The sequence below is a fragment of the Chiloscyllium plagiosum genome, unplaced genomic scaffold, assembly GCF_037043375.1.
Source record: "Chiloscyllium plagiosum isolate Xiang-an unplaced genomic scaffold, Cpla_swu_hap1 HiC_scaffold_22, whole genome shotgun sequence".
Taxonomy (NCBI): domain Eukaryota; kingdom Metazoa; phylum Chordata; class Chondrichthyes; order Orectolobiformes; family Hemiscylliidae; genus Chiloscyllium; species Chiloscyllium plagiosum.
The window spans coordinates 47,095,459-47,239,637 of record NW_028270160.1 but is presented as its reverse complement, the minus strand read 5'-3'; the positions used below and the strand labels follow the sequence as shown (position 1 = coordinate 47,239,637).

Below are 144,179 nucleotides of genomic sequence, written 5' to 3'. Positions count from 1 at the left end.
GGAGAAGTATTCACATTTTTGGATATTGGAATGTCTTCTGGAGTATAAGTGACCTGTATAAGAAGGATGGATTGCACCTGAATTGGAAGGGACTAATATGCTGGCAGGGAGATTTGCTAGAGATGCTCTGGAAGATTCAAATTAATAAGGTGGATGGGAGGGACCCAGGGATATTGTGAGGAAAGAGATCAGTCTGAGACTGCTACAGTGGGAAAAGGAGTAAGTCAAACTGACAGGACAGGTAGGAACAAAGTAGAGAATAAGGTAGAACTGATAAATTAATCTGCATTTATTTTAATGCAAGAAGCCTAACAGGTTAACTCAGGGAATGGTTAGGAACATGGGACTCGAGATCAATTGCAATTACAGAGACATGGCTCAGAGATGGACAGGACAGACAGTTTAATGTTTCAGGATGTAGATACTATAGGAAGGATTGAAAATGGGGCCAGAGAGGAGGAGGAATGACGTGTTTGATTAAGGATAACATTACGGCTTTATTTAGGGAGGCTATTCCTGATAATACATCCAGGGACGTCATTTGAATGGAATTGACAAATAATTTTGTAAGGGGATCTCAGTTATCTGTAAGAATAATAGGGTGGTAATGGTTGAACATTGTAACTTTCCAAACATAGATTGGGACATAGTGTTAAAGACTTGGATGAAGAGGAATTTGTTAAGTGTGTACAAGAACATTTTCTGATTCAGTATGTGGATGTACCTACAACAGAAGGGTCAAAGCCTGACCTACTCTTGGGAAATAAGGCAGGGCAAGTGACTGAGGTGTCAATGGGGGAGCACTTTGAGGCCAGTGACCATAACTCTATTAGTCTTCAAATAGTGATTAGTCTTAAATTAGTGAAGGTAAAGGAATGACCAGATCCAAAAGTTAAATTCTAAATTGGGGGAAAGCCAATTTTGACAGGATTAGGCAAGGACTTTCAAAAGTTGATTGGGGATGGATGTTTGTAGCTAAAAGGATGATTGGAAAATGAGAATCCAGAGACAGTATGTTCCTGTTAGGGTGAAGGGCAAGGCTTAGAGGTATAGGGAATGCTGGATAATTAGAGAAATTCAGGTTTTGGTCAAGAATAAGAAGGAAGCATGTGTCAGTAATTGACAGCAGAATTTGATTAATTTCCTAGGAGAGGATAAAGGCAGTAGGAACATAGGTAAATCAGGAGGGCAAAAATGGTACATGACATATTTTTGGCAAATAGAGTAAAAAAGAATCCAAAGGGATTCTAGAAATAAATTAAGGACAAAAGGGTAACTAGGGAGAGAATAGCGGCCCTTAAAGATCAGCAAGGCCACCAATGAGTGGAACTGCAGGTCAGGGGAGATATTAAATAAGTATTTTGCATCAGTATTTACTGTGGAGAAGGTTAAGGAAGATAGAGAATGTGAGGAAATAGTGATATCTTGAAAAATGTACATATTTCAGGTGGTGCTGGATGTCTTAAAACGCATAAAAGTGGATAAATCCCCGGGAACTGATCAAATGTATCCTTGAACTCTGTGGGAAGCTAGAGAGGTGATTGCTGAGCCCCTTGCTGAGCTATTTGTATCATTGATAACCACAGGCGAGGTGCCAGAAGACTGGAGTTTGGCTAATGTGGTGCCACTATTTAAGAAAGGTGGTAAGGAAAAGCCAGGGAACTATAGACCAATGAGTCTAACATCGGTGTTGGGCAAGTTGTTGGAGGAAATCCTGAGGGACAAGATTTACATGTATTTGGAAAGGTAAGGATTGATTAGGGATAGTCAATATGGCTTTGTGCGTGAGAAATCATGTCTCACTAACTTGAAGAAGTAACAAAGAGGATTGATGCGGGCAGAGTGATAAATCTGATCTACATAGTCTTCAGTAAGGCATTCAACAAGGTTCCTCGCGGTAGACTGGTTAGCAAGGTTAGATCACGTTGAATAAAGGGAGAGTCAAGAAGTGTGATGCTGGAAAAGCACAGCAAGTCAGGCAGCATCCGAGGAGGAGAGTCGATGTTTCGAGCATAAACCCTTCATCAGGAATAGAGGGAAAACTAGCTATCTGGATACTGAACTGGCTCAAAGGTAGAAGACAAAGGGTGGTGGTGGAGGGTTGCTTTTCAGACAGGAAGCCTGTGACCAGCAGTGTGCCTCAAGGATTGATGCTGGGTCCACTGCTTTTCGTCATTTATATAAATGATTTAGATGCGAACATAGGAGGTATAGTTAGTAAGTTTGCAGATGACACCGAAACTAAAGGTGTAGTAGACAGCTAAGGGAGGTTACCTCAGAGTACAACGGAATCTTGATCAGATGGGTAAACAGATTGAGCAGTGGTAGATGGAATTTAATTTAGATAAATCTGAAGTGCTGCATTTTGGAAAGGCATATCAGGGCAGGACTTATACACTTTAACAGTAAGGTCCTGGGGAGTGTTGCTGAACAGATATCTTGGATAGTGAAGGTGGTGTTTGGTATGCTTGCCTTTGTTGGTCTGTGCATTGAGCATAGAAGTTGTGAACTCATGTTGTGGCTGTACAGGACATTGGTTAGGGCACTTTTGGAATATTTTGTGCAATCCTGGTCTCCCTCCTAGAGGAAGATGTTGTGAAACTTGAAAGGGTTCAGAAAAGATTGACAAGGATTTTGCCAGGATTGGACGGTTTGGGGTACAGGGTGAGGCTGACTAGGCTGGGGCTATTTTCCCTGGAGAGTCAGAGGCTGAGCGGTGACCTTATAGAGTGGGGAAGTCCAAATCTAGAGAATACAGATTCAAGGTGAGAGGGCAAAAATTTAAAGGGGACATAAGGGGAAGCTTTTTCACACAGAGTATGGTGCACGTATGGAACGAGCTGCCGAGGAAGTGGTGGACGCTTGAGGCTTACAATATTTAAACAGTATCTGGATGGGTATATCAATAGGAAGGGTTTAGAGGGATATGGGCTAAATGCTGACAAATGGGATTAGATTTATTTAGGATAAATGGTTGACATGGATGAGTTGGACCGAAGGGTCTGATTCCGTGTTATATGTCTCTATGACTGTCTGCTGCACATTTTCATCATGAGCAGTGGATTGGTATGCCAACGTATTTCTGTTACAGTCAATACAGTCAAGATTGGTAAAAGGCACATGAGTATTCGAGATTTGAGTGTGCAGAGCACAATTTTAACACTTGCAGATGTTACAAAACCTGGAGGAATTGGGCAGAAGTTTTTTGCCCTTGCCAGACAGTTTGAAGGCCAGGGTCTCTTAAAGTACAACATAAAGCTTGCCTGTAATCTTACAACCCCATCCTGATCTGTCTCCAATTTGATGGGTGGTGGTGGGTACTCAGGGAATTGCTCATCTGCCTGTTCTTGTTTAGACCTATTAGATACATCTAAGTGGTCAATAAATGTCGATTTGAGTGTCTCATCACACCCTAACAGCTATTTTACCTGTGACAATCAGATGCGCATGCCAATTAGGTAGGCAACACAGCTTTAGCTGCATGGCCTGATGTCAGAAAAGGAGGGGTAATTATGGACATCCATTGTTAGTCTCCTTTGCTCATCAGAGATACCCTCATCAAGGTCATACCTCACACTCCTTTAATCCTTCCACCCTCTCAATCTTTTAAATCCAGGCCCCTAAAACCTCACTCCCCTCACTGATGCCTGCCAAGAATACCCCAGATTTACATTCAGTCTAGCTGATACTTCTCTCCTTTATTGTCTGACTGCAAGGCACTCACCACACATCCATGGCCCCTGGCATCTAACACATGCCAGCCTCTCCCTGCTGTCAATACTCATCTCTGACGCACTTGCACAATACTGCATTACCTCATAATGCACTTTATAGCAGACTGGTAACTATCACTGATAAGCTGCTGAGGCCACTTTGCACAGCCAGGCATTCAGCTTATGGATTGGTTCAGATAGCATCGCCAGGCTGCTCACTTGCTTTCTTAGCACTCTCACTTAACGCTATTTGGATGCTCATATCATCCTTGCCTTTATGTACGTTGTTCCCTGAGCCAGAGCTTACAAACTCACAGTAATGATGTCGTTCTTTGTTGTTGAGTACTAATAGAAATCCAGGTAGCTTGTCACAGTTGTTAATCATTATTAATCAAGGGATGTATATATTGTTGTATGGCACATTGTTATATCAACTGCACCATTGTCACCCGGGGACATTACAAATGCACTTCATGTGTTACAAACAGACACGTCTCAAAGTATTAGGGGAGTGATCTTTACTGATATCAAGGAAGGTACCTGTCATTAGGGAATCCTAGCACAATAAAAAAAAACAGGCCCTGATACCAGTCTAGGAAATTGGGCTGGTCATGTGTCCAGTCAAGGTGCTCATATTCAGGAGGCATGTACTGCTTAAAGCCCTGTGGGATCAATGCAGTCAGCCCAGGGAGTTGCTGAAACATGGTTGGGGGAGTTGTAAAGATATAAATCAGGGGTCTTGTCACTCATCATTCAGGACTGTCCTGTTATGTTGCTCAAGAGGATGAGCCATAGTTAGTCTGGCAGTTCCATTCACTAAAGATCAAGAAAGGACAGAATTTTCAGGGAGCTGATGTTGCAGGAGAGAGGTTGAGGAACAGAATAGTGGGGAGAGTAGAGGCAGAATACTGGGATGTAGAGGGGATTACAATATTATTGGAGAGGTGGCTGTTGGGGTTGAAATATAACATATAGGGTGGTGATGATAGATCAAAGGTGGATAAAGAGTTATGTGGGGATGACACCTTGTTAATTTTTTGTGAGCTGGCAGAGTAGCACAGTGAACACGTCATATGTCTGGGGCTGTGGGCAGAGGCAGAATCAGCTGAGGACTTACAGAGATACAATGTCCACGAATTTGATGATGAAGGCTACCAGGAAGGGAATGTTGACATTTGGGCTTCACCTACACAGCCAAGTGGACCAGAAACACATGGCCGGAGGAACAGGTGCTATTGCCTTCCATCAGACTGTAAATCACAACCACAGAATGGAAACGAAATGGATGCAATTACATTCAAAATAGTTGGCATACCCTGCCATCCATGACTGAAGGGCCTACAAGTTAGAGCTACGTGAGATCCGTCAAAGGGCAACACTATGGAAACACACTTGTGAGCTCAGGATTTCTTTTGACTCTTAGGCATTAGCCACAGTGTGCAGTCCAACTCCATCGCCCAAGTCTTCCTGACCATTTCATACAGGCTGACAGCTGAACCTAATTAATGGCTGTGATGTAATAGTAATTTTGATGCACCTGAAAAGATGGTACCCAGTTGCTAAAGCCGCAAGCATCTGTGATTCACCTACCACATGCTAATGCTGCAGCAGCTGCTCACTACACACCTTGGTCCATGCAACATCATTTAAGGATACGCATGGATGGCCTCAAGACATCCAAGTTTGCATTTTTGGCTATACGGATGCTCACGCAGACAGATGATAGTCGAAAGTGAACATAAATTTATAAACATGAGAACTACTTTCAATCAACTGTCACTTGTGACACTAATGTGCCCTCAAAAGTTATTCTTTATCATCATATCTCAGTGTAGTTCTTGGGTCCATAGCTGGGGTGGTGGGAGCCTACCATACAATGTAGCCTACTGGCCTTGAAGTTTCAGTTGGCTGATCCTGGAAGCATTTTTGTCTAAAGGCCATAGACATTCTTGCCAGAGGCAACTGCACCCTCCCCAGCTTGGAATCCCACAGGCCTGAGTGCAGTTCCTCCTTCAGCCAGGTACCAAGTGACAACACCCTGTTGCCTTATGAAGAAAGGGTCCCTTGAGGATAAGGCCCAGGTCCTCCTCCTTTTTATTATGGTAATGAGGACAAATGGCTAGAATGATGGATTGAGTGACCTGACACTCCATGGCAGTCAATCGTGTGGACGACGCAACAAGGTCCCCCATGGTGTGCAGTGTTTCTGCAGCCATTGTGCTATGATGGTTATTGACCACTCAAACCCATTTGCTGTTCCTATATGCACTTGTGCATTTTTATGAAGTCAGAGTGGCCAACAGCACAGGGTCCTCTTCTGCCTGTGGCTGAGCAGGTGCCTGGTCTCTGGCAGTCCTCCAAATGCCAGCAATTGAAGAAGAGTATCTCTTCTTCAATAGCTACTTTGAAGTGCTCACCATAAACTTATTGTATTCTAGGTAAAGTAGCACTCCCCTAACTCAATGTCAGTAAATGAGCTAGTGAAGGGTGTATGAGGAGGCTTTGCTGGTGGTTCCTCTGAGGGTAAAGAGGTGTTATGGCCAACTATTGTATGTTGTGGTAGGTGAAACCTACATTGAGAGTGATGTTAACGTGGGTGTTGCACTGCATGGAACATAATTTCTGACTCAGTTGGTAAGGCATCTTTGCAGGATCGGTCCTGGTTCCGGTCCCTCCAACCAGTGTAATGATAGAGACTCTGTTCCATTGGTGAAAGGATCAAGGACTAGAAGACACAGCGTTAAGGCAATTGGAAAAAAGAAGCAACAGTGAAATAAGGAAAACCTCTTTTGACCAGTGAATGTTTAAAACTTGCAATGTACCATGTCAGCATCTGGTGGAGGTACAATCATTTAAAGTTTTCAAAAAATGATTTAATATTTATTGATAGCAAAAACATTTGCAAGATTATGGGAAAAAGATGGAGGAGTGGAACTAGGCAAGTTGCTCTGGGGTCTGTACTGATAACTCTTAGCAAAATGACCCCCTTTTGTCAGCATTCGATGATTAGTGGGTTATTCTTTTTGGAATTCTCTCTGCAAAAAGGACCTATCTGAAGACAAGACAAATCTATGCTGCTCTTGGACTCATTCAAACAGCTGTGTGCAAAATGATTGTAGTCTGGATGTCTGCTTGCTTGCTAGGGCAGTGAAAGACAAGGGAGAAAGTAAATTCCAAAACAAGTATAATACATATTCCCACAATGAGTGGAGAAACTGCTCAGTTTACAACATGAGAAACATTTCAGTGCTGCTGTGTTGGTGGATCTATGCCTATGTTTGCATGTGCAATTGTCAACATATCTGATGTCACTTGAAATCTGAATCTGCAATGACAATTAAATACTTTTTAAATTATGCAAATAACATGTCAGTACAAGATAGTCACACAAAGTTAAACAAAGTCACGTCCAACACTAACATTTCAGCTTCTTGTATTCATAAATTAAAATTGGAGTAGGATTTTCTATTTTCTTGGACATTGAATACTAGCTGGTTAATAATATACCAATTTGAACCATGTTGATATTTTACCTCCTGTACTTCTTTGACCTACGATTCTTAAAATATCACAAAGGAAAATATTTGTATGCTAGATTATATAATCATTAATAAATATTCATCTGCATTGTGTATTCCAAATATGGAAAATATAAAGAACTAACATTCTAATAACATATGTTCTAAGAATATGCAGACAAAGCAGTCATAGGCAGTTATTTCAAGTAATTGCCTGTAATTCCGGTTCACCGTTGTGTGACTAAATGCTGTTTCCTTGAACTGGCAAAGCTCTCCTGAACTGAAGCCAGATAATTGGTCTCCTCACGTACTGCACGGCTTTCATTCCACTCTATGGATCTTGTCATAGTTTTAAAGGGGATACTGTCATCTTGAAAAGGAGTTTTGTCTTTTTTTGATTTACTTGCAGATGAGAAAGAACCAGAGAAACCGCACTTCGGTTATGCAAACAACATGCACATATTTTGCCACCATTTGAGAATTTTTCTAGATCTACAGCTATGAGTTCTGAGGTATGCAGCTCATTGTGGCTTTGCCGGCTCTTTGTCAGTACAATCTAAACATATTTCTTTTCTCCACTTACGACACATTGCCTTGTATTTTCCTCATAAGTTCAGGAAATACATGAAAATACATTGAGATTAGAATTACACAGATGAAAACATCACAGTGAATAAAATATATTTATTAGTAAGTTAAATAATGATTTTATTATTAAAATAAATTTATATGGCTTAAAGACACAGTAGCAGTTTGTGATTGGTACAAAGCAGAAAAACATTAGAAGGTTATCCAAACTACTGGGGAGATTTTCTACTTTCATACACTATTGTGCATGTGCATATTAGGCAGGGAATATGTGGCCAAGCATCCAGATGGCAGATATATGCAAGGGATGTACCATCCTGTTCATTCTAACAGAGACATGTTGAGGGAACAGTAGGCATATATTGCTACAAAACCATTTTTAAGTTTTTAAAAGTACAGTTGTCCCCCTGTACTCGCAGGGGATATGTTCCAAGACCTACTACAGAAGTCTGAAACCATGGGCAGGAGAGAACCCATTCATTTAAATGGGAAATTTACCTTTCCGGCAGCCCCTGGTCCCTGGTTCTGGAAGGGTCCTTTTAATATGTTCAGGCTGTGGTAAACCACGGGTAACTGAAACAGTGGAAAATGATTCCACGGATACGGGGGGGGGGGGGGTCACCCTGTTTGTTAATGGTGAAGGGTGTGAAATATGCGAAGCCCCATATTTTTTCTTGGGTTGGTTCGACCAGCATTACAAATTCACTGTCTATAAATAATTATAAATACATTGTCTAAAAATAAACACAGTTCCAAGAGATGCAACTTTTTTCAATTGGTTCACAGTATGTGGCTATCACTTATACAGCCAGCAGTTATTGCCCATCACTAACTGCCCTTGAAAGGCTGGTTAGCCACCTTAGAGTCATAGAGATGTACAGCACGGAAACAGACCCTTCGGTCCAACTTATCCATGCCAACGAGATATCCCAACCCAATCTAGTCCAACCTGCCAGCAGCTGACCTATATCCCTCTCAGCCTAAACCTATGCCCTCTAGTTCTGGACTCCCGCACCCCAGGGAAAAGACTTTGTCTTATTTTTCCTATCCATGCCCCTCATAATTTTATAAACCTCTATAAGGTCACCCCTCAGCCTCCAACACTCCAGGGAATACAGCCCTAGTCGATTCAACCTCTTCCTATAGCTCAAATCCTCAAACCCTGGCAACATCCTTGTAAATCTTTTCTGAACCCTTCCAGGATTCACACCATTTTTCCAATAGGAAGGAGACCAGAATTGCACACAATATGCCTACAGAGACTCAATGGATTGAAGAGCCTTTTTCTGTTTTGTACACTTCCACGATTCTATGACCACCATCTCTCCACCCCTCCCCCCATTTGGATAGTTATTTTGATCAACTTATTCATATATTTTGTGACACACCTTCAGGAGAAAATAACTCACTTTTCTTCAGACTTCAGTTATGTTTACCGCACGCGCGCACACAGAAAAATCCTACCCACCACCCCCACCCCACCCCAAAAGCCCTTACAGCAATCCAAAGACCTGAAGTTATTCACCTAACCAGGATCTAATCAGAGTGCACATCAGCTGATGAACCTTGGCATCGATGACTGGTCACAATTGCCCAATCCAATTGTTTACTTCTTGTCACCCAAATCTCTCTCTGAATAAATACTAGGCCAATTCAGAGACCTGACATATTTCTGTTAATCAAGAGCTACATATAGGGCATACTTGGTAAGGATGGCAGATTGTTCTGCAAAAGGATATTAGTGAACAGGATGGAGGTCTACGTTTTAAAAAAAAATCCAACTCTACTTAATTGCCTGAATTTGAATCACCCAACTGAGATTGAAGTCATGGCTGTAAAGATTGCTTCTCCAGGTGAAGGAACTTTGAACAAGATATTGTCTTGGGACTCAGAAAAGTAAGCTACTGTTGTTCCTGCAGGTGCTGGTGAGACGTCTGCTGCTGTTGGTATTGGTTAGGCTTCTGGTGCCTTTAGTGCTGGTTAATTTACTGGTGCTGTTGGTACTGGTATTGCTGATCCTCATGTTCCTCATAAAAAGAATGATGTTTACAGTTACATAAGCTTTTCCCATGCCACAGTGAAGGCTAACAGTAGGGAAGATTGAACCAAGGTAAGTAAACTTCAATGAAAGTCAAATGACTGCTAAAAGGTTTAAAAAAACGATGAAGCAGTGAAAGTAGGCTCTTGTACGAAGTACTGTAAGCAGAAACCTTTCATACTTTATTGGTCAGAGTATTGAGTACAGGAGTTGGGAGGTCCTGTTGCGGCTGTACAGGGCGTTGGTAGGAATAGTGTGTACAATTCTGGTCTCCTTCCTATCGGAAATATGTTGTGAGTCTTGAAAAGATTCAGAAAAGATTTACAAGAATGTTGCCAGGGTAGGAGGATTTGAGCAATAGGGAGAGGTTGAATAGGCTAGGGCTGTTTTCCCTGGAGTGTCAGAGGCTGAGGGGTGAACTTATAGAGGTTTATAAAATCATGAGGGACATGGATAGGATAAATATACAAAGTCTTTTCCTTGGGGTGGGAGAATCCAGAACTAGAGGGGATAGGTTTAGGGTGAGAGGGGAAAGATATAAAAGAGACCCAAGAGGCAACATTTTCACTCAGAGAGTGGTACATGTATGGAATGAGCTGCCAGAGGAAGTGGTGGAGGCTGGTACAATTGCAACATTTAAAAGGCATCTGGATGGGTATATGAATAGGAAGGGTTTGGAGGGATATGGGCCAGGTGCTGGCAGGTGGGACTAGATTGGGTTGGGATATCTGATCAGCATGGACGGGTTGGACCGAAGGGTCTGTTTCTGTGCTGTCCATCTCTCTGACTCTATACAAGCTGTCTAGAAGCTGTGCAATTTCACTACTTAAAGGCCTTTAAGCTTTTCTAATTCAATGAACAATCTGGCACTCATTGTCTTAGGATAGAGCTTAGGATACCTATGAAGAGAAAATGAGGTCTGCAGATGCTGGAGATCAGAGATGGAAATGTGTTGCTGGAGAAGCGCAGCAGGTCAGACAGCATCTAGGGAACAGGAGAATCGACGTTTCGGGCATTAGCCCGAAGATTCCTGAAGAAGGGCTAATGCCCGAAATGTCGATTCTCCTGTTCCCTAGATGCTGCCTGACCTGCTGCGCTTCTCCAGCAACACATTTCCATCTCTTAGGATACCTATATAATGGGTACCAGAAGGCCGAACTAAATCCTGACTGAATGGGGGATTTAAATATCTTAATAATTTACACAACATTCCACAACCTCACAGGGCATTTTTCACTTGCCTGCAAATGCACAGATTAATGCCAGAAATGGACAGGACTATTGGCTTTCCAACTTGTGTCACTTTTCAGGGCTTTAATCATTATCTGCACTTGAAACCACGCCTCTTCAGCAAATAATATTCTGCCCACGTCACCAGTCATTTGTTTCAGCCTAAAGGCCAAGCTAATGCCATGATGCAACTTTTGTCAGTCTACTTAGAACAACAAGTTTGCTTTTTTTTGGAACTTTGTTCCACTAATGGTTTCTTCTTATTGCATTCACTTCAAGCTTTTATGCATTTTAGATTCATATTGCAATTTTACTTCCTCTATTTTCATCACCAACCATTTATAATTATTTCACTTTGCAATCTTATTCTGGTAGAATGGGCTGTAGTTTTGGAAGTTTCTCTTCTTTCTCGAACTAGAGGGGACTGGAAGTGTTTCAAGGGGAATCCCCAGAGGATTGCTTGCTTACATCTGAAGTGGGTGTAGAGACTTATCATTGCGGAAAATAAATCTTGAAACACTTGTATTTAAAAAGCACCCTTTAATGGCAGATGTGTCCAAATTCAGAAGTCAGTTAGTGACTACATTATGTAGTTAGAGTTGAGGCTATTATTGTCTTGGAAAATTTCAGCATATCAAGAGTTTACCTTGTGTGTTATATTTTAAAAATGTTTCCTGAATAGGAATCTCAGAAGAGTTAAAGAAAAAGACCTTGGTTCAATAACCATATACCTGTTGGCCATTGTTTCTAGAGGGTCAGATATTTCACATTTCAAAAACTTGCTGGTGGAAACTGGTTAAAACAACTACAGCACAGCAACAGGCTCTTCAGCCCTCCAAGCCCACACCGAGCCAGATCCTCTATCTAAACCTGCCGCCTATTTTCTTAGGATCTATATCCCTCTGCTCCCTGTCCATTCTTGCAACTGTCTAGATACACCTTAAATAACGCTATCATGCCCACCTCTATCACCTCTGCTGGCAACACATACCAGGCACTGACCATCATCCGAGTAAAGAGCTTTCCATGCAAACCTCCCTTGAACATTTTCCGCAACGATAAGTCTCTACACCCACTTCGTGACCCCTAGTAAATGAGACCCCACTCTGGGAAAAATCTTCTTAATATCCACCCTGTCTACACCTCTCATGATTCTGTAGACCTCAATCAGGTCCCCCCTCAACTTCCATCTTTCTAATGAAAATAATCCTAATTTACTCAACTTCTCTTCACAGCGTGCCCTCCATACCAGGCAACATCCTGTTGAACTTTCCCTGTACCCTGTACACCCTTTGTGTAATGTGGCAACCAGAACTGTATGCAGTATTCCAAACGTGGCCGAACCAAAGTCCTAAACAACTGGAACATGACCTGCCAATGCTTGTACTCAATGCCCTGTCCGATGAAAGAAAACATGTCATAGGCCTTCTTGACTACTATCGACCTGCATTGCCACCTTCAGGGCACAATGGACCTGAACATCCAGATCTCTCTCTACAATTTTCCCCAGGGCTTTTCCATTTATTGTATAGTTTGCTCTAGAATTGGATCTTCCAAAATGCATCACCACGCATTTGCCCATTGTGAAATCCATCTGCCATTTCCCTGCCCAGCTCTCCAATCTATCCATATTCTGTTGCATTCTCTGACAGTCTCCTTTACTGCTACTCCATCAGTCTTAGTGTCACTTGCAAACTTGCTAATCAGACCACCTATACCTTCTTCAGATCATTTATGTACATTACAAACAGCAGTGGTCCCAATATGGATCCCTGTGGAACACCAATGGTCACAGTTCACCATTTTGAGAAACTCCCTTCCACTACTACTCTGTCTCCAGCTGCCCAGCTAGTTTTCTATCTAGCTAGCTAGTGTACCGTGGACCCCATGCAACTTCAATTTCTCCATCAACCTACCATGGGCAACTTTATCAAATGCCTTACTAAAGCCCATGTATATGACATATCAAGCCTTTCTCTCATCAACCAATCACTTCCTCAAAGAATTCTATTAAGTTGGTAAGACATGATCTTCCCTGCACAAAACCATGTTGACTATCATTGATAAGCCCATTTTCTTCCAAATGTAAATAGATCCTATCTCCAGTAGCTTCCCTACCACTGACTTCAGGCTCAACAGTCTATAATTACCTGGATTATCCCTGACACCCTTCTTAAACAAGGGGACAACATTAGCAATTCTCCAGTTCTCTGGGACCTCATCCATGTTCAAAGATGCTACAAAGACATCTGTTAAGGCCCCAGCTAGTCCCTCTTGTTTCCCTCAGTAACCGGGGATAGATCCCATCCAGACCAGAGAACTAGTACACCTTAATACCCAACACTTCTTCCCTCCTTATGCTGACTTGACCTAGAGTAATCAAACATCTATCCCTAGCCTCAACATTGTTATGAAGGCGTTGGTGTGCACTGAACCTTTGAGAGAGTCGAAAAGGACTTCCTGAAAACAGTGTCCTGAACAAGGTAAAAATGTAACACTGGGTTGAAACAAATAGTTGGTGTTGTGTTGCGTTGCTATGGAACAAAAACAAATTAAAATTCAGCCAGTTTAAATTACGCCCCAAGATACCAAAATCCAATCGAATTTAAAATATAATATTTTTGATGACATCAAAACCAATGAAATGATCTGATGTTTTGGGGTATAAAACTGGACATTTTGAACAGTTAGGGGGAGAACTGCCAAGCGCCAACAAGTATCGACTGCTGGATGAATAGCCCTCTGAAGAGTACCTATTCATATGAAAGACCTGTGAAGCAGAATACTGTAGAAAAGGCAAGAGGAAAATCTGCATAGGAAGATACAAAGACAAGATTTGAAAGTTGGATTTTTTGGAAATTTTAATTAGAATTTTTTTTTTAAAAATCAGACCAGTATTGTAGAGGGGAGTTAAAAGATAGGTTTAATAGAAAGGAGTTGTAAATAGTTGTTTAATGTTTTCTTTTGGACTTAAAGAATAAAATTGTTACTTTTTACTTTAAATAATGACATCTGGGATAGTTCTTTGCCTCTTGAAATTTAACAGATTATGGCGCAAGGTAAGCTTCTGTGTTTCAGGTTTAAGTTAGCAGAATGGTTTACCCAGTGTCATAACAACATCCATCATGTCCCTCTCCTTGATGTATACAGATATAAAGTACTCATTAAGAATCTCACCCATTTTCTCTGACTCCATGCATAACTTTCCTCCTTTGTCGTTGAGTGGGCCAACCCTTTCTCTAGTTATCCTCTTGCACCTTATATATGAATAAAAGGTTTTGGGATTTTCCTTAACCCTGTTTGCCAAAGATATATCATGATTCCTTTTAGCCCTCTAATTCCTCATTTCAGATTGGTCCTACTTTCCCAATATTCTTCAAAGCTTCGTCTGTTTTCAGTTGTTTAGACCTTACATATGCTTCCTGTTTCCTTTTAGCTAGTCTCAATTTCACCTGTCATCCATAGTTGCCTAATCTTGCCATTCTTATCCCTCAATTTCACAGGGAAATGTCTGTCCTGCACTCTAATAAACATCTCTTTAAAAAATCTCCCACATATCATAGGTGGATTTACCTTCAAACATCTGCTCCCAATCCACATTCCCTAGCTCCTGCCAAATTTTGCTATAGTTGGCCCCAATGTAGCACCCTTCCTTTCTGACCACTCTCACCTTTGTCCGGAGTATTCTAAAATGAGTGGAATTGTGATCACTATTCCCAAAGTAATCCCCAACTAAAACTTCAACCACCTGGCTGGGCTCATTCCCCAACACCAGCTGCAGTATGGCCCCTTCCTGAGTTGCAATATTTACATACTGGTCTATAAAACTCTCCTGGATGCTCTTTACAAATTCTGCTCCACCTCGACCTCTAACACTAAGTGAATCCCAATCGATGTTGGGAGAATTAAAATCTCCTATCACTACCACCCTGTTGTTCCTACAACTTTCCATAGTCTGTTTACATATTTGTACCTCTCTCAAACGTTGGCTGTAGGGAGGCCTGTAACAGCGTCCTAATATTGTTACCGCAGCCTTCTATCTCAGAGTTCTGCCCATATTGCTCACGTCCTCCATAGTGAGTTCCTTCAGCACAGCTACGATACCCTCTCTGACCAGTAATGCAACTACTACACCCCCTTTACCTCCCTCGCTGTCATCTATATCCTGGGATATTTAATTGCCAATCATGCCCTTCTCTCAACCAAGTCTCAGTAATAGCAATATCATCATAGGTACCAATCTAAGCCCCAAGTTCATCTGCCTTACCTATTACACTTCTCGCATTAAAACAAATGCGCATCAGACCATCTGTCCCTTTGCTACATCATCTGCTTCCAGTCTACGCTTATCCTTAGTCACACTGACTTCATTATCTAGTTCCGTACAGACTTTAGTTAGTATCTCCTTACTGTCTATCAATCTTCTCATTTGAAACCCATGCCCCTGCCACATTAATTTAAACCCTCCCCAACAGCGTTAGCAAAAGCACCCCCTAGGACATTGGTTCCAGACTGCCCAGGTGTAGACTCTCCAATCTGTAATTGTTCCACCTCCCCAAGAATGGGTCCCAATGTCCCAAAAATCTGAACCCCTCCCTCCTGCATCATCTCTCAAGCCACTCATTCATTCTGCCTATTCTTTCATTTCTACTCTGCCCCAATATTGAGTTCAATGTAACTTCATTGATATTGGCACTAAAGAATTGATTGATCCATGGGCCAGTCTGAATTTGACATGTAGTAACTTGGCACTGAATATTTTTTACCAGATATCTAACTGTGGAGACAAAGAATATTCTGCACTCCCAAATAATTTTGTGATATTTTAGACAATGTGTATGGTATGAATTAAATTAAATATTAACAACAGAAACAAACCTGAGCTTATTCAGCCACCTCCGAGCAGATGACTATGCCGAAAACTACATCAAGGACTGTTATTTGAGATAAAAACCGAAAGAACTGAGAATGGGGTGATTAGCGAAGAGTCATTTGACCCGAAACATTAACTTTGTGATTTCTCTTCACAGATGTTGCCAGACCTGAACTTTTCCAGCAATTTCTGTTTTTGTTTCTGTTATTTGAGATGTCAGTTTTGATGGGGATGTGTCAAATTTGACAAGTTCTCTCAGTTGGTAATGCATCTTTTCCATCCGTCATGTTAAACCTGAATGACTATATTCAAGTTGCATCTACAAAACATGGAGCAATGCAAGTCTCCTGAGTGCAAATGCTTTTCTTGATGACACAGAATAGAGAATCTCCCAGCATTCAAAAATCAACTGAAATTGGAATAATTTTTATTATTTCTATGGCTAGCCATGCAATTTCCCTTTGATGAATATCAATTTCAAACTAAACGAGGTCATATAAATAAAGACAGAATCACAGTGACTGCTTGAACCTGCAGTAATATTTACACAACTTTGACATTCAAAACATTGTATCATCAGCAAGGTTCAGATAAACAGTGAAATAATAAAGGCCACATGAGACTTACCCTTCATTAACCAGGAGGCTGCATATAAAAGTTTGATTTTTAAATTTCTCCATATAACTAGAGATTAAATATATACTGTCCAAAATTGATGAAGCCCAGTAGACTTAGAGCTTAAACCTGTTATTTTCCTTTCTAATTATATTACTCATTATCTTTCTTTTGGGTTTCAGTGCAGGGACAGGAATATACATTAGAACACAAAAATTTGGAGCAGGAGAAGAGCCTTTCACCCATCATGTCTGTTCTGCCATTCAATACAATTACAGCTGATTATGAACTTTAGTTCCTGGCCACTGTCAATGGTTCTTAATATAGACACCAAAAATCTCTCAATGTCAGCCTTATGTTTATTCAACAGAACAGCATATTAGATTCCAGACCAAGCAAAATCTCTTTGCTTCAACCCTTCGAATCTTGCAAGTTTCAATTAAATCACCTCTTGCTCTTCTAAACTGCATAGATTATAGGACCAATTTACTTATCATAGCACAGTCTTACCTTGCCCATACACGTTTGCCAAGAAAAAGTGCAGTGTATTCCTCTGAGATTACTATGTGGGCTTCTGCAGCACCTGACATGCAGCCGTGATAGCTCAAAAAGCAAACACCTAAAGAACTACTGATATCACATGAGAAAATATATGGATATCTGAAACAACAGTAAGAATGCCAGAGGTAGTGTAATTTCCTCTAAATCAAGGTCAGAAGTCACAACACACCAGGTCATAGTCCAACAGGTTTATTTGAAATCATAGGCATTCAGAGCGTTGCTCCTTTTTCAGGTGAAGTGAGTAAAGGCATACAGGCACAGAATTTACAGGCAGAGAGATTAATGGGCAGTGAGATCAAAAGATCATACAAATGATGCGAGTGGACTGTCAAAAATTTAAGTCTCTGCAGGTGATCAAAAGCATCAGACACAGAGTAGAGTGTCAACAACTGAATAGTAAGTGAAGGGATAATCTATAATGCAATTAGTTCAGGCAGAGAGATGATTACAAAAAAATTAAAAATAAGGTGGTACAGGAGACAAAACAAACAGCTGGAACAACATAATAAGTATAAGAGTCACATGCTAAGGGACTAACCAAAGTAACAAATAATCCAAAACTAATTAAGGTAGAGAGATCATACCAAGTTATCAAGGTGATGGTGTTAAAATAGGACAGTAAGGAAGATTTCCATATCCATGAAGATGACCTCAAACTCTATCTTGGGTTCATGTGGCACTATGTAACACCACCATACTGTTCTGTCTCTGTATAATCTTCCTTACTGTCCCAGCAGAAGCAGTCTGGTCAGAATGAAGATTTTATAATGTGCCGATAAGATGGCTGCCTGCAGTGTGCGCACTTCATTATAGAGGTCAGATAACTACAGAGCAGGAGGAACATTAGCATATGTAAATACATTTTGAATGCAAACATATGCAAAAATACTAACAAAGAGTGTGTATTGTCAAGCATATTTTGAGTAACCCAAGTTATTCAATATACACGCACAACTGTTCTTGTGCAGTAGCAATTCATTATTCTTCTCAGTCTCTGCATAAACATTGCATACAAAAGGGTCAAAGCTTAAATTTTTGTGAATAATTAGGAGTTGCATGAAGTTTTTTGGAGGGATTCCAGCTACTAGGCCTTGAGATTTCTTGCCATTTCTTACTAAAAAAGACCTAATTATCTATCTATCCACTTTCTATGGTGTGTGTTGCTCTGATTCCAATCCCATCTCAAGGCACACAGTTCCTGGAACAGCTCATCACTCAGCAGGTATCTGCCAAAAGACTGGCAACCCTGACACCTATGCCAACTTTAAAAGGCTGAGCACCCTGATAAGAGCTGCCAATCCAGTGTTGCCCCTTACGGGCAACATAATGTGCAAGTAGCCACAAAGCCAAGCTGTTGACAGCATTGAGCTTGATAGTACTTCAGACATACGATTCCAATCTCACATCCTTGTCGCTATGTAACCACCATGCCATACATTTCAATTTAAACACACCAGAAGTCAGCATTATTTTGTCCACAACATCTACTATAGTCCCACATCTTGTCATTGACCAATAGGGAAAAATCACATAGGCCAGCAATTAACCAATTCTAAACATGAGCTTTTATTGACAGCCAGTCAAAACAAAACAAAGCTAACAGAGGGTGAAGTTCACCTCCCAAAAGTAAACCAAATGCTGGCGTCATAACCAAAGACTATTTAACATTATAGGGATTGTGTTGAGTTGTATGGTGTTGAATTGACCAATCTGTGATAAAGTGGGTGAATACTATGCTCATGAACCAAGGGCCATTGTCACGTATCACGATGTTGGAAATGTCATCACAACTGAAGTGTTCATAGTCATTGAACAACCTCAGCACTAGTTGTCAAAGTCAGTTGGTCCACCAGTAGTCAGCAAAGTAAATTATGATAACACTCAGTTGCCGTGAGAGCAAAAAGATCTATTTTCAACTTCATTTATGTTGCGTCTAGGATATTAGATGTTACCAAGACTCTACAGCTTGCATAGCTTGGTACTCGTAACATATGCTGCACTGGATGGTAGGGCCCTTGATTTTGCTGTTTATGTTTGTTCAATAGTGCAATCTTTTGCCTTTTTCCATATTGACTCAATTCTTTGGTTCCTTGCATGGATTTATATAGGTTAGGAGAATGGGCCAAAATATGGCAGATGGAGTTTAACGTGGATAAGTGCAAGGTCATGCATTTGGGTCGAAAAAGTAGGAAGGCGACCTATTATCTTAATTGGGATAGACTTCGAGGTGCTCCAGTGCAGAGGGATCTAGATGTACTCATTCATGAGTCACAGAATACTAGCATGCAGGTGCAGCAGATAATAAAGAAAGCGAGTGGAATTTTGACCTTTATAGCTAAAGGAATAGAATATAAAAAATAAGGAAGTATTGTTGCAATGATACAAGGTATTGGTGAGACTGCACTTGGAGTATTGTGCAATTTTGGTCCCCTTGAGGAAAGATGTAGTGGCACTGAAGGCGGTTCAGATGAGGATCACTAGATTGACCCTAGAGATGAGGGGTTTGTTGTATGAAGAGAGATTGAACTCTCTGGAATTTAGAAGAATGAGGGGAGAGTAAATTGAGATATTCAAGATGACAAAGGATGGGGATAAAATACACATGGAGCAGATGCCTCCTCTTGTGGGGTATTCTAGGATCAGAGGTCACAGTCTTAAGCTAAGGGGTAGCAAATCTAAAATAGAGTTGAGGAAAAACTATTTCTCCCAAAGGGTTGTGAATCTATGGAATTCACTACCCCTAAGTGAAGTGAATGCTGGGACAGTGAGTAAATTTAAGGAGAAGTTAGACAGATTTTTAGTTGGTAATGGGTTGAAGGGATATGGAGAGAAGGCAGGAAAATTGGGGTGAAGAGTATCTTAGCCACGATTGAATGGCAGAGCAAACTTGAAAGCCCTAAATCTGCTCCTATATCTTATGAACTTTAGCATCTCTCTTCTTAACTCCTTAGGGATAGAGACTTTATTTCCTTTGTACCATCTCGGGCTGTTAATTATCTCCCTATGCCCAAAACACTTATAGCAATAGGTACATCTTTGATGCTTTCGTGTCATCCTTTCATCACAACGTCTTACAAAACTTGGAATGTTGCATCTTATTGGGTAGTATGCTCCATTGAATAAGTAGTTTGCCTGATATGTTAAATGTCTCCGCTCAGTTAATGATTGCATGAGCACGAGGACCTGCTGCTTCACATTGGATGTGAAAGTTTTCACAATCCATCATAGCATACTTCTTTCCTTGCGTACATGCTGTCAAGAGTTGCAATGTGCAGATGCTTCCCTTGATTATATGCCATACCCAGATAGTATCTGTACAAATGGAGTAATATTCTTTGAATACTTGGCAGCAGATAGTAACAGCATGAGGAAAATACTTTGAAGTATTTGCAGTCAAATTTGACTGTAGCTTTGTCTCTTCAAGTATACTGATGAAACTACTCGCTAGCAAAGAAAATGGTCAGACTCTCTCATTACAGTCCCCTTGGACTGTCTTGATTTACTTATTTTTACTTACCCACAATGTTCAGATGAAACATTTTGTTGCTTTGATGATTTTGAATATCACATCATTATTGACCTAGCAATGAAACTAGTGGTTTATCTCCCGGGTAAATTACAAGAAAACCAAAGGAAAGCTTCATAAAGAGCTCCAAGAAATGAAGGAAAAGGTGATCAGAGTTTACAGACTGAGTAAATTCCACTGTGATGACTGGGAAGTCAAATGACTGGCTAAGAATTTGTCTCATGGGAAGAAATCGCAAAGGCTCTGGCATGGGGTATAGGTTTTCAACAAACTCAATGCCAGAAATGGCTACTGGAATATGAAGCTAGACTCAGAATCTTGGCTGTTGACAGCATTCAACACATCTTTTGGATGGCACAAATTTGTGCAATTATCCATATTCATACAGGCACTATTTATGCAATTACCCATGGTCCACATAGGCACCAACGACATAGGTAGGAAGAGAGCTGGGGATTTAAGGCAGAAATTCAGGGAGCTAGGGTGGAAACAAAGAGCTAGGACAAACAGAGTTGTTAACTCTGGTTTGTTACCCATGCCACTTGCTACCGAGGTGAGGAAAAGGGAGAGAGAGGAGTTGAACATGTGGCTACAGGGATGGTGCAGAGGGAGGATTTTGGATTCCTGGATAATTGGGGTTCGTTCTGGGGTAGGTAGGTAGACCATCCTCTACAAACAGGATAGTCTTCACGTGAATCCGGGGGGGTAGCAATATCCTGGGGAAGGTGGGGTGGAATTTGCTAATGCTCTTTGTGTGAGGTTAAAGTAATTCATCAGGGGGATGGGAACCTAAATTGTAGTTCGAGTATAGAGGAGGTTGAAAGTAGGGAGGTCCAAAATAAGGTTTCAGGGTTGCAAGAGGGCACCGGTAAGCAAAAACCCTAACGCTGTCTATATGTATATAAGGATGATTAGAGTGAGATTAGGGCCAATCAAGGATAGCAATGGAAAGTTGTGCATGGAGTCAGAGGAGATAGGTGAAAGCGCTAAATGAATATTTTTCATCAGTATTCACACTGGAAAAAGACAATATTGTCGAGGAGAATACTGAGAAATAGGCTGCTGGACTAGATGGGATTGAGGTTCACAAGGAGGTGTTAGAAATTCTGTAAAGTGTGAAAATAGATAAATCCCCTGGGCTGGATGGGATTTATCCTCAGATTCTCTGGGAAGCCAGAGAGGAGATTGCCGAGCCTTTGGCTTTGATCATTGTGTCCTCATTGTCTCCAGGAATAGTATCAGAAGACTGGAGGATACCAAATGTTGTTCCCTTATTCAAGAAGGGGAGTAGAGACAACCGTGCTAACTGTAGACCAGTGAGCCTTACTTCATTCGTGGGTAAAATGTTGGAAAAGGTTAAAAGAGATAGGATTTATAATCACCTCAATAGGAATAAGTTGATTAGGGATAGTCAACACTGTTTTGTGAAGGGTAGATCGTGCCTCACAAACCTTATTGAGTTATCTGAGAAGGTGACCGTTGATGTGGTGTATATGGATGTCAGTAAGACGTTTGATAAAGTTTCCCATGGTAGGCAGCTGCACAAAATACGGAGGCATGGGATGGAGGGTGATTTAGCAGTTTGGATCAGAAATTGGTTAGCTGAAAGACAGAGGTTGGTGGATGATGGGAAATGTTCACCCTGGAGTTCAGTGGAGTACCACAAGGATCTGCTTTGGGGCTACTGCTGTTTGTCATTTTTATAAAAACAACCTGGATCAGGGTGTAGAAGGATGGGTTAGTAAATTTGCGGATAACACTAAGATTGGTACAGTTGTGGATAGTGCCTAAGGATGTTGTAGGTTACAGAGGGACATAGATAAGTTGCAGAGCTGGGCTGAGAGGTGGCAAATGGAGTTTAATGTGGAAAAGTGTGAGGTGATTCACTTTGGAAAGAATAACAGGAATGCAGATTTCTAGGCAAATGGTAAGATTCTTAGTAGTGTAGATGAGCAGAGAGATCTCAGTGTCCATGTACACAGATCTCTCAAAGTTGCCACACAGGTTGATAGGGCTGTTAAGAAGGCATACGTGTGTTAGCTTTTATTAGTAAAGGGATTGAGTTTCGAAACAATGAGGTTATGCTGCAGCTGTACAAAACACTGTTGAAGCCACACTTGGAGTATTGCCTGTAGTTCTGGTCACTACATCATGGGAAGGATGTGGAAGCTTTGGATGGGGTTCAGAGGAGATTTACTAGGACATCGCCTGGTATGGAGGGAAGGACTTGCGAGGAAAGGTTGACGGACTGGAGGCTGTTTTCGTTAGAGAGAAGGTTGAGAGGTGACTTAATTGAGACATGAGATAATCAGAGGGTTAGATCGGTTGGACAGTGAGAGCCTTTTTCCGAAGATGGTGATGGATAGCATGAGGGGGCATAGCTTCAAATTGAGGGGTGATAGATATAGGACAGATGTCAGAGGTAGTTTCTTTATTCAGAGAGTAGTAGGGGCGTGGAACGGACTGCCTGCAACAGTTGTAGACTCGCCAACTTTGAGCATTTAAATGGTCTTTGGACAGGCATATGGATGAGAATGGAATATTGTAGGTTAGATGGGCTTCAGATTGGTGGCACAACATCGAGGGCCAAAGGGCCTGTACTGTGCTGTAATGTTCTATGTTCTAGCGGAAAGATGATAAAACATGCAGGGAATACCAATAAGTGGTTAGTATTACGGATATATCCAGATATGTGGTTTAGACAATCAGCCACATGAAGCCATGGAGACAACCAAGAAAGCTGGGATCAAGGTAAATGCAATCAAATGTATTCTGAAATTTACAGAATGTCAGTTCTTCAGGATGGTGCATACATCTGATGAAATTAAGCCAAGCTTTTGAATAATCTTTGCTAACTCTGGGATAGAAGCTCCAAGAAGTAAGAGATTATCAGAGATTCCTTAGTTTTATCCAATTCATGAGCTTTGTATCATGTTGTCCACTCATCAAATTTGCGGGAGATGATAAAAGAAGGTGCAGAATACCGGTAGTCAAAGTCACATAACAGGAGCTTCATCAACTCCAAACAATAACAAGCAAGAAGAATTGTCAAATGGCAGAAAGAAACATATAAATCTGCAAAAGGACTAAGAGTGACTCTGGCACAAGAAGGAAAGCCAATAGCATTTGTATTCAAGGCTCTAGCCTCACTAAAACAGAAATGCCTGTCAAAAGGAGAGCATTTAGCAGATCTGCATGGATGTGAGAAATTCCATACATTCCTCCCTGACAAACAGTTAATAGTGGAGTGTGATTATTGTCCATTAAAGCAATGCACAAAACAAATCTGTGCAAGGCAACAGCAAGACTTAGACAAGAAGCTTCAAAGTTATGATTACCCTCTGAAGTACAAGTCAGGAACAGAACTGATGCTGGCAGATAACCTATCACTGTTGGCACCATAGGAAAAACACAAGAAACGGTGGCTCAGTGGTTAGCACTGCTGCCTCACAGCACCAGGGCCCCTGGTTCAATTCCATGCTTGGGTGACTGTCTGTGTGGAGTTTGTACATTCTCCCCGTGTCTACGTGGGTTTCCACTGGTTTCCTCCCAAAGTCCAAAGATGTGCAGGGTCAGGTGAATTGGCCATGCTAAATTGTCCATAGTGTTAAGTGAATCAGTCAGAAGGAAATGGGTCTGGGTGGGTGACTCTTCGGAGGGTCGGTGTGGACTTGTTGGGCCGAAGGGCCTGTTTCCACACTGTAGGGAATCTAATCTAATTGAAAACAGTCACCACCTAGTCAATGTAACACTACTGAAACAGTGTCAAATTAGAAATGAGTCTGGTCTTGTGCCACATTCACACATCCATTATAGTTCATCCACAACCAATATGTAACATCCAATCACACAATATCCGATGCTTTTCTCTGTTGCTCTCCACTTTGCACTCCAGAAGAGATTTCTGTAGCTTGCCAGCTCAAATCAAGTGACCAAGACATTTGTGTATTTCTTTTCTGGATGTCACTCTTTAAAAAGAGTCATTTTTATCTTACAATTTCAAGTTTCTCTTAATTTGTGTTATTGTCTATGTAATTTTCCTAGAACTTGTAATTATAAGTGCTCCAAAGCACTTTACAGCATCACACACTGCATTGAAAGAGACTGAATGATACTGTACTTAATGTAACATCAAATTTGAACTGTTATCTCATACATTGCTACAAAACTTGATCAATAAAATATATTATCAAGGGGTAAAAAATAGTATAAGAAAGGTAATTCACCAGAGAAATCTTTTTAAATTGACTACATCTTGTTATGTTGTTTATAGGAGAATAATGGCTCCACTTCAAGCCAAACTGCCCTCGAGATTTCTACTGAAAGAATACCTTCACCACATGGGCTACAGGCTATCAGAAGAAAGGCCTATCACCACCTCCTTAAAGTGAATGAGGAATATTTGATTGTGATGGCATTGCAAGAACAAAAATTTTAAAACTACTACAGCAATTTATCTATGGTGATCTAGAAAGATACAGCATTTCATCGACATGATATTTGTAGTACTATTTATGAAGGAATTTACAAAACGAGCTTCCCAAAATCATGCATTTCCTGTTATTTTATTGTGTAAAGCATTTATTTTTAGCTCCATCAGAACCGCTGTCTGTGTGCAGTGTACTGAAGGAACATTACACTGCAGAGTCTCCAGTGACGAGTACCAGAAAAGATTGTTAATCATTATGGTCCACTGGATTGGCTGACTGACAGACCAACTCCATTTAAAGTTCAAGGTCATTTTAAACAAAGTTTGAGAGAAGATTTGTAGCTCGGGTGCTCGTTGCTGTGGTTCTATTCGCCGAGCTGAAAGTTTTTGTTGCAAACGTTTCGTCCCCTGTCTAGGTGACATCCTCAGTGCTTGGGAGCCTCCTGTGAAGCGCTTCTGTGGTGTTTCCTCCGGCATTTATAGTGGCGACTATAAATGCCAGAGGAAACACCACAGAAGCGCTTCACAGGAGGCTCCCAAGCACTGAGGATGTCACCTAGACAGGGGACGAAACGTTTGCAACAAAAACTTCCAGCTCGGCGAACAGAACCACATCATTTTAAACAAACTGAGACAGAACCTCAATACAAAACTAAAATACTGTAGATGCTGGAAATCTGAAATACAAACCAAAAAATGCTGGAAATAGTCGGCAAGAATCTATACCACTCATTATTTTATAAACTTCTATCAGGTCACCTCTCAACCTTCAATGTTCCATTAAAAAGAAATCCAGCCTTTCTTTATAACTCATACCTTCCATACCTGGCAATATCCTGGTAAAACTCTTCTGAACCCTCTCCAGCCTGATAATATCCTTCTTATAGCTGGGCAACTAGAACTGGACACAGTATTCCAGAAGAGGCCTCACCAATGTCATTTACAACCTCAATATAACATCTCAACTCCTATATTCAAATGACTGAGCAATGAAGGCAAGCATCTTTTTAACCATACAAACTTTAAAGAATCATTTACCCCATCCCTAGGTCCCTCTGTTCTACAACACTATCCAAGGCCCTACCATTAGTTATTCAAGCCCTACCCTTGTTTGTTGTACCAAAGTGCAATACCTCACATTTATCCAGATTGAAACGCATCTGCCATTTTTCAGCCCAATGACCCATTTGATCAAGATGCTTTTGAGAAGAAGTGGTGGATACGGGTACAATTACAACGTTTAAAAGACATTTGGAGGGAAACACGAATAGGAAAGGTTTGGAGAGATATGAGCCAGGAGCAGGCAAGTGGGACTAGTTTATTTTGGGATTATGTTCGGCATGGATTGGTTGGATGGAAAGGTCTGTTTCCGTGCTGTATGACTCCACGACTAAGATTAAGTCACATAGCACATATGAAGAGAAAGACAGTGTTAATACTTCAGGCTAATCACCTTTTGTCAGAACATGAAAACTTTCTTTAAAAAATGTACAATTCACCTCAGTGGTTGGAGGATAACACGTAGCCACTTGTGAGTTTGTATTGCTTTCTTGATCAATTAAGTTTCACGACAATCAGACAAGAACACCAAAAAAAGCTAAATACAAAGAAGTGAAATAAAAGGAGCTGAAGAAAGCCCTGCACTTAAATAATACTTTATGGAATTAAGAGTTAAAAACTAATAATGCCATACAACATGAAAGGAAACTGACATTAACATTATATTACTTTTTACTAAAATGAAACTTAGATACAGTACGTAACTGCACCCTACTGGTCAACAAAAAGACTGAGAGATGTTCTTATTGAAAAATTAGAGACTGACTGTCCAAACGTCGAATCTCGAATGGACAGAATTTAGGATGTTGAATCTAGGATGCAAGAAAAAGTTTATTAAAAATATAACCAGACTAAAATACTCAAGTTATATTCATCAAGAACTGATCAAGAACATAGAATTTGATGGAGCTGAGAAGAAAGCAGGGAGGGATTTGCAGATCGGAAGTCCACATGTAAAGAGCTTTCTATAGGCCCTGTCACATTTACCATAACAGTGTTTTTAAATATCTCAATCGGTTTTCTCCCCTATAGCCAGCTAGATTCATAAGTTAGCTGTTAGTTCAGTGGGGAAACAATTGGTATATAGATGTGTTTCATAGCCAGGGTCTGAGGTCAGGGTGAGATTGAATAACTTGAATGGGAGGGGTGTAGTTAAATTGGACATTGTGGGGTGGAGCAGGAAATTGGACATCACAAAATGGAGAGTGGGGTGTGGAGATTCAGTCTACTGACTCACGAACAGATTGGCTTCCCATCCTTGATTGATTTATTAAAACAAGGAACGGTCAGGGTAGGTTGATTGGATTTTTTAATGTTTTTTTACCTTTACCAAACCATCTCCTTCCTCAATTGAAATAAAGCAAAGAACTTTCGATGCTGGAGATTGTGGGAAGCTAAGGAAGAGATTGCTGGGCCCCCTTACTGAGATGTTTGTATCATTGACAGTAAAGGGTGAAGTACCAAAAGATGGGAGGTTGGCTAATGTGGCGCCATTATTTAAGGAAGATGGTAAGGAAAAGCCAGGGAACTATAGACAGGTGAGCCTTATGTCAATGGTGGGTAGGTTTTTGGAAGGGATTGAGGGACAGGATTTACAGGCATTTGGAAGGTAAGGACTGATTAGGGGTAGTCAACATGGCTTTGCACTTGGGAAATCATGTCACATTAACTTGATTGCGTTTTTTGAAGAGGTGAGAAAGCAGATAGATGAAGGCCGAACTGTAGACGTTGTCTATATGGACTTCAGCAAAGCGTTTGACAACGTCCCACATGGTAGACTGATTAGTATAGTTAGATTACATGGGATATGGCAGAGCTAGGCCAATTGGATACAAAATTGGCTTGAAGATAGGAGACAGCAGGTGATGGTAGAGGGTTGCTTTAAGGGGAATTTTATTTAAAATCCGTACCATCCCTGCCGTGGGGTGCTTGATTGGGTAGGTGTGAGGCAAGTTTTATTTTTAGTTAAAATGAGTAGAGGAACTTTCCTCTGGATTTTGAAACCTTGTCGTCTCTGTTCCGGTTGTATTCCATGGGGACAGAGAGAGATTTTATTTTGATCAAGTCAAGTCGAGCAAAGTTTATTTTACATTTTGGCCCCTTGTGGTCCCTGCCCCAGGAGTGGAAAGTGGGGATGAAATTAGGGGAGAGTCTTTTTTTTGGTTTATTTTTATTTTCCCCAAGTAACAAGGACTTCGTTTTCATTTTCATTCAAGAAAACTTGCCTTTTGTTTCAAAAGAGTTGCTACGTTTTTTGCCATATTTTACCCAGTGCTGTCCATATCTCAGCAGTGTGTGATAGGGGGCTGTATCAGAGGACTTTTGGTTTTGTTTTATTTTGTCTTTTCTTTAAGAAAAAGTAGTAGGATGCTTTTTGGACTGGAAGCCTGTGACCAATGGTGTGCTACAAGAATCGATGCTGTGTCCACTGGTTTTCATCATTGGTCCACGGGTTAGTAAGTTTACAGATGACACCAAGATAGATAGTGTAATGGACAGTGAAGATGATTATCTCAGAGTACAATGGGACCATGATCAGATGGGGCAATTGGCTGACAAGTGGCAGATGGAGTTTAATTTAGGTAAATGTGAGGTATTGCATTTTGATGGGGCAAGCCAGGGCAGGACTTGTACAGTTAATGGTAGAGCCCTGAGGAGTGTTGCCGAACAAAGAGACCTAGGGATGCTGTTGCATAGTTCGGTGAAAATTGAGTCGCAGTAGATAGGGTGGTAAAGGAGGTGCTTGGCATGCAGGCAGTCATTGGTCAGAACATTACATATTGGAGTTAGGGCATCATGTTGCAGCTGTACAGGATGTTGGTAAGGCCACTTCTAGAATACTGCAGACAATTCTGGTCACCCTTCCAGAGGAAGGATGTTGTTAAACTTGACAGGGTACAGAAAAGATTTACAAGAATGTTGCTGGAACTGGACGGTTTGAGTTATAAGGAGAGGCTGAATAGACTGGGGCAATTTTTCTCTGGAGTGTTGAAGGCAGAAGGATGATCTTAGAGGTTTATAAAATCATGAGGACCGTAGATAGGATGAATAGTCAAGGGTCTTTTTCCAAGGGTACAGGAGTCCAAAACTAGAAGGCAATAGTTTTAAGATGAGGGGGGATAAATTTAAAAAGGACCTCAAGGGTAACTTTTTGACACAAAGACTGGTGCCTGTATGGAACAAGCTGCCAGAGGAAGTGGGGAAGTTGGATAAAATTACAACATTTATAAGGCATTTGGAGGAGTATAAAAATAGAAAGGGTTGAGAGGGATATGGGCCAAATGCTGGTAAATGGGACTAGGTCAGTTTGAATTATCTGATCGGCATGGATGAGTTGGACGAAGGGTCTGCTTCCTTGCTATATGACTCTATGACTATCTGAAACAAAAACAGAAATTGCTGACACAACTCAGCAGGACTGGCAGCATCTGTATGGAGAAAGCAAAGTTAGTGATTCAAGTCTGGTGACTGTTCATCAGAACAGCCCTTCTGACATAACCCAGTTAGAGGTAAAATGGGACTAAAATTATCCTTATCATCTCAAAACATTCCAGCTTTTTCTCTAAAGTACAATTCTATCCATTGAAAAATCAGCAATCAACAATCATTACCAAGCAAACAATCACATTCGTAAATAAGTTGTCATAAAATCACTGTGCATGTATCCTTGGTGTAAAAGTCAAGAAGCACAAAGTTAGAATATGATATCTATCACTGCAAAGTTGAAATCATTGTATACATTAGAGTGGCCTAAATCTACCATTGTTTCTATACTATATTTATTCAAAAGGTGGCAATTATTAAGGTATATTTTACAGAAGAACAGTCTCTTCTATTGAAAGCCATTAATATAACAGAAATAGAGTGCCTTTTTTGCAAGGACAATAAAAATTATGGAAGGCTTTATTTCAAACCTGATTTGAGAATTTTTTTATTCCTTCCTCCTGATGCTGGTCAATTGTGTCAGAGATTTTTTCAATAAAATAATGAAAGTAGAGTGATTGTAAATTTCTAGTTTAAAAGTTATTTTCTTTCTCTTTCTATCTGCTTCCTAAGATAATACCTATTGGCTCCATGACTATTGAAACCCCTTACTTCCACATATGATGGGATACTAATTTCAGGCATTTTCAGATTTCACGTTATCAGCAAACAAGCTTCATGATGACAGGGCAGGTTCAGAAAGTGATTATTACGTGAACAGAATGCATGTATTGAGATAAAGAACAATCATGCCACATTCAGAACTTGGTTGCACAGCATCAGCATGGATTTTTACCAAGCTGGAGTGATTTGAGAACTATGTAAATATGGTGGGCAGGATATGATTCTGAGATTCCTACCCCTATTCCCATTTCCAGCTGTTTTCATCAATGTGGTACAAGGATGCAGTAGCCATCCTCTGTCCAGCAACATCTCCCCTTGGTGGCTTCATTGGGTGCCGTTTAACTCCGCAACCACAATTTCAGTGGATATGAGCCCCTCTGATATATAGACATGGGTTATAACCTGTCAGAGGAATTGTGAACCAGTGGGAACAACAGATTCAAGTCATAAAAACAGAAAAAAAAGCATTCAAGAAATATATTGACCTCTTTAATGAAACTGTAATCAATCACAGCCCTATATAGCTTCAAAGTCAGATGTTTTTATTCACCCATACCCCCGAATTCTGCATATGTATAATACTGAATTTTAAAAAAATACAGACAGTAAAAATACTCTTCAAAGTAACAACAAGCCTTTAGAAGGATAAAAGAAATATTAATCAAACAACGAATTTCTTCCCCTCTGCAGTTGTATAATGACTTAGGTGCATGAGTTATTATCGGAACTCAATCAAACATTCATAATGAGACTACCTATTAAGTCTATTTTGTTCATACACTTGTTTTTACAGCTGCTTTGAGCAGTGAAAAATTGATGCCTTGCATGATATTACCTTGTAATACCTTGAGTTATTGAAATTATCCTTACCAAAAACAAAATTTTTTTTTGTGTTAGTTTCAGGATGATTTCATGAATTTGCCAGTTACCAACAACTCATCAGTTCCATACAAAGTGGATATTAGGAGAGTTGGTGGAGAGGACGTATGGGAACATTTGGGGCATGGGGAGGGTATATGAGATGTGAGGAGGAATGGAAAGAGCATGGGGACATGGGCATGGGGGGAGGGGGGAGAGGTTGTTCTCATGTCTGCCTTTACAGGGATACCTCTTATTTTTAAAGTGTGTCCCCTAATTGTAAATCTCATCCACAAGGTGTAACATCCAGCCAATATCCAACCTAGCAAGGATATTATGTATTTTAATAAGATCACCTGTCCTTCTACTAAACACTGACCACCAATTTTCATCTCATATGACAGAAGTTGCTAGAAAAGCTCAGCAGGTCTAGTAACATGCGTGAAGAGAAATCAGAGTTAATGTTTTGGGTTCAGTGACCCTTCGTCAGAGTTCTGAGGAAGAGTCACGAACCTGAAACGTTAACACTAAATTCTCTTCACAGATGCAGCAGGACCTGCTGAACTTTTCCAGCAACTTCTGTTTTCCTTTCTGATTTACAGCTTCAGTAGTTTTTTTTTCCCAGTTCTCTGGCCCAATATATCCTATCTAAAGTATGATGTCCAGAATTGCATGCCATACTCCACTTATGATCTAATTATGACTTTTTATAGCTGGAGCAAAACCTGTTTCCCTTTAAACACTTGTGTCAAATCTTATTGAATGCCTTCAGGAAGCCTATTAAAAGTTACTTTCATAGATATTGTTTTGTTTACTATTTGTTACTTTCTCAAAACACTAAACTGATTTTGTTGCATATGATGTACCTTTAATTCGAGTTGGCTCACTCTAATCAGCTTAAATTTTTGTGTATCATTGTCCTGAATTATAAATTTCAAAAATTCTCCCAAGGCAGATGTTAAACTATTGGGTCTTCAATCTGGAAAACTATATTTGAATCTCTAATGCAACCAATTTATTTCTCATACTCCATGCATTAGTGTATAAAACTATTGTTTTGACAAGGGACCCTGACTTGTGATTTCACTCCAATTCTGCCTTTCTCACATTGTAACAGGTTTCCTATATGATACTTCTGCTGTAACAATTTTAGTGACTTCAGTATTCCCTTCACTATATCATTTTTGTCTCTTGAACTATGATATTATTCCTTTTTAAAATTGTCATTTTTATTATTGGCTCTTACTGTCCCTTTCTCACACTAATTCTCTTTGGAATTGATCTCAATGATATATCACCGCTGTCTTTGTAATGCTGCCAGAACTCAAATTCAACCCCACCTCACACGACGTTTTTAGTTTATTTTACATTTAATCACAAGATATGGGTGTCATTGGCTCAACCAGCATTTATTGCCCATTTCTAACTACTCTGGAACATGTGGGCGATGTTGTTTCTGTGTATCTGCTGCTCTCGTCCTTCTAGATGGTAATGGTTATGCATTTGAGAGGTGTAATGAAAACAGCCTTGATGAGTTGTTGCAGTTACATTGCATCTTGTCAATGATACACACTGCTGCGACCGTCAAGTTCAGTTTCTGGTCAATGATAATCCCCACATTGTTGATCATGTGCAATTTAGCAATGGCAATGTCATTGAAAGTCAACAGTTATGGTTGAACTTTCTCGTTAGAAACGGTCATTGGGGCTGTGATGATTGGCCGCCAATCACTACAATTATTTTGCTTTGTGCTCAGTGTAACACTGCTTTTCGTCAAATGATTATCTTCCAAATCTTTTATGCCCTTTGACAGCTAGCAAATAGCTTGTGTACTAATTCTAAGACCACCACTGTTGAGGTTTCGCTTTCTAATTTATCTCCTAACTTCTGATATTCCATCAAGATAAATTACTCAATTTATTCCATTATCGTTAGACCTGACAAAAATTGAAAATTGCTCTATTTTTTCAAATTATTTTCCAGCCACATTGACATATCCCCTGCTGAGGCTCTGTCATAGCTACTGAAAATGCCAACCATCTCACTAATGATGGAATCCTCTAGAAATACTATTTTCTGTTTTGCTCATCCTCCCTTGACTCCACCAAACCCTATCTTGGGCACCCTGCTGCTTCATGATGTTGAGGTCAGCATTGTGACTTCTTTCCCCCACAATCATCTTGCTTACCCTGACAAATATCAAGTACTTGTACCTGTTGGAAAGGACAGTATCTTCAGGATCTACTCCTCTATCATCCCCTTGGTTTACCTTAACCCAGGGCATCAATGTGGACTTCAATAGTTTCCTCATTTCCCCTTCCCCCACCTCACCCTAGTTCCAAACTTCCAGCTCAGCACTGTCCCCATGACTTGTCCTACCTGCCTATCTTCTTTTCCACTTATCCACTCCACTCTCCTCCCTGACCTATCACCTTCATTCCCCCCCCCCCCTACTCACCTATTGTACTCTATTCTACTTTCTCCCCACCCCCACCCTCCTCTGGCTTATCTCTCCACCTTCAGGCTCTCTGCCTTTATTCCCAATGAAGGGCTTTTGCCCGAAACGTTGATTTTACTGCTCCTCGGATGCTGCCTGAACTGCTGCGCTCTTCCAACACCACTAATCCTTACCCTGCTAATAGTCAGTCTCTCAAATAAAATAAAGAACTACAGATACTGAAAGTCTCAAAAAAAAAAAATCAAAACTGCTGGAGAAGTATCTTCCTGAAGAATGGTCACTGGATCCAAAATGTTAACTCTGCTTTTTCTCTACAGATGCTGCCAGGCCTGCTGAGTTTCTCCAACAATTTCTATTTTTGTAACAGTCAGACTCTTGCCTTCCTTTGCTTGTGCTAATATCAAAGTTGTGACTATTCCTGGCAAAATCTATCCAGAAATTCCTAGCCTCTTATATATTAAAACATCTTGAACTCAAACGATTTTCAGCTGGGGTATATCAAATCAGAGATGTTTACTACAGATCTCGCTTTCTAGGTCAGGCAGTGTTCACAAACTCTCATAATAGTTACAGTACAGCCTGCACTGTAATTTCAGAGGGAGTGGAGTTGCTATAATTTTATTCTTTAATTCTTCAAGAAATCAAATTACTTGTTCACATGACATTTTGTCGATAGATTTAGCATAATTTAGGATAATTTGTGACTAACATGCAAAATGCTATGCAAAAGTGCGAAATTTCAATTAAGAAATTTTATCAGAATGAAATGATTAGTAAGTGAAATGTACATCCAAGTGACTGATATAACAGTTTTGTATTTTAATTAAAAGAACGATTCCCCCTTACTAATTAAAAATCTCTATCTCAGCCTTGAATATACTTAATTACACAGCCCTGACAGCCCTCTGTTATAGGGAATTCCATCAAATCACTCAGAGGACAGAAGAAATTCCTCCTCATCTCTATCTTCAAAAGGGCCTTCCTCTGGTATGATGCCCTCTGGTCCTAGACTCTCCCAAAGGGGAAACAATTCTTCACATCCTCCCTATCAAATACACCTAAGAATATTGTCTGTTTTGAGAGGGTCAGCTGTCAATCTTCTAAACTCCAATTGTTAAAGTACAGATTTGAGACAGCCCAGGGAATCTCTTGTGGACGCAGACCTGTAAGCTGCTCTTGGTTCGTCTCGGAGATCGTACTCTGGAAGTCTGGAATAAAAAATCTCTTACAGACAGATTAGTTTAATATTAGTCATCCCTTTACTTATCAAAAGCATCACTGTTACAACATAACACTGATACCTGTAAGCTAAACTAAGTTTTAATAACCCAGGTGAGTAGGGCACTAGCTCTTCAAGAGCCCTAGCAGGCTACTCCGATGTACTGATATAAAGTGGCTTTCTTTATACAAGTTTACAAAAACATTGCATGTTCTTAATTAGACAGATAACAGGGAAAGACAATAATTCGTAAGGAAGAAACATTTATTGACAGGTCTGTGTCCACTTGACTAATCACTCCAGAGGCCCTAAGCCATTCATCAGGTGGAAAAAACATAACCAGCCGAGTTAGGCGCCTTTAGTGAGATAAACTCCTATCGTAAAGAGGTACCAGTCTGAGCTAATTGGTGAGTTCATAAGATAACCTTGCACAGCTCACATGGGAGATATAAGCGTTTTACAAAATAGCTTCTTAGCAAGAAGGGCAAACTTTTTGAACATAAAATGGCTTCCTGACAGTGTGCCAGAATCTCTTCAATGTTAGGCATAGAATAATTTCTAAGCTAGGAACAGATTCCTGCTTTTTAAGCACTGAATCATTCTGTACCTGAGGCTGAGATATTACCATAAAGGTTGGATTTAAACTGATTCATTAGTCTTTGAATTAAACATGCTTTCTTTTCAGGGTTGTGATTCAAATCCAATAAGATATAAGATCTGATTAGTTAGAATTGACAGTTAGAATCTGTAAGGTCTGCAGAGTGGTGTGCAAGAACAGCAAGTAAGTTAAAGCTTAATCAACATTACCTTTCACAGAGTTTGTATTTAATAACCAGTAATGGCTACTCAATATCATCATAAAACCTCAAAAATGCAATTAAGTTCAATCTATAGCAGGTAAGCACTAAGAGTTAATTTTCTACTGGCTTCAGCAGCCTCATCACTAACATGGTCTCTTTCTCTCTATAGTGTCCTTTTGAACTCTCAGGTCAGGGTCTTGTAACAGCAAAGATGTTTTTCTCTATCTGTCTGCCCAGCTTGCAAGGGTAATAAGAATCCATTAAAATTGACAGGACCTGACCATCAATTACAAGGCTTTTGATAGTACTGAGTTTTGTTTCAGGATCAGAATAAAATACTTTCATTAATTTCACAAAGAACGGCCGTGAATATTATCACTTGCTGTTCTGTTTCCACAGGTTCACTGATGTTAAGGCAAATGCTCTTAATTGCCTTACAGCATCCTGTTATCACTTGGTGAGCAAAGATTAGATTAGATTCCCTACAGTGTGGAAACAGCCCCTTTGGCCCAACCAGTCCACACTGACCCTCCGAAGAGTAACCCACCGAGACCCATTTCCCTCTGACTAATGCACTTAACACTATGGGCAATTTAGCATAGCCAATTCACCTGGCCTGCACATCTTTGGACTGTGGGAGGAAACCCACGCAGACACGGGGAGAATGTGCAAACTCCATACAGTTACCCAAGGCTGGGACCCTGGTGCTGTGAGGCAGCAGTGCTAACCACTGAGCCACCGTGCCACCCTAATCGTCTGCATACCTTGGGCTCCCACCCTTTTTCTGAGCCTCCCTGCCAGTCCTGTCTATTTTCTAGTATGCAGCAAATGTGTTCTATAATTCAGCATTATATTTTAGTCTAAATGTTTAAAGGCAAGTTTTAAGGCTATAGATTTTCTCACAATAAGTGCAGGCCCAATTGACTCAACCTCTCCTCATAAGACAGGCCTTCCTTACCTGGGATTAGTCGAGTAAACCTTCTCTGATCTGCCTCGAATATCAGTCTATCTTTCCATAGATGCAGGGACCCAAAACTGTTTCCAGTATTTTAGCTGTGGCCTCACGAGTGACTTGTACAGTTTTAGCAAAACCCTCCTTCCTGACGTACTCCATGCCCTGTGAAATACTTGCCTTCCCTATTATTTGCTAAACTTGACTGCTAGCACTTTGTGGTCCATGGACGAGGTGTCCTAGGTCCCTGTTATTTAGCTTTTTGCAGTCTTTCTCCATTTAAATTATATTCACATACTTTTATTCTCCCTGGCAAAATGCATAACCTCACATTTCCCCACATTATATTCTATCTGCCAAGGTTTTACACACGCACTTAATCTGTCCATATCCCTTTTCAGACTCTTGGTATCACCCTCACCACTTGTCTTCCTACACAAACAAAACAGGAACAGCAGATGACCATTTGGCCCTTTGATCCTCCTCCCCATTCAACAGGATCACAGTGGATTATACAACTCAGACTTCTATTCCCCGCTGTCTCCAATATGCTGGGGACAGCACGGGGTTAGATACACAGTAAAGCTTCCCCTCTACACTGTTCTCCATCAAACACTCCCAGGACAGGATAGCACAGGGTTAATGTTCCCTCTACAGTATCCGTTGTTATGGACCAGGCCAGACCCCCCCAAAACATTTCAAGATTGTAGCTTGGACTCTAACTTTGCTAGTTGTTTTAATTAGGTGTACAGTGAACATCCCAGGAGAGATGTAGCTGGTCAAACCACTTTATTTTAAACAAAACCCAGAATATATTTACGAGGTTACCGAATGAAACACAAACAAAAAAGTGAACAGTATACTGAATAACTTAAGCTATCCAAAAACCCAACAGATTATTCCAACTTAATAATGCAGTTCTCAATATCGAGAACAATCCCCTTAAACTCCCCCTGGTACAAAAGGTAAAATCAAACACTGGATCTTACAGGAGAGATGTCAGAGAGAGAGGAAGATCAGCTCTAAGAACTGCCCAACTACTTTCAGTGAATAGCCAGACTGCCAAAACCAAATTAAAACCAGAGAAAAGCTGAGCTGGGAGAACTGACATCCCCCCTTTTGTTGTACAAGTGTGTTTTTTAAACTTAAAAGCCTTTTCCCGAGGCAGTATCTGTTAGCTATAATAAAATTGGCCCGAAAACCCATCCAAGCCCAGATTTTTCGGAACCTGTGTTTTTATGACCTCCTGAAAAAACCAAGGACAACATAACCTTGTTGAAGGAGCAGCAGCATTACAGCCTACCAAACACTCTCAGGTTTGTGCGATGGGGAAAGGTTGAATAGACTGGAGCTATTTACCCTGGAGCATCGGAGGCTGAGGGGTGACTTTATATAAGTTTATAAAACATGAGGGACAAGGATAGGGTGAACAGTCAAGGTCATTTCCCTGAGGTGGGTGACTCCAAAACAAGAGAGGCATAGGTTTAAGGTGAGGGGGAAATATTTAAAAGGGACCTAAGGGGCAACTTTTTCACACAGAGGGTAGTGCATGTATGGAACAAGCTGGCAGAGGGAGTAGTGGAGGCTGGTACAACATTTAAAAGACATCTGGATGGATATATGAATAGATTAGATTAGATTCCCTACAGTGTGGAAACAGCCCCTTTGGCCCAACCAGTCCACACCGACCATCCGAAGAGTAACCCACCCAGACCCATTTCCCTCTGACTAATACACCTAAAACTATGGGCAATTTAGCATAGCCAATTCACCTGGCCTGCACATCTTTGGACTGTGTGAGGAAACCCGAGCACCCGATTGTGGGCGGCACGGTGGCACAGTGGTTAGCACTGCTGCCTCACAGCGCCAGAGACCCGGGTTCAACTCCCGCCTCAGGCGACTCTCTGTGTGGAGTTTGCACATTCTCCCCGTGTCTGCGTGGGTTTCCTCCGGGTGCTCCGGTTTCCTCCCACAATCCAAAAATGTGCTGGTTAGGTGAATTGGCCATGCTAAATTGCCCGTAGTGTTAGGTGAAGGGGTAAATATAGGAGTATGGGTCTGGGTGGTATATGCTTCGGCGGGTCGGTGTGGACTTGTTGGGCTGAAGGGCCTGTTTCCACACTGGAAGTAATCTAAAAAATGTAATCACCCGGAGGAAACTCACGCAGACATGGGGAGAATGTGCAAACTCCACACAGACAGTCACCCGAGGCCGAAATCGGCTGTGGGAACCTGGTGCTGAGAGGCAGCAGTGCTAACCACTGAGCCACCGTGCCACAGAAGCGTTTAGAGGAATATGGGCCAAATGCTGGCAAATGGGACTAGAAAAACTCCATAGATCCAGCAGCAACTATGGAATATGAAACATGGCTAATGTTTTGAGTCCAATCTGACTCTTCTTTGGAAGGCAGTTGCCAAATACTTTTCATCAAGACCAAAGCTTTCAATAAATCAAACGATTGTGGTGCTGAAGAAAGCTAATTATTTGCCTCATCATGTCTGCACCTACTCTCTGAATGAGTGTTACGACTACGTGCCATTCTCCTCCATCTTAATTCCCCATAATCTTGAATATTCTCCCTCATTAATCATCAGTTACAATGCATGTCATGGAGCTACTTCCAATAATAACGTAAACAGCACAGTGTGGGAGGAATTTGTTAAAACAGAAAGTAGATATTAATGGTGGAAGAAACATAAGAACTAGGAGTAGGCAATTCAGCCTCTTGAGCCTGCTTTGCCACTTGATACGATCATGGTTTCTCATATAAGCTCATTAGAGTTCAGGGAACAGTTGCTTAACAAAAAAGATTAGAACCCTGCCTGGTGTGTCTTTGTTTATCAGGTATAATTGTACATAGTATGACCAGGAAATAAAGAGTCATAGAGATGTACAGCATGGAAACAGACCCTTCGGTCCAACTCGTCCATGCCAACCAGGTATCCAAATCCAATCTAGTCCCACCTGCCAGCACCCGGCCCATATCCCTCCAAACCCTTTCTATTCATATATCCATCCAGATGCCTTTTAAATGTTGTAATTATACTAGCCTCCACCATTTCCTCTGGCAGCTCATTCCTACACGTACCACCCTCTAAGTGAAAAAGTTGCCTCTTGGGTCTCTTATGTCTTTCCCCTCTCACCCTAAACCTACACCCTCCACTTCTGGACTCCCTCACCTCAGGGAAAAGACTTTGTCTATTTATCCTATCCATGCCCCTCATGCTTTTATAAACCTCTAAGGTAACCCCTCAGCCTCCGACGCTCCAGGGAAACAGCCTTAGCCTAGTCAACCTCTCCCTACAGCTCAAATCCTCTAACCCTGGCAACATCCTTGTAAGTCTTTTCTGAACCCTTGAGCTTCACAACATCTTTCTGATAGGAAGGAGACCAGAATTCACATAATATTCCAACAGTGGCCTAACCAATGTCCTGTACAGTCGCAACATTACTTCCCAACTCCTGTACTCAAACCAATAAAAGGAAAGCATACCAAACACCTTCTTCACTATCCTATCTACTTGCGACTCCACTTTCAAGGAGCTATGAACCTGCACTCCAAGGTCTCTTTGCTCAGCAAAACTCCCTAGGACCTTACCATTAAGTGTATAAGTCCTGCTAAGATTTGCTTTCCCAAAATGCAGCACCTCACATTTACCAGAATTAAACTCCATCTACCACTTCTCAGCCCATTGATTCATCTGGTCCAGATGGATCAAAGGATGAATCCTAAGCTTGTAGAAGGTTATCGTCCAATGGGTTTATTTGAAAACACTAACTTTTGGAGCACTGCTCCTTCATCAGGTGTTAGTGAGAGAGGAAGATCTTAAACACATCATTAATGAGGAAAAGATCAAAGGATCATACAACTTATGCAAACGAAATGAACACACATAAGGTGACTCTTAAATCTTTCATCAGTCAGAATGAAGAATTAACTTTGCTTTGCTCCACCTTTCTATCTACAGCCTAAACTCTCAGGTGTGCCCTTAAAATCATAGTTAAAAATCACACGACACCAGGTTATAGTTCAACAGGTTTAATTGGAAGCACACTAACTTTCGGAGCGACGCTCCCAATTAAACCTGTTGGACTATAACCTGGTGTTGTGTGATTTTTAACTTTGTACACCCCAGTCCAGCACCGGCATCTCCGAATCATGCTTAAAATCATAGGTCGGGATATCATTTTTGAATAAGGCTACCAATAGGAGCGAGTTACAATTGGCTTAGTTTCTCCTTCTGAGAAGGAGAGGAAACTCTTACCAGAAGATAGCACCAAGCTTACTCTCTGCCTCCAAAGCGTGATACTAGCGCACATGCGCCTTTTGGGCCGGCCGTGCTCACGTGACGCGGGCGGTTGGGCGGGGGCCGGCGCGCGGGACAAAGGATCGGGCGGGGCTCGAGCGGCTCCTGCTGGCGGTTTGGAGGCCGCTGGGTGGGCGGACCGGGGTGGGGTGGCAGCACCTCATCTCACCTTTCGCCCCCCCCGCCCGTTTCCATGGCGTCCCGTCGCTGCCCCGGAGTGGCCGCCACTTCCAGCTCGGGGGAGCTTTTGTCGACCGCGATGTCTGCTCATCGTGACCCGACGCGGGAGCTGTTCGAGGGTTGCAGGAACGGGGATGTGGCCCGGGTGAGGAGACTGCTCAGGGCCGACAATGTGAACGCCAGGGACACGGCCGGACGCAGGTCGACCCCTTTACATTTCGCTGCAGGCAAGTTAAAACCCCTCCCTCCGTGTAACACGGTATAGCGGCCTCGCTCGAGGCCCTTCTTCATTTTCTCCGACATGAAGCTGCTATCTTTTGTTTGCTCTTTTATTTTTTTTGCAAGTCAATCAGATGTTGTCCATTTAGCCCCACTCCGCAACTGCAGAAGTTTCAGGATATATTCGGAAGGGAAATATTGTCAGTGTTGGTCTGCAACTGTTCTACTATTCACACCTCTTCCAAAGATTTGTTTTTTTGTTGTTTCTTGTTTCACTACCACTCCATTAAGCCCGCTACATTGCAGGTTAGGGTCAGACAGACAGGTAGAGGTTGATTGTCTTGGGACTGTCTGGTGGTCAATCAGACACATAATGCAGTAGTCCCAAGATCCCACTCCAAAATCGGCTTACCATTCCGCATACAGGTGAGGGCGATGGTTCCTCAAGAGTTCGGCAAGCGTCAGACCAAGTACCATCACCAGGGCCAACTGTCCAAGAGGGAAAGATGACTGGCCCTGATGGGAGGAATTCATTGGTTAAAGGAACAGAGTGGTGTATATTCAGGAAGGGATGTATGCCTGCAGTCAGGAGTCAGTTAAAACATAAGCAAGCAGATAACATTGTGCTTTACGTCCTGCATGCCATTTAGTACAGAAATAAGAGGCTAGCTGTATGGCTAGAAAGATGGCATGGATTGGAGAGCTTCCAGTGGCTCAGACTGTGTCTGAAGTAGATGACACCTGGACAGTACAAGGACTGGGTGTTTTGCTAGTGCTTTTGGCGAGGCTTTAAATTAACTCTCGTCAGTTAGTGAGTTTTGAGGAGATTTGTAGCTGAGGTTCTGGATGTAGATTTGTTCACTGAGCTGGAAGGTTCGTTCTCAGATGTTTCATCACCATACTAGGTAACATCTTCAGTGAGCCTCTGAATGAAGCACTGGTGGTGTAACCTACTTTCTATTTGTGTTTGAGTTTCCTTGGGTTTGTGATGTCATTTTTGTGGTGACATTATTTCCTTTGGTGATGGCATTTCCTGTTTTTCTCTGGGGGAATAGTGGTGGTAAATGGGATCCCAATCAATGTGTTTGTTGATCGAGCTCCAGTTGGAATGCCATGCATCTAGGAATTCTCGTGCATGTCTCTGTTTGCCTTGTCCTCGGATGGATGTGTTGTCCCAGTCGAAGTGATGTCCTTCCTCATCCGTACGTAAGGATACTAGTGAGAGTGGGCTATGTCGTTTTTGTTAAGATTAGGGTGGTGCTGGAAAAGCACAGCAGGTCAGGCAGCATCTGAGGAGCAGGAAAAATTGACGTTTTGGACAAAAGCCCTTAATCAGGAATGTCATTTTGTGGCTAGTTGATGTTCTTGTATCCTGGTGGCTAGTTTTCTGCCAGTTTGTCCAATGTAGTAGTTGTTTCAGTTCTTGCAAGGTATTTTGTAAATTACATGAGTTTTGCTTGTCTGGATGTAGGTTTGCTTGGTGAGCTTGAAGGTTCATTTCCAGACGTTTTGTCACCCTACTAGGTAACATCTTCAGTGGGCCTCAGGTGAAGCACCCTTGAAAATTCCTGATTTCTATTTAATATTCTATTTAATAAATAGAAAACAGGAATTTTCATCAGTGCTTTGCCTGAGGCCCACTGAAGGGTGACGAAACGTCTAGAAATGAACCTTCAAGCTCACCGAGCAAACCTACATCCAAAAGCTCAACCTGAACTACAAATCTTCTCAAAACTAGTTGCTTGTTGTCTATATAGGGTCTTTCAAGTTCCTTGGCTCTTGTTTTAGTGTGCTGCTATGTTTGTGGGCTACCATGGTGCCAAGGGGTCTGAGTAGTCTGGCAGTCATTTGAGATGTCTTTGTTGGGGAGAACATCTCAGAAATGACTGCCAGACTACTCAGACCTCTCGGCATCATGGTAGCCCACAAACATACCAGCACACTAAAACAGCAGCTAAGGAACTTGAAGGACCCTATACAGACAACAAGCAAAACTCATGTCATTTACAAAATACTGTGCAAGAAATTTAACAAACACTACATTGGACAAACAGGCAGAAAACTAGCCACCAGGATATATGAACATCAACTAGCCACAAAATTACATGACCCACTCTCACTAGTATCCTTACATACGGATGAGGAAGGACATCACTTTGTCTGGGACAACGCATCTATCCTAGGACAAGCCAAACAGAGAGAGACACGAGAATTCCTAGAAGCGTGGCATTCCAAGCAGAACTCTATCAACAAACACATTGACTTGGATTCCATTTTCCACCCCTTTTGGGGGAATATGAAATGATGACATCACCATAGGAAATGATGACATCACCATAGGAAATGATGACATCACCATAGGAAATGCCGTCACCAATCCAAAGAAATTCAAACACCTAAATAGAAAGCAGGCTACACCAACACTGCTTCATTCGTAGGCTCAATGGTGATGTTACCTAGTATGGTGACAAATGTCTGGAAATAAACCTTCCAGCTCAGCGAGCAAACCTATATCCAGAACTTTTATTAGTGTGTGGGAAACAAAAGAGAATATTAGGGAGTAAGACCAGAGTGCACAAAATGCTTGGAGAAACGGCATCAGAATTGAGAATATTAAGTTAATAGGTGAAATTGGTGCAAGGAGAAATTAAAGCACTCTAAATCAGGATTACAGTGTATGAATGTGAATGTAAGGATTAGATTAGTGAGTTCCACACACACATTGTCATGTAGCATTATGATATGGCAATAAGAGAGATCTGTGAAGGAAGGGTGGGACTGACTTAAATATTCCTGGTTTTAGGGTGTTCAAGAAAAATAAATGAGGAGGGGTGGTGTTTTAAAAAATTCTCAAGGTCAGGTTCGTAGGAGAGTAGTCTGACACAGAACAAACGACCAAGAGGCGAGTCTGCTAGAATATGAGCATTTTATTCCCCGCAGCGTCGCCACAACCAGGTCTCATACTTACAACGGGTCTGGCTTATACTCACTCTACATGTTACCGGAACTGGGAGCCGTCAGTTCTCGTAGAGCGGTTGCCAACAACCCACGCTCGGCGGTTAAACGTAACCCCGGAGCAGACTCACCGAACTGGAGACTTTTCCAGCTGATATACTCTTTTCCAGATATAAACATTCATGTGAACAGCAGAGCAAGGCTAAAAAACACATTCCATTCTGGTTACATACAGATAAGAAGATTCACACGGGGAGGTGTGTAATAAGATTCACACGGGACTAAGCAACACCTCCATTCCGGTTAGATTCACACATGTATTGGGACATAATTTTTAACCGTTTCACCACATTCCACTGCTTGGCCCAATACATGTGTTACATTATGATTCACACATGTATTGGGACATAATTTTACACCACAGGTGGAGGTAATGGTGCATACTGGAGAAGGAGGATATCTCTGGGTTCAAGAATAGAATCGATTTGTCTAGAGCTAAGGGACAAGAAGGTTGCAGTTATGTAGCTAGGTGTAGTATATGAACCAACTAGTGGGAAGGAACATATTACATTACATTACAGTGTGGAAACAGGCCCTTCGGCCCAACAAGTCCACACCGACCCGCCGAAGCGCAACCTACCCATACCGCTACATTTACCCCTTACCTAACACTACGGGCAATTTAGCATGGCCAATTCACCTGACCTGCACATCTTTGGGCTGTGGGAGGAAACCGGAGCACCCGGAGGAAACCCACGCAGACACGGGAAGAACGTGCAAACTCCACACAGTCGCCTGAGGCGGGAATTGAACCCGAGTCTCTGGCGCTGTGAGGCAGCAGTGCTAACCACTGTGCCACCGTGCCGCCCCAACTTACATAAAGGTGAAGGATTGTCGGGTAGTTATCATGGGAACTTTACGCAAATAGAGAAGAGGATAACAGTGATGTTTAGGGCAGAGAATTGTGTTCAGGAGAATTTTCTACAACACTCTGTCCGATCCAATGAAAAGGAGGCATTGCCAGACCTGGGAACAAGATGATTAGGCAAATAAGTGTCAATTGGGAACATTAGGAGACAGGGATTATTATGTCCATAATCTTTAGGATGATAGTAAAAAAAGAACAATGCAGTGTAAAATTGCATTTGGGGAGAGCAAACTTCAAGGGGGCAAGAATAAAGTTGGGTCAGACTGGAACTGAAGGTTCGTGGGAAAAGCAGTAGTTGAACAATAAGACCTTCGAAGAAGGGATGGTTTGAATACAGTTTAGATATCTTTCCTCAAAAGCGACAGGTGAGGCAAACAAACCAGAGCTCCCTGACTGAAAAAGAAGTTAGAGATTAAGATAAAGAAAGTGAGCTTCCAATAGAAAATATTATTGAGAACCAAGCTGAATACCGAATGTTCAGAAGGGAGTGTAGAAAACAAATAAGAGAACAAAGAAAGGATTTTTTTAAAATAAAAGACTGGCAGCTAAGAATAGGGATACACCTAGGAACTTAAATACTCTGAGGGTGGTAAAAGGAAGAATAGGACTAATTACAGACAAAAAGTAGATTTCCAATTGAAGCAGGGGGCATGATTTCAGAACTGAATAAATATTTTGCATCTGGCGGTAGTCAGTAGCACAAACCCATAGTACTTAAAACAACAAAACCAGAAAAGGCTACACTCCCTTGGTGTTCAGGCTGGCTTCCTGTCCTATGTGTGAAAGTGCAGAATCTGACTCAATATGCGTCTTTCCACATTATACATGGGGATTGAGGCCCATAAAAGGATGAAAAAGGAATGTAACAGATTACCGGAAGAGAAAATCAGTTAAGTGTGAAAACGAGGGAGGTGTTTCACAGGCTCATCAGATGATAGTGATTTCAGATACCTGGACTAGTCTGAGAATTATTTTGTGCAACATAACACATGGAGGTAATGCTCTAACAGGTGAAGTAACAATTTTTTGCATATCCTAGCTTGGCAGAGCCAAGGGATGAGAAACCTACTACGTTAAAGTCGTAGGATTGGATGGTGACAATCTTCCTGTCAGGCTACCTCCCCTTTTTTCTGGCAACAGTGAAGGTAGTAGTGGTAAGGATTAAACTTCACCATTCCCTTGATGTATTCACATGTTGTGAGTACCTTAGTTGGTTGTGCTTTTACTGGAAGGTGGCAGATTTAAGTTGGGTTTGTGAAAAGATGAGAGAAAGTGAGGACTGAAAGGATGGCCAAGCTGATAAGTTGTGGACTAGTGATAGAGTATTTGCATGGATCAGGGTTGGCAGATATATGTACCTTCGTAACAAAAACAAGTTGCTGGAAAAGCTCAGGAGGTCTGGCAACATCTGTAAAGAGAAATCAGTTAATGTTTCGGGTCTAGTGACCCTTCCTCAGTTGTTTCAGTATAAGTAGCTCTCTGCTTTGTATTCTGAAGAAGAGGCACGTTTGACCTGAAATGTTAGCTCTTTCACTCTCCATAGATCTGAGTTTCTCCATTATTTTGTTCATCAAAACACGTTTCTGGCATGACTGACAGTGGGGAGCAGGTTTTAAACTGCATGGTCATTCTCACCACTTCCTTATCCACCTCCATGCTCATTCCAGTGATTAATTGGCCAGCCTCATCCAGGTTCAGTATTTGTTGTCTCATCATTGGTTAACTGAGTGCTTTGTCTGTCCAATTTCTGATCTCCCACCCCAAATTTGTTCAGTTATGCTCGGGAGACCACTTATGGTCCAAAAGTCGACCATTTATCTGTATTTACTCGCTACTTAAGAATTTTATGTCCAAGATCAAAAAACCCTTTTCAGATGTTCTAATTCAGAAACAAATTCCCTGTTTATACAGACTGGATATTTCCTTTAGTTTTTTTTCTTGTGTGGCTTAAATGTTTAATCACAGGTCAACTTGTGCTGTTTTTGATCAATTGCAGTTCATGCCTGCTTAAATGACATGAGAAAATTTTGTGGTTTCTTCTTAGGTCAGCAATCTGGTAATTTTACTATATTTTTCCCCACTTGGTAACAAGACAGCAAATCAGAAATTGACATAAAACTGGCAATTCAGTACATTAAACATTTGCTTTAGCAGCAATCTAATTGTATATTTTAACAAATGACAAAGTTGTGACAATTTTTTTGCTTCAACATTTCTAATCTTATAAAGATTTATTCACTGATATAACTGTCGAGGATGTCTGTACCAGGGAAAAATAAGTCGCGTTAACTGCAAGTTTGCAGCATCTTTTAAATTTGTTGTTGGAATGAGCCCTTACGAGATTCTGGTAAGTTGCCACCTTGAAACACTGCAGTCATTTTTATGTGGGTATACCTGCAGTTCTGTTACAGAGGAAGTTCCAGGGTTTTGAGATTAGATTAGATCAGATTCTCTACAGTGTGGAAACAGGCTCTTCGGCCCAACAAGTCCACACCGCCCCTCCGAAGAGAAGTCCACCCAAACCCATTCCCCTAGCCTATATTTACCCCTGACTAACACACCTAACACTGGGCAATTTAGCATGGCCAATTCACCTGACCTGCGCATCTTTTTGGATTTTGGATTGTGGGAGGAAACCGGAGCACCCAGAGGAAACCCACACAGGGAGAATGTGCAAACTCCACACAGGTGGAAATCGAACCCAGGACCCTGGTGCTGTGAGGTAGCAGTGCTAACCACTGAGCCACTGTGCCGCCCCAGGAACGGTGACCAGGAACGTGAGAGTTCCAAGTTATGATGGATGACTTGGTGGAGAATTTTCAGGTGATGGTGTTCGCATACATCTGCTGCCTTGTACTTTTATGGGGGCTTGGAAGGTGATTTTGGTGAGTTGCTACAGTGCACCTGGTAGTTGGTACACACTGCCAATGTATACTTGTTAAGGAACTGAATCATTAACGTAGATGTGATGTCAGTCAAATAGGCTGGTTTGTCCTGGATTATGTCAAACTTGTTAAATGTTGGAACTGCACTCATCCAGACCAGTGTGGAGACAATTCAATCAAATTCATGACTTCTGCGTTGGTGGGTCTGCTTTGAGGAATCGGGTGGTGCACTAGTTGCTGCAGAATTCACAACCTCTGATCTGATGTAGCTGCAGTATTTATATGGCTGGCTCAGTTCAGTTTCTGGTCAGTGGTAATCCTTAGGACATTGGTAGTGAGGTAATTTTGGTTTAGGAATATCAAGAGGAGATTTCTTACTACTTGTATGCCATAAATGTTACTTGCCACTTATCAGCCTAAGCCTGAATGTTGGACCAGGTCTTGTTGCATATGTTGCACATTGCTTCAGGTACTGAAGCAGCAAATATTTGTGGAACAACAGTGCAAGTGTTTGGAAAATTTAAAGTTTACAATTTCATTGATTCTTTAGGGTAAATCTAAAATCTATGCACCAGAACTGCAGAGAAATGAAACCATGGCAGGCTTTTGGGTTCAAACCTGGGCACAATAGCAGCTGAGGAATGTGATTTTCAGCTTGGTGAAGAATTGACTGCCACTTATAGTTATATTTATTCTCTGGACTGGGTGTTCAATGCAGTATTACATGTGATTAGAACAAACAAATGAAAGCGGTTCCACCAGTAATGCTACTTAATGTTAGTACCATATCATTTTTGAGAGACATGTCTCTGCTGCAATAACTTTGATCTCATCCTGTATTTTACAATTAATTATTCTTAAGAGTATAAGATTCTCCTTGTTATAAAGTGCCAGACCATACCACATGGACTGCAGTGATTCAAAGTAGCTCAGAACCAATACTTTGAGGAATTACAAATAGGCAATAAATGCTATCCCAGCCAGTAATGCTCTTATAACCTGCTAGCCCTTGTGCAAGCTAGAATAAATGATGGAATGAATGATGTTAAGAGAGGATGACTGGGTTTGTTAGATAGTAAAGAGATTGGGATAGTGATTGGAGCTGAGGGAAGATAGAAAAAAGATATTGAACGTGGGTGCAAGGGTGAAGGAAAAGTCCAGTGGGATGGCATGAAGTTGGCATGTTCCACGTACCATTTCCTACAACTTACAGCTTGCATAGTGAGAGAGGAAAAACGATGGAGGAATAAGGAACAGCAAGACATGCCAGTGAAACTAAATTCAAATGATACAGTAATTCTGGATGTTGCTTAAGACCATCTACGGACTGTCATTTTTCTATTTTCCTATGAAGACTGCAGCCTGTTAGCATTATTCCAGTCTTTGTCAAATAAGTAGTGATGTATGTTGTGACAACTACTTACATTACCTCTTGTTTAGAATAGCTAATCCTGCCTGCTCAAATGGCGTTCTTCTGAATCTCGTTTCCTGTCAATCACCTGAGATCCAACTTCATTTTACTGCCAATCTGACTGACCATTCTTTCCTGCTTTCACTTCTTTAAGCTCCATTTTCTGTGACTGTTGCATCTTTGATAGCTATTTTTCACTAATGTCAGCCATGTCTTAGCTTCCTGATAGCTAGACATTTCCCATTCCAGTGGAGCCACTGCTATCTTCTCACATGTTCTCTTGTCCCAGTCACTGGTGTTAAGGCTCTCTTCTGTGTCATACTCATGGCCCTCTAGTCACAGCTTCTGTTTTAACCTGATCTTAACTGTGAATCCGCTTTTAAATTACAGGGTAAGCTACACTAGAGAATTTATTTGCTGCTTTGGAAAAGGTCTTCCAATGTTGTTTCCTTCAAAAAGTAACTCTGACCTTAATAAAGAGGGAATAAATGAAGTTTGACAATTCTTTTGTACAAGAATCTAAGTGCAATAATTGTATTAGAAATTACTGTAGATATCAATTTCAAATACACTGTTTCTGGAGACAGTTGCCATAAGTTTTCCTGCATCCTACATGGATATTTTGGTTTAAATATTTCAACAATTTAAATAAAATCATCTTCAAGCATAATTCATTTGTTGTTTAACTTAGTTTTAATTTGCATTCACCATTGTGGTGATATTTTACATTTCAGTTCACACTTGTTTTGAAATGCCTTAACCTCATTATTAGTTGGCCAAAATGTACTTTTAGAAATTTCTCCCTGAAAAATTTCTTTTGGCATATGGTTATTTGAGAAATTGTCAAAGAAGCATTCAGTGAAAAATAATCAAAAGTCTAAAGAAGGAGCTGTTAGCTAATTACTTCAGAATGCCTTATATTATGATTAGTGATTACTTAAATGACTATACATCAATCCCTCTAGGATTTGGACGGAAGGATGTAGTTGAATTTTTGCTACAGAGTGGTGCCAATGTCCATGCAAGAGATGATGGAGGCCTTATTCCTCTGCATAATGCCTGTTCATTTGGGCATGCAGAAGTTGTCAATCTGTTGCTGTGTCATGGTGCTGATTCTAATGCTCGGGATAATTGGAACTACACACCTCTCCATGAGGCTGCCATCAAAGGCAAAATTGACGTATGCATAGGTAAGCGTTCCTAAACTTGAAAAAATACTTTTGTTTCTTTTTTTTTATATAAGTTAACAGTCACTTCATAAAACCTATTACACTTTGTAGCAACAGGAGAAAGTCATTGGAATTGGATTGTTTTATATCAGCAATAAGAGGATGTTCTTGACATGCAATTTTTATGCAGCAACATCAACTTATGTCAATGAAGCATTTTGAAGTATTTAATTTTCTAAACAGCAAGCATACAAAACTGTGTTTACTAATATTGAGCATGAACTTTTGTTTGTACAATAGTCTGTTGCATATATTCTTAATATCAGATCCTGCAAAAACCCTACCTCATATGCTGTTGAACTTTTATATTTGGTTGTCAGTTTTATAATAAGCTGGTAAACATCTTTTGGGATTGAAGTCTTCTAACTCTGCATGCAATAATAACCACCGGCTCACTAGAGCCTCACTGCTAAGGTAATGGATTAGTGAGGCTGAGCAGTTTGTTAGGCAATTGCTGTTGGTGGTGCAAGATCTGCTTGTGAACGTTCTAATGCAAAGCAAAAGCAGTATATAAAGCAATGACCAAACTTAAAAACAATTTCTCATTTATTTCTTTGGAGATAAGGTAATGATGCAAGGAAGATTATATTAGGCTGCAAAAAAATCAATATCTGATGCACTCCAGAAGGGAAGATAGATGCTGATTTTTATCTAGCTGCTGTGCTTTAAAGTTCCTTTTTATTTCACTGTTTGACTTGTGAGGTAGTACATCCCTGGATATAGACAGGCTTCCAATCTTTAAATGAATGGACAATCAACATTTGAATTGAGACGCATTTGAAATGAATAGGAGATTCACCCAAAGGAGCATAAGCACTGCCATCTTGGTCAGATGACCTGTTCTGTGATATAATTAGAATTTTTTATGATAGTAATCTTCCTTCAAAAGTTATATTTTTCTAAGTAATGGGTTTATCCAGGTGACTGTATTATGGGTTGCTGTAAAAGTTGGACATTTTGTTGTGGAATTTTCATTTTTTATCTTTCAAAAAATGGGTTTATCTAGTTATTTGTTCTTTTGTAATGCTCTGTGCTACAGCTTACAGGCTGCATAGGTGAGTAAAAGTATTTGTTGATTTATTGCACATGTGCATGACTTTCATATTATCACAGCAGACTGTTGACAAAAGCAAACATCAGTAGAGCATGTGTTTGCAGGCCACGCAAACACAATGGCAAAACAAGCCCAATATGAGTGTTATATAGTCTGGTATCTTGTCTATGGAGATTTGTGACTGCAGTTCCTCCATAAATGCTTACCCCTGCCTTCACATAATAGTTTGATTTTTCTCTTCAGTACTTTAGACCATATTATTTGCTATGGTGCTTAATTATAGTTAATTAAGCCCCTTAAATGCATCTGTAGTATTCAACTCAAGTGAGCAACGTAACATTGAGTTCTCTGTTTTATCCACTGAGAAAATATATTTCTCCTTGATTCATGATTTATTGCTCCTTTTTGTTACAATCACTAAATGTGGACTCAGTGCAAATAGAACCATAGTGAAATATAATATTGGAATTTCATAATCAAGAAAACCTTTATCATCCCTTGTAGAATTGATTTCACAGAAAAACAGTGCCCTAAATTCTTGTCTAAAGGTGTTCTGCTTTAATCTTTTACCTGCTTTAAAAACAAAAGCATAATGTAACTTGATTTCTAAATGATCAATACATTCAGCCATTTTACATGTTTAATTTACTTTGAATCGAATAAACTAAATTATAGCAACAAGAAACTTTGTGCGTTGTTTAAGTTTCAAATCAAGTGTGATGAAAGGTGTCTGATACAAACTTTTTTCAAGTTTGGATTTCAAAATTGTGGCATAAAGTTGTTGGTTACTATTATGAAAGATTTGAAAAAATAACAAAGTCGGAGAGAGATCTTTGTAACATATTGGCCTAATCTGATATGTGTCAGGGAGCAGGGACCTGCCATGTAAATTGTTAATGTGCTGGGTTTATGATTCTATACTTTGAGTGCAAAGTTACAAAGTCTTGGTATTGGGGAATAGATGAGCCATTGTTTCTTGTGTTTGTTAAGATTTTTCAAACTCTTCTAGATTTGAATAGCTTGTGTTTTTGTCTTTTGCATAATTATACAATATATGGCAGAACCCTTCAGAACATAGCTATGCAGAGGCATCTGGGCATACAGGTCCACAGGTCCCTGAAAGTGGCAACAATGGTGGATACAATGGCCAAAGAGGCATACAACATGCTTGCCTTCATTGGGTGGGACATCAGACGTAGAAGTCAGCAAGCTATGTTATAGCTATACTGAGCTTTAGGGCCATATTTGAAATTTTGTGCACAGTTTTGGTCATCACACTACCAGAAGGAAATGGATACTTTAGAGAGGGGACAGAGAAGGTTTACCAGGATGTTGCTTGTCTTGGAGGGTTTTAGTTATGAGGAGAGGTTGGATAAACTCGTCTTTCACTGGAAAGACAGAGCTGAGGGCCGACCTGACTAGAGGTCTACAAAATTGAGAGGCAGAGATAGGATAGATAGTCAAGAGGCTTTTTGCCAGAGTGGAAAGGTCAATTACAAAATGGCTTGGATTCAAGGTGAGGGGAAAAGTTTTTAGCGGGGAAGTACAGTGAAACGTTTTTCTCAATGGATGATAGGTGCCTGGAACGCACTGCCAGTGGAGGTGTTGGACGCAGACACGCTAGCAACATTTAACGCATTTCTTGAGAGACGCATGAATAGGAGGTGAACAAAGGGATAGAAGCAGCACATGGGCAATAAGGAGCAGGTCTAAATGAGCATTAAGAATCAGTTCAGGCATGGTGGGCCAAAAGGCCTGTTCCAATACTGGATTATTGTACATTAAAGTTGTGCTTTCTTGTTATGGACACAAGGCTGCGAGTTCTTCGTTTCAGTGAATGACTATGTTAAATGAAAAAATATATAGATTTCATTCCGGTATCTGACTCGTCCAGTGCTGGCACCATGACATGGTGCAAACATTTCAGGAATTCAGAGATGCAAGTGTTCCAAACAGGAGGACCATCCATAAATATATGATGCAATCTGAACTCTGAAGAACTCTGAAGACTTGACATTTTAGGTACAATGGTATAAATAAAATTGAGATTAATCTTCTAAGATTTCATCAGGATAGATCACCAAAATGTCTTATCAATAAATCAGTATATAATTTCAAAGATTTAAGATGCATAAGAGAAAATTAAGCAGTATTTTCAGCATCCTGGTTATGTTGGTTGCTCATGGCAATGCAAGATCAAATCAATCCATTCATTATTAAACTTCTTAATTTAAATAGTATACTATGCTGTCTAGAAATACTGATGTACTTTAAAAATGTAATGCATTGATTGCTGCCGAAAACTTAAACCGATGTCTCTAATTATTTTTAACTTGCTTTTTAAAATATAAAAAGAATTCAGTCTTCCTTTGCCCTGGCTGATTAGATGTATCAAAGGCACAAACTTGATTTCTGAGAGGATTTAGAAATTTATCTTTTGATTTACAAAAGTATATTTCATATTCTATATGTTTTCCATATTTTGGGATAGTAACTTGTTCTTTAAACATTTAAGAGTGCCAATTTCTACTTTTGAGTATAATTGCTGTAATGGAGGTAAATTGTCTTTAGACTTTCAACTTGAAATCATTTACATATTGCTGAAAGCAAAATATGTTATTAGCCAATGCAATTGAACAGCACTTTACAATGTAATTTAACCGTGTATTTTTAGTGGTTAGTAGGTTCTATTTGAATATTAAAAACATATTACAGAGATATAAATTAATCAGTATTCCAGCATCTGCGTGTAACCTGGTTTTAAATGATTTACTTTAAAAATAGCTTTCATATTTAAATCTGTGCTGCTGGAGTTGTGGCCTCTTGACTCATTCAGTGTAATCCTTCCATCATTAGCAATTATACCAAAATTTAAATAAACACCTGCTCTAAACACCAGAAATCTATACATTTTTACTTAAGTTGTTGCTTGAAACTACGTGCTTGACTGAGCACTTTCTCTGCTATTCAAATATCCCTTTAATATATTTGACACCAAGTTGCATAATGTAAGAGATGTTATGTTATTGAATGGTGTCAGTTTCTCAACTAGCATAATCAAGAACTTTTTAAAATTTTCTGAATGGTGTTTTTGTCTAAAGGAAAGGCTGTCTAATAAAACAATTAATAGAAAATGAGTGGAGGATAACTCATCCCAGGGGTATGCTACGTTATGTGGATTTGGTCAGCTTTGAAAATAACATGTTTCAAAACAAGCATAAAATATATTCAGGTGCTTGGAATACAATTTGACTTAAAGTTTAGTGATTTCTTTTGAGCTGATATACCAATTTCAGAGGAAATTTTGTCTAAACGTTCATAACAACCAGTGGTATTTGCAGGCCTTGGTATTCTCCATTTCTATAATGTATATTTCACTTCTCTTTCTGTACCACGCTATTTACTTCAACCTATTTCTCCTTCCTATATGGTTCTGCTAGCTCAGACTGCCATTCATATAGACTGTACAAAGAGTGTATGTCAGTGGCAAGAGAGACAAACATTTGCATGAGTTCTAAAGACAAATTAGGTGCATCTCCTGTAAATTTCAATGACTTTGTACAAAGCCATGCACAGCAATCTGCATTATACCTAACACTGGCAGATCTTCAAAGCTGTAGTAATTTGAGATTTTTCATACAAATCCAACAGAAATAATCCACTGAGCCCAACTGGTCCATACCAGTATATATGCTCCAAGTGAGCCTCCTCCCATTCATTCTCTAACTATATCAGCATATTCTTCCATTCCTTTTTCACTCTTCTTTGGTCAGTTTTCTCTTAAATATTATAAACAGCAAGATGTATTTAAGACATTTAAATATGGCCTGTGGTTTGGAAGAACTTTGTTTTTGGGCCAGTATGTCAGCACTTGGTCCTGTCCTCAAAGCTGCCCACAAAAAAAATTATTGCATGTTGCTTTATTCTTTCTGACAGCGACTTCAGTTTGATGCTAATCTTTTGATACTCAGCAGCAGTGTCAGTAAAGAGGGAAGCAGACATGTTCATACTTCAAATAAGAAAATTAAGGCACTTAATAGCCTATACTCATTTAAACTTTCAGGTAGCAACATAAGCAATTATGATCGTACTTTAACTTCTGTTTAAATTCGAAGAGGATTAGTAATGATCATTTAGCCCGCAAGATAGTTAGCTTTCAATGAGATCGTATCTGATTTATTTCTTATCTCCAAATGCCTGCCTTTGCCTCATACAACTTCATAATTTTGGACAACAAAATCTTGAATGTAAATGGCAAAATACCTAAATACATTCTAAAGTTTCTGTATGATCTAACTTTATTGGCCAATCGTAGAAGTGTGTTCCAAATTTCTCTCTCCCTTTGTGAAGAGGTATTTGCTGATTTCATTCCTGCATGGTCTGGCTCTTTCTCTAAGCTGTACCCTTAGTCCTACCCAAAAGTCCTGCAATTAGTGAAAATGGGGTACAGTTTTTCTTTCAATTTTCTCTTAAAATCTTACAGCTTGAGTAAATCGTCCCTTAACCTTTTTAAATTCCGGAGCATATTGCCTTTGTCTGTAGTCAGCACTAGTCTAAATCTTTTGGAGTCCACTTATTCTGATAAGCCATTGTTTTCTTTCAAGGACAATTTATACTTCTTATGCTGTGAGATTTGTCACTGCTCACAATAATTCATATCTGGCCGAACTATGGTGCTTTGTAAAAAATTGTTTTGAGATGTATGCATCGCTGACAAGGTCAGCATTTTTTTGCACGTCCCTAATTCCAGAGGGCATTTAATAGTTAACCCCTCACATGCTTACACTGAAAGCCATTTTCCTTTCCCTTACCCATTCATTTTTTTAATCCTGCTGAGAAAAGTGACACACAGGCAAAGCTTTTCATCTTGCACATGTGTTTTAAAAAATTCTCAAGGTCAGGTTCGTAGGAGAGTAGTCTGACACAGAACAAACGACCAAGAGGCGAGTCTGCTAGAATATGAGCATTTTATTCCCCGCAGCGTCGCCACAACCAGGTCTCATACTTACAACGGGTCTGGCTTATACTCACTCTACATGTTACCGGAACTGGGAGCCGTCAGTTCTCGTAGAGCGGTTGCCAACAACCCACGCTCGGCGGTTAAACGTAACCCCGGAGCAGACTCCCGGGTCTGGTGACTTTTCCAGCTGATATACTCTTTTCCAGATATAAACATTCATGTGAACAGCAGAGCAAGGCTAAAAAACACATTCCATTCTGGTTACATACAGATAAGAAGATTCACACGGGGAGGTGTGTAATAAGATTCACACGGGACTAAGCAACACCTCCATTCCGGTTAGATTCACACATGTATTGGGACATAATTTTAACCCTTTCACCACGTTCCACTGCTTGGCCCAATACATATGTTACATTATGATTCACACATGTGTTGGGACATAATTTTACACCACAACATGTCAGGACAGATGTAAGACTACCAAATCTCAAAAGAAACATCAGTTTATACTGCATGAAAAAAAATTACTGATTGGTTAAATGGATTCTAAAGTATTTCCGTGTGAAATGTACCAGCTGACAGTTATTCCCAAGCTTTTATTTAAATTTTTTTAAAAATGGACAGATCATCTCTGGTCAAAGCATCACTATAATAACTGCACAAGGAGCAGTTATCCCCAAACTTTTGTTTAATTGATAAAAGGACAATGCCTGGACTTTTTTTTTCTGATTGCAGAAGACATGGCCCTGCAAATAAATAAACATAGCTTCTTGAAAGTTTACGTGAGACAGGGATTGCTAGTTAAAACGGGTGACAGTATACAAGTTAAAATGATTCTTGTGAAGGTAAGAATGGGGAACTATCTCTGAGAGGAACATCTGATATTCTAAAATTTAAATGGGAGCAGGAAGGACAATGGGTCCTGAGATTTTATTTTTATAAGGTTGAGCTGCTTTTCTGTGCTAGTATTTTCTTTTAACTTTCAACAGACACCAATTTCTTCAGATTTGTTCCCGAGATGCTTTATGGTAGTTACAGACATAGCAATGTTTAACATTGGAAATGCCTAAAGAAGCATCACTCTCAAGCTTAACAGGTAAATTTGTGGACTCATTGGCATAGGGTTTTCAATGTATTTTGAATTGTTTCATGTATTAATTTAATATTGTTATTGCTGTTTAATGCAAGTTACTTCATGCCAATCTTATTTTCATTGTTTTGGTTACAGTGTTGCTGCAACATGGAGCTGACCCACATATTCGGAATACCGATGGAAGAACAGCATTAGACTTGGCGGACCCGTCTGCTAAAGCTGTATTGACAGGTGAGCTTTGAATTATTTAATTTAATATTTTTAATTTTGTTTGAACATGTTAATGGAAATGGAAGCAATAAGACGAGATGTGGAATTTCCAGTAACTAAATTTGCTGCTAAACTGTTGTTGTATATATTTCTTGGTGGCCTCTTGATGACTGGCTTTGGTATAGACTGAAAGCAGGAAAATGCATAAAGTAGTTCATCTTGCATGAAGTGAATGGTACAGAAGTAGGAAAGAAATTTTAAAAATTGTAAAAGAAACAAAAGGGAAAATTGATGTACATAATTATTTGGAATAGTACTGATAGAATGGATCTGTGTGGATATCTAGAAGTAGTATTTTCAAGTAAATTCAGTAGCATTTGTTTCTGATTTGGAACCCAAGAAAGTGAAATTTGAATTGTAATAAATCAGGTTTATTTGCTATAGTTTTAATTTTTAAAACACTTAACTAGTTAAATTACATTTTACAGGTGAATACAAAAAAGACGAACTGCTGGAAACTGCAAGGTATGGGCACACTTTATGAAAACTAGCTTAATATTGCTGTTTTCCTATCAAGATGGGTAACTTAACACTAATTGACAATCTATAAAATACAATTTTATTAATCTCCATAGTTTGTTTGAACTTAATCATCATGTCTTAACTACCCTAAATTGTGTATTCTAATAATAATACAGAAAGAATTGCTATTTGAATTATGGAAAGATGCCACTTGTAATTCAGATACATATTGTAAGGCACAGGCAAACAGTTGACAAGATCTGTGAAGAGGTATGCAAAACTTACTTGAAATTGCATTGCTTGTAAATTTAAAACCTTATAGTGTTTAGGAGAGATCTGTACTCCAGTTTGGTAGTGAAATTGTAATTTATTTGAGGGAGTGTTTGCTGACACTGACCACTGCGGGCAGCTACACAGGTGCACTCGTTGGAGAACACACTTTGGGTGACATCCTTTTGCTTTCTAAGCCTGCATTCCCCCCCAAAACCCAATTAATTTAAAGCTCTCCCTGCAGCCTCATTATTCAGTTTGCTAGGATACTACAATCCATTCCACCCACACCAATTTTTGACCTATGTACTTAACTCCTTGACTTTATTTCCCTGTGTCAGTTTTCCCATAATCCTGGATTACTTCTTAAGTTATTAAATTGAAGGTTCTGCTTTGTAATTTAGCTACTTACTGTTCACCTATTTTTGTTTTCCTAACCAATCTGATCATAAATATTATTATATACTTCTGGAGCATATGGGATTTGAACCCATGCCTCCCAGATCAGAGATAGGAACACTATCACTGTGCCATTTTCCTTACTGTTCAAATTCTTTCAGCAGAATCTCCTTTTCAAGTCTGATCAATGTTGTTAGTAGCCACGTGAAGAATGGCAACTGGATCCTACCCCTCCCACTTCATTACGTTTCCATCTCTGAGAAAACATCTTGAATGTTGGCACTAACCAGGAACAGAGCCTTCGGGATTGTTGCTCAAGGCTGCAGAGAACAGTATCAGTCTCCCTAGTTATACTATCCCGTACCACCACTATATTCCTATTTCCTTCCCCCACTTGAATGACCTCCTGTATCACAGTGCCACGGTGACTTGATGCCTCACCATTGCCAACTGAACAGTTAGTAGGTCCGACGATTGTTAAATGCCACGACCTGAGTCCCCATACCTGCCTCACCTGCACTCATGCCAATTACAGACTAAATTTGAATTGCCCAGTCTGAGGGTGTGACCACCTTCTGGAGCAAACCTTTCCGTTTTGTTTTGTTGCAGCAACTGCAGCTTCATCTCCTCAGTTCAGTTCTATGGTTCTTCAAGCTGTAAAAACTCATGGATGTTTGATTTAGACATGGTAGTGTCTGGGAAATTCCATATGTTGTAACATCAGTGCATCAGTCCTGCCATCATAATCATAGAATCCTGACAGTGTGGAAGCAGGATGCACCAACCACCTCACACCAACCCTGTGTAGAGCATCCCACCCAGACCTAATCCCTTATCCTATCCTTGCAACCCTGCCGTGGTCAATCTACCTAGCCTGCACATCCCTGGACATTACTGGAAATTTAGCATGGGCGATCCAGCTAAACTGCACAGCTTTGGACTGCGGGAGGAAATCCATGCAGAAAAGGGGAGAATGTGCAAACTCCACACAGGCAGTCAACAAGGACCAAACCAAACCAGAGTCCCTGGTGCTGTGAGGCAGCATTGCTAACGATCGAGCCATTGTACTGCCCAATCATCTTGACTTCATTTATAAATTTATTACTCTACTGCTCTTTACACTTCAGTAATTTTTTTTGTGGCAATGGGATTGGTATAGTCGGTTTTCTTTTGTAGACTGGCATGGACACAATGGGCAAAATAGTTTTGATATCAATTAAAGCCAGCCTAGTCTAATAGTAATTTCAGCATTTGCCATGGTGGGATACACATTCACAGAGCACTAGCCTGGGACTTTGAATTCTTAGTTCAGTGACAGTACTGTTCCACCACCGTCTTTTATTTTGCCTACAGCATCAGTACACACATTCTCTAATCGGGATTTGGCATACATTTAGTTTCAGGAGTTTTTCATTTGATCGTATGTGTATTTTCTATCCTATCTCCTATGTAGGCAGGAAAATTGTTAATTTCTGTTTCAAGCTGCTGTTAGTTATGTTAAGGCATGAAATTGATATTAGTTTTGAAATTATAGGACAGCTGTAATAGTGACAATGTTACTTTTAGTCTTCGTATGCAATCACCACTCACTAAGCTTTAAACTTCAAATGTTATGGGCATGCTTTAATTGATTTAAAGCAATTACCTTTTGTCAAAACTAAATTTACACTAATTAATAGATTAACTTAATTCTGAGAACATTTTATTGTAAAAGTGGTGCTGTGTTATACTTCTCCACATGGTGTCATCAGATTACTACAGTGCATTAATGGTGAGCTGCAACATTTTTATTGCGTTTCTATTATGTAAGTATGATGAAGGACTTTGTACTTAAACACTTGTAGAGAACACACGTAATTCAACAGTTATTTGTTAATATTTAATTTACTGATTTATAAATATTGTCAGTCGTTTGATTAAAATAACCGCAGTTCTGAAAATTGAAGTTTTAAAACATTAATGCAAAGTAATTTTGATTTTATAAAAATCCATTCCTTTAAGTGGCATGTAGGGATGTATAATTTTAAAAGATTTATTTCTAGGAATGGAAATGAAGAAAAGTTGATGTCCCTTCTTACACCATTGAATGTAAACTGCCATGCAAGTGATGGTAGAAAGGTAAGAATTTTATTGATACTGTTAGCCAAATAGTTACAAATATCAAGTTATTGAATGGACTTGGGCAATTTGGTTGTGGAATTGTTACCTTGTGGAAAATTGACCAGAATGGACACTACCATAGAATTGGATAGCAACAATTTTTGAAAAGTAAAATGTATAAATAAATGTTTTGAAACCTTTATATTGTACAAGAAATGGAAATGGAAAGCAAGATGTACTGCATCTTAGTTAAAGCAGGAAATTGTATGTGAAACAAAATATCTTTACAGTAAGAGAAATTCTGAGGGATATTAATGGCAAAATAGGCAATGATCATAATATTTGTATAATAGAGAATAGCAATAGTTTAAAATGATCTAATATCAGACACGCTTTCACTTGTATTCTGTCCAGGAATGGAGTAACTACTCCATTGAAAGCAGAATAGAATTTGTTCTTGCTTCAAAGATCTGGTATTAAGGTCTGGAATAATTACTCTAAAGAACTTCTGCAGTATGATATAAAAGTGACAATATGAATTGCTAAATACAGGGTGACTCTTCAGTCACCAGAAAAATTAACAATGTTGTTAGAAACTTAATTGCCTAAGTCTCTTAGTGGGATTACACTGAAATCCAAAATCGTTTAGTTTAGTTTTTAAATCGAAACTTAACAAAAACTTGTACATATACCTTATGAATTTGTAATGCTTTTGAGTCCCATCATGATATCCACAGAAAATGAGAACAGTATATGATGAGGGGCAATATGAAGCATTGATTGGGTTGGGCTTGATTAGCAACAATGAGAACTGTAACACTAAAATCAAGCAGCATTGTGGGCTTCAGTGTTTTATCTGGATTTTAATCTGTGTAATAGTGGATCAGACTTCAATTGTGTAGAGAGAGCTGAAGCATTTAACTTTTCAAATCTCTTTTTAAATAGACTATAATTTTCCTAATGAAGTATTTTCCTTATATCTGTACAGTCTACACCACTTCATCTAGCAGCAGGATATAATCGTGTTAAGATTGTACAGCTGCTGCTTCAGCATGGTGCTGATGTTCATGCAAAGGATAAAGGGTGAGTATTTGCTTTAATGCCTGTCCTGTGGTGCAGAGGTTTGAATGTGATGGGAAGGAACATCAACTGTGATAGTTCAGTCAACATTAGTCTAAACCTTGCAGTAAATCTACTCCTTGATTATTAGACTTTTCATGCCTGTCTCAAATCTGCTATATTTTGTCTATCAGCATCCTTTATATCATTAACTTGAAGGTGGAAATAAATATTAAAATACAACTTTCTGCCAATTTTTCTACAAAAAAAGAATTTCATTACCGAAATATTAGAAGAAATCCTAAAATCTACTGCAACAACAATAACCTTGACTTTAATGTGTTGGGGTAAGTAGGTCACCAAATGATACATTGTGAATTTCATCACATTCTTTTCGAAGTGGAGTTGAGTTTGGCAACCTGCAGCATGTAGCTGCTTGTAGTCTTGCAGGTGAGAGAATGTGAGGACTGCTGATGCTGAAGAGTCAGAGTCGACAAGTGTGGCACTGGAAAAGCACAGCAGGTCAGGCAGCATCCGAGGACCAGGAGAGTCGATGTTTTGGGCATAAGCCCTTATTCAGGAATGTGGGGGCAAAAGGGGGTTGAGAGATGATTAGGTAGATGGGGGTGAAGCTGAGGGAAGAGCCCCAGCAAGGTGATCGGTTGGTGGGAAGGGGGGATGGATTGGTGGGACAGGTAAAGAGGGTGGTGCCAAGTTGGAGTGTTGGATTTGGGATGATGTGGGGAGAGGGGGAGATTTAGAAACCAGTGAAGTCGATGTTGATGCAGTGTGGATGAAGGGTCCCAAGGCGGAAGATGAAGTATTATTCGTCCAGTTGTTGGATGGCTTGGATTTGGCAATGGAGGAGTCCCACAACTTGGATGTCCTTGGGGGAGTGGGAGGAGGAGTTCAACTGGTCAGTCACAGGGTGGAGGGTTTGTTGGATGTATGTGTCCCAGAGATGTTCCCTGAAAAGTTCTGAGAGTTGGTGGTCTATCTCCCTGATGTAAAGGAGACCATATCATGAGCACCGGACACAGATGAGGTGGATGGACGTGCAGGAGAATCTCTGCTGCGTATGAAAAGATCCTTTGGGCCCTTGGACTGAGCTGATGAGGGAGGTGTGGGGGCAGGCTTTACACCTCATGGGTTGGCAAGGGAAGGTGCTGGGTGTGGAGGCTGGCTGGTTGGTGGGTGGGGTGTGAACCTAATGAGGGAGTCACAGAGGGAATGGTCTCTGCGGAATGTAGGTAGGGGTAGGGAGGACAATGTCTTTGGTGGTTGGGTCTATTTGTAGGTAGTGGAAATGGCAGAGGATAATGCGTTGTATCAGGAGATTGGTGGGGCGGAAGGTCAGGACCAAGAGGTTTCTAGCCATGTTGTGGTTGGAGGGGTGGGGTTCAAGATCAGAGCTGCGGGAAGTGAAGGCGATACACTGGAGGGCATTGTTGATCATTGGATGGGGAAATTGCAATCCTGGACATAGGAGGCCATCTGGGATGTCCTGGAGTGCAATTGCTCCTCTTGGGAGCAGATATGGCGGAGGCAGAGGAACTGGGAGTAAGGGATCATGTTTTTAACAGGAGTGAGGTATTGGAGGAGGAGAGTTCAGGTTGGTGTGGGAGTCAGTTGGTTTGAAATAGATGTCCTTGTTGAGTCCGTTGTCGGAGACGGAGAGGTCCAGGAAGGGGAGGGAGGTGTCCGAGATGGTTCAGGTGAACTTAAGGTCAGGGTGAAAGGTGTTAGTGAAGTTGATGAACTGTTCCACCTCGTCATGGGAGCATGTGGTGGCACATTAATCATCAATGTAGCAGAGGAAGAGTTGGGGGATGGTGCTGGTGCAACTGTGGAAGAGGATACATGGAACAGTTCATAAGAGGCAGGCATAGCTGGGGCCCATGTGTGTGTGCCCATGGCTTCCCCTTTGGTCTGAAGGAATTGGGATGATTCGAAGGAGAAGTTGTTCAGGGTGAGGACCAGTTCTGCCAATCAAACGTGTGTCAGTGGAGGGGTACTGGTTGAGTTGGTGGGAGAGGAAGAAACTGAGGACTTGGAGGCCTTCGCCACGGCGGATGGGTGTGTAAAGGGACTGGATGTCCATGGTAAAGATGAGGCATTGGGGGCCAAAGAAATGCATTTCTCACTGCATCTTCTGAACCCAGCTTTCTCAGAGAGATGCAGAGCACCATGCCCATTAGGGGGTTCAGTTGCGATGAAGTGGCAGGAGGTAGGGCACATGTCATACTTAGAATAATGGCTTCTGTTTGGTAAATTTAAAGGTCTAGCAAGACCTTTGGAGGCTCTGAGAGATTGTGGGGAATGATTGGTATGGTCAGAGAAGTTAGTTTGGAGGTCAGCATGGGGAGTTTGTGGCATTGTTTAGGAGGGTAAACGAATGGCTGGTGTGATTAATGGGGTCAGTTCTGTTACTCAGGCATAAGACTAATTTTTTGTTTCTGTTGGACATTTCTGGCTAACTGTCCAGGTGAGGACTGTGGAAGGTAGTCAGCTAATGTCACTGATGATCTGTGAAGATCGAGAAACTTGAATATCTGAGCTAGTTTTCCCTTGGGAATCAATGGTTAATCGTTTTGATACATTTACAATTTCAAAGTACATTGATATTAAATAATAAGTAGCATCGTGCTTGAATTAAACCTATTTAAGTTGATAGTCTGCATACTGATTTTATGTAAGTCCTTGAGGACAAGGATCAGATTTTATGGTTGTACGTTCAAATTACTAAGTGTTACTTGTTATTTTAGATCATGAGAGTTCATGGGCGAGAAAATTGTCCTGAACGTTTTAAATTGAAATTGTTTTAAGCAGACCTTAAAATTGTCAATAAAGACAAAATTTAATTAAATGTTGTTGTGGTTCTGTTCGCCGAGCTGGAAGTTTTTGTTGCAAACGTTTCGTCCCCTGGCTAGGCGACATCATCAGTGCTTGGGAGCCTCCTGCGAAGCGCTTCTTTGATGTTTCCTCCGGTGTTTATAGTGGTCTGTCCCTGCCGCTTCCGGTTGTCAGTTTCAGCTGTCCGCTGTAGTGGTTGGTATATTGGGTCCAGGTCGATGTGTTTGTTGATGGAGTTTGTGGATGAATGCCATGCCTCTAGGAATTCCCTGGCTGTTCTGTCTGGCTTGCCCTATGATAGTAGTGTTGTCCCAGTTGAATTCATGTTGCTTGTTGTCTGCGTGTGTGGCTACTAAGGATAGCTGGTCGTGTCGTTTCGTGGCTAGTTGATGTTCATGTATGCGGATTGTTAGCTGTCTTCCTGTTTGTCCTATATAGTCCTAAAAAACACACCGGACCATCAACGCCACACTCACAGGAATCCGATTCACGAGAGAAGAAGAAAAGGATAGCCAACTCCCATTCCTAGACGTGATGGTACAGAGAACACCGAACGGAGAATTCACTACAAGGGTATACAGGAAAGCCACACACACAGACCAAGTCCTAAACTACGAAAGTAACCACCCCAACACACACAAACGAAGCTGCATCAGGACACTATTCAAAAGGGCCACAACACACTGCAGTACACCAGAACTGCAAAAAGAAGAAGAGGAACACCTATACAAGGTATTCGCCAAAAACGGATACCCGCGCAACTTCATCAACAGATGCCTAAGAGAAAGACCACGGAACGAGGACATACCACAACCAAAAGGACTAGCCACACTACCATACATCAGGGGTATCTCAGAACTGACAGCCAGACTACTGCGATCCCTAGGACTCATAACGGCACACAAACCAACAGCCACGCTCAGACAACAACTCACCAAAACAAAGGACCCAATACCCAACATGAGCAAAACTAATGTAGTGTACAAAATCCCATGCAAGGACTGCACAAAACACTATATAGGACAAACAGGAAGACAGCTAACAATCCGCATACATGAACATCAACTAGCCACGAAACGACACGACCAGCTATCCTTAGTAGCCACACACGCAGACAACAAGCAACATGAATTCAACTGGGACAACACTACTATCATAGGGCAAGCCAGACAGAGAACAGCCAGGGAATTCCTAGAGGCATGGCATTCATCCACAAACTCCATCAACAAACACATCGACCTGGACCCAATATACCAACCACTACAGCGGACAGCTGAAACTGACAACCGGAAGCGGCAGGGACAGACCACTATAAACACCGGAGGAAACATCAAAGAAGCGCTTCGCAGGAGGCTCCCAAGCACTGATGATGTTGCCTAGCCAGGGGACGAAACATTTGCAACAAAAACTTCCAGCTCGGCGAACAGAACCACAACAACGAGCACCCGAGCTACAAATCTTCGCACAAACTTTAATTAAGTGTAAATAGAAAATGGAAGTTAATTGTTATAAAATCTATTGTAAAAAAATTTCATTTCTATAAGTGAATTTGTACTGGTTTATTCAGAATAGCAAATCAACGTTTAAGTCATTTTATTTTTTTTTGTTCTGTAACTTCAAACTCTTGTATTTTATAATCACTTAACAGTATAGAATCTGAATACTCCTGGAGAAATGTGTTTTTGAAGCTTTTCATGTTACACTCATTAGGACAGACGAGTTAGTACCCATAAATCAAGGTGAAAACTTTGACAGCTAGTCTGTTTTTTATTTTCATCAATAATCACATTTGTGGAGGTGAGGTAAATTTCTTTAAGGCTGTTAAGGTTTCTTAAAAAAAAAAAATTGCTGGTGCCTGCTGTAGAACATCATCAAATTCATTGACAACAATGCCACAGAAGAAACAATTGTTTGGTTGTCAAAACCTGTTTTTTGTGTGCACTTTCTGTCTGAGATACCTTACATGTTGTATATTGTTTAATGCAAATGAATGTCTGTTATATTAGATTAGATTCCCTACAGTGTGGAAACAGGCCCTTCGGCCCAACAAGTCCACACTGACCCCCCTGAAGAGTAACCCACCCCCCTCCCCTCTGACTAATGCACCTAACAACTATGGACAATTTAGCATAGCCAATTTACCTGACCTGCAAATGTTTGGAATGTGGGAGGAAACATCTTTATGCTTTTTAGTGTAACAAAACTTTGCAGAGCACAGAAATAGAAGATGCTTAGCCACATGTCTCCATCCTTTTTGAGTCTTTTCATTGTGTACTTATCATTACTAATCTGTTCTTGTAACATTTTAAAGGTGAATACAACCACATGTTTAGGAACAGAATAATAGATTATGTTGTGAACTTTGGTAATCTTAAAACAGCATATCCAGAGTCTAACCATGAGTAACATTACAAGAGATTCTGTAGATCCTATATCTGAAAGTCTATAAAGTGGAAAACATCCAAAGTGCAGAAATTGCGCTTACAAGTGGAATACATTGCTGAATGGTGAGCGTGTGTGTTTTTAAAATAGCCTGTTAAAGAAAATCAAAGTCAAAAATCACTATTGGAATTAGAATGACATCAGTAATTCAAACTCTTATTCAGAAAAACACAAGCCATTATGTGCAATTGACTAATTGCTGCAAAACTGTATTGCTTTTCCTGCTTACCCAATATTTGCTTATAAACTAATATAAGTACATTAGTAATAATAACAGTAGTAATAATAAAGAATTTTGAACAATTTATCTGTAGAATGCAAATTTGAAATCCTTGAAATGATTTTCCCTCCCCTTCTCTGAAGGATTTGTTCTGGTCTATTTGCACAGCCTGCATTTTCTTCTCAGCCTTCGACTGCTGGGAAACTCCAACAGCTATTTAGAAATGGTGGAAATCTGTGTAGGGAACATGGTGGAAAGTGTAATTTTCATTTGTCAGCTGTGAAATAAAAAATCCAGAGTATGCTGCAACAATCCATATCCGATTACTCATATTATAGATGATGGAAAAATGTCAAAAGTAAAGCGCTATCTTTAGCCTTTGAAGGAGTTCCAGAAATTGCTGACAGAGTTAAATGCATTAAAGATGTTTAATTTGCACTACATGCACCATGATTACCTGGTGTAAAGTGCAAAGAGGGGATCAAGGTAGGGGATCAAGAGAAGTATCAAAAGTCTTTGTTAGTAATTTATTGGAACTATTCTGAATTTTTTATATAAATCTGTTTTGTATTTCAGAGACTTAGTACCTCTTCACAATGCCTGTTCCTATGGTCATTATGAAGTTACGGAGCTCTTAGTTAAGGTTAGTATTTAAACCTTGTTCTGATTTTGTGCATTATAGGTTAGTTATACCGGTGTGGATAATTTGTATAGAGCTAAATATATTAAAGAAGAAATAATGCTCTGGAACTCACTAGCATTCGGTCTTGAACCAACAATCAGATTCAACATAGGCTAATGGGATCAAAATCTCTGTCTTGTACAGGATCTTAAACATTTAAATCCAGTTGATGGTCATATGCCCATAGTACAAAATTTCACTAACTCGACACTAAATTGACAATCTCACATCAAAATAACAAAAGGTGGTTTGTGGAAAATTGAAAATGTTCCACTGATAGAGTTGGGGCAGAGAGGAGGGGGCTCGACCTTGTACCTAACTGTATGATAGATATGTACTTGGCATTGTGGTTAAAATAGAACATTTTCCAGGGTTAATATCTTGTGCCTGAGAGTGTAAAACCTAGCTTAGATCTCTATGGTGCTGTAAAGATAGCCAATGTATTTGTATTCACATACTGAATCTGAAATGAAGCTTTTTGCTCTATCTTACCATCCCTTTTTTCTTGATGCTATGTATTTGACTTCCTATTTAACTTTAGAAATTGAGTGAAATAAGAAATATTGTTATCACTTGTCTCCACTTCTAAATGGTGCAAATTTCTTAACGTGTGTTTCTGAATTGTTAATGTGCGTTTCTGAATACTTGAACAGTGCACTTTGAAGAAGTTTAAAATTATTTTTATAATTAATTTTTTGAAAACTGATTTCTATTCACAGCATGGTGCGCATGTGAATGCTATGGACCTCTGGCAGTTTACTCCTTTGCATGAAGCAGCCTCCAAGAACCGGGTACAAGTATGTTCCCTATTGCTGAGCTATAGTGCTGATCCAACATTACTGAACTGCCATTCAAAAAATGCTATTGATTTGGCCCCTACACCACAACTAAAAGAACAATTAGCATGTAAGTTTTTCACAAACCTTTCTCTTTTTCATTGTTACTTTAAATTAAGCATTAAACGTTCTGTGACTGTTGAGTATTGGTGCATAATGATGTTTATAATGGGTATATTTTCTCAAAAATTTATAACTTCTTGAGTAAAGGATGCTGAACACTGCTGACATAGAAAAGGAAGTGCATAAATGAACCTGGCTTATTTTTCTTTTTAGGTTCTATGGTAATGGGCATCTCAAAGAGTTTTTTATTTGTAAAAAAGTGTTTTGTTTATCAATGACCAAAAGGACTTCACCTTATCTAGTACCCCTCAAGTACTGGGTTGTTCCAAGGTATTTGCAGCCAATTGCATGCTTCTAAATGCTTATTACTATTGCATTTTGGGGAACCCCTGAGCCGTTTATGCACATTTAAGATAGAACTATCCATTCATTTTTCTGTCTTAATTGTTTAATGATAGTTCAGAGTATATTTTGGCTCATGTACTCTAGAGAGTCTTTTCTTCTCTTTGATTGTGCTTCAATGTTGTCTAATTGTGTAGTCCTTTTCTAAGTGACTGGTCCAGATTTGTCCCAGGATGTGAAGAATTTGGGTTAGGTATCTATTTAACTTCCGATCTCTTTCCCCCCCCACAGCTTATCAAATAATAGATTTAGATTTGGTCTTTTAAGCACATTTTCCCATAAACGTGAGTTAACAAATGCACTTCTTAGCAATCTGAATTTGAACTCACTGACTCACTGTCACAAAGCATTTGAGGCCAAAATATTGAATGTTTTCAAAAAGGAATTAGATATAGCTCTTGGGGCTAAATGATAAGCCATAATCATTTTGAATGCTGGAGCATATTCGAAGGGCCTACTCCTATTTTTCCTGTTTAGTAACCTTTTACGTAGCCTAATGCTTTTGAATGTGTGTATGCTGATACTTTTACATGATTGTGAAGTGTTTTCACATCTGTTGATTTCAAATGTGATTCTGGAATTAGCAGTGTTAGTAACCTGACTCCTCCACAAGTGGCAAATCTTGTATCCCCTTTAGTTAGCAGACTATAGTATAACTACACTACCATGTTGTCGTTTTTTAAACAGTTTGTTAACTTTGTGAATTTAATTTTGGTGCTTGTTGGCTAGGGTAATACTGAGCTGAAAATGTGTTGCTGGAAAAGCGCAGCAGGTCAGGCAGCATCCAAGGAACAGGAGAATCGACGTTTCGGGCATAAGCCCTTCTTCAGGAATGAGGAAAGTGTGTCCAGCAAGCTAAGATAAAAGGTAGGGAGGAGGGACTTGGGGGAGGGGCGTTGGAGATGCGATAGGTGGAAGGAGGTCAAGGTGAGGGGGATAGGCCGGAGTGGGGTGGGGGCAGAGAGGTCAGGAAGAAGATGGCAGGTTAGGAAGGCGGTGCTGAGTTTCCGCTTTCCTAACCTGCAATCTTCTTCCTGACCTCCGCCCCCACCCCACTCCAGCCTATCCCCCTCACCTTGACCACCTTCCACCTATCGCATCTCCAACGCCCCTCCCCCAAGTCCCTCCTCCCTACCTTTTATCTTAACCTGCTGGACACACTTTCCTCATTCCTAAAGAAGGGCTTATGCCCGAAACGTCGATTCTCCTGTTCCTTGGATGCTGCCTGACCTGCTGCGCTTTTCCAGCAACACATTTTCAGCTCTGATCTCCAGCATCTGCAGTCCTCACTTTCTCCTAGGGTAATACTGACACCAGCATTGCCATGTCACAATGAAAGTGCAATATTGTATGTGTAGAATTATGTAACAAAGAGCTGATTATTAAAAATGCTAGCAGTTGTGCTGGTGATGCACCTTTATGGTTTGCTAGTTGAACATTGTGCTCTAAGGTGTCAACAAGAAAGTAGCATTCTTATTGTAGTTGACTCGTATGTGCCTCCTAGTTGTGTTTATATATTTGTAAATTTTGTGTTTCTTGCTGATTTTTATTTAGCCGTCATGGTCTTGTACAATGCAAAAAATTCTAATATTTAGATAAATACAACCATTACTGAAATAATTATACATTCATTCCTCCATATTCGCAAAAATTCTGTTTCTGAGAAACTCATGAACGATGAAATTCGTGACTGAGGAACCTGTTAAAAATTGCACATACGTGAGTTTTGCAGCTGAATTGTGCTGCTACTTTTGGTACAGATAGGTGAATTCACGAATCGTGAACTTGTGGACACCAAGGATTCACTGTGTAACTCCGTGTTTATAATATGCAGCTTTTTGTGTTATACAGATGTTTCAGTGGATCAATTGAACAGCAGATACTCTTTATTCACTGTTGCCCATTTCATCTTGGAAAGAATAATGAGAAAAAGAGTAGGTCATATTATCCCTTGATCCTGCACTGTCATTCATATAATCACTGATCTAAACTCTATTTGCCCACCTGCTGTTCATAATCCTCAATTTCCAGTGATACTGAAAATCTGCCCATTTTCGCTTTGAACGTATTCAATATTCATAGCCCTTTGGGTTAAAACCAGATCCCCAAGATTCACAGTACTGATGGTTAAAGTTTACTCTTGTCTTAGTCTTAAATATCCTTTCTCTGGAGTTGTGCTGCCCTGTTCTAGATTCCCCAGACAGGGAAAATGATCTGTGTCTACCCTGTCAATATGTTAGATACTCTCTCATTCTTCTGAACTCCAGAAGTCATGGGATAATCCTTCATCTCAGCAGTCGATTTAGTGACCTTTGTCAACTTTTTGTTGTACTTCATTTTAGTGTAAGTGTGCCCCTCATTGGGTCTGAAGACTAAAACAGTGCCAAGTATTCCAGATGTGCCCTCAACAACACACTATGCAATTATGATGTCAGTGTGCCTTCTAAGCTGCATGGCTGCGCAGCTGCTTTGAGGGTCCGTGCATACTGATGGGCGTGTTGATGCATTGATTTCTGGTTTCTCCAGATCTGACCTTAGACATCTGCACAATGGATGAAGAAATTAAAGGGAATGTATTGTGCCTTTATTCCTGTAATCTAATCCCCTTGCAATAAATTCCAGCATGATTTGCCCTTGTCATTGCTTGCTGAGACTGCATGGTAATTGTGTTCCTTGTATGCATATCCTCAACTCTTTCAAAATCAACATTTTCACTTCTGTTTTAAAAGATTACCTTTCTATTCTTAAGGCCAAAGTAAATAACTTCATTCTTCCCTTTTTTTTTCTCACCATCAGCCATCATTTCTTCCCTACCAAACTTGCCTGTATCTCCTTGTAACCCCTCTGTCCATCAGCTTACATTTCCACCTAGCTATGTATCTTCAGCAATTTGTGACAAATCTGTCTCTCTGTCTTAGTCATTAATATAGATCTTAAGTAACTGGGCCTCCAGTGCTGATAGTTTTGGCACACCCTCAGCTATAGTCTGCCAGCCTAAAAATGCACCATTTGTTTCTGCTCACTTCCTGTCTATTCACCAATCCTCCCTCCACGCCAATATATTATATAGAATCTCTCTTGCCTCTTGTCTAGATTAGAAACAAGTGAGTTGGTTTTGCTCCATCACTCAAAAAAAAATACACAGGGGCAGAAGGCAGATTAATCTCAAAGCCCTCAAACCACCTGAGAAAATGCACTCCTGTAAATAGGATGCAAGTAAATGGTGAGAAACAGTTCCTCCAGTTGCAGGTAGGATCTCCTACCTTGTAAGCATGGGATAAAAGCAGTCTGATTGGAGAAGCACTGAGCTGTTAGGGGAACTCAGTGTTCGCTGGAGGAGCAGAGGTCAAGGGCGCCAAAAGCTAGGGCCTGCAGTGTGGGTGAGCAGAGGTTGCTGTTAGGACAGAGGTATCTTATGTTTAAATTTTCTACAAAGTGAGTTTTTAGTGCTTCATTTAAATTGTCATTCTAGATGAGTTCAAAGGACATTCATTATTACAAGCTGCAAAAGAAGCAGATGTGACCTGTGTGAAAAAACATCTGTCTTTAGAGAATGTGAATTTCAAGCATCCTAGGACTCGTGAGACTGCATTGGTAAGAATTGTACCTGTTCTTCCTGTGATGCTTTACTTTCTGCGTCTTTTCTGCTGTTTTGTTTATAAAATGAGTCACAGTTTTGCTTTAGTGGTTTACTGTTAATGTGAATTAGTATATAGGCTTAAAATTTGTGGCTGAAATAATGTGCTTTTATACATAAGGACATATTCTCTCCAGAATTATGAGCAAGCCTTGCTTGTTTATTATGAAATAAAGTTTGGGCAGCCTGTTGTTGCCCATGGCTTTCTCAATGGAAATGCCTTAGCCATTCAGGGTAGACTCGTCCACCAATCAATACCCTTGTCTTCTGTAATACAAATTACTGTGTTCATTTGAAATTTGGCATTCTTGCGCCTATCCTGATGACGATGGAAATCTTTTGCAACCTGTCTCCCTTTTCAGCAACATTTATGTTATAGGCTACCAAATGTGAGTGTGTGCTCAAAGATCATCATTAAATCCCCTGAATACACTGCCAAACTAATGCACAAGTTATTAAATAAATTGACAACCAATTTTCAGACAGCTTTATAACTTTCACCAAATTTCTATTGATACAACTGTGTATATTTCAGTTTAGTCATTATCATCTAGTTATTTTTAAATATGCTTTGTGTAGAATAAAGCAGATAGCATTTTTAATACAGCTTTATGACATCAAAGCTTTCCCACCAAATGTAGCCTTTATGATATTAGAATTTTTTTGATAATGTTAAATAAAATATTTCCCAGATGGCTGATCATTTTAACTCAAATGATTGTTTGAGTATTCCTAAATTTCTGCTATCCAGTTTGCAATCGGCAATTCATTTCTTATATGTGTAAATTGTGTAGATTGAATTTTTTAGATGTTTACAGTATTCATATTGTTTGTGCTTGGAATGTATTTGCAATTTACGACTTTGTTATTCTTGAATATTTTAATTGATTTATGTACGTTTATGTAAAGCCTGTGAATAGAAGAGAATTTTTAAACTTGTTTATCTTTATAGCATTGTGCTGCTGCTTCTCCATACCCAAAACGAAAACAGGTGGCTGAGTTATTATTAAGAAAAGGGGCTAATGTCGATGAAAAGACAAAAGAGTAAGATGATTTGGAAAGTTTTATTTTCCCTTTTAAACATGTTTTCGCGTTGTTTGTATTTATTTAGATTTTCCTCAACGTGTCTCTCTCTCCCCCTCTCTGATTACCTTCCTCTTAGCTTTTTGACGCCCCTCCATGTGGCATCAGAAAAAGCCCACAATGATATTATTGAAGTGCTTATAAAAAATGATACAAAGGTACGCATTTTTATTCTGGACAAAACTATATATTGAGTACATGTAGTGCATTCGTCCATCACTGAAATGTGCTGTTAAATATTTATAGTACTGTTACTATTCCTCTTGTGTGTTGCCAAAGCGATGTATAGTAGTTCTTGAATCGCATATAATGTATTATGATTAATAGGTGAATGCCTTGGACAGACTTGGTCAGACACCTTTACATAAGGCTGCACAGTATGGTCACCATCACACATGTCGTTTGTTGCTGAATGCTGGATCTGACTCATCAATACTCTCTATGCAGGGTTTAACTGCATTACAGATGGGTAATGAAAGTGTGCAGCAGATTTTGCAAGGTAAAGAGAGCTAGTTAATAAAATGGATGCTGTTCTTTATACTAATATTTTAGTGCCGTTGTGGCTCTTCTGTCAAATACTTTGTTTCTGTCCTACCTGCAACAATGGTGTTTCCTTAGTTAAACATAACATACCATACCCTCTGTTTCAGTCCTTGACAAGTTATGTTTCCTTAATCGTTCTTTGTTTTTCATCATAGGCAGTTCTATTTTGTTCCAGCATTTTCTTTCTTGTTTCCTCCATTGCTCTCACTCTCTTGCTTGCTCTGTCTCCCCACTTCCCCACCCCTCTGCTTTCTCTCACGCTCCCACGTCCCAGGGTAAAAATACAAAATTTCAGTCCTTCCTTCCATGCCAAAGTACCCAGGTCAAATTTTGTTGGCTTTAGCCAGAACTGAGTTTCAGGTCCCACCATCACGCAGTGACTATTATGTGTTATTCTCATTATCAGTCCGTTTCTCTTGCACTGCAAATTTGCTGAAACTCTTCTCCGTGCCTGTGTCTCCTCTGGACTTAATATCGCATAAGCTTACATTGCCATCCTCCCAAACTGTACCTTGTTCTCTTGGATCTGTGCTCACATTTGCCCACTGCATTGCCTGCAAAATCCTTCTGTCTTTTACAGATTTCTCAACGGTCTTGAAGTCGACGGTCCCTCAAACCCCTCTGTACTAACGTATGCCATCAAGATTGGTCTATTGAACAATGCTTGCTTTCTTTTCCCGATCTTCTGCTGTGCTAGAACCTTCAATTATGAAGTCTTTGCACACATCTTAACTCTTCCTTCTCTGCTATTTTGTGTTTTTATTCTAACCATCATGACTACGAGGTATCAAGAGATATTTTACTTCGTACAAAATACAATAATTCCTCTACAAGTGCATATTATGAAATAAACATTAATTAAATCTTCGTTAAATAATGGCTGCATTTAGTTATATATTTTTATCATGAGTGAAGCAAAACTTGAAGGCAGTGTTTTGTTTTTTTACTGAACTTGCAATTTTATTTTAGGAAAATTAGTTTTCTAATTGCATCTTTTCATTAGTATTGAACTTAAGCTTCTGTTGCCTTATTTAAAATCTGTTTTCCTTTCTTCTTGCAAATCCACTCTGTAGAAGGTGTCATGTTTGGAAACTTTGACACTGATCGGCAGTTATTGGAAGCAGCCAAAGCTGGAGACTTGAGTATGGTCAAGGTAATGTTTTTCAGAATAAAATGTTGAGATTCACGCATCTTTAACTTTTACATTTGAAAATTCGTATTATTACAACTTGCTCAATAGGTGAACAGTGTACTTCAATCTGGTTAACTATGAAATTAATAAAGGAGCAAAGAACTAAATAAAGATGAACTTTTTCTTTTTACTTTAATCCTGCAATCTATTGATGGAAGAAGAAATTTAAGTTGCGGGTATGTTCACTGAGTTGGGAAGTTGATTGGCAGACGTTTCGTCCTCTGTCTAGGTGACATTTTCAGTGCTTTGGAGCCTCCTGTGAACCACTACTGTACTGTCTCTTCTGGAATTTATCTGGTTCCCTTCCTGCTGCTTCCAGTAGTTTGTTGTAGTGGCCAGTATAATGGGTCTAGGTCCACATGCTTGTTGATGGAGTGTGTGGATGAGTGCCATGCTTCTGGAAATGCTCTGGCTTTCCTCTGTTTGGCTTGTCCTATGATTGTTGTGTTGTCCAGTCGAATTTGTGGTCCTTGTCATCTCTGTGTATGGCTACTACGGACAGCTGGTCGTAACGTTTAGTGGCTAGTTGGTGTTCGTGAATGCTAGTTGTCTGCCAGTTTGTCTGCCGACAGCTGCGCTCTGACAACAACTCACCAGGACAAACAACCCTATAACTCACCAGGACAAACAACCCTATACCCATCACATGCAAGACAAATGTAATTTATAAGATTCCATGCAAAGACTGCATGAAATACTATATAGGACAGACAGGCAGACAACTAACAATCCGCATCCATGAACACCAACTAGCCACTAAGTGCTGTAACCAGCAGAGCCTGGTAGCTCCACACACAGATGACAAGAACCACAGATTCGACTGGGACAACACAATGATCACAGAATAAGCCAAACGCTGGACAGCCAGAGCTTTTCCAGAAGCATGGCACTCATCCAAGGACTACATCAACAAGCACGTGGATCTAGACCCAATATACCGGCCGCGACGACAAACTACCGGAAGCAGCAGGAAGGGAACCAGATAAATTCCAGAAGAGACAGTACAGCAGTGGTTCACAGGAGGCTCCATAGCACTGAAGATGTCACCTAGACAGTGGACAAAACGTCTGCCAATCAACTTCCCAACTCTGTGAACATACCCGCAATTATGACAATCGGCACCTGAGCTACAGATCTTTACGTGAACCTTGAAGAAGAAATTTAAGTTTGTCCTGGATATATGCACTTGAAGGAAGCTCCCATGCTTCAATGCAATGAAAAAAAATACTAGCTGCATTGGGGGTTTCAACAGAAATGTAGCCATATTAGTTCTGATATAATGAGCTGAGGTAAAACGAATAATAAACTAAATCTTGAAGTATGACGGTAGTTTATGCTTTTCTGGTCATTTTGTGAAATAATGCAATTAGTATTGAGGTGGGTGAGAGAACATGGAGCTTTTTCTAGACTTACTGTACAACATTAGAACTTTAATTATAATACAGAAGTTAAAGGTAGAAAGTTAGGTCAAAAAAGATAAGGCAATTTACTATTTAGTGTTTTTTAGCTCCTTATGATATGTTTCTATGATTGAAAACAGTTGAGTGGATCGAAATTAGTCAATATTTAATAGGTATGAAGGTCATGTCCGCGACACATTTATGAAAGTAAATTGTTCATTTATATTGTAGTGTCACCTGCATATTTCTGAAATTCCCATTCTGAAATCAGCTGCACTGATATCCAAAAGTTGAGATATACCGTTTTTTAATCTTTTAGTTCTGCCCTTAAAGAACTACAGCTGGAGACTGTATTTAAAAATGTCGTCTAATGGTATTCTTTCAGAAACTCTGCACTCTTCAGAATGTAAATTGCAGAGATGTCGAAGGTCGCCAATCTACTCCTCTCCACTTTGCAGCTGGCTACAACAGAGTATCAGTTGTGGAATATTTGTTGCAAAATGGTGCCGATGTTCATGCCAAAGATAAAGGGTAATGTTTATTTACTTCCTAACTCTTTCCGCTTTTTTTGAAAGTTCTAAACTGTTACTGATGCCTAGTATGGCATTAAAACTTGATGAGATTGCCATTTTAATGCTTAGGAGTTTTCCCATTGTTAGTTACAAATTAAATACTGAATGTAATAGTTTCAATTATTTTATTAGGAAACAGCTATGTGACAGTTCTTTTCTTCACATCTTTCTCCATTACTACTTCCCATCTTCACCCCATACGCAGGGATGTTTGCAGACTGCCCTGACACCCACATGCCACCTGTACACCCACACATGCTTTCACCACTCTGGTTAGAGTTTTGGTAGAAAATAAGGTTAAACATTGTAGGGAGATTCTTTAGGATATCCACTTTTTGGTTCTAGGAATGACTAAAAGCTAGTACTGTGAGTCGTGATTATAGAATTTTTACAGGAAGTTTTTCAATTTACATAAGTTTATAGTCAATCAGGATATTGTTGTAATAGTTCCAGGAGCAGTATGATTTTTTTCAAACTTAATGAGACCTCATTATTTGGCATCCCTTTTTAATCTTTCTCCTAGGGGATTGGTTCCATTGCACAATGCGTGTTCCTATGGACATTATGAAGTAGCAGAACTCCTAGTCAAAAATGGTGCAGTGGTCAACGTAGCTGATTTGTGGAGGTTTACTCCTTTGCATGAGGCTGCAGCAAAGGGAAAGTATGATATTTGTAAGCTTTTATTACTGGTAAGTGAGCCTAGATCTTGCAGTAGAAATTGGTGAAATTATCAGTGCTCACTATTCACTTTAAAGGTGCAGACCTGAAAGTGACTTCTACTGACTTTGGATGCATTATAAGCCTGAAAACTAAGATGTTGCTGTCCCAAATTCCTCTGCTCACTCATAAGTTGGAGTATTACTCCTAATACCATGACGGATTGAAATATTTATTACAAATCATAAGTGTGGAGTTGTGATACCCACTGCACACCTACTAAATTTATTGGAAAAACTTGTCTATTGAACTGTTTGAATTTTCAATGGTGGTATGTGTCTGAATTATTGAGATACACCAGTTCTTGTTGAAAATTAACTTTACATGTGCAATATCATTCCTTAAGGTTTTAACTAATGCTGGCAAATTTAAAATGTTTATACTATCTGTTCTGCTTTTATCTTGTGTTCTTCATAATTTGGCATTAAATGAACTACTCTTACTTGGATTTCCTCACTCTCACTATTTCAGTAATGAATCTATAGTTAAGGAGATGTACAATTGCTTGCCCTGTTCATACAGTGCCTGGTCCCCTGTAAAGAGAGTTAGTCATGCTGTTTACAACTTTTGCTAAACTGGTGTCCCAGTGCAAAGGCCTGTAAGTTTATGGGTAAGTGTAAGACTAATGACATATAGGCTGTAATAACAAAAATCAAAGAATAAATATCAAAGAAATAACTGTTTCAGATGACATCTAGTGCTCCACTATCAATTAATTGATTTCAGTTGACGTCACTTAAAGGTAAATGCAGAATGAATGTGAATTGGACCTTGCAGCTTGCACAATGAATGACCAAATAACCTAGTGTTGGTGGAGAGAGTTATACTTATCAATACACAGAACATTCTCCTTCAATATCGCTTGCAGATTGTCTGTTATCTGCAACTGAACTGATAGAAAGCTCCCCTGTGAATGAGAAGGTTGTGGGTTTGAATCCTGCTCCAGGGCATGAGCAATTTGAGACTGACAATAGAGTATATTACTGAGGGAGCATACTCCAGTAAGTGATCATTGCCATAATGACAAGTGGGAGAGAATGGCTACATGAATTGACACCAGAACACTAGAGGGAGAACTTCCCACGCATCCTATTATTTCCCCACTTTCTTCAAAGGAAACACACCAGCAAGCAAACAACCATTTTTCCCTGTAATAAAGCAAATGCATTATGCAGGCAGCCATATTCCTCTTCTGATTCTAGAGCTTACTCCAGATCTCTCGGGTAGATATTTGGATGTCTTTGGAGAGGGTGCACACAATTTCCACTGCTATGCTGGAGGACTTCAGTGCCTATTGCTTGTACGTTTGATTAAATGTTAGTAACTTTCTAATTTAGTTGACACAGTTTCCTTTTTGATTTTTTTTGGGACAAAGAGTTTGTCATCCTTTAGGTTGATTGCGCCATCTGTTTCTTCATTGTATTTGTGCTATAGATTCATAGAGGTGTACAGCACAGAAACAGATCCTTTGCTCCAACTCATCCATGCCAACTAAATATCCTAACCTAATTTAGTCCCATTTGTCAGTACTTGGCCCATATCCCTCTTAAATTCTTCCTATTCATGTACCCATCTAGATGCCTTTTAAATGTTGTAATTGTACCAGCCTCCACCACTTCCTCTGGCATCTCATTCCATGCACACCAATCTCTGCATGAAAAAATTGCACCTCAGGTCCCTTTTAAATCTTTGCCCTCTCACTTTATGCTGAAAAATGGATCATGCTGTTGAAGTTTTTCATCTTGTACTTATCAAGACAGATGCAAGCAGCCATATTTCAAAAGGAGCAACAATCTGTTCTGAATGAGAAAAGGGTGCTTTGAACAATAAGCATTCTTGCATCTACGCTGATGAACACAAGATAAAAAGTTCTGACTGCGTATCATTTTTTGTTCCCATGATGCAGGTTCTGTACTATGAAGTGACTTTTGGCAACAAACTACAATGTTTGTTGATTGTAGTTTTGATGTCACTGCTGTCTTTGCAGATGCAGTTTGTGCTTATGCAAATAAGACTTAAATGGGGGCCAAATTGAGAAAATATAGAACCAGTTCTATGGATGACTTTAATAAATTCATCTGTCTTTTGAGCAGTGTTATCCCAAATATTCAGTGTCAAATTTTGTTTAAATTGCTAGCATGGTGCTGATCCAACCAAGAAGAATCGAGATGGAAATACTGCCCTTGATCTGATAAAGGATGGAGACACTGACATTCAAGACCTCTTGAGTGGAGATGCTGCTTTACTTGATGCTGCAAAGAAGGGTTGCATGACCAGGGTGAAAAAATTGTGTACAGCAGACAATGTTAATTGTAGAGACACCCAGGGCAGACATTCAACACCTTTGCATTTAGCAGGTCTTTTTACATCAATTCTGAACTTTGCTTTATGTGTAATATGGAGAAATGCAGCCAATTGAATGCCTGGGGCAAAATTAGCAATTTCACATCAAAGTAGTACCTTCACAATCATTAACTCAATTTGATAATATCAATAATGTAAAGTGTTATGTCTGATGTGAATATTTGACAAGTCAGGTTACAATGTGAAACCTGGCTTTCCAACTTTGTTTTTTAAGTTGTGGAAATCAGTTCTTGTACACACAGTCAAGAGTCTGCCTGTGTACTTTCATCACAAAGACTAAAACATTTATTAAATAAAAGCATGAACTAATATTACACTAGACAGAAAGATTGAGAAAAATTCATGACAAGCAACAGAAAAGGATTCAGACTTGCTATATGCATTTTACCCTATTAATATCCTTACAAACATTAAATCCTGGTGACGATTTATCGCTATCTTCTCACCAAGGCTTCTTGCTCAGGTGAGCACAGTTGTAATCAGTTTCTGTCCTGCAAATTTTGGAGCATTCATAAAATGCTTTTTCTTCAGATGGTCTCTCTCCAAGAAACACCTACAACAAACTGCTAACTAAACTGGCTATTATTTTAACTTCAAAACAAACATCTGAGTTCCTTCAACTTCATTTTCAGCCATTTTGCAGGATTTCTTATCAATGAGTGTAACAATCTTGCCTCTATCCTTTGGTGCAGACCACCACTGACTCCTTTCTAGATATTTGAGTCCCTGAAATGCTGTCACACCACAGTTTATCCTATTTTTTCCAGTGCATTGGACTAATCCCCAGTCTTTTGCTCTAAGGATCATAAAACTTCATAATAAAAATGCATACTTGCAAACAAACTTCCAGACATCTTGCTAGCAAGCTCAAAAGAACAACTTTATAAATGAAACTAAAATCCATGATTGTCCTTCATGTAAAATACAAAATTTAATTTAATATTATGCAGTCTTTCTATTGACCTGCAGAGGGATGAGCTACTACAAGCAAATTTTAGAGGTTTAGGAAAGAAATTTGCAAGCAAGACTGCAAAGGAGCAATTTCCAGATTAGTGCTGGTGCCATGCATTAGTGGCTATAAAAATCAGAAAATTGAGCAGATGATTATATGGGTGAGAGGGCATTAGGTTTCTGCAACATCGGATGAATTCTGGGGATGGGGTACTTTTCAGGTTTCACTCAGCAGGAGTGGGGCCAGTGAATGTGATAGACAGTTTTCTCATGCTTTGGGAATGGTTTAAATTAAATTGACAGAGGAATGGGAACCACGGTGTATAGCCTTAGAAAAGAGAGGCAAGGTGAACAAAGACCTGGGAGAGAGAGAGATACCAAGAGTAAGAAAAAGTAACTTATTAGGTGGCGTTAGACCAAAAAGAAATACAATAAGACCTAAATTAGGTTTACAATATATGAATATAAGCAGAAATACAAATAAGATTAGTAAGTTCATGCTATAAAGAGCAACACTGGAATATGATGTAGCAATAATGGAGACTTAGTTCAAAAATAGGCAGGACTGGGTACTAAATAGTTCCAGATGTCAGTTGTTCAGGAAAATTAGGTAATCAAAGAAAGACAATATTTAGTGAAGCCAATCTTGCATTGCTGGGGAGAGTGGATGTCCAGGAGGGATCAAGAAACTAATCTGGTTAGAGTTGAACCATTTTGTACTAATCAATATATTTGATATGCACTAATTTGTCTAATATATGTGTAGAGGAAGAAACTTTTTTAAAAAAAATCAAGTTGCAAAAATTATATTGGCAATTTAAGCCAGGAATTATAATTCCAGGAACAAAGTGAGACCTGGCATTAAATATGCAAAATCATTGAAGATTGCAGGGCAAATAAAAAGAGAAATTAAAAGGCATACTTTGATTGTGTGCTTTTTAAATATTGATGTTGTGCATACAGGAAGACGATGTGATGAACCTTTCTATGGTTACACCCGATTTGGCCCTAAATGGAAGATTGGTTCAGCTGACAGCAAAACCACAAGCTGACTATCTCCACTATTAAAGCTCAGTAGTAGCAGTGTGTACTATCTACAAGATGCACTGCAGAAATTCACTAAGGTTCCTAGACAACACCTTCCAAATCCATGATCACTACCATCGAGAAGGAAAAGGGCTGCAGATACATGAGAATACCACCACCTGCAAGTTCCCTCCAAGCCACTCGTCGTCCTGCCTTGGAGAGATATTGCCATTTCTTCAGTGTCTGGGTCAAAATCCTGTACCTCTGTACCTCTGTCCCTAATCAAAGAATAGTTGCAGCACAAGGCCATTTCGTTCATGTTTAAGAGCAATTCAGCTAGTATCACTACTTTGCATTTTTAATACAGACCTCTGCATTTTCTCTAACTCTAACCCTAACCAGATTCTCTACAGCATATGTACTGCAACAGTTTAAGACGTCCACCACCACCTTCTGAGGGTTGACTATGAATGGGTAGTAAATGTTGGCCAAGCTCACAATGCTCACATCCCAAGAGTGATTTTTTTTAAAAAAGAAATTCTAGGTAAAGAACTTTCTAAATAGATGTGGCAACTTTAGAGGGTGTAAGGTTGATTTTAAGGTGAAGCAATTCCAATTATGTTGGTAGTTTGAAGAAATTTAGGTAGTTAGAGGAGAAGGTTGAGTTGAGAATATATATTGGTGTTCAAAATTATGAAGGGTCTACAAATAAATACATTGAGAAATTGTTCCCATTTGCAAAAAGCTTAAGAGCAAGAATATGATTTAATGTTATTGATCAAAGAATCAACAGCGACATGAGGAAACGTTCTGTGCAGTGAGTGTCAGGAACTAATGTGCACTCCCACTAAGCAAGTTAGCAAATTCAGTCAGAAATTTCAGAAGGGAATTTGAGTAAATGCCTGAAGAGAGAATAGACTCCTGAGTTGAAAGTGCAAAGTAATGGAACTAGCCAAGTTGCTCTTGAATGTGATGAGCTAAATAGCCTCTTTTTGTGGGGCAACTATTCTTCGATGCTAGGTTTCCAGCTGTTTCTGGTTGTATTTGTTAAACCTATAGGTTACTCATCATTTTCATCGAACTTTTAATTTTTTTCTCTATTGATGTCACTGACTATTTTCCAATTAATTCAGGTTCTAGCTAGATATTGCTCATCCTGCCAACTGAACCATGCAGATTTATTCCTGCAATAGTGGGTGCTGCTTAATGGGGTGAAGTATTTGTGCTGGAGAAGTAGTTTTCTTTATATGGGCAGGTGGAGTCTTGCCTGCAATTTTACATTAATTGAAATGATTACTTATGAGCTGTACTATTATAGCAAATATAGCATCTCATTTCAATAAGATGTTTGAATATTTCATTGAGATGACATTAAATACAAGAGCAAGAAAATTATCTATTGCATTTATATTTGCCTATTATAAATACTGTTTTCAAAACAATTTTCCATTATACTAACTCATATGTATCCAGAATAAATGTCATGTCATGATTTTATCCAACTGCAGTTAATTAGGAGGAAGTATGTTTTTTTTAGCTTCTTGTGCTAACTGTTCTTAGTGCAAATAACATTGTAGTGACATTTCATAGTTTGGCTTTTAAGTAGAATCAATTTTTTAAAACACAATTAACAAATAAGTGACTAAACTTATTGGTTTCCTTGCCTGTATATCTAAATAAGTGATTTAAATGTGACGTAGGTGAGGTATAAATATCAAAAATATAAATTAACCATCTAAACTTGGTTACAGTAGTTCTGTATTTGTCAAGTTTTAAACTACTGTGATAAACCTGAAAAATGCATTGTTTTGCCCAAAACTGCAGAAATGATGGGAAAGCTGTAGATTACATCTTGTCTAGTTAACTCATGGAATTTGAAATGCTGTGTTTTATTCTCCATGTGTTGTTACTTTAGAGTGAATCTAAGTTTTCAATTGTCATCCACTTTTGTGTGTCTAACAGCTGGGTACAACAATCTTGAAGTTGCAGAATATCTGCTACAACATGGTGCTGATGTGAATGCTCAAGACAAAGGTGGACTGATTCCTTTACATAATGCTGCTTCATATGGGGTAAGATGAAACACAGTACTGTACTAAATTCACTGGTTTTCCTGGTAATTTTGAAAAGAATTAAGTTGATTAAGTTACTGAGCCTGCTAATCTGCTTCAGTGTGTCAGTGCAAAAATTTATAAGTATTAATTTATGACATTCACATGTTTTATGTAGAATTTTTTTTCTTTGGTTTTGGTTATACTACTTGGATAAATACTCCATGGGTGGCCAAGCAGTTCAGTTGTGCTGTATTAGCTGTAGCTTCTAATGCATATTGCAAGGTTTATGAAGGTTTGTAATGCAAGGTTGTCTGCTGTATTGAAGCCTTCCTATTTACATTTTTTTGAAAATATCCAGGAAGTAGTGGGTGCATTGCTTTCAATCTTTGAAAATATCCTGGATTCTAAAATGGAAAATAGCACATGGAGTCTTTATATTAAGGGAGAAGGGAGCATGAAATGTGGAAATATCGACCAGTTAGTGTGAAATGAGTAGTAGGGTTTGTTATATGGATGTCATGATGTGACATTTACAAACTTATATGAACAATAGAGTCAGTGCAGGTTTTGTGAAAGGAAGTCTTGCAGATGAAAAATTAATTAACAATTTTTTTAGAATGTAATGAGCAGGGTAGCTAAAAGGAAATTGATTTTTTTTTTCCTTAAGCCATTTTTAAAGGGAGAACACTTGTTGGGAAAGGTATGGAGCTTGTGGGATTGTGGCTAATATATTACAGAAATTTATGCTCGGAACAAAATTTCACTACATCCCCGCTAACTTGCCACTTTCGAAGAAGTCATTGCACCTACTTTGGACTTTACTCATATTCAACTGATCTTACTTGTTGTCAGTCTTTGCAGCATAGGAACACAGATCCAGCTTGAGGAGGCAATACAAAAGGATTAAGATCAGAAATAATTTGGGGTAATTGAGTCATTTTCATGTTGACAAGTTGTGACTAAATGTTGTAATGGTCAGTGCATGGGGTTGAACTGTTTACACACTCTGTAATTTAGGCGATGCAGTGTATCCAGATTTGCTGATGTGAAAGAACTAGGGAAAGTAAGCTTTGAGGATAACACTATCTGCAAAGGGACATAGACAAGCTAAGCAAGTTGGAAGGAAGGTGGCAGATTATAGTATAATACAGGAAAACATGAAAATATCCACTTTGTTAGAATGAACAGAAAAGCAGAATGCTTTTTAAAAGGTGAGAGACTAGTAAATATTGACATACAGAAATTTATGCTCGGAACAAAATTTCACTACATCCCCGGTAACTTGCCACTTTCGAAGAAGTCATTGCACCTACTTTGGACTTTACTCATATTCAACTGATCTTACTTGTTGTCAGTCTTTGCAGCATAGGAACACAGATCCAGTTTGAGGAGGCAATACAAAGGATCCGCTTTCTCAGAATGACTGAGCAACATGAGACTCAAATTTTCATTGCAGCAATCTTGTCAGCAAGATCTCCATCACAGTACCTAGAGGGCATACATTGTCGCTAGCTATCAATGGAGGGCCACTCCCAATTGTCTGCCTGTCCCTGAATTATGGTCCCTTCTACAGGGAGACATAGCAGAGCATCGAGTGTTAGAAAGGAAACATGAGGGGAGAATGTGACTCCAATTTTGAATGGTAATTATGAGCATAGGATAGGAAATGTTAATGAGATGAAGTAGTGTACACATATTCGCTGTTCAGATAGGAATGATTGGAGATGAAAAGCTGTGTTCATGCCTTGAAATTGGAGGCGCAGGTAGATAGAATAGTGAAGAAGGCATTTGGTATGTTTGCCTTTATAGATCAGTGCATTGAGTATAGCAGTTGGGAGTCACGTTGCGGCTGTACAGGACATTGGTTAGATCACTTTTAGAATATTGCATACAATTAGAGTGTCCCTTCCAAAGGAAAGATCTTGTGAAATTTGAAAAGTTCAGGAAAGATTTACAAGGATGTTTCCAGGTTTGGAAGGTTTGAGTTATAGGGAGAGGTCCAAGAAGCTGGGGCTATTTTTCCCCAGCTGAGGCTGAGGGGTGACCTTTTAATGGTTTAGAAAATCATAAGGGGTATGGATAGGGTGAAAAACAAGGTCTTTTCCCTAGCGTGGGGGAGTCCAAAACTAAAGTGCAAAGGTTTAGGGTGAGAGGGGAAAGATATAAAAGGGACCTGAAGGGCAACTTCTTCACGTAGAGGGTGGTGCGTGTGTGGAATGAGCTGCCCAGGAAATGGTGTAGGCTGGTACAAGATTTAAAACTTATCTGGATGGGTACACAAATAGGAAGGGTTAGAGGGATATGGGCCAAAAGCTGGAAAATGGGACTAGATTTATTTAGGATATTTAGTTGGTATGGATGAGATGTTTCTGTGCTTTACATAGCTATGACTCTATACAGCTTAATGCTGGGGAAATAGATGTTGAAGTTGAGTGCCTGTAAGTGTTATGCCACTTTCCTTTCATGTCCTTGAGAGATCATAGACCTTTTGGAGGCACTGTAGCCATATTTAAGGGACCACACTTACGCCAATTTTCCTAGCCACTTCCAACCACACCTGCTGAGTTTGAGAAGCTGGTCTCTCATTTCTTTCCAAAGGAGTTTCACATTATTTTAGCCCCTCAGAAGCCACAGCAGGAGATCTGGGGATGAGTCAGAGACCTAGAGAGCATCCTTGCCTTGTTTAATCTCCATTCCTTTGGTTGATTGCTGAATTTAGTTGATAAGACAAGGCACAGTTCTGTCTTTCTGATTGTTGTGAAGGATACTTTAATTAGAAATCCTTCCTTTGGCACAAACAAGTCGTCATCGCAGAAGCCCAGAAGTATGAAGCTAATGCCATGGTTGAGTGAAGGAGCCATGACAAGACTGTATATAGTTCCCAACCTGCTAGCTTCCCATCAATCCTGGTATGACCAACATGCAAAGTAAAACTTCTGCCTCTTGTCACTTCAAATGTGGTGCACATTGTATGATCTCACTCTGTTTATCACCATTTGGTATCTATTCCCATTACTAGCCCTGCGAAAATTTGGAGATACTGACCTGCCACTAACTACTATTTCATTGTGTGCCAAGCTGAGAACCACCTAGTCAATGTCACTGTTCTGTTTCTAAGAAGGTTAAAGAAGAGAAGCTAGAAAATGTACAGCCTATTATTCTATCATCACTTGTGGCGAAGTTAACAAACACTATTATTAGAGGCATAACTGAACATATAAGCAAATACAAACTGATCGGAGAGAACTGATAGTTGTAATGGCTAAGTTATGTCCAGTGAAACCTGTTGAATTTTTTTGTGGAGGAGACCCAAAGTTGATAGATAAAGGATTGTCTGTAGATGTTATTTATCTGTGCTTGCAGAACATTTAACAAGGTTCCGAATAAGAGAGAAAGCAAAATCAAGCACACTTGAAATTAGAGTTACTCTGTTGGCTTGGACAGGGAATTGATTAGGAGGCAGCAGACAAAAGCAGTAATGTGTAATCCTACTCAAATTGGTGAAATACATAACTAGTGGTTTCCTCAGGGGATCGATATAGGGATTCATATTTTATAAATGACCTGCGTGAAGGAATGGAGGATCTTGAGTTTGGTATTAAGTTGTATAACCTAGTAGATGAAAGCAAAAATGTTAGATTGGAATATTTGAGTAGGTAAAAAGTCATTCACTTCTTACTTAAAAATAGATCTAATAATTTGCCAGGCAAAGCTGGGAACTGTCAATGAACAAATGAAATATACACATCACTAAGTTAGTTGATGGTGCAAATAATTAATACCCCAGAGGGGCTGGAATACACATAAATGGAAATTGTTTAATTTGTACAGCTGCTTATGCCTAATTTGGGGTATGATTTTCAGGGAAGATATATTGACCTTGAAAAGGTTGCACTGCCAGTTAAACAGAATTGTACCAGGGCTTTAAGGCAAAATTATGACAGGTTGTTTCAGCTGTGTCATAATTGAATTCCTCGATTGTAAATATAACTGAAGGTTCAAATCATTAATGGATTTTGATCAGATTGACAGAGTCCAGGATAAGGGGACATGACCTTGAGGTACAGGGGTAATTTTGAGAAGTACTATTTCACAAAAAAAGGTCATGGAAGTGTGAAACAGTCTTCCTCCAAAAAGCTCTTGAAGGTAGGTTGGTCAAAAGTTTCAAAAGGTTGCTTTTCTTGGCTAAGGATATTGAGAGTTAAATTACCATTGTTGGTAGGTAGATTTGAGAAGCAAATGAGCCATGATCAAACTTGCTTTACTATTTAGTTAGAAGAGCTGAGTTTCTGCAATTGTGCAAACATGGAGTCTCATACATTTCCTGCAGTGAAAAAGGGATTTGTGCAGTGGTCTGAGAAGAGGACATGGTGTACAAAAGTTCAAGCCCAGTGTGGTTTTGTCAGCAAATTTTGACAATTGTGCATCAGAAAAATTGTGACCATCAATGATGATGTGTTAATGCTTGGCATTTATGCATCTAGAGCTATAGAGATAATTGTGTTTAGTTAATACTCAGACGTATTGGCCCAGATTTTCTAATGACCAGTTAGTAATTTCTGCAGATAGATGGTTCGGTTCTGCTGCACTTAGTTATTCCAGAAATGTTCGACAGTTGAAAACCTAGCATAACTCCTTGGTAACTTTTTAAACCGACTTTCCCGCTGCCTCATCCCTTGACCTTGCCTTAATTCCTAAACCCACCCCATCCCCTTCCTACAGCCCTAAAAATTGCCAGTTATACCTGCCTTCTCTTCGTAGAATTTCAGGCCTGGGCCCCAGTGATCTCCCTGTCCTTAAACACTCCGTCAATTCCCTGGTTCCCTTTCAACTTGCACCACTGCACCCTACCTTCACACTTGCCTTACGTACTTCATATAAAGCTACTTTGGCTGTTCTTGTGATGTTGGACATTTAAATCTAATAATAATACAACGACTAACTGCTGTGAAAAGTAGATATGGTTTGCCTTCCACAACTGTCCTGCATTACAAGGGATCTGTCAGGTTTGCATTCCCCATTTCTGAAGGATCCCTCATCAGAATCCACTTTCCAAAATGTGAAGCTCACTGTTAATGTTAAAACCCAAAGTGCCAATCTGAGTGTGTTTGCCACTCTATGGAATCCATCTCATTATTAACTTCTTTAATTATTAATGGTTGGAAAGAAATAAAAAGTAGCAATATTAAATCTCTAATTTGGGGTTCTCTCATCAATTTTTTTTTCCTTGCTTGGTGTTGACCTGGGCAAAAATGTATTTTGGTATCTTACTGTCAACAAGAGTGTAATTCTATTGGGAGATAAATCTAATCCAACAAAGATGAATATGATTGCTTAAAAATGGGAATCCAGTAAATAATTAAAGTTAGGTGAGCCAACCTAAAATCATTGTTTTATTCCAGCACTCAGTTGTTGTTCTTCTGGGACTGTTCAATTAGTTCCTCTGAATGTATTACAAATTGAAGTAAGATATTAAGTGGAGCTACTTTATAGATCATGGACATTAGAAGTGGCAAGTGGTGATCATGTATATCTGTTGATGGGATTTGATACCCTGAAATAATTTTCTGTGCGCTGTTCTTGATGGAGTCTTTCTTTATGTAGTGCTTTCATACTTGGTGTTGTCTATTGTAGGTAATGTGAATGTCAATCAAGTAAATGCACTATTTTATTTTACTTTAATTTTGAACAAAACTGTAACTAACATGCTTTTTGTTTTCTTCCAGCATGTAGATGTAGCAGCCATGTTAATAAAATATAATGCTTGCGTCAATGCAACAGACAAATGGGCTTTTACTCCCATTCATGAAGCAGCCCAGAAAGGACGGACACAACTGTGTGCGCTATTGCTAGCACATGGAGCTGACCCCACAATGAAAAATCAGGAAGGGCAAACTCCATTAGACCTAGTCACTGTAAGTATTCAATTAAGGTAAATGTTTTTAACATATTTTATAATTCTTGTGATATGATCATTTATAAATTGTCATTTATAAATGAAAGTGAATAAAAATGAAATAATTAGATATTTACATTGTTTTGTGGATAAAGCAGAGGATTACGGGTTTTTTTCTTGACAAGCTGGATCTGCATGAAAGTATTAATTCAGACGATTTGTGCACATGATATCAGTACAATTGTATCTTCCTACTAATCTTAGAACAATGATGCAATAACACACTGGAAAAGTTTTTTTTGGCTTAAAAAAGAAATGACCATTACTATTTCATTGTGTAATTTAATGATATCCACCTAACATTTTAAGTTTTATTGTAACATCATACCGCAGAAAGGTGTTTTCAATATATTCTTTAACAATTATAACTTGATTTGCAGTTATTCATCAAGATAAGACTAATTTCCTAGAAGAGTTTTCTTGAAATGACTTTGTCCCTTTCACTTGTTTGAAGATATGAATTTATTGCTGTAACCAATTATAGCCCTCTCTATCAAAGTCTGAGCTTTAAGCTGGGACAGTTTGTCATTTCAATTGAAGAATAGTTTGAACTGATGTTTCTTGTAAATTGCCATCACCCACAGGCAGATGATGTGCGAGCCTTGCTGATTGCTGCGATGCCTCCTTTTGCGCTGCCATCTTGCTACAAGCCTCAAGCTGTTGTCATCAATGCATCCCAACCAAATAGATCTGCAATCTCTTCACTGCCCTCTGTTCCATCAACTCCAGCAAACCTGTCTGCTGCAAATAGCCTTGACAACCTTAAAGCTAGTTTCTCTGAACAGGCTTCCAGTACCAATGTGTGTGGTGCAGAAGGAATTGCTAGTTTAGAAAAAAAAGGTAAAGAAATTTCATTCTAATAAATTTAATTTTAAGTAATTAATAGGATCTTGCTCAATGCATCATGTTTGTAGAGCTGTTTCACATTTGAATTTTAAGAACTACTAATAGATATTGTTTGTATAAAAATATTAACATCTGTGTTGAACTCCTTGATACTAACCTTTTTCCTTTCGAACTTAATTTAAAAAAAGTCTTTAGTACTTTGGAACTCTCAATGTCCAGGCTTCCTGTTGTCATGACCTATTTTCCTGTCAATTATAGTGTGTGATAATAAATGGTACTTCCTATCAAGAAAATACTTTAGGAGATTGTTTAGAAAAGTTCTCCCAACACTGGAAATGGATGAATATTTTCTAATGCAATTAAGTGGGGAACGTGAGTTTCAGATCATTATTCCTCATTGTAAAATGTGTTTTTCTTTTATTTCCATGCCTGGCCCCTTTAAATCATTTTGATCAGCTGCACAATTCAAAAGGTGTGGTGTGATTTATGCACAGGCAGGGCTGGAACTTTTGTGGCCATGCAGCAACCAAAAAAAATCTTAAGCAACATTGGTTGTTTTACATATTTGAGGACCTGATGTAAATGTTGTGGTTCTGTTCGCCGAACTGGGAATTTGTGTTGCAGACGTTTCGTCCCCTGTCTAGGTGACATCCTCAGTGCTTGGGAGCCTCCTGTGAAGCGCTTCTGTGATGTTTCCTCCGGCATTTATAGTGATTTGTATCTGCCGCTTCCAGTTGTCAGTTCCAGCTGTCCGGAATTCCTAAAGGCATGGCACTCATCCACAGATTCAATCAATAAGCACATCGACCTGGACCCAATATACCAGCCACTGCAGCGGACAGCTGGAACTGACAACCGGAAGCGGCAGATACAAATCACTATAAATGGCAGAGGAAACATCACAGAAGTGCTTCACAGGAGGTTCCCAAGCACTGAGGATGTCACCTAGACAGGGGACGAAACGTCTGCAACACAAATTCCCAGCTCGGCGAACAGAACCACAACAATGAGCACCCTAGCTACAAATCTTCTCACAAACCTTGAACCTGATGTAAATATTTGAAAAAAATGCTTACTTTGACATTTATGATTGGGTGTTTTTTTTCTCCTCTGTTTCAGTTCCAGGAATAGATATGACTATTAATCAGTTTTTGAGGAATTTGGGCCTTGAAGATCTATGTGAAATATTTGAAAGAGAACAGGTAAACTGTGGCATTATTTATTTTCTCATCACTTTGTATCCATTTCTCTTTTGTAAGTTTTTTTTTCCCTCCAGGTTTGGAGTTAGTGTATTTTCCCATTTTAAAACGTGGTAATTGAGTCGGATTTGGCACAGGCCCATTTTTAAAAAAAACGTGTCTGCATAAACCAGGCTAATATTTTTGAACTTTCACCAACTGCATGGTGGTTTAATTTTCATTGTGCAGTACACTCAAGATTGTTGATTCTTGAACAGCCTGAACCTTGCACTACAAAACTGCAGATTTTTAACTTTAATTTTACCAGCCATCAGAGATTAGCCTTCATCTCATTTACGTTGTTAGTCTTGGCAGTGGAACTTGCATCAGTTCTAATACTTCAATTGAATGTTTAATTTCTGCCCTCCATCTAAGAGACATAGAATTATAAGCATGGAAACAGACTCTTCGGTCCAACTTGTCAGTTATCCTAAACTGATCTAGTCCCATTTGCCTCTTGATTTCTAATTGGTTTGATGTTGTATCTTGGGGCCAGTTGATTTCAGATTGTGCTGTTTTAAATAGTTTAGTCTGGTATTGCTATTAAATTGATAGCTGTAGCTTGTAAAAGCACTCACTGAGGTGTGGTTGTGATTCTTATTTTGTTGTAGATCACATTAGATGTATTGGTTGAAATGGGACATAAAGAACTCAAAGAAATTGGAATAAGTGCTTATGGCCACAGGCATAAAATCATTAAAAGAGTTGAACATTTAATAGCTGGGCAGCAAGGTAAAGTATTTATTTCTACCATATTCATGAGAAACATAGTATTGCTTCAGTTATTAAGATAACTCACTTAGGTTCCTGATATGTAAATTCAATAATGTACATGCTTGTAATTTTCCAGGAAAATATGAAATTGACTGTCACCTTTCAAAAGACTTGTCATTAATTTTTACATACCCAAAACTGGCAATTGCTTGGGCAATGGTAGATTGAAGCATTTACAAAAACAAATGATTATGTGCAAACAACTGAGCACTATTTTTTTAACCCTTCCTACTGTTCTTTGTTTGAATTTTGCTGCTATTTTGCATTTAATCCATATCTAATTTTAAAAGTATTACAAAAATAAAATGTGTGTAGAGAATGCAAGACACTTTTAACTAGTGCTCCCACCTCTTCTTGCATAACATGATCACTGTATTCTAATATATATTCTTTAGATTGTTTTAGTTATGTTACTGTTTTGCTACTTGTATTCTATTAAAAATGTTGAAAGATAGATATTATTATGATCCAACATTAATCAGCAAATTCTATAGAAACAAATTAGAGTTATCCACTAAATTTGAATTAAGCTTCATGAGCCCACTTTGAATGTGTTTAAGTGATGGAAGCCTTCTTTGACATTCTATCGAACAATACTTGGTTGGCAACAGCCTGCAAACAATATTCAGTTCAAGTTCCACTTGGGCCAATCCAACTCCAGACCTCATTACAGCCTTAGTCCAAACCTGGACAAAAGGGCTGAATTCCAGAGGTCAGATGAGAATGTCTGCCCTTGAAATATATAAAAGGCATCATTGTGAGAATTTTTTTGGAAAAATTAATTTAAGACAAATTGTGCTAAGTGGCATTGAATTAAAGGGAATAGGCTGCAATATTAGAAGGAATTAAGTTTGAAGTCAAAATTCAAATGCAAAAAACATCAAAAGTAATGAATTCCTTTTCTTTATAAAACAGGCATCAACCCATATCTAACTTTAAACACTTCCAGCAGTGGTACAATTCTGATTGATTTGCTACCAGAAGATAAGGAATTCCAATCTGTTGAGGAAGAGGTGATCATGCATTTTTATATGCCAATAAAAATATGCAGTGTGCTTTATTCACAGTGCCTTTCTTGGTTAAATGTTATGAATGTTCTACAGATGCAGAGTACAGTGAGAGAACACCGGGATGGTGGTCATGCTGGAGGAGTCTTTAATAAATATAGCTTATTGAAGGTATTATGTTTTGTAATTGTATTTTTCCTCTCATTTTAATTTTTGCCATAATGTCAAATTGGAATTGGTAACACACCGAAATATGATTTCAGATTCAAAGGGTATGTAACAAAAGACTCTGGGAGAGATATACACACAGAAGGAAAGAAGTGTCGGAAGAAAATCACAACCATTCAAATGAAAGAATGCTGTTTCATGGTAAGCAATGAATACCAAAATCTCCATGAAGTACCTTATATACTCATCTAAAGTTGAATTTTTAGACTTTTCAAAGTTTCAATTTATAGGGTTGACTAATACACGGATCCAAGTTTTGAGGGGCTGAAATTCATGCTGCAGTTCGAAATATGTATTATTAGCAGAGGTCTATTTGATCACATGACAAATCCCGGATAAAGAAAAAAAAGCACACTGAATTATGGTAAAGGTAGTTACTGGATTAAAAACAAGAGAAATCAAAATGGATTACCTGTAGGAAATTTCATTTATAACGGTACAAATATTTAACATGTCAAAGATTCATTGTAATCCTGCAAAATCACTGTTCAACATTGTCATGGACTGGTATAATGGCACACTTAAAATGAAACCTTTATTAAATTCTGAATGTGTAAGCATCTTGAACTCTCCTGCCAAATTCTTCCATTTCCCTCCCATTTACTCTTGTATGTTATGAACTTCAGCAACGTTAACAATTTTTTTAAAGAATTAAAGATATATGTAGCTTATATATCTCCCTTCTATTCAGATATAATGACACATTTAAAATTAATTTTTTAACGATATTAACTTTTGGTTGCATAGTGAACAAAATGCGGTAAGTACCGATAGACTTAGTACTGGTCTGAATGAATGAATCAATCAATCAATCAAAATGTGCTGCAGTAAACCAACTGGACTAAGTAGAGTTGTGAGTGAATGAATGAATGGAGATGCAATATAGTAAACAGAGCGATGAGTAGAGTTACTGGTATGAATGAATGAATACAATTTCGTTTAAGTGGGTTAATGTGAGGTTTATAATGCGATGTAATAGGGTCAACTTTTACACGAGATATATGGAAAATACAAGATTTTTAGGCCAAAAATAAGGGGTCAACGTTTACATGAGATCGACTTGTGCACGAGTATATATGGTGCATTTAACTTGAGGTCACATTTTTAAGTTCTCCTTTCTCTCTATAGTTTGTCCCCTTTTAAAAATATTTTCTGTTTCTCCAAACAAAGTATTTTATATTTCTCCACAAGAAAGTCAAAATCCACATGTAAATATGGAAATGTATGGGACCTATCTCTCGCTTTAATTGCTGTATATAACCTCTGATCCTCATATCATTGTTTTAATTTAAAGTAATGCTATTGTTATTCAGCACAACTTAAAACAAATGTTTGATATTCCAAAAAGCAAAAAGAGGTAGGTGTTGGAAATCTGAAACATAACAAAGTACTGGAAATATTCAGTTAGCAAGGCAGAATCTGTGAAAAGGGAAACACACAACTTTTCAGATTGATGTAATTTTTTTCTCGCCCATAAGTTACCTGAATTGCTATTTTTGGTATTATTGGTTCATAATGCTTTAAATTGTATCAGTCAGCATATCCTCTTCACAAGTTTTTTTAATAAAATGTAGCTTTCTTTTCAATTTTCAAAAATTATTTGTACTTAAACAAGTTCAGTATTCCAAAGTCACATTTTGAGTACATATGTTGAATCAATTTGTGATGAGCAAAGTGCATTTTTTTTATATATAATACTCCAGATTCTGTGCGCATTTCGACCACGTGGTCCTGACAACATTTCATGATTTAATACTTTTTCTATGTTCACTGATTTCTTGCAACACTCGGATTGTAAATGATTTATCATCAGTACTTACATTTGAAATGTGATCTCACAAAATATATTGATGAAGGGAATTTTCCTAGAAAAATATCTTTACATTTGTGCAAATCTTTCAGACTCTACAAAGAGATTAATATCAAATTAATCCATTGTCCTCATTGAAATGACTCTATGAATTGCAGTCTGCATCAACTGTCATTTGGTGGATTTAGAGCTGACAGCAACAATAAATGTGTTTATATTACATCATCACCACAATAAAATGCCCAAGATGTTTTATGGGTGAAGGTTTGACCTTGAGCTACAAACATTACATCAGGGCACTTGACAAAAAGACTAGGTCAAAGATACAAGGTTTCTTAATACCTGTAGATGAAATACAAAGGAAGTTGTGGGGAGGGTATTCTAGAGCCAGGAACCTAGACAGCTGAATACAAGGCCACCTATAGTGAACCATTTGCAATTCCAAAAGCACAAGAGTCAGCATGGTGGCTCAGTAGTTAGCACCGCTGCCTCATGGCGCCAGGAATCTGGCTTTGATTCCAGTCTCGGCTGACTGTGTCTGTGTGGAGTTTGCATATTCTTCCCATGTCTGCATGGGTTTCCTTTTGGTACTCCAGTTTCCACCCCCAGTCCAAAGTTGTGCAGGTTATGTTGATTGGCCATGTCAAATTACCTATAGTGTCCAGGGATGTCCAAGTTAGGTGGATTAGCCATGGGAAATGCAGGGTTACAAAGATAGGATAGGGGGGTGAGTCTGGGTGGGATGTTCTTCAGAGTCCGTGTAGACTTGGGCCAAATGGCCTGTTTCCACATGGATTCTATGGGAGGGGAAAAAAATCAGAATTAGAGGTCCACAGATATTGCGGAGGGTAGTGGGGTTGGAGAGGTTCACGGACAGAGGAATGCCGTACAGCGAGTTGAAAGCAAGGGTGAAAATCTTAAAATCAAAACATTATTTGACTGGGAGCCATTGTAGTTGGCCAGTGAGCACAAATATGATCCGGAAATGAGACGTGGTGCTGTTGAAAACGCGCACACTGTAGGTTTGAATAACTTTTATTTGTTGTCTATCCCTAATTTCCCTCGTACTGAGTGCTGTGATAGGCCATTTAAGAGTCAGCCATATTGTTGTGGCTCTGGAGTCATATGCAAACAAAATCAGGTAAGGACAACAGATTTCCTTTCCTAAAGGGATTTAGTGAACAAGGTGGTTTTCTTTAAAAATCAACAATTGTTACACGGTAGTCATTTAGTTAGCTTTTAATTCAAAATTTTATTGAATCCCCAAATCTCACTATCTGCCATGTGGGATTCAGAACTTGGAGGGGCTCAAACATACATCATTGGTATTTTCCAGAAATAATGGGGAGCACAGAAATGGAAGCAGCAACCAACTTTCTGGTGAAATTGGTTAAGAATGTCACCAAGCTTGTGTGGTCTCAATCTTTTGGATGACAGCATAGTGTTGGAGGAGATGGTGTCGTCAGTTATGTCAAAGGCTGCAGGCAACTTGGGAAGGTAGGTGAAAGTGAGGACCGCAGATGCTGGAGATTAGAGTTGAGAGTGTAGTGCTGGAAGAGCACATCAGGTCAGGCAGCATCAGGAGCAGGAGGATCAACGTTGCAGGCAAAAGCTGAAACTTTTCAGGAAAACTCTCAGGTTGAGAAGGTAATGAGGAGTGGTTTACCTTTATCACTGTCACATTGAATGCCTTGTGTGACTTGGGTAAGAGCTTTCTCAGTACTGTGAATAGAGTAGTAATCTAATTGAAGAGATTCCCATATGGAGTTTTGGGAGTAATGATGTGGAGTCATTAGTCACATCAGCTGAATCTCCCTCCATGGCAATTAGGTTGGAACTGATGTATAAGTGTATGTTTAATTTGTGATGCTGATAGCTTAAATTAATATGGTGTTGCTCTTTTCCTCCATGATTGCAGTCATTGTCAGAGCTGGTTGTGGGTTCAAGTCACAATGACCTGGCCATGTAATATAGATTAACACTTCATTTAGTTAGTGAGGAATTGATAACCTAGTCAGTTACAATCTTTGGCTGTTGCTTTTGAACTGAATCAGTATCTAGCTTTTCGGGGATTTAAAATATCCCTTTGTTCTAAGAAGTGCAAGTGTTCCCTTTCATTAGCCTGGCCACATTCCATTATTGAATGCGTAATATTTTTAAAAATTAATTTGCTCCCTTGTTTCAGTGCAGTGTGTGTTGCCTTGCTATATATAAATTAGCTGCTATATTTCCACAATACGATAGTGACCACACCCCTCAAGAACTTCTCTGTTGAGCATTTGAGACATCTGCCTGGAAGGTAATGAGAAGAATAATGAATGATAACTTTTTCTTTTGTTTTTTTTGACGTCTGGCTTGTTTTGTTGTGGGATGATAAAGTTACCTTGACTGGCAACTTTTATGATTCACTGACAACCCTCTAGGATCCAAGATCTCTTTGGGCCTTGCATCAAACATATTGAAGGACTACTGTGAATGGCCAGTGCTGCATGTCTTCTGGGATTTCCTACCCTGTCTAATACTAAGTACTTTTGGGCAGTTATAGGGATTGGCAAAAGTTCATTCTCAAAATGCTTTTCCTAATCATCTTGACATCAGCACTATGCTAAAAATCCTTTTCTTTCCTTTTTTTTCGCTCAGTAAACATGAGCAGTTGCTGCCTCGCTGATTTTAAAGTGATTCTTTATTTTTCTTTGCTTGACATACTATATACTTAAAATAACCTACAAAATGAAACCAGCAAACTTCATGTACAACCCAACACGCTTTTATCTTGTATACTGATAGTTGAATTCCTGACTCCTACAGTTTAGTATACTAATGGTTTTCTCCAAACTCGACTGTACAATAGTATAATTTGCAATAAATGTTTTTTGGCAGAAGTTAATTTTTGATGCTTCTGAAACCATACATATTTACTTACAATATAACACTAATTCTGTAGCTGTTGGCATTTAATATATTGTTTGAATTCCTTCCTTATTTAAAAAAAACAGTATGATTATAGAACTGTATCACATTACATTCGTTTGAAAGATAATGATCAGAAGATTCTTGGTATAATTGTTTCTCTGTGGAGTTTATAACAGATTCTGATATGAATTGTAAATGGAATTTTTGTCCTCAATAGGTTCCCCCTTTGTAAATGCTATAATTCACAAAGGTTTTGATGAAAGGCATGCTTACATTGGTGGAATGTTTGGAGCCGGCATATACTTTGCTGAAAATTCATCTAAAAGTAACCAGTATGTCTACGGAATAGGTGGTGGTACTGGCTGTCCGATACATAAAGATCGGTCCTGTTACATTTGTCATAGGTAAGGTTCATTATCTCTGTTTTCACATTTCCACTTGATAGAATGATCTTGGGCACTTAATGAATTAGTTTGTGTTACACAATCTTGAGTATACAAATATCAGGTACTACCAGAATTTTGATTTGGAAAACTAATTTATTATGTGGTTATTAATCCTATATTTATTTTGCTACTCTTGATTTCATTAGTGGTTTAAACATTCCTCCCCATTAACCAAAGATCACATTGAAACAAACGTTAATGTGTAACTAGTATTGACTATTACCACTGTATGGATGTGGCTAACTTCACTCCTCTTCTTCCTCCCCTCTCCCTCTCCCACCCCTACCAAAAAAAAGTGAACTGCAGTAATTCAAAGAGGTGACTTACATCCTTATGAGAGCAATTAAAGATGAGCAGTAAGTGCTGATTTAGCCAGCAATGCCCTCATCACATGATGAAAGTTTAAAAAAAATTAAAGACTCCTGTTAAGTCTAAAGTTAAATGTTGACAAATCAGTATCGCCAACAATGCTGTGCCACCTTGTTTGAATGGAGGTTGCATTCATCTGTAAACTTTTGGGTGAAATGTCTGTCTGCTCTCTTAGCATGCAGAATATCCTACAGTAACATTTTGACAACAGGGGAGTTATTTCCATTGTCCTTGCCTATATATATATATATATATATATATATATGATCACAACTAAATATTATCTCTGTAGTTTGCGTGGGCCTGATATGCACAAGTTTGCTGCCACATTTCCTACGTTGCAAATTTGACTATATTTTGAAAATTGGTTGCAAAATGCTTTCGATATTTTCTTGGTGAAAGATGCTTTGTAAAGGCAAGTCTTCTCTTAATTCAGAGGGCAAAACAGCATTTCACACACTTCCCAGCTAGGAGTTAGCAAAATGCTTAGTCTGTGATACTTTGTATTTTTTTTCCTTGAAGTACAATTTTCTGCAATATTCACCTATTGGGTGAATACCTGTTTAAAAGTCGTGAGTATGAAGGTCCACCATTTTCCAATTATCTACTGTTTTAACTTGATTTCATAAATATGAAGTGATACAATATTTGGAAATAATTTCCATTATTTATGTGAAGTGGCTGTTTATAATTCATTTTGGTTTGTTCTCCTTACATTTACCAGACAAATGGTATTCTGCCGAGTTACACTAGGCAAGTCATTTTTGCAGTTCAGTGCAATGAAAATGGCTCATTCCCCTCCTGGTCATCATTCTGTTACTGGCCGACCTAGTGTGAATGGATTAGCATTGGCCGAATATGTCATTTATAGAGGTGAACAGGTGTGTTTAAGAAATACTTGTATTTTTGTGAACTGTATTTCCCTATCATAACATTATTTTCAGTTAGATTTAGTTTAATTAGATATCCACTTTTGGGAATGGAGCAGAGAAGGGAAGCTAGACTTGATTCAAGGATGTGCAGTACTGTATTATGAATTATTTGGAGGAGCTGGTGTTGGACTGTGGTGGACAAAGTTAAAAATCACAACATCAGCTTATAGTCCAACTGGGTTATTTGGAGGCACTAGCTTTTGAGCATTGCTTCATCAGGTGGTTGTGAAGCAGAATCATAAGACACAATTTATAGTAAAGGGTCCTCACAGATGAGGAAACAGGTGGGGCGGCACGGTGGCTCAGTGCTTAGCACTGCTGCCTCACAGCACCCAGGTCCCAGGCTTGATTCTGGCCTCAGGTGACTGTGTGGAGTTTGCACATTCTCCTTTTGTCTGCGTGGGTTTCCTCCAGGAGCTCCGGTTTCCTCCCACAGTCCAAAGATGTGCAGGTTAGGTGAATTGGCCATGCTAAACTGCCCATAGTGTTAGGTACATTAGTCAGAAGGAAATGGGTCTGGGTGAGTTACTCTTCGGAGGGTCAGTGTGGGCCGAAGGGCCTGTTTCCACACTGTAGGGATTCTCATCTTAAAAAAAATCTGATGAAGAAGCAGTGCTTCGAAAGCCGATGCCTCCAAGTAACCCAGTTAGACTATAACCTGGCATTGTGTGATTTTTAACATTTATTATGAAGCAAGCATAAATTAAGAGGAAATGAAAAAAAATTAATGGAAGATATCGCAACTATGTAGCTCTAATCCTGAGAGCGAATTTGCCTTCAATTTGCTTCAGATTCATTTGAGACTTTGACATGATGTCTCTAATATGTGCATTTGTCCATAAATCCAAGTCTCTAACCTAAGGGAAACAGCTTGTCTATGAGAATTCAGCAAACGTAAATTGAATTGTTTTCTTGGAATGATACTAACTATAATCTTATGAAATGAATATAATATTAAAATTTTAAATATTACATTTCTTTAGGGTGTAGGCTTATGCTTTAAATATAAATCCAGAAACTTGCTTTCCGGCTCCTGGTAGCTTTTTATGCTTGTTTGCATGTATTTAGGGTTACTAGATTTCTTGACGTGTTTTTTATTCCTGCATGTGTTTGATGCTGTGAAACCTATTTAAAATTCGAAATGTTAACCATGATCACTTTTAATAGTTCATGCTAAAGCTTTTGAGTCTATCTTTAAAATTGATTTCAGGTTTATTTTTTCTTCTATCAGGCTTACCCAGAATATTTGATAACGTATCAAATTGTGAAACCAGAGAATTCAACTGATTGATACAGAAGTGTGCATATGATCAGATTTGGTACTTATGGAGGATATCCTGCACATTGGATCCAATGCACATGTTTTATCAGTGAAAATGTTACATCATTGATTTTTAAATTGTGTAATCCACATAGCTTTAAATAGTGTCCAAACTGAATAACTTATGAAATTTGCCTTCCCATGTTGCAGCAGAAAGTCTGTATTTTCTGTTAGTAAATTAATGTAGGTAGCTGAAATAATTGTATTGATACACCAGAATACTGATTTTTGTTTTGTCAATATACATCATGGTATAGTATGGTCTCTATAGAATCTAGAAAAGATTAACTGCTGCTCCACATAAGTGTACTGTGACATGTTTTTATTGTAAAGCTGTTGTAAATAAGAATTTTGTACTAGCTCAGTAACTTATTTACACTTTTATTCTTAAAATGAAATGGCACCTATAGTTAAGTCATCATCGACTTGCTTGAAGGTATCAGCGTTCTGGCAAACAAGGTTTTTCTTAAACGAAACCAAAACAAACCTCTACTGGGCAAGGGCTGCTATGAAGTAGCAATTTTAACAAATTGTCACACCATTCAGGACATTTGTGAAGTTGACTATTTATTCAACAGATATGTGAAATAAAGAGCCATGATTGATTCTATGTGTGTGTGTGTGTATATTATGTTGGATTGATTTGCTGTTTCAGTTGAGTAAAATAAGTCTTGATTGAGGTTTGTTGATATCCTAGGATTTGTACCTCAGTTGAAGTAGTCTTTGTACTATCGTTTAATAGAATCATAGTTTAGTCAATGAAACTTATTCATTAAAAATTATTTTTACCTAAAAACGCTACCTCACCTAGATTTTTGCTTTCCAGATGTTTACTGCTGGTCATGTGATCTGTGTGAAACATTTGGACAGTTCTGTGCATTATTTCCCACAATTTTTTAAAGATCTATTTCTACCCAATCCTTTGGTGCATAATTTCCATAAAGCTGTCAATGTGTTACAGCCTGATCCATGTCATGACCCACTTGAGAAAGTGTGCTAATGCTCTATCATCACTACACTTGAGCTCATCACAAAATCAGGGTCCTCAATTTTCCTCTGATCAGCTCAAGCTATCAGAAAACACTGATCAGGTTTCTGTACTTGAGATGCTACTATTTATTACACTTAAATCATTTCGAACCACAGAAAAACAAAAAACGAATTTATCATCTTCACTCTAATTTAAACTCTACCCTTTCCTAAAACCCTGCACATATGTAGACAGACATTGAGAAACAAAAATAAAATTATGGGTGGAGGCAAGAAAGTTTCAGAGGCTTCAGTGAGATGTTGCTTTGCATTTTCCACATCCTTATGATCTCCAATCTTTTCAGATCCTTTTAATTCTTTACTGCAGTTCCGGAGCAGTTAGCACACTTAATTGTTCAGTCGCTGGTTATTGGCAATAGCTTATGGACAAATGGTGAATGAGAATGCGTTTGCACTCTGTTTCCTCGCAAGTGAGCAGACTCGCGGGGAGTTGTCATGTTGAGTTTTCCTGAACCACACAACTGCTTCTGTTTGGAAAAATCACTCAACAGTATGTCCTTGACAGCTGCCCTAGGCAGGTGCCTGCAGTGAAGAGTCCAGCAAATCCTCACCCACTGTTTGAGCCAAGCAACAATGTAATTGCAGCTCACATTGAGTTCTAGTAACTTGTTTTAAAATGGCAACATCTCCTTCCATGGTTTTCTTGAAGTGATATCCACTTCCCATTTTGATCCATAATCCAAAATAATGAAAAATTAAAGGACGTGGTCCTTGCATACACAAATACAGCATTTCTTCATGAATTTGTCATCTATTCCTTATTCTATTTCCCTTAAAACCTTACATTTAGAAATGAACAGTCGTATGCTTATTAGAGACAGTTCAAATGTTATTCTCATTGTTTGTGATGCAAAATGTTGCCTTTTAATGTACTGTTTACCTGTGTCATGTAAAGTTACCAAGGTCCCAGAGAAATGGAAACAACTAGTGAGTTTAAGCTGAGCGTCCCCTCTTTTCTACGCCGGGGAGACCAAGTATAAACTTAAGGAACAGTTTGCCAATCATCTCAGCTGTGCCTGCAGGGGCCAACTGGACATCCCAGTCACTGCCCATTTTAATTCCCCTTCCCACTCCCTTCCTGACATGACCATCCTTGACCTCCTCCATTGCCACAACGAACCAAACCACAAATTTGAGGAACAACACCTCATCTGTCTGGGCAGCCTACAGCCCAGATGACTCAACATTGAGTTCTCCAATTTCAAATAGCCTCCCTTCCAGCCCTTCCCCCTCTCCACTCCTCCCAGCCCCGTAGTAGATTCATTCCTCCCCTTGTCCAACCAAGTCATACCCTCTACCTGTCTTCACATATCCCCACTTCACCACGCTGCCTCAATCACCCCCTTTATTTGCAGTTCCCCTTACACACACCCCCAATCCTGAAGAAGGGTTCCACCTGAAACATCGACGTCTCCATCTCCTGATGCTGCCTGCCTTGATGTGTTCTTCCAGCATTCTGCACGTCTCCTTAGATTCCAGATTTTTTCATCTTTAACCACACCTCCAGCACGGTTGTGAAGCTGAGATTCTGCAATTAGGGTTAGCATTCTGTTGACATAGGTGTTTTCAACTCTGTCCTAAACTCCTCCAGTTTGGATAACTGGAACACCAAATACTTTCACAACCTGGATGCTTCACAGAATTGATACAGTGGTTTCTTCTAAACTGGAAACTTAGTTTCCTCATTGCAGGATAATCAGTATCCCTTGTGACCAAAATTCCTGACTTTGGCCTTTGAGAAAAAAGGATCGAGAGGCAATATGATGAAATATTCAAAGTCATTGAAAGGTCTAGTTTGAATAGATGGAAACTTCCCATTCAAAGATTGGTTGAAAACCAACAGAAGCTGATTATCTTGATTGGCAAGAAAAGTGACTTAAGTAAAAGCATTTTTTAAGCAGCAAGTGGTCATGCCTGAAAGGCAAACTAGGTTATTTTCAAAAGGATAAAAGAAATGGGGTACATTTGTACAGGCAGAAGGACTGGAGAACTGGCACAGATCAAATAACTTGTTTTGTAAATTGTCTAAGATTTTATTCTGTTTACGCAACGATATACTGAAAAATGAATCATGGTATTTAAACGATATTGGGCATAACACACTAGACACTTCTTTCTTTACTTCATAGGATAGGCCAGCATTTATTGCACATCTCCATTTGCTCTTGATTGCAATTGAATTATATGGTTAAGCCATCTTGATTGTCTAAGTCTAACCATTAAGCTTCCTTCCCAAACAGATGGTCGCTCTCAGATTGACCACAACCCAGAGTCAAGTGCATGTATGTTCAAATTGTGCTTGTTGATTGTATGGGTGTTAGTGCCACTACAGGAGTAGATTTTCAGATGCAGCAGGAAATTATTTTCTAATCTTCACTTTGCATCTTATTGTTTTTTATAAAATGAACTGAGACCTACTCAATATTAATAATCTTTGTGGAAAAGTATGTAAAATTCCTACAAATGCAGGGCCTAATGTGTGTGAATGATGGTTAAAGGGATTGAAACTTAAAATCTAAGATTCAAAGAAGAAATTCATCAATTTACTGGAACTAATAACAAAGGTTAACAAAGCAGCTTGACCAAGGACAGAGATAGACCAACAGGTCTATAAAAATATTCATGTCCTCTTTAAATCATGCAAAAGTATTATTAGGCCTATGTCATTCCCCTCCTCTCAGTAGGAGCATCAATCCTCCAGTGACCTATGACCCCACATTCATCGTTCTTGTAATAGAGATATGGGAATCAATAAAACCATCAAGTCAATCTTCAGTCATTCTGTGTCAGTGTTGCTAAACTCCGGGACCCCTATTTCAGCTCTGGTCTGCCACTGTTACAAAGTACAGCGTGTCCCCGGAATCCGAATGTCCTATTGTTTGAACAAATTGGAATCCGAACAATTATTTCAAGAAAGTTTTGCCCTAAAATCAACACATTTTCAGAGTCTGAACACCACGTACCGTTCAGGTCGCACATTGTTCAGTTTGTCCCAGGAAGTACTCGTGAAAGCATCTCTCGTGTGTCCATCACTAGTTTACCTCGTGTTTTCACCTTGATTTGTGCTGGTTTTTTTAATTAATTAAGCAGTAAACCCTCTCCCTCCTTTCTCTCCAGCTTCCACATGCAACATTAGCACTTCTCACGAAGGTAAATGAAGTTATTTTCATGTTAGTACATTTATTTCTTGTTTTTATTATTATTATTATTATTATTTGATATTTAGGTCATTTACTCATCTTATTTTACCTTAACCATGTGTATTTGCAGTTAAAAATATCTTGGAAATATTTTTGGGGGGAGAAAATAGTTTCGGAATCCGAAATTTTTGCAATCTGAACAGCCTCCTGGAATGAATTAAAGTCTGATTCCGAGGCACCACTGTAAATGTCACAAGATAACCTATCCCAGTATAGCAATATGCTTCAATGGCTCTCTAGTAGTGCTAAAGGAATATATGATGTGCAGAATCACGGTTTGCAGTTCCTAATGCACTCTCAAATTTCAGAATACAATTTAATTGAAAACACTTAGTCATTTTAAATCTTTGATCTTAATGATAAAACATGGGTGCAAGTTACTTAAGTCTTTGCATACATAAGCAGATAATGTATCTCCTCCCAGCTCTCACTCTCCTACAAGCATCTTCTAATGGATTGGTAGGTGAATAATGAAATTCTCAGTTGTGATTTTCAGTGGTTGACACAAAATGTAGCTGAATGACAAATAAGTTAATCATATGTTGTTCTTGTATTCCTAAGTATGTAGTCCAATGAGATTAACTGGAGGTTTTTAAAATTATGCTGGATTTATGTTCTGAAATCTATATTGAGAGAGATGCATAGCTTGGCATTGTCATGAAGTTTTTAGAAAGAGATCAAGTATTATTTCCTAACTAACATTTGCACATTAAATGGAATGAGCAGCACTAATATCTTCCTGAATTCCTTGGAAGTTGAAGTGTAAGAGACCCAACAATGGGCAGTTCCTTTTTGAGACTAAAGGCCAAAAGTTTGTTAAAATAGAGATGCAACTACATGGATGGATATAATAGACATTTGTTGCATCTGAGAACAAAAATTGTTTGTTCGTATCATAATTTCCGAGGTAGATTAACCAACTTTTGTGCACAGGCTTACTGTTCTTGCAATGTTGCAGAAATTCATAGAGTCCCTTCAGTGTGGAAGCAGGCCATTTGGCCCATCAAATCCACACTGACTCTCTGAAGAGCATCCTGCTCAGACCTGACCCCATCCTATCCCTGTAACACTGCATTTCCCATGGACAATTCATCTAACCTGCACATCATTGGACTGTAGAAGGAAACCCACACAGACACAGGAAGAATATGCAAACTTCACACACACACAGTCGACCGAGGGTGGAATTGAACCTTGGTCCCTGGTACTGTGATGCAGCAGTGCTAACCACAGAGCCAGTCTACCACCCCAAGATGGCAAGACTAGTGGAAGGCTTCTGCAAAAAGACAAAAATATCAATGGAAATAAAAGTGCATAGTGTTCAATGTATGTGTAAATACATGTATATTTGCAAAGAAATTGCTTTATTGCAACTGAACAATAGCCTTTCAAGAAAAAGCACTGCAAAGTTGAACAAGCTGAAGCCAGTCACATGGATAATGTACACGATGTGGTAAAAGCTTTGCTCAAAGCCATGAAACTGTATTTGACGCAACCTGTAGAAGTTGTCGACTTAAACGAGGCTTGTCTGCTTGTGCAATATGGATTTCATTCTTGATTCATTACCTTCTGTTGGATAATTGTGTACGCAGTAAATAGGCTCATGAGAGTTGTGAAATTTCTAATAAGATCTGTGCCACTAATAGACTGTCAAAATGTAACCTTTACTTGTCATTTTTTAGACCTCCAGCATACTTAGAGACCATAAATAATCCATACAAACTGTTGTTTCTCTCATTTTACTTGCATTTGAACTGCTGAGAATTATCATCAGTCAAAATGTGCATTTGCTAGTCTGTTTTCTATTTAACAATATTCTCACGTGTTCAGGCCTCATGACACAATGTGAAGGGTAACAGAGTTTTACTCTATTTTACGTTCATCCTTTCAGCAATGTATGGGTGGTATGACATCATGGCCCCTCTGTGAATGTGCTGTTCAATTTGTCTGAAAGACTGTTAAAGATTGTTAAGCATTCCCTGCAAAGAATTTGTTCACACTATGTGGTCCCAGGCAGAACAGCTGGCAAGCTGTTGAAGTGCGTAAAAAGTTTTTTTTCCCCCTACAATGGTGCTATATCTTTGGGCTGGAAGCCAGAGAGGTGATGAATTATAAGTGACCATTTCATGCCAAGGTGTTAGGGAAGCTGTATATGGGAATATGTGTTAGAAACTCCAGCAGCTATTAGCCCTGAACAAGAGAGAGCTTCAAGACTATCCTTGCTGCCTAGACAAAAATATGCATACTAATCAATTACTTATTGTCAGTACACATTAACAAAAGATTAACTCATAATGATGCATCTTGTCTGCATCAATGTTCATATAAATGGTGCTTTGTGGCCTATTAAGCATGCCATATAGTGATTAAAATTTTTAAAAGTTTCTTTAAAATGCTGAACAAAAGTAAAAAATGTCACAGCTAGAAGTTTGTTCAGTAATTATAAAATGTTTTGTTTTTATATTTACTCATGTAGGTCAACATTATTAAAATACTATTTTGAAAATAATACGATTTTCATACATTTCTAATACATCTTGAAAGTGAAGGTTTTCTGCTGCTCTATAATAATCTGTAGTGATGATCCCACAGGCACAGCATGGACATGCAGACCATGCCCCATGCAGAATAGTGCTACCACCATGTGAAGAGACAAAAATATTAGCAATGTTTGTCAACTTATGCATGACGAAGTTCTCTGAATTCGAAAACAGATTTTTATTACAGTTACTCCAGGAACAGGTTTGCACTTCTGGCATATTTGGGGATGCATCCACCCCCATCTCTAAAGTGCTCCAAGCCCTCTTGTGGCCTCTGAAACTTAAACAGGGGCAGTGGAATAGTACTTCAGCTGATACAATTCAAGCAAACCACAAGATGGTATCTCCCTGAATCTCCTACACCATTATAAAACATGACCTCAGCACTTAATTGACTCAAATCAAATGAATAAAATTGGGTAGAATGTGTCAAATTCGCTATCATCCATTTTGTACTATATAGCATCAGATTGATTTCAGCCTAACAATTCAATAAATCAACTACAGGTGTATATGCATGTCTCTCATTTTAACTTTTCCCCTCATTGTTTGTTGTTGGTACCTGCTTCCGCTATATATTCATCTTTGATTGTTTATTGTTTTTCTTTTATTTTTAATCCAGTTTATTTGTGATTTGTTTTGTTCGACAATTTCTTAATCCCCAGGTAGATGAACTAAACCAAAAGATCTGTTTCCTGACTCTATGATTTGTGTTTACAGGCGTGCTCCACACACCGATTTGCATCTTTCATTTGATTTATGAAAATGCAAACGCTATTTCTTCTATTTCTGAATTACACATCAATTTCCATGACCAGCTCCTTTGTGTGGAGAAAGTGAGGACTGCAGATTCTGGAGATCAGAATCAAAACGCATGGTGCTGGAAAAGCACAGCCAATCAGGCAGCATCTGAGGAGGAGGAGAGTTCACATTTCGAGCATAAGCTCTTGACTTCAACATTCCTGATGAACAGCTTATGTTCGAAAGGTCGATTCTCCTGCTCTTTGGATGCTGCCTGACCAGCTGTGCTTTTCCAACACCACACTTTTTGACTTGTATATCTTGTATGTTATTCTAACTCCAAGTAAATTCTGCAGCCTGTAGGCCTTGCCCTCATAATACATGTGACTCTTCCCTTTTTTGTGCAAAAACCTCCTAAGTTTCAATATTCCAATGCATTTATCCTAACTACATTATTTGATCTAAATAACTGAATAGTGCAATTATCTTCATTACTGTATCTGAAGTAACTTCTCTAATATTGTTACATCTCCTGTTCCTGCTTCCTTAAACAATATTTTAAAAACCATATTTTTCTTCTACAAGTAAACATCTGCTTTATTTGTTCCCAATGACTCCCCCTCAAGCTATAGTATTACCTCATCCATTTCAATTGCATGTGATTATTCACAAGAAAATATTAACCCATTCATCATTAATATTCCACTCATTTATTTGGACTTGTTAGTTTTCTTCTCTCCTGAAAGTTATTATCACTTTTTTTTCAGATTTGTGATCAACATTCCTTTACATCTGTCAAATCATCTCTGGCTTTCTCACGTATAAATAATGAACAGCAAAAACCCATCATGATCACTGTTTCCTATAGATTTTGACCTACAGGTAATTTGAAACTTTTGGAAAGATTGACATGAATTCAGTTTTATTCAAATAACCTGTTTAGGTTTTGACTACAGATACTTTTGTTTTACTAATGGTGTATTTATATTCCTTTCGTGTACATTTCAACCATACATCTTTGTGCCCTAATGAAAAACATCTCTAATGATAAATTATATTCATTGGTCCATTTTACATACAATTGTAAAATTAAGGCAAACCAGATGATCTAGAATTCAAGGGAAAGCTGGATAAGTATCTGGGGAAGAAGGGAATAGAAGGTTATGAATCATGGAGAAGGCTATTTAGTCCATACCAGAAAAAGGGCCTGCAAAAGTATAGAATTCCTTTGACTATTGCACTAGAGTGCCAGCCGAGACACCGCATGTCTGTGGAGTAGGACTTCAACCCACAAACCACTAACTTAAAGGCAATATTACTACTGCTGAACCATGAATGACATACTGATACAGTTAAATAATGAAGGCAGGAGCAGGGCTAAGTGAAACATAAATTCCAGTATGACTGGTTGAGCTGAGTCTCCAAACATCAGTGCAATAATAGATTGCAAAGGGAAAACTAACCCACAAATGTATTTAAACAGCAAGTCTGTAAATCAAGAAAGTAATCAAAATATTACTTAATTTTTTAAAAACATATATGCAAACACAGCATGAAACTGAATAATGACTTGGATACAATATAAAGTATAATAAGCATTGCAATAAAATGGACCACAGGTGAAAAATGGAGTTCATAGCTTTAGCAAAAGGAGAGTTGATCTCACTCAGACCATTAAAACAACCAATTAATTAACATTTTTAATTACTGAATACTGATATCGGAACATCTTCCCCTGTGGTCATGATCATGTTTAATCCACATCTATTTCTTGATTATAATCCCCACTTGTTTCATATGCCAGTTGCAAAGAACAGAAAGGTTGTTCAATATATTTTAAATATTGCACCAAGCCATTTTAAACTTAATACATGTAAACTAAACAGTGCCATTACTTTGTAACATTGTGAACCTAACATCTGACAGGAATTTAACTTATTTATAGAATGGAGATCTAATCTAGAAATTGCTAACTTTGGGACATTGAAAATAGTCAATCTAATTAATTTTGTGCACCAGAAATAGGAATAATGCTTTGGATTGAACTTTCCCAATTAACAGAGAATGTAAGTGTGTGCCAAACTTTGTGTTGATGTGACTGGAGTATTCATGGACGGAGAGAGAAGGGAGGAGCTCAATGAATAAAATCACACCACTACCATCAGGCGATATCCTCTATTCAGTAACTTTGTTGTGGGTGGTACCAAATTTCATCCTCTCTTCCATGAATACACAGTTCTATGGTACCTCAAAATTACCTCCTCTTAATAACATTAAAACTCTCAGATTCTAAAAGCAATCAAATTCACTCTGTTTTATTTGCTGAAATAATTGAATCAGTAATTTTAATCATTAAGAATATTTTAGTTTTAGTCCATTGTTCACACCTCAAAAATATTTAAAATGAACAAGCAGCCATTGGCATTCAAGAAATCAAATATTTTATTCTTTTGAGTAATGCTACAGGAGCAGGATCCTATTCTGTACATTGTATATTCAACTTATTTTGCTAACTTCTTGTAATTGACAGATATTCCTCTTCAAAATTTTATACCCTTTAAAAATAAAATCAGTTAGAAAATTTCAATTATCAACAAATCAGGAGGTTTTGGCACTGAAATTAAAACTACATTGTACTGGTAAACTAAACAATTGTAAACCACTGGTTATAATCTAGTATGATTTAAAATATTATTTCAACAGATGTGCAAGAAAAGTTACAAAAATCTTTATGCTTCAAGATGAATAAATTGTAACCATAATTTTGTTATTTTAATGGTGAATAAACTCTGGGTAATATTTGAAGTATTCTTATTTCTATCATATTGTGACATACAGAAAATAATAGTTTTAAAAAGTGCGACTGTAGAACACAATTATGCAAAACTGCCACATCAAAAGAGTTTCATCCAGAGCCAAATACATTTGTTGAAAATAACAAAACCTCAGTGTAACTTGTTTGTTTAGCGTCTGACCAACTATTTCCAGCTTGTGACACCAGCCTAATTGATTACTTAAAATTCCAGTTTCCTTTTTGAATACAGAGGCACATATGTGACAGAAGCCTAACAATGATTGTCACCCTCAAGAAGCTCTCTGCACTGCTAAAACAGACAAAACAATCTCAACTGCATCCTCCACTTCACTTGTATTTGACTGAATAAATTGAATCTGAAATGTAGTCACTGCTTCAGAGAGGAATAATACCCTTTGTGATTATTGTAATCAAGAATAAAACAGCACATTGATCAAAGGTGGGTGTTTTACAGACCAATCAATATCACGTGACTACCAATCTCAAAATTTGTCACTACCAAATTACAAGCCACTCAAACACATATGGTCACTCAGCAACATCTGTTAACACATTTTGCATTAAAATCTGTCACATTACTTTTAGTGTCCCTGAAGAGGCTGCATTTTAAATTCAATCTCTTTTCTCCTGGATTTGTAAAACAATATTAAAATTCTTTAGAAATAATGGTAAATTGTGCAAAACAGCTTATTTACAATTTAACAATTGAACTGACAACTTGTCATGATACGTAAACATTATTTAGTTAATTTTCAATTAAGCAAACAGCAAATAGACAAACGAAAAATATGTGATGTTAAATCAAGATCTCATCTACCCTATTAAGAAAAAATTCTTTGGTGCTCTTTGAAGAAAAGAATAGTAGTTTTACCAATGTCCTGGCAGCATCTGGCCGACAGCAGCATCTGGCCGACAGCAGCATCAAAGATAGACAATCTGCTTATTTTTTTTTTCTTTGTCCTTTTTAGAGAACAATACGCCTCTCCTGGTTATATATTTTTTGTATTTTTTTTATTTTTTTGTCTTTTTTTTTAATTTTATTAACCCCCACACTACCACCTAAGTGCGGTAGTGCTTATTTTTTCCTCAGAACCCATGGTGTGTGTGTGTGTGCAGGTGTGAGACACAGTGAATGATTAAAATTGACTTTTCAATCTCTGTATCTTTGTCTTTGTCTTTGTCTGAATCTATCCATCGGTTTTTGTCTACATGTCTCTGTCTGTCTTTCTCTGTCTCAGACTTCGGGGGGAATTTATGGAGGCAGCAAGGTGCCCTGCTAACAGCTCAAGAGCTAGTGAGAGGCCTGCACTCCTCTGAAAAGTCCTGGTGCTCTTATATGCCAATCAGGCAGTTAAGAGATCACCAGCTGGCCTTCCATGGGATCACAACCCTGGGGGTAGGATGTTACACCCACCAAGAGCAGTCAGATAACCAGAGGCCAGCAGCCTTGTTGTTCAGTAACTAGGGAGGAGATGGCTGCTACCAAATCACCATAAAGGATGACAGGGTGACCTGGGCCAGAGGTGAGAAATTTGGGAGGGGTTTTGTAAAGGTGGAGCAAAGGGTGTCTGTCAGCAGGCTGCCCATCATCTCTTCCATCTCTTTTATCAGGCACTGAGTGTGTTTGAATGATGTAGCACACACTCCCTATCCTGAACCTGCCCTTAATTGGGCTCTATAATTGCTGCATAGGGAGTCAGTTAGCTCAGTTGGCTGGATGGCTGACTCTTGATACAAAGTGATGCCAAAAACGTGGGTTCAAGTCCCAGGCTGCCTGAGGTTACCATTAAGGACTCTCATTCTCAAACTTTCCACCTGGCTGAGGCATTGTGGTCCTCAGGTTAAACCATTATGAGTCATCTCTCTCTCATGAGAGGCGAGCCCTATGATCAATTAGGACTATGGTGCCTTTATCTGAACTTTAATTGCAGTGTAAAGGCCTTGATTGGTAGTGGAATAGAAGGCCTTTGAGCATGCCTACCACGGACTTAATCAGAGTACAGATGGGTAAGTGACAGAGTCCACCTGCCATCATTCTGTGCTACTAAATGGTCCCCTTCCAACCTTTGCCAAATGCGTCACTGGAGAAGACATAAAATTCTTCCGTCTACCTCTCTAACTCTTGCTGTCTGACATTATGTGTGTCTGGCTGTTTCATCTGTCTAGTTGGTTATCTTTCTTTGGGCAGCATTTTAAGATTGGCGTAGATGTTCTTCCCAGTCCAATGAAAAATATATTATGATGAGATTGAGTCAGGCCTTTGATGCACAGTGGCAGTATTCAAAAAGAGCAAAGCCCATGTACCTTCTAATTCAGGCTAATTGTCACATTAGGGAGCCATCATTGAATGATGGGCGCCATCTGTGAACACTCATCTCCCATTTCTGGGGGATGAAGGTTGTGTTTGACTCTCTGTAAGCCCTTATGAAGGTGTGTGAGCTTTTGGCTGCAATTTCCAATGGGTTCATAATGAATCAAGAGCAACACAGCTGACAAGACTGGCGGAGCCCGTCTATCTACAGCTGCCCATCACTAGTTATCTCTGCACTACTTCTGTTTGAGATATCCTCCTTGAGTAGAATCTCATTGCCAGCCTCCTGCCTGCAGCTTATCCTGATCTCGAATCCATCCCTGTCACCATCTCTAAGTGCTCTCAGGGTCCCTCAACTGCTGGATTTCCTGGCAGCCAATGTTTGATTAGCATGTGAAATGGGATTGGGCAGGAGCCAAGGATACACCCCCTTCAGCCCCTGCCCACATCACTTCCTCGCTGTCTACGAGATTATAGACTTTGGCTCTTTCTGTCCCTCTCTGTCTTTCTCCCCCTCTATGTCTCTGTCTTCTGGCTCTCTCTCTCTCTCTCTCTCTCTCCCTTTGTCACTCTTACTCTCTTTCTCCCACTATCTCTGTCTCTCTCATTCTTTCTTCAATACATTTGTGATTAATTAAAATACTTGTTTTAATTACCAAAAGATTGTGATAGTAATCTGGTTTTTCTGAAAAAGCTTCCAAATTTAAATGAATTTTATTTCTGGAAAAATAAAAAGAATAACTTACTAGCAGCATACGAAATAAAACAGCTAAGCATTCTCTCAGAAATAGAAGTTAGACATTTGGTATTGTTTCGAGTTTGATCTTAAGGATCTTTAAAATTAATTATGCAGTTTGTTTCCCGGAAGAATCAGAATAACTGTTTGACTGGTAGTTTCTAGAAATTTCCTCCACTGATCATTGATCTCCAAAAAGAACTCTGAAGTGAGTTATTTCAGGGGATTACACAGAAAATAAAATAATTTGTTTCATGTTCTTTTGTTATACTGTAAAGGAATGAGACTCTCACACTAAAGGTCTTGGGGATTAGCTTGTCATGTCTCAAGTGAAAATTAAGCATTTAGTTCAAAACCTGTGAGAAAAATAAGATGACAGTATTATATTAATTCTCCAGCTGCCTTCCAAGTAACTCAAACAAAAAGATCAATGGCAATAGGTGGTAAGAATCAGAGCTACTGGCAAGGAGCAGGGCCAGCAATATATGAGTGAATATTTGACATTGCTGTTAGTCTTCATAAATAATGGCCGATTGACCAAGTGTGACCAGAGAACAGTCAGTCTCCATGGCACCATTCCATAAACAAAGGAGGGAAAGAAGAAAATTGGCAAGATCTTAAACAAAATGAGTTGATGTGTCGCTTTAGACAAATTTCCATCACATTTTCAAGTTTGCACTTTTGTTTAAAGTGTTTGTAAATTTGATTAATAACTTAAATGAAATCCTAAAGCTCCTGCATTAATTGCAAAACATTAATTCGAAACTGATCTGAATGGAAGTGAGATAATATTTGTGTTGATCTGACAGATAATTCAGATAAAGGGATATGTCCATTTGAATAAATAATGCAGGAAAATGGAAGGCATTGTAAGGTTCCTCAGTAGCTGCTGAAACCCTAGTCAATCAACTCACTATAAATAGGCAGAAGGAAACCCCAAATGAGTTTAGTGGCATGATTGCAAAATAAATGTGAAAATCTTTGAAGATTAATTTTAAAAGCTGCTGCCAAATATAAGGGACATTGGAGCTGCAACTGCATTTTAGCCAAATTGCCTAGAAATGAATATTTATTAAGTTGGTTTGAAGACTGTATAAAGTATTCATTTATGTCCACTCAGCCAATATGGTTTCCTTAGCTACATAGACTGGATGATACACTGCTTTTGCCATTTTGAGTGTGGGTAGGGATGGAGTGGGAGGAGTTACAGAGATAACAATATTCAGGGGTTCTAGAGCAAAGAAAATGCAGTGGTTCAAGGTTTCAGGTTCCCACAAAAAAAACTTGTGTGGCTGTTTCAGTTCTTTAAAAGTTCTGTAGTAAACCTTAAGTAGAGGTATGAACTCTCTGAAGATTCAGAATACTAAACTTATGTAAAGTATGGTGTTCACATTCATGAGTGTACAAATATGCAAAATAAGAGCAGCAGTAAACCATTTAGCTTGCTCTGCTATTCAGTAAGTCCATGGCTGATCTGACAGTGTTTCTAATTCCACATTCTCATCTAACCCTTAATAACCCTTTGCCTAACAAGAATCTATCCATCCTTTCCTAAAAATATTCAATGATCCTGCCTTCATTGCCTTCTGAGGTTGAGCCTTCCGAAGTTGTACAGTCCTCTGAGAGAAAAAAAAGTTCCCATTTCTGTCCTGAAAGGGTGATTCTAATTTTAAACAGTTCCCCTAGTTCTGGACTTGCCCACAGAAAGAAACATTCTTAGACAGTTTAACCAAGCCACTCTTCGCTGTTCTAACCTCCAGGAGAACCAATCCCAGTCCATTCAATCTATTCTCAAGAGGCAAGCCATTCATTCCAGTTATAAATTGAGAAAATTTCCTTGGAAAGGTGCAGAGGAGATTTACCAGGATATTGCCTGGTCTGGAGGGAAGCTATTATGAGGAAAGGCTGAGAGACTTGGGTCTGTTCTCATTGGAAAGAAGAAGGCTAAGAGGGGATTTGATAGAGACATACAAGATGGTCAGAGGTTTAGATCGGGTAGACAGTGAAAGTCTTTTTCCTAGGATGATGACGTCATCATGTACAAGGGGGCATAACTACAAATTGAGGGGTGATAGATTTAATACAGATGTCACAGGCAGCTTCTTTACTCAGAGAGTAGTAAGGGTGTGGAATGCCCTACCTACCAATGTAGTTAACTCAGCCACATTAGGGAGATTTAAACAATCCTTGGATAAGCACATGGATGATAATGGGATAGTGTAAGGAGATGAGCTGAGAATAGTTCACAGGTTGGCGCAACATTGAGGGCTGAAGGGCCTGTTCTGCGCTGTATTGTTCTATGTTCTAAACCACTTCTGTTGCATTTACATCTACCCTTAAATAACAAAACCAAAATAGCACACAAAATTCAAAGTATGATCTCGCCAATGCTCTGTATAACTGAATCATACATCTTTACTTTTATGTTTGATCCTTCCTGCAATAAAGAATAGTATCTTATCTTCTTGATTATAGTCTGTACCTGCATACAGATTATTTTGTGAGTCAGTTCGACAACATTTAAATTCTTTTGCTCCTCAGACTTTTGCAGTTATTCTCTATTTGAATAATACTCTGCTTTTATACACTTCCCAAAGAGTGAACAACTCACATTAAACCCCAATACCCATTTGTTTCCTTGCATTTCCTTATGTTGTCTTTGGAATATACTTTCGTACCTATCTTGGTGTCATTTGCAAATGTAATTACCATGCATTCATTCCCTTGTGGACTTGTTGGGACCAAAGGGCCTGTTTCCACACTGTGAGGATGTGAACAAGGAACAAGAGGAGGCCACTCAGCCCTTCAAGCTTGCTTTGCCATTCAATAAGATTGAGGCTGATCTGAGTTTAACCTCATCTCAAGCTAAATGATAGTTCAAAAGGTAACTGTCAGAAAAGGTGCCATCAAAATGGCTTCCTAAATGTCGTAAGTTCTTGTGACTCTTCTGGTAAATGAAAAGACTAGAATCAATGTTGCTTGTACAACTTGGAAAAAAATTGCTTTGGAAAATTTAGGGTTGAAATCTTCTAGCATTGGTGTTTTATGTAGACATCTTTTAAATGAAATACTGAGGCATGCTCTTATGGTCCCAACTTATTTTCAAAAATCAATAGCAATTTTTGGGTGATCGGTCTGCTGAATTATACCATTTTGCATCATCTCATTCTGCTCTGTTCAAAGCTACTCCAGAGTGTACACACAGCACCTCCTGTGGGCAGCACGGTGGCTCAGTGGTTAGCACAATTGCCTCACAGTGCCAGGAACCTGGGTTTAATTCCAACCTGTGTGGAGTTTGCATATTCTGCCCGTGTCTGCATGGATTTCCTCTGGGTTCTCTGGTTTCCTCCCACAATCCAAAGATGTGCAGGTTAGGTGGATTGATCATGCTAAATTGCCCATAATGTTCAGGGATGTGTAGGTTAGGTGCATTAGTCAAGAGCAAATGTAGAGTAATAGGGTGGGGAAATGGATCTGGGTGAGTCACTCTTCTGAGGGTCTGTGTAGACTTGTTGGGCCAAAGAGCCTATTTCTACACTTTCGGGATTCTATGAATGGAAGATCAATAAATGAGATTGAATCATCCTTAAAATACAATACATACTAAAGTTCTTAATCACATCAAATCCATCTGTGTATAGTATTTGACATCATTAACTAATTCATTTGCATTGTATAGGGTCTGTTCTACCACAGTGGGTATTTTTTCAATATTGTGAATTATGATTATACTGAGGTCTGCGCATATTGGTAGCCCTTCCATGGAAGCACAACTACTAATGTACATTTCTTTCAGAGTGCACTGCAGTAATATTTTGACACTAGATCCCATGTCGATTTTAGCTTTTAGTCTGTGTTGTCTTGTCCTTTCAGGACATATAATATTCATGTTGTAAATGTTCTGATCACTTTATACCTCTAGGTGGTGTGTGAGATTAACAGCACGCCCATGTTGTTAACAGCTTGTTCACCTGCTGAGATTTGCCTTCTGTTTGGTTGACTCTGAAACTTGCGCCTTCTAACACTTTCCTAATTGCCAATAGTATAGTGTATGATGTTGTTGGTCACCCATGGCTTGTTCTTGCATCTGGGCTGGCCTTTGGAGCCAGATTTCTAGCACAGAGCTGTCCAATTCCCCTTCCATAGAATCCATTGAATCCCTCCAGCGTGGAAACAGGCCATTCAGCCCAACAAGTCCACATGCTTGTGCCACATGCTATGCAGATCTCAATAAAAGCTGGCCATCATTTACATAGATAAGGCAATTCACATCTGTTACAGATTTTGTTAATTTGGTGCACTTTTCTGATTATAACAATAACGTGGGTTGCCCCGAAAGTATGTAGTTGTTGACCTGCCTTTGTGGCATCGTATTTGCATCCATCCTCAGGTAATGCATCAATGGTGTGGTCTTTATGTCTTGCCCAAAACTATTTCCGCAAGCTTTTAATTGATGTAGAAGCTATCACTAACTCAATGACCCTCTATGACAGTTCAGAAAATTCACACTCCAGCTTTTTGCAGCAGCATCTTCCAAAAAACTGATCATTTGGCTCTTGGAGTTGTTGTCCATATGGCATAACCTGGACTCTGTTCATCCTCAATTCAATTTTTAGCTTGAGCTGATATTTGAGAATCTTCTAGTTCTTTTCTTGGTCTTTCTGATCAACTATGGAAAGGCTAGATATGTTAGTCCTGTGAAGACCCTCCTTGCCAATGGCAAGCCGGATGTTTTAGGCTATTTTCTTTGGCTTATCTATAGCTTGATCTGTAAAATAGAACTACGTAGGTTGTTTGAACAGTTGCAATTCAGAAAGGTTGCCACTGGATGCCATATCCATTATAAAGCTTTGGTTATCTACGACTCTATTTTACTTTAAAAAAAAACATTATAGTGTATACCTAAAGCCTTGTGCCTCTGACTTAGTTTTGACTATTACTCCCATATTAATGGGACTGTTTTAGGAATGGACTGTTTTAGCCTTCTAGCACTGCATTGGCTGCTTTAATAATAGTTTTTATTCCTTTTGTCATTTACAAAGAAAATAGGAGGCATGGTTAATAAGTTTGTGACTGACATCAAAATTGGTAGTTTAGTGGATGGTGAAGGAGGATATCTAAGATTGCAAAGAGATCTTGATCATTTGGGTCAATGGGCTGAGGAGTGGCAAAAGGAGTTTAATTTAGATAAATGCAAACAAGGCAAGGACCTATTCAATTAAAAGTATGGCCTTGGAAAGTGCTGTCGAACGAAGAGACCTAGGGGTTCATGTACATAATTTTCAAGTACACACTTGCCTTCATTGCTCAGACCTTTGAGTTTGGAGTTGGGACGTCATGTTAAGGATATATAAGACGTTGGTGAGGCCTCTTCTGGTGTATTGTGTCCAGTTCTGGTCTCGCTGTCATAAAAAGGATATTACTTAGCTAGAAAGTGTTCAGAAAAGATTTATTAGGATATTAGCAAGAATGGAGGGCTTGAATTATAGGGAGAGGCTGGACAGGCTGGGGCTTTTTTCACTGGAGCGTAGGAGGCTGAGGGGTGACCTTAAAGAGGTTTATAAAATCATGAGAGGTAGAAATAAGGTGAATGGCAGGTATCCTTTCCCTAGGGTGGGGGATTTCAAGTCTGGGGGCATATTTTTAATGTGAGAGGAGGAAGATTTAAAAAAGACATAAGTGGCAACCTTTTTACACAGAGAGCGGTTTGCGTGTGGAATGGACTTCCTGAGGAAATGGTGGTTGCAGGTACATTTATAATATTTAAAAAATATTTGGTTAAGTGCATGAATAAGAAATGTTTGGAGGGATATGGCCCAGGCACAGGCGGATGGGACTAGTTTAGTTCAGGATTAAGGTCAGAATGGACAAGAGGTTAGACCAAAGGGTCTGTTTCCATGCTGTGTGACTCTGAGTCTATGTAAATTCTGGCTTTGGTTCCCCTATCTTTCAGTCTTGTTGGAATGTACCTAGCCAGTATCTATAACATCCTCTCCTTAAAGTTCATTCATTGTTTTGATATGTATCGCACGTGAAATGTTGGTTCCATTTCACCCTGGCTGGATCCTCTTCCATCTCATTGAAGTTATCCATCCTCTAATGTAGAAGTTCTATTTTAGATTAGTTCTTGTACTTCTCCATCTCTAATATAAACCTAACATTATGATAATTTCACTTACTCTAGAGCTCCCTCACAGACACTTGGTTGACCTCATTCCACAGCACAGTTCCAGCAACACCTACTTCCTATTTAGGTAGAGGACATACTTTCCATGGAAGATCTCTTCAACACTTTTCAGAAGTTCCACCCAATTTTTACTCTCTATTCTAATTATCCTAATTGATATTTGTGTAATTAAAGTGTCCCAATATCACCACCCGATAGTTCATGCACATCTCTATAATTTCCCTATTGTTCTGATCAACTGCTCCACGTCTCTCATTTACTCACTATTTGGAGGCCTGTAGAATCCTTCCCTGTAGCATGGTCATACCTTCCTTGCATATCAACTCTAATCCAGTGGATTCTGCCTTTCCATCTCAAGGACATCCCTTCCTTCCAAAGCTACAATATATCCTCACTTCAGTACCACCATCCTCCCTTACCCACCTTCCTTCAACTCTTCCTATCCTTATAAATGTTTTGCATCCTTAAAGAATAAGCACCTAGTTCCCTTTGTTTTTAAGCCAGATTTCCATTGTTATCACTACCTCATATTCCCACATGGTTTTCAGTCTTTGGAGCTCACTAACTTTATTCATCACACTTTCTGTTTTGACACGCATGCATTCTAAACCTGTGTGTCTACTCTCCATGCTGCTGTTTAGTCTGTTCCTATCTAAAATGGTATGAGTTCCTTCTCTAGTGCTATCTCATCTGATGCACTTACTTTCCTTTTCTACTTTCTTTGTCTAAATTAGTATCTCTCCTACCAATTTAGTATAAACCCTCTCCAACCATACAAATGAATATAACTGCAAGGACATTGCTCCTAATTCAGTTGAGGTAAAACCTGTCCCTTTGAGTAGGTGCTTTCTTCCCCAGAACTTCCCCAATCCAAATACTCCCAAAGTTTCAAGCCCTCCCTCATGAATCCTGCTTCAAGTTGTGCATATATCCTCCCTATCTTCCTATATTTATATTCATTCATGTATGGCACTGGGAATGATTCCGAGGCTCCTACTTTTGAATTTCTAGTTCTCAACGTCTTCAGTCTGAAGGAGATCAATTTCTACTCTCTCTATTTGATTGGTACTGACATGTGTCACAACTTATTGCTCCCTTCTTTCCCCTAGCAAAATATTTTGTACCTTCTTCATGATATCCTTTACCCTGTTACCAGGGACACAGCACACCATGTTGATCTTAGGATGATGGTTTCAGAAATACCATTCTGCACCTTAATTATGGAATCTCTAACAACTGCATTTCAACTCTTTACTGTTCCTTCTTTGCAGTCCCTTACTGATCAGTGCACATTATTTAAATAGTAGGAGATTGCAGAGCTCAGATATAATGGGATCAGAGTGTCCTGGTGCATTAGTTGCAAAAGGTTAGCATGCAGATACAATAATTGGGAAAGTTAATAGAGTGTTGTAATTTATAATGAGAGAAATTGAATACAGAATTCTGGGGTCTATGGTTCACTGGGCATTAGTGAGACCACATCTGCATGTACTGCATACAGTGTTGGTCTCTTATTTGGGAAAGGACATAAATGTCTTGGAAGCAGTTCAGAGAAGGATAAAACCTGGAGTAGGCAGGTTGCCTTGTGAGACAGGGTTAACAGCTGAGCTGAAAATGTGTTGCTGGAAAAGCGCAGCAGGTCAGGCAGCATCCAGGGAACAGGAGAATCGACGTTTCGGGCATAAGCCCTTCTTCAAGAATGAGGAAAGTTTGTCCAGCAGGCTAAGATAAAAGGTAGGGAGGAGGGACTTGGGGGAGGGGTGTCGGAAATGTGATAGGTGCAAAGAGGTCAAGGTGAGGGTGATAGGTCAGACTGGGGTGGGGGCGGAGAGATCAGGAAGAAGATTGCAGGTTAGGAAGGCGGTGCTGAATTCGATGGATTTGACTGAGACAAGGTGGGGGGAGGGGAAATGAGGAAACTGGTGAAATCCGAGTTCATCCCTTGTGGTTGGAGGGTTCCTAGGTGGAAGATGAGGCGCTCTTCCTCCAACCGTCGTTTTGTTGCGGTCTGGTGATGGAGGAGTCCAAAGACCTGCATATCCTTGGTGGAGTGGGAGGGGGAGTTGAAATGTTGAGCCACAGGGTGGTTGGGTTGGTTGGTCCGGGTGTCCCAGAGGTGTTCTCTGAAACGCTCCGCAAGTAGCCGGCTAGTTGGACCGGTCTGTATCACCTGTCCTTCATGGAGAAGTTTATGAAGAAAAGCACCTTTGACCACAAGTCCATCAGGAAGTTGTCAGCACGTAGTGTCCTTGAGATCCTTTGGGAAAAGGAGAGGGCGGATTCCCTGAGCAGACTGTCATTTGGCAGAATGCCTCATTGCCAGAACTTTCCAACAAGCACCAAGACATGGCTTGGCTGGTGGTGAGAAGGGCTCTGCCTGTGAGATCCTTTATGCACGCCCGGACTCTTTGCCTCACCGCATGCTGCCCTCGAAGCGGCTGCGGAGGGGATGAGACTATCACACACCTCCTTTTGGAATGTGCCTATGCAGCAGAAGTCTGGAGAGGAATGCAGTGGTGTTTGTCGAAGTTCATCCCGAGCAGCACTGTGACGGAGGACTCCGTGCTCTGTGGTCTGTTCCCCAGGACGCACACCAACTGTGCCTGGAGGATCGTCAACTCAGTGAAGGACACTCTCTGGGCGGTCCGAAATCTGTTGATCTTCCAGCTGAAGGAGTTGACCCCGACTGAGTGTTGCAGACTGGCACATTCCAAGATCCAGGACTACGTGTTGAGGGACGCGTTGAAGCTTGGGGCAGCTGCCGCCAAGGCGCGATGGGGAAAGACCACCGTGTAACATCTGCCTGCCTAAGAAGAACAGGGGACCCACCCAGTCATTTGGGCTCCGCTGACGCCTCAGCAAGGGAGCTGGATAGTAAATGTACAGACTTGTATATAGGAAAAATAAATTTCGTTATCTGTATGTAAAGCAATGTAATGTGTGCACAAGAATGGCACGACCAAATGTATAGAGATCCAAATAATTTTATGAATAAAGTTTATTTTTGAAATTAAAAAAAATCACTGTGTAAGAATGAGGTCACCCATTTAAGATACAGATTTTTTTTTTCTCACAGAGGAATGTGAGTCTTTGGAACTCTGTTGGTTGGTGGTTTAAGGCAGAGGTAGATTTGGTAGTTAATTTTTATTTAAATTTTTATCAAAACCAGTGAATGAGTTATTGAAAATTTGCATTGTCTTTATTTTTGCTTCCCAAAAATAACCGTAATACAAATATTGAATGTACCTTTCAGGCTAAGGCAATAAATGCAATTCAGTTTTTCTGAATGAATCGCATATTGTCACAAAGCCTGGAAACAAAGCAATATTAAGAGTTAACTTTGTACCCTCTCAGATTTTCTGTCTATTATGAACGTTTTGGTCAGCACTGTTATAGGTTTTTGTTTTCTATAGTAGGAGTCTGTTTAACTGTTTGTGCAGCTCTAAACTGTGCCTCAATATCATTGGGCAATGGTTTCAGTTTTTTGTCCTTCAATGTCATTCACATGTAGAATGTCATTTAACAGAAAAGCTGCTATCTCACACACAATGGCCCTTTAACTTATGTGTCAGTCCTGTGTACAATAACTACTACACTATTCAGCAGAATTGTGACACATTTGTATGTACAGCATAAGACTGGTTTTTCTTAGGTGGGAGTTTTATAAAGCCAAATGTTTTCCCTTGTCTGGTTCCAATTTCATATAATGCTTCTCAGATTCACTGTTGTGTTGTACAGCTGTGGTGCTGTCATTAATTTGCTCTCTATCTTGTCCACCATTCTTCTCTGTGATCCTCTGAGACCGCATAACAACTATGTGGCAATGCTGATAATGAACTCATGCTTCTCTCTTGTGAGATATGTATTAGCATGTAGTCAGAGTCTTGTGGTGCAAAGGTAGTGTTCCTGTCTCTGGGCCAGATTGTCAAGGGTTCAAGTACCATCTATCTTGGATATGTATTGCAATGTGTCTGAGCAGGTCGATTATAGTAATTGATTAGTGTTTTCATGGCCTGAGTTAAAATTTTGTACTTCCATTTATGTTTGTGATGATTCCTGTGCTTGATGAGTTTTGCAGGATCCTCCAGTGGACAATGGAAGATTGGGGTCAAGTAAATAAGAAGAAAAGACATACTGAACTTGAAACATTAACTCTGTTTCTCTCTTCACAGATGCTGCCAGACCTGCTGAGTTTCTTCAGCAATTCCTATTTTTGTTTGGTTCAGATCTCCAACATCTACAGATCTTTGTTTTATTTTGGATACATAAATATATTAGATATTGTCTGATTGAAATTGTGATCCAGTGAAGATTCAGCCATTATCTATCTCCATCTCTGCCTCAGTGCATCTGCTGCAGAAATCCATCTCTATGCCATTGTTCCCTTCAGACTTGACTATTCCAATCTCCTATCCATCCTCCAGCCTTCAACCTTCCATAAACTCTGTGCATTAGTCGATGGCATGTTAACTTGCACTAAGCTTGTCCACCTATCACCACTACGTTCTGGCATCTCTTTGATTTTCAAATTCTCACCCAGGTTTTCAAAATGAGACTTATGTGCTATATTACAATGCTGATCTTTTGTGAATTCCTAATTATAATCATTCAACCAAAGGCAAGCATGCTTTAGCTGTCAGGCACTAGGTTCCAGAATTACTTCCGTAAGCTTCTATGCTTTACTTCTTCTTTTTGCCCTTAAAAATATTTCTTCAAACCTACACCAGTACTCACCTGACCTGAAACCTCGGTAGGTGTCAAACTGCCTGCTAGCACTTCTGGAATGTTTTGTTAATATTAAAGATCTTTATAGACTAGCAGTCATTAACAATTATCAAATAAAAAGCGTACTTGTGCTGATAATTATTAGACATGAAAGGATGCGAAGATTATGGGTGAGGTGTCACTTTGACAAAGCTAAAGGTGGAGCAACAGCTAGTTGTGGTTTGCAATTTGTGTGGTAATGATGTGGCCGATTTGTGTTTGATAACAATGTATTGTTCAGATAGTATTATATTTCCATCCAAGTCTGACCATAGTCTCTGTCTTGCCCCATGGTACAAAAGGTGACCGTTAGGAAGTGCAGTCCACCTAAGGGATATAAAGCTGCTTGTTATTATCTTCTAGAGTCATTCAGAATGAAAACACACCTTCAGTAAAACCAATCCATGCTGACCATGATTCCAAACTAAACTAGTGGCACCTGCCTGCTCCTGGCCCTTATCCCTCCAAACCTTTCATATTCATGTACTTATCTAAGTGTCTTTTCAATGTTGTAACAGTGACCGCATTCAACACTTCTTCAGGCCATTCATTCCACACGTGAACTATCCTCTGTAAAACATTTGCCTCTCATGTCTCTTTTAAAACTCTTTCCTTGCACCTTAAAATTATGCCCTGTAATCTTGAAATACCCCATCCCAGGGAAAAGACACCGACCATTAATCCTATCTATATCCCTCATGATGTTATAAACCTCTATAAGGTCCTCCTATGCTCCAGTGAAAGAAGTCCCAGCCTATCCAGCCTTTCTTTATAACTCAAACTTTCCACACCCGGCAATACCCAAGTTAATTAACCCTCTCGAGCTTAATAATATCCTTCCTTTAAGAGGGAGACCAGAACTGGAACCAGCATTCCAGAAGAGACCTCACCGAGGTTCTGTACAACCTCAACATAACATCCCAACTCCTATACTCAAAGAATTGAGCAATGAAGGCAGGCGTGCTATTTATAATGCACATTCCTAATGTCACTGCCAAAATATCCTCAAGGTGTAGATGCTGAGTATTGAGTTTGTCAAAGCGTTTTTGAAGATTATTTGCAGATTATTTATGCATTGCTTTGCTTGTTGATCTGTACCAGAGGGATGAGTAACTCAGGTCTGAATTACATTACCAACTGCATCTTTGCTGATAAAGCTGCTGCCCGCAGACAGGGCTGTGCCTGTACACCATGCTTTGGTCTCTCACACACTCTCCTGGTTTAACCAAGACCCTTTTGGGTGTATGTAAAAGATCCCATCGTACTCTCTGAAGAAGAGCAAGACCCTCTTCCTGTATCTGAGCTAATATTTACCGTGCAGTCATCAGTTTAAACAGATTTTTGGTTATTTATTCAACTGCTGCTTGCGAGAGCTTTCTGTGCACAAATTGGCTGTCTCCCTACCCCCGCCTTACATCAATGATAGCTCTCAAAAACACTTGTTGACTGTAAAGAGGTTTATCTTCTTTTTCCTGTCTCTTCCTTTTATCAAGGGACATCTCGAATACAAAATTAGGGATGGCCACCCTCAGAACGCCTAAACAATTTTGAAAAAAGAATAAGAACGATGATAGAAATCTGAAACAAAAAAAATTGATAATATTAGACCTAGGACAATCAGACAAACCGAGTTCATGTTTCAGGTCGATGATTTGCTGATGTTTGCTGGTAAGAAATGATTCCCTGCTCCCTCTCAAATAGCGCCTTGTAGCATTTCCAAATGTTCCACAGGAATGTTGAGAAGTTTTTTTTAGCTGAAATAAGGAATACTGCATTCTGATCACTTCAAAGTGGGGAGTTACACTTGATCCAGGACAGGTTTCCTGTCAGAATGAATTGACTTCAGTTCCCAACTGCACTGCTGACCTGCTTAAATGTGCAGCCTCTGTCTATCTAGGCAGCGAGTGCTCAGGCTGGGCGAGGGGGCACCTTGCCATGTTTCTGCTCGGTTGCTGATCCTCCAGTGCTAATGGTGCCACAGTGACAACTCTCCAACACAGCAACTGGTCATCTGAGCTGCGGACTCAGTCAGCCGTGACATGGGGACACAGGCCGCCTACTTACGGAAAGTTTCAGAGAACACCTCTGGGACACCCGCACCAACCAACCCAACCGCCCCGTGGCGGAACACTTTGACTCCCCCTCCCACTCTGCCAAGGACATGCAGGTCCTTGGCCTCCTCCATTGCCAGACCATGGCAACACGACGCCTGGAGGAAGAGCACCTCATCTTCCGCCTAGGAACCCTCCAACCACAAGGGATGAATGCAGATTTCTCCAGCTTCCTCATTTCCCCTCCCCAAACCTTATCTCAGTCCCAACTCTGGGGACTCAGCACTGCCTTCTTGACCTGCAATCTTCCTCCCGACCTCTCCGCCCCCACCCCCTCTCCGGCCTATCACCCTCACCTTAACCTCCTTCCACCTATCTCTCCCAACGCCCCTCCCCCAAGTCCCTCCTCCCTACCTTTTATCTCAGCCTGCTTGGCACACCCTCCTCATTCCTGAAGAAGGGCTTATGCCCGAAACGTCGATTCTCCTGCTCCTTGGATGCTGCCTGACCTGCTGCGCTTTTCCAGCAACACATTTTTCAGCTCTGATCTCCAGCATCTGCAGTCCTCACCTTCTCCCAGCATGGACCAACTATCAGTGGACGCTTTCCAATACGGCACTAAGCACAATCATCAAATGTGTTAATGGACAGGGACGGAAGGTGATTTAACAAATGAGAACCCCCCCCCCCCCATCCAAACTATCTCACCCCCCACCCCTACCTCCCCCAATCCAACCCATCTCAGTTACTGATTAACCCAGGGGTGGGGGAATTACACTCTCTCTCTCTCTCTCTCACAGTAACTGCTCCAAATCTCCGGGCATCATAAGACAAGCGGCACAACTCAAAACAAGTTTCACTGACTTTAATGTTACGTCTTACAGGGTCGGGTTAAAAAAAATTACAAAGCAACAAACAAGTTATTGAAATGTTAAATTAACAGAGATAGCGTTCACAGCGTTTCCCTTGGCAAATGTGAGACTGTTTAGTTTGTGAAGAGTCAGTTCTAATTCGGCAGAGGCTCTGTTAAGTACGAATGGAGATCTTGATCACAGAAGCGGGGAAGGTGGGGAGAGGGGAGGAGGGGGGGTCGCATGGCTGTAGCTAAGACTATTTCGGTGGAAAGTGGAGAAAGTGCACAACTAGCCGTTCCACAGGCCGACGAAGAAGGAGCAGAGAGAATGCCACTTCTCGGTGCAGTAAACCTGAGCGAGGTCCCCTTGTAAATCGGGGTGGTCGTCCTTCACCTCACTCAGTGCACTCGGCTCCTGGCTCCTGGCAGGATCCGAGCCTTTGGGCTTGTGGCCGGTCTTTTCCCGGGCTCTCGGGGTGGGCACAGCCCGCTCTGAGCCCGCACTGGGCTGCTCCTTCTGGCTCCTTCTGAGGTGGAGCTTTCCCTTCCTCCTGCTCGGCGCTGGGCCCTCGCCCTGCCGTTTCAGCTGCGATTCTGGCGGGCCCTGCTTGCAGAGCTTCGCCCTTAAGGTGGAGTCTCCCTGGCAGGCGTGTCTCTTCTTCTTGACTTTGCTGAGGACCTGCTTCCAGTACTGAGCCGCCCTGCTGTTGTAGGTCAGGCAGCTGTGGGGCACCCCGCTGTACTGACACCAGTAGCTACTGCCTTGGTGGGTGCAGCTCAGCTGGAGGGTCAACTCCTCCTGCCCCTGCACCTCCCAGGAACACTCATGACCCTGCCTGGTGGTCAGAGCTCCTTTGCTGGGCACGGGCTTGCCTTTCCCCTTCCTCCTGGGGCGACTGACCTGCTCCTTCCCATCTCCACCTTTGGCTCCTTCTCCTGGAGGGTACATGAGGTACAGCACCAACAGCAACACAGCGAGTTCCCAAAGGCATCTCATCTCCTTAGCCCCGAATGCGAATTTCACGGTTTTCCCCCCCAAAAAAAGCAGTCGAGCAAAATAAAACGGTACTTCAACCTGAAATGTAAAGGATAAATCGTTAATCCAGTGCACACTCATTCAGTTGAATTTCATTCACTTCCAATCCAACTCCATCTAACCTGTCTCCAAATTGAGTCGGGGATTATTTCGAAGTGGAGTGATTTACTGTCTGGGGTGGGGGGTGAATGAGAAAGTGGGCGGCATTTTTAAAACAGTATGTTACAGAACTAGCTGGAGAAACTCATCAGGTCTGGCAGTATCTCTTCAGAGAAAGAGAGAGAGAGAAAGCGGAGTTCACATTTCGAGGACAGTGATCCTTCAGAGCTGACAAAGTATTGAGTAAAGGTTTTGCACCTGTCCAGTTAGGTCCGGTATACTGGTTATATTCCACTTGGCTAAGGTGCATAAACCTGAAGATCTGAAATAACTCCATTGCCTACCCCAACCCCTCTTGAACTGTTTTAAGTTTAGGGAGAGGGCACATTCTGCACAAACTGTCGCCCTCTCAATCCAGGGCAATGTGCACGGAACCCAGAAACACATTTCGGTTTGAAAGCGGACACATGTAAATGTGTTAGGAGACATCACCTTAGAGTGTCTGACCCCAGCGCCTTACTTCTCAGGAAAGTACAAACAGAAAGAATTCCATCAAAACTCCTGCAATTAAAACAAGTCAATTCTTCCGAGGAAACTATTCCGACAGGGAATGGAGGTGGATACTCCGTCAGTGATCCCGAAAAGTAACGGGTGAGGATTTGCCAAAGAAACCCAACTCTCTTAACTTTTTCCCGTGAGGATCAGGCACACAAATGGAGTAAATGGAGTGACCGCTTTATTTCCTCAGCAGTGTAACAAGCCAGTGAGAAGAGTTGAAGCAAAATCCTGCAGACAATCGTCAATCTGAAAAGGAATCCTTGCAAACAAGGGTTTTTGGATGTGTATTTACTTACCCCCGGCTGGGTAGGAGGTGAGACTGTGAATGGGACTTTAGAGTCACGCTCCCACTCAGTGCAGGCGGTATCAGAACTGCCCCTCAATGCATTGCTGATAGGACAACTTTCCAGTGAAAATAAACCAGACCCCCCCCCCCCCCCTCCACCCTCAGCCAAACCCGTCAACCTCAACTTCCCCACACCACCTCCACATGGAAGAGGCAACGCTTTGTCCAACGGAAAGAAATGCTGGATGTTTTGTGAGACGATTTGTTTAGTTTAAACACGGGGAGGCTGGTCATTTACCTCCACCCCGCAGGGTGAGCGTTTTAAAGAATTCAGTCCGAAGTGGCTTTCTCTCTCTCACTCACTCGATAGAGACGGCGTAATTGCAAACTGTCCTCGCTGCTGAAGATATCCAAAAATGTTAGTTTGTCAAATATGGAAGTTAAATACAAATTTACCCTTAGCGACTGAAATATTAAGCCGCAAGTGATATGAGGCAGCTTTGCAGGTTAACACATTTTCACACAGATCAGCAGATCCCGGTGAACAGCAGCGCGAGAACCAAATGGTTTCTTTCCACTCACTATTTTCATGCAGAATTACTGTCTTTCTCCAAAACATCACTATAACAGTGTTGTATTTGGTCGCGCTTTGAAAGCAGCCCAGCAGAATATAAACCAGCGAGTAGCATTTGTCGCTAAATTGCTGAACATCAAGATCCTATTTATTGTTTCATCTACAGAACAAAATCTCCCCGTTTATCTTCAAAGCCCCAGGCTCTGGTACAGCGTGTGAAAGCCGGTAATTGTTTGTTGACAGTCTGTGGTAAAATGCCACTTTAAACCCGCTCATAATGGATTACCCCGATAATCGTGATTAGGTCCCATTGATCAGATTATCCCGGCCAATCAATCTTTATGCGGACCGACCGAAACAAACTGATGCCTGAGAAAATTTTCTGCATAAAAGAGCCAGCTCCCATTAACTGGTGTTCATTTGCAGAATATAAATCCTAGGGTGCCACTCCTGTCCCGTATATCTGCTCGTGATAAAAGACCCACTAACCCACATACTAACGCGAATGTATAGCACAGAAGAGTCAAAGTTTTGGAAAGAGCTACAAAGGAACGAATGTGCCATCCGTCTCTCCCTCCTTTCGAGTGCACATTGCCGTGGTCCTTCCCGAAGTCTGGGAAAACATTTTGTCTCCTAAAATGTTGCCATGTTGTCATTTTTCTCTCACCTTTCATTTCTGCAGGGAGTGTGTAATTTTATAAGCGAGGAGATACAATGGGGCCCATTGTACATTCCTCTGAAAACATATTCAAAGGGAAACAATAAGCGTGAGGGCTGATTTGAAATATTCACTTCAGGCACCGTGCTACCGTGCAAACCCCTAAACAATAACTAAAACACCCAAAGAACAACGAGTGGTGGAAATCAGGAACAGAAACAGCTGGGAAAACTCAGCAGGTCTGGCAGCAGCTGTAGAGAGAAATCAGAATTAACGTTTGGGGTCCATGAGGAGGGGTGACTGGCCCAGAAGGTTAATCAGCTTCTTCTCCACAGATGCTGCCAGACCTGCTGAGTTATCCCAGCAATCTCTGCTTTGTTTTGTTTGTTTTAAACAAACCCCTAATTTTGTATGTATACTTGCCCATCACAGGCTGCACAGGAACACAGTTATATACATACACAACAGATGGGACACAGAGTATTAGTTGTTAATTATTGAACAAAAAGCCTTGATTGCTGAATGAGTGTTAAGTGGGGTACGTTCTATGTCCCTCTGTTTCTAGATGTAAATATATCTTACCAGAAATTCGACTTTGTTCGTGGATGTTATGTCCTGGTAGCTGTGTGCACTGCTGAAGCTGCTCGGACAGAGGACAGCAGAAGTCAGGATGATTCAGGGAACACCAGGCATGACAAGGGAGTTGCAGTGTTTATCCAAACTTCTGGGACTGTTTGTAGAATCCATAGACACAACTCAACGCATCTATCAAACCTTTTTTTTTAAGGATGGTAGAAAAATTTGGGAAGAATATGTTTTAATTCTACAAAACTGGGAGCACTCTGAATAAAAGATACAATCCTTGAACTTTCCTGCTCCACTGATCACACCATACTGCTCCAACATGAAGTGTCCGATCATCAAGTGCTGAATTATAGCAGAGGTTTTGGGCTCAGAGTATTTTAAATCCTTAAAACCTTTCTAAAGTACAGCTGTCCATTTAAAGATGACAGCAGGATGTAAGATGATGTTGTGACAAATTAAGGTAAGATGTATTGACGGGGGTGGGGTTGGGGGTGTCTCACTCACTGGTTGGAGAGTTGGTAGGAACACTGTGTTCCTTTTCTCCACAAAGCTCAAAGCTGTTACATTCAGACCAGCAGAGTCAGGTCTCCTCTCCTATTCAGACCTTTGCCTGGGTAGGAGAGGCATCCCAAGACTAGGAGCTGCCCGGAGTGAGTGGAGGTTTTTGTCAGTAACTCCACCCTTGCAGAAAAGTCACCATGGATTCCTAGAAAGAAGTGAGTATAAGCAAATGGGATGCTGTGGGACAGGTGTCAAACGTGAGCGGATCATGGGTCTAAAGGCATGGCAGGGTCTTCCTGTGGGGATTCCCTTTGCAGTGCAGGGTCTCTCAATTCGGCTCAGAGTGCCCATCTCCAGTAGGGCTATCTGCAAGCTTTCCTTCTCTGGGCTTGGTTGGAGGGAGGCCATAGGCTTTTCACTTTGCTCCCTCTCAAACCCTGATTATCAAACCTTGCCCCCACCTCCTTCCTTGGAATCTGCCTCGTAAGGTGAGGGATGGGGGCATTCCATTCCACCCTATCTTTCCAGAAAATTCCAACACCTTCCTTAGCTCTCAAATTTCTCAGGCAAGAATGTGAGCATGAAAACTCCACAATTCTGAAAGTGAAAAGTCTTCAAGAGGCATCTTTCTTTATCCTCGTCTTATTTTATTCTGCTCAGTGTTTGCTGCTCTATAACTCATGACCAGCGGTAACATTTTGAAAATCTACTTTAAAATAGTATCAATTCTTAACACACTGCTTCAGGCTTGCAGAAATGTGCAGCACTTCACATTACACTGCCACTGTGACCTTTTCGCTGAAAGTAACAATACACTCTTCGTGGTCTAATGGCTTTTGTTTCATCTTTTCAGAATCCGTGGTGGTAAAGATCGAGGTTACCAGGGTTCACTGTGAAAAGGAGTGGGTAGGAGGTGAAGTGAGAAGCTGTAAATCAACAGGAGACTCACTGTCAGAGTTCAGCCTCCTTTTTGCTGCAGAGGCATTAGCTGGGGCCTACCTGGTAATCAACATCAGAGTTGCCTTGTAAGTTTTGAACTCAGAGGAAAGCCAGAAGTGGCAGCTGCAGAAGTTCCCCAAGTACCCCCCCCAACAACAACAATGTGAACTGCCTGATCTGTGGGCATCCACACTGATCCTGTATCGGACTCTGATAAAACCCACAGAAGACAATAATCACGCGGTCATGCTTGAATAATAAAGAGTCCACCAGTGTAGATCAAGCTCAGTATTTTAGGGGTTGGTACAAAGAATAAAGAGAATCAAAAGTCTCCAAGGTGACACCAGTACAAATGGTTACTAGTGGAAAAGCTTCTCAATACTGCTGTGAGAACTGCGAGGGGAAGGCCTTACAGCTCAGGTACTAGCACTTCTGTCTTTAAAATAGAATGCTCTAGGCTCAGGTCTCACTCCACGACTTGTTGGCCATGAAAGAACATTCCTGATGAAGGGCTTTTGCCCGAAATGTCGATTTTACTGCTCCTCCGTTGCTGCCTGAACTGCTGTGCTTTTCCAGCACCACTCTAATCTAGACTCTGGTTTCCAGCATCTGCAGTCATTGTTTTTAACCCAGGCACTGCTACAATCGGGCCGTTGTGTATGTTGTTCCCAGCCCCAAACAAAGGGGAATGGTTAGTGACAGGAAAGGCACTCAGCATCATCCAGGACATAATGGCTGATGAAGAAGGTTGATTAACCAGCATTGACAAGACTCCATGGGTGATGGAGAAAGCTTAAAGAGAAAGAAAATTCACCACAATTGGGAGGATGCAGATATCAGGAAGAATTGAAAGGCTGCCATTCTTTCCTTTGGAAAAGGGAAGACTAACATATGGTCACTGATCATATTTAAAGTAATGAAGGTGCTCAATAGACTGGATACCTCAAAAGGGCTTCCCTTTGTCAGTGACCCAGAATTCAACTGGCAGAAATATGAGATAGCCACTAATTGATCCAATATAATGTTTTGGAGAAATTCCAACGAATGTGATGAGAATGTGGAACTCACTGGCACATGGAGGAATTGAAGTGGGCAGTATTAATGTATTACGGGAGGCTGGACACACTTATGAGGGTGAAGGGAATAGAGAGGTAATGGAATAGAGTAAGAGGAGGTAACAATATGATATAGATTTGACGGACTGAATGATCAGATTGAGTGCTTAGAGTCAATGGCTGGACTTTTACAGAGTTGAGAAGATCCAATGGACCTTTAAAAATGGCACAAAGAACCTGTATATATAAATTTCTGATTTGTCTCATTTTTGCTGGGGAGGCAAAGGGAGAAGGACATGAATCGTGGGGAAGCTGAATTCAACAAGGCTATTTGAAATTAACACTGAGTTCAAACAAGTCTACTTTCACTGTTTGAAGGCTCATTACTGGGAATGGGGGAGTTATGAATAGAGATGTAACTACTCTTGGAGGCTGGCTAAGGTCTGATTGGTGTTACGAACTGACGTTTTTGTCATTAAACTACCTGGCCTTTTAACAAGAGCAATTGGCTAAAACTATCAGTTTAAAAGGCACCCTCTGCTGGATTTCTTCGATTAACAGATCATCTGGGTAAAGTAGAAAAAAAGGTTACATTGTTCCTGCTGTTTTAACTGAGTTCTTTGTAAGCATTTTCCAAAGGCTGTTTATAATTGAGACGATTAGGAGTGTTTTACTGAGTTTCAAAATCTTAGTGGGGAAAGGCTAAGGGCATAAACAAAACCTGTATTACATTTTCAGAAATTTCATTATTGGTTTCATTTCTGAATGGCTCTTGAAGACTTTCCATGGTCTGTGCTGGGTGAGGTTTTGTATTCATTCATAGGATGGAGCTGAGCCAGCACTTATTGCCCAACCCTAATTGCCCAGAAGGCAGTTACAAGTCAACCATATTGCTGTGGGTCTGGAGTCGTTGTTGGCCAGACTGAGGAAGGATGGCAGTTTCCTTACCGAAAGGACATGAGTGAATCACATGGGATCTTCCAACAATTGACCACAATTTCATGGTCATCATTAGATTCTTTATTCCAGAATTTTATTGAATTCAAAATGCCATGGTGCTTTTCAAACCCATGTCCCCAGAACATGACCTGGGTGTCTGGATTAATTGTCTAGTGATAGCAGTACTGGGCCATAGCCTTCCCTTATGAGTGCCTGTGGTGCTAGTGTGTGGGTGTATGAGGTGGCATAGGGGCAGAGCATCGATTGATTTGGAAGGTGTATGAAGGACATAGAAGAGTCAGTGGGTGGGAGAATGAGGGCTAAAGGGGGTGAAAGCTTCCAAAACAACTGTGACAAAGTCTCAGAGAACCGAATCTTATGACCAGGTCACATCAGCAATCACTGGCCACTTACATTCTGCTCCTGAAAGCCAGAGCCCAACTCTGTCCTGTACCCGCACCTCCCGAGAGCAAAGATTGGGCATGATGGGGTCTTTTAAATTAGGTTATTTTGCTGTGTTAACAAATTTCCCAAATTGAGCAACCTGTCTCAGGGGTGGTCAGTCCTGTCTGGATACTGGATACACTGTCCAACAAAGCGGCTTCAGATTATACTATAAATATGTTCCAAATATTATTTTAAAGTCAATGTAATGTTTAATTGGAAATCAGCATTTAATTTAATTTCAGTCATTCTTAAATGCAGATGACATTTACATTTTTGATAATTTTACGATGAAATTCAGGCAAATTAACTTCCATTTTCACACTTAACATTGAAATTACTTTTAATATGCAAACACTTCAAAGCCTGATTAATGTATGCAAATGAGGGAGTAAAAATAGCATAAATTCAACACAAATTTGTGATACTTCTTTCTCATATAAAACATTATGTAAATTCCTCTATGAGACTGTTGCTCGGCGAGGAAAATAGCGCCATCACGTGGATATGTTACATGTTGCCGATATTTGTTGCTCATTTATTGTTTCCAATTGAGCTGATACCCTGCACTACGGGCTTTAGTTCCATGATTTGTTCTTCAGTTGAAAAAAATATAATTTGCAGCAAAAGTACACCACAATGTCTTAAAATGGTGTTATCATGCTGTTGGACAATCAAATTGAAACATTTATTCATTGTACGTTCATTATATAATATTATGTGGGAAGGTGAATGATGCAGAGATCACAACCAATCTGTAACGTACAATTAAACACTGAATGAAAATGGTACAGAACAATGTTTGTTTCCGATTTTCCCTCCATTTAGAAAAAGTTGTAAATTTGCCAGAAGCTTGACTGAAATGGGGCCTGTATCATGTGGACTATCCTATACATATTCCGAGGTACTTGCGCAATGACATTCAAAACTGTGTTAGTAAGTCCAAATTTTGCCAAATTTTATTTGTGAAGTGTAAAACATTTTGTCAGCTATGTAGTTATTAAAGCATGTGGTCTGGATTTTAACTGTCCAACATGCTCACAGCAGGGTAACTACTTTACTCACGGGGACCCATTTAATTCAGCCACTACATTTACCTCAGATTTCCCAGCTTCTTAAATAATTAATTGAAGCAGACACCAAAACAATCCTCGTCAGTATAGTTATTATTCTGATTGGATAAAATTCAAAGGATCATACAGGTGTTTAAACAGCAAATACTTTCTGCCATAGCCTTCCACAGTTGCAAGGCAGTGCCTTGCTTCATTGCTGTCTCCTTGGTGATAATGCTCAGCTATAAAGGACTACAGGCAGATTCTATTGCCTGCTGACAGGAGAAAGAATCCTGCCATGGAGAACAAGTCAAAGTTTGCAATTCCCAAGGAAATGAGCATCAGAATGTGGTGCCAAGTCTTTGAGACTCTGTTGGAAGAGCTTTAATGACCCAATTAAGAAAAGTGAATGGCATATTCAAGTATAGCTTGATGTGTATCTAACTTGACTCCCCCCCTCCCTCCCCTGCTCACACAGCTTTCTCAAGCCTACTCCTGCACATCACTTATTGTATACATTTATAGTGGGGGCTTCCTCGCATCTCATTATTAAAATGTATTTGCTCTATTTTTGCTTTTCTTTCTCATTTTTGCCAACTGCCAATGACCTTTTCCCTTAGGAATAGTGATTAAAACAAGATTTAATAAATATTGAGCTGCACAGAAGGAATGCTCACTTTTAATGAGAAACGTTCCATGTGTGTTTAAGTTTTGAAAGTTTTGTGTGTGTGCGTGCGTGTGTGGTGGGTGCGTGGTGGTGGTGGTGATAATAGGTGCGTGGTGGTGGTGGTGGTGGTGGTACGTGCGTGGTGGTGGTGGTGGTGGTACGTGCGTGGTGGTGGTGCTTGTGGGGGGATTGTGTGTGGGGGGTGTGGTGGGGTGAGTGGCAGTGTGGCAGGGATGATGGATGACTGGGTTGGTAGGTGGTTAGATGGGTAAGTGAATAGTTAGGTGGAAGATCAGGTTGGGGGTGAAAGATCTTGTTGTTGATGGAAGAATCCTGGGAAATCTGGGGACACCATATATACAAGTGATGGCTCCCTGGACCCATGGAAAGCTATCCACAGTCACAACACCAAGCAGCAGCTCATTTTGACTGGCCTGGTCAGTTGTAAAGTATAAATAAGACCCAGCCCGAGCAAACAAGACATCAATCACGCATGAGGTGCATTTGTGGGCAGTGGAACATGTCTTTCTGCAAATACCATTCACACTCCCCTGGAAGGAGCCAGAGGTGAAGTAATGAAAGTTGGTGATGACAGCCATTGCCCATGTATGGTCACCTTGTCTGGAGACTTTTCTACAGAAATCTGGGAAATGTCAGTGACAATCTGACAGGATTTTCTGGTGTTTGGGCATATCCAGGAAGTTGGGCAGCACAGGTGGCTCAGTGGTTAGTATGTTTGCCTCACAGCCTCAGGACCTGGGTTTGAATCCAGCCTTAGGTGACTGTCTATGTGGAGGTTGCACATTCTCCCCATGTCGCTGTGGTTTTCCTCCGGGTGCTCCGGTTTCTTTCCACAATCCAAAGATGTGCAGGTTAGGTGGATTGACCGTGCTAAATTTCCCATACTGTCCAGGGATGTGCAGGCTAAGTGGATTAGTCATGGGAAATGCAGGGTTATAGAATAGGTGGGTGGGTGTGAGTGGGTCTTTAGAGGATTGATGTGGACTCAATGGGCTGAATGACCTGCTTCCAGTCTGTAGGGATTCTATGATAATGAAATTGATTCTCTATCAGTAAACCATGTGTTGAGGGATTCAGCTTTGTGAACTTAAGCTCTGTACTCACAAATATAACATACCCCGACTATTATAATAACAATCATGAACAGTCAAAAGGCAATGTAGGAAAACATTCACCAGGAATATGCTCTTGCATTTGAGTGATAGCTAGAGATGGACTTGATGTACGAAGGATGCATTGGCTCTTTGTGCCATCTCATTGTCAGGATCATTGACCAACAGGCCTCAACAAATATTGGAGAAAAATCACAGGGGACAAACAATGTTACTGTTCTCATCTGTGAATGAGGACATCTTTCTGAAGAAAATCTCAACGTTTATTCACTGTCCATAATGTATTTTTTCAAAAGGTGCATACTTGCTTCTCGATATCTTCCTCACCGTCTTTATTCTGTTCCGTAGGTAAACAAAGTTAACTTCCTAAGTTCAGCAGAATGGGAAGACTGCTGTATGTTTTTGTAAAGGTTGGAGTTGTAAGTTACATTGTCAAATTTCTCACCAGTTTAATGCTGGGTCAGTCGTTTGAATAGTCAGATCCATCTAAAGCAGAGTATACAGTTCTGTTCACTGCAACTCAGGAAAGATGGATTGGCACAGCTTAAGCAGAAGGATTGCAAGGATTGGTTACATGGACTGCAATTCTCAAACAGCAGTCTGTGGATCCTTATGAGTCCACGGATACCTTCTACAGGGTCTGCAAAATATTTGAACAGCAGCCAGAGGTGGGTTTGCCATGAAGCAGACAGCAAACATGTAAGCAGTACTGAGTGGGCTGGCTGTCTCACCTAGGGCACATGGAACAGTTCTGAGATTGGCAGAGAGATTGCCAGGCAGGAGTGCTGCAGTTACCAAGCCTAGTGATGGACATCATATACGTTCAGGCTGTGAAGAGGAACATTTATTTTAAATATGCAAGTAGAATAGAGAAACAGGTTCTCTTATCACCTCACATCTGTAAGTAGATATCTGTTTTCTTCAAAGCATGATTAAAACACTCTTTCCATGCAGCAACTTTTTTTTATTATCACAGGAAGGTCAGAGTACAGAAGTAGACCAATCAGCCTCCTGGCTCTCAGCAGCAGCAACCTGCATAATTATGATTGTTTGAATTTCAATACAGGGATTATTTCCTGGCCAATACTGGTCAATTAATATAGGATTCTCCTACCAAAAAGGAATGCTCAAATCTGTTTACATTCAGTAAACTGCGGTATGTGGTACTGATTGCTAGAGTTAGAATATTTATAAAACAACTTTATCATTTTGTGTATTAATAACCTGAATGTAAGAGATAGACAAAGTACAGGCATGGATTTGAAAACATGAATGACCAGACTCTCAGTATTAATTCTCTAGTGGCATTGCTCTCAATATTCCAGGATTTGGAGTGGAATTTTGATGTTTACCATGGGCTTCCTGCAGCTCAAGTGTAACATCGGTTTGACTATCAATAAAACAAATTACATACATTACTGGCAATAATATAATTTACCAATCAACGCAAAACTTAACTTACCCAAAATTCCAGTCCTATTATTATTCTAATTAAGTCAATACAAACTTCAATTGAGCCTAGATAATTGCTAGCCTATTTATTTGTTAGATCTTATTTTCACATGATTCAGTGGTGACCTTTTTGGTGGTAGAGATTAAACTTTATTAGCAGAGATAAAATTTGACATATTACAGGAGTTTAGAAGGTATATTTGAAAGTTCTATTACCCTGTTTATGGACTGACCAAAAATTCATTGTTACAAGCACCTCCCACCCTTAACCCAAATCCCTAGCTTGCCCTCCACCTGTCTTTTGAAATCTTTTTCACCTTTGGACTCAGTTTTCTGCAGTTTTGTAAAATCATGTTCACAAGATCCTGACTTTGCTTCGGTTTGTCCAGGACGCTGATATCATCTGTTCACTTAGTTTTGGATTTATAATTAGTGCAACTGTAGCAACACATAGAGGCTTTCTTTTATTGGCCTTGGGCATCTAATACACTGGGTCACAATGTCCAGCCCCTCCAATCATGTTCCAAATCAAGGCAGGCTCCTCTCTTACAGCTTATCACATTCCTATTAAACTGCCTAATCTGTATTCCCATAGAAACAGGTTTTCTGACTACATCTGTTCTTTTATTCCTGCTGTCCTTTTAAATTAATTAGCTATATTACACATTGACTTTTTTAATTGTCCTGTAACACCTACTATCTTCATTTTCCTAATGCTATCCGCACCTGCAAAGCATGACAGTGTTTTGGGTTAATATAGAACAAAGTAAAATGCACATATGTGTCATAAAATCCTTGTGTCATAAAATCCTTGTGTCATAAAATCCTTGTGTCATAAAATCCTTGTGTCATAAAATGATTGGTAGCAGTACAGCATTTAATAGATGCTCTAATTAAGCACTTGCCCTAAAAAGCAACTAATGGATATAATGGAGGCTCCAAAACACTTTAACACTTCACAGGGTGTTTTTACAGCTATCAACAATATAATAATGTCTTGCAAGGATTCACCAAATGTTGAGTCTCCAAGTCAGCACTAAACAGATATTTATTCAACATGGTTCAGGCTTGGCTGCTTAACTGGCTATAGTTATTGTGTCTAAAACCATCATCAAAATACTTCTTAAATATCTTCTTCTGGTCTTAGCACAATTGCACAAAGAAATTCTTATCAAAAAACATTCTCTTAGCTCAGAATTTTTATTTAATTCCCACAGAGCATAAAATACACAATGTTTAACCGATAATTTATATCTCAGTTTGAGAGTTTTGCTTGGGGTATCATGAGATAAAGAAGTTCTCACAATATTCACTGGTTATTATCGTTCCTTAAGAAGAGATTTTAAACTTCAACTCTCATAGTGCAACTTGTTACGATCCCAGATCACCAAATTTATTTCACAATCTGCCTGGTTATATTATTATAAGTTATCCTTTATAAAAGCAGACACAACGTGAAATCCAGGGGATACGCTAAAGCAGTGGAGCCATAAGATTGCATATTTTCCAATAAAGAACGATAAAGTATACAATATGATGCTAGAAAAGTAATGCAATCTATAATACATGTACAGTTTATATATTAACATGTAAAACCAACATGTGGTATACATGGGTAATAAACTGCAAGCTTTTAAAAATTAATTCATGTTATGTTGGCATCACTGGCTGAGCCAGCATTTATTGCCTGTCCCTAGTTGCCCTTGAGAAGATGGTGGTGAGCTGCCTTCTTGAACCTCTGCTGTCC

At 39.7% G+C, this 144,179-nt stretch overlaps 2 protein-coding genes across 9 annotated transcripts; one reads left to right on the top strand and one right to left on the bottom strand.

Annotated features, from left to right (window-relative positions):
* Positions 1–40,995: 40,995 nt before the first annotated feature.
* LOC122561382 (poly [ADP-ribose] polymerase tankyrase-2) lies at positions 40,996–103,812 on the top strand. Of its 3 annotated transcripts, XM_087999021.1 has the most exons (27): positions 40,997–41,259; positions 50,396–50,620; positions 57,905–58,000; positions 58,468–58,504; positions 61,213–61,288; positions 62,259–62,353; positions 68,421–68,487; positions 69,246–69,432; positions 73,300–73,421; positions 74,417–74,508; positions 74,627–74,705; positions 74,875–75,046; positions 76,164–76,243; positions 78,068–78,213; positions 78,778–78,943; positions 81,109–81,328; positions 85,275–85,384; positions 91,093–91,281; positions 91,907–92,162; positions 93,288–93,370; positions 94,018–94,138; positions 95,096–95,193; positions 95,284–95,358; positions 95,451–95,556; positions 100,356–100,542; positions 101,678–101,834; positions 103,117–103,812. In XM_087999021.1, the coding sequence occupies exons 1-27, from the start codon at positions 41,046–41,048 to the stop codon at positions 103,174–103,176; spliced, it is 3,516 nt and encodes a 1,171-aa protein (XP_087855147.1). In that variant the 5' UTR covers positions 40,997–41,045; the 3' UTR covers positions 103,177–103,812. The 3 variants fall into 3 exon arrangements, with proteins under 3 accessions (XP_087855146.1, XP_087855147.1, XP_087855148.1); XM_087999020.1 differs by having other exon boundaries at positions 40,996–41,259; positions 95,096–95,358; XM_087999022.1 differs by lacking the exon at positions 50,396–50,620.
* Positions 103,813–130,451: 26,639 nt separating this feature from the next.
* On the bottom strand, positions 130,452–134,266 carry LOC122560952 (fibroblast growth factor-binding protein 2). 6 transcript variants are annotated; one of them, XM_043712197.2, is made up of 2 exons: positions 134,248–134,266; positions 130,452–131,529 (listed from the first exon to the last, which is right to left on the bottom strand). In XM_043712197.2, exon 2 carries the CDS (start codon positions 131,449–131,451, stop codon positions 130,744–130,746), a length of 708 nt encoding a protein of 235 aa, XP_043568132.2. In that variant the 5' UTR covers positions 131,452–131,529; positions 134,248–134,266; the 3' UTR covers positions 130,452–130,743. The 6 variants fall into 6 exon arrangements, with proteins under 6 accessions (XP_043568132.2, XP_087855328.1, XP_087855331.1 ...); XM_087999202.1 differs by lacking the exon at positions 134,248–134,266 and adding an exon at positions 133,509–133,600; XM_087999205.1 differs by lacking the exon at positions 134,248–134,266 and adding an exon at positions 132,890–133,017.
* Between the last annotated feature and the right edge of the window lie 9,913 nt (positions 134,267–144,179).

Bases quoted from the DNA above. Each gene is read 5' to 3' on its own strand.
- LOC122561382 (XM_087999020.1), top strand. From the start codon at position 41,046: ATGGCGTCCCGTCGCTGCCCCGGAGTGGCCGCCACTTCCAGCTCGGGG. The intron at 74,706-74,874 runs GTACGCATTTTT...TATGATTAATAG, and splicing joins TTATAAAAAATGATACAAAG to GTGAATGCCTTGGACAGACT. The intron at 85,385-91,092 runs GTAAGATGAAAC...GTTTTCTTCCAG, and splicing joins ATAATGCTGCTTCATATGGG to CATGTAGATGTAGCAGCCAT.
- LOC122560952 (XM_087999202.1), bottom strand. From the start codon at position 133,571: ATGGCACATTCGTTCCTTTGTAGCTCTTTCCAAAACTTTGACTCTTCT. The intron at 131,530-133,508 runs GTTAGTATGTGG...TTTACATTTCAG, and splicing joins CTTCTGTGCTATACATTCGC to GTTGAAGTACCGTTTTATTT.